This window comes from Eretmochelys imbricata, chromosome 26, assembly GCF_965152235.1.
Source record: "Eretmochelys imbricata isolate rEreImb1 chromosome 26, rEreImb1.hap1, whole genome shotgun sequence".
NCBI lineage: Eukaryota > Metazoa > Chordata > Testudines > Cheloniidae > Eretmochelys > Eretmochelys imbricata.
Genome location: NC_135597.1, coordinates 14,731,703 through 14,836,685, shown reverse-complemented (window position 1 = coordinate 14,836,685; position 104,983 = coordinate 14,731,703). Strand labels below are relative to the sequence as shown.

The 104,983-nt window shown below is 53.3% G+C and overlaps 2 protein-coding genes across 2 annotated transcripts; one reads left to right on the top strand and one right to left on the bottom strand.

Annotated features, from left to right (window-relative positions):
- Nucleotides 1–3,600: 3,600 nt before the first annotated feature.
- LMAN2L (lectin, mannose binding 2 like) lies at nt 3,601–22,974 on the top strand. The gene is made up of 8 exons (XM_077805945.1): nt 3,601–3,741; nt 4,693–4,811; nt 8,232–8,349; nt 9,527–9,609; nt 16,890–17,051; nt 17,152–17,266; nt 18,692–18,811; nt 19,502–22,974. Exons 1-8 carry the CDS (start codon nt 3,606–3,608, stop codon nt 19,642–19,644), a joined length of 996 nt encoding a protein of 331 aa, XP_077662071.1. The 5' UTR covers nt 3,601–3,605; the 3' UTR covers nt 19,645–22,974.
- A 949-nt stretch (nt 22,975–23,923) lies between these two features.
- On the bottom strand, nt 23,924–104,082 carry FER1L5 (fer-1 like family member 5). The gene is made up of 51 exons (XM_077805569.1): nt 104,017–104,082; nt 97,750–97,841; nt 97,046–97,154; nt 92,717–92,801; nt 89,077–89,172; nt 88,678–88,799; nt 88,125–88,253; nt 87,624–87,686; nt 85,119–85,169; nt 82,112–82,142; nt 81,318–81,433; nt 80,016–80,136; nt 79,435–79,538; nt 73,659–73,702; nt 72,988–73,070; nt 72,798–72,910; nt 71,907–72,020; nt 67,373–67,550; nt 64,085–64,209; nt 62,963–63,063; nt 61,209–61,398; nt 60,563–60,718; nt 60,300–60,428; nt 59,752–59,915; nt 58,852–58,966; nt 58,303–58,405; nt 57,509–57,672; nt 56,904–57,080; nt 55,913–55,967; nt 55,619–55,696; nt 55,071–55,252; nt 54,810–54,968; nt 51,056–51,154; nt 49,892–50,053; nt 49,436–49,619; nt 46,419–46,462; nt 44,823–44,957; nt 43,827–43,958; nt 39,506–39,661; nt 38,646–38,737; nt 35,149–35,319; nt 34,123–34,271; nt 33,444–33,583; nt 32,571–32,659; nt 32,037–32,132; nt 28,587–28,728; nt 27,631–27,730; nt 27,058–27,254; nt 26,291–26,400; nt 25,464–25,611; nt 23,924–24,403 (listed from the first exon to the last, which is right to left on the bottom strand). Exons 1-51 carry the CDS (start codon nt 104,080–104,082, stop codon nt 24,311–24,313), a joined length of 6,054 nt encoding a protein of 2,017 aa, XP_077661695.1. The 3' UTR covers nt 23,924–24,310.
- Between the last annotated feature and the right edge of the window lie 901 nt (nt 104,083–104,983).

Sequence of the window (104,983 nt, the reverse complement as noted above, 5' to 3'; positions counted from 1 at the left end):
CTGACATGCAGCTACCCCTGGGGTGGGATGTCTGAGCTGTTTAACTCATAGTAACACTAGGAACAGTTCAGGGGCCCAAGCTTGTGCAGTATTGACCATCCTCAACTCCCTTTAAAGGGGATCTGAAGACTCAGCCTGGCTCGAATCAGGCTGTAGGACGGGAGTTGAAGGAAATTCTGTACCCAAATAAACTGCAGGAGGGATGTAAAGAGGCGGAATGTGATTACTGACTTTGGAACGGGGCTACAGCATGCTGACTTCTGCCAGGAGGCTGCACCTCCACCCCTGGAGAACAAACAGCCCTGGCTAGGTAACATGCCTTGTACCTTCACTGTGGGAGCAGAGAGGGTGGCGATAGGTCTGGAGTCAGTGGTAGGACAGATGTACAAGAAGTCACTAATAAAAGCATCTTGGCAGAGGGCCCAAAGGCACTCAGACAGCTCCAGCCAAACCTTCTGGATCATTTGCCCAAGTACCTGCAGTTCCCATCTCGGACTGAATATTGAGCGACAGAAGCTGGTTCTGCTCAGAGCACTTTCATAAATAAAGAGTTTAGCTAGCTCAGCACAGAGCACACTTCTCCTTGAACAGCTTTGATGCTGCCTTGTTGAGCAAAGTCCCTCTTCGGTGCTGGCCCCAAGTAGCTGGTAGAAAGAGGCAACAGCCCTGCCAGGTGCATCAGATCAGCTCAACCTGACCCTGCCTGATTAGAGAGGAAACAACCTGGTTGGTTCCTTGAGACAAAAGTTCCCTGGTATTTTTAACGGCCCATGGCCCTTAACTGCTCTGACCAGTCACTGTGCAGCCATGGGAGCCCACCAGCTGAATAAGGTTGAGTTGCACAAAGCAGGTCTGTGTGGGGACGTGATGGGATGTTTGGATGAAGACAATTCTGCGGGGCTAGTGAGTAGTGGGCTGGTTCACCGAACCCCAGAGTGTCAGTGCTCAGTTACCAGGTGAGCTCGGGGTTGTAGCACTCCAGGAGAGTCATGTCAGCGTATGATGCAAGCAGACGAAACCTAGTGAGTCAGACTTTCAAAGACAGCACAGTGTGCGGGAATGGCCCCGCTGGGCAGCCTGCATAGCTCACAAACAATGTCAGGACCCCAGGGCAGGCCCTGTAATCCAGCCCCAGTTGTTCACCCCCAGCAAGGGGTTTCACGCAGCCTTTCCAGGGGACAAGGACCAGGTCTGACTCCTCGCTCCCGCCAGAGACTGCACCTGGGGTTTGTTCTGGGCCCTGCAACAGTGACGGACTCACAGAAAGGCCACAAGGCAGAGGCAGGTGTAGAACCCAGGAGTCCTGATACCCAGCATTAGGACTTTGCTCCACTTAACCAGGGCTGTCGTCTCCTCCTCTCGTTCCAAGTGGCTGCTGTGGTTCGTTACAATGCTAACCTACTGCAACCCGATTGTAACAGCCCCGTGCGTGTTAACAACAGAGGAATATCCCTTTTTAAGACTGGTAATGGATTTCGGGTTTAAAGTTTCCAACAGGGCTCTAACTGCCAGCCAGAAAAAGTCCCCTATGACTTTAATGATCTAGCGCGACGGGCTTCTATAAACCTAGGCTCTGCGATGGCTATATTTGGACCCATTGCCACAAGGAGCTCCGTCAGGCACTCCAGGCGGACGTAAAGAACTGCCCGCATTGCCAGGTGTGCTATCCTAGAGCACCTGGGCTTGAGTTTCCTCTCGCGCAGGCTGGTGCCGCTCTCACTTTCGCTGGTGATTTCACCGGAGTCACCACCGATGTCACCAGGAAGAGGAGATCACTCGCTGGGCAGCTCTGACCTGTCTACAGACGCCCTGACACTGCTCCTCTCCTTCTGTTCCCTAGCCTCTGACTTTACTGTGGCCCATACACAGGAAACGGAAAGAGCCAGGCCTCATGCCTGCTCTTCCCCAGTGGAAAGCAAGTGGTAATTAATGCATTGCCTTTGGGAACTGTAACCTCAAATTCACCATTAGAAATCAATGGTCCACTGGAATGTGTTTCTATAGCAACAAGGACCAGAGAGATAACTCCCTGTAAGGGAGCATTTGGGCTCAGACAGAAAGAGCAAGAAGATGCACAAGGGGCTAATGCAGCCCCTGACTATCATTGCTGAAGAGCTGGGCTCCTGGGTTAAGTCACATGTGGAGATCAGTCTGGCTGGCTGTGCTCCTGGGTGGAGATCTGTCTGGCTCTGCTTAGGACTGGGCCGAGGTGAGACCAGGAAGGGATGCCGTGAGTCAGGCTTGAGGTGGACAGGCAGACTACGGGAGGCTGCAGGACCAGAGTAACCGCATCAGGATTCTGAAGGGCATCAGCAGAGCTGGGTGGGTGGGTGGGGAGCTCGGGACTGGAACAGCAAGGTGGTGCTGGAGGTCAGGCTTGAAAGGCATTGGCCGAGCTGCGTAAGCAACATGGTTTGCACAACCCCTGAGTGAGCGCTGGACAAAGGGGGAGTTAAGTGTCATCATTCACGGTACCATGCCACAGTAAAGCAACACGTTCCAGTCCCTTTCCCCATCCAGCCTGATCAATGCCAACAGCCAGGCTATGACAGCCTGTTCGCTGACCCTGGCGGAGGTTGGGGCTGAGCCAGACTGGCAGTCCCTGGTCAGAGCCGCTCTCTACATCCAAGGGGAGCGTCCTTTAGCTTCTCAAAGGAGCTGGCCTTCAAAGAAACAGCTGGCACTTTTGTTCAGAGAAAGCCGAGGAAAGTGCCACGTCAGCTGATTTCTATTCCCCTTCTTGACACAAACGCCACAGGGATGGTGCCTGGTTCCTCTTTGGCCTCCCCGTCCCCAGCCCGAGCCACAGCTCTGCGGGTGCTGCGGAGTCTCTCGCAGCACGGACGCCCTGTGCTCCACCAGGCCTGGGGGCAGGAGAGCTGGCTCTAGCTGCAGCACTGATCTCCGGGCAAGGCCCTTCCCCCTCCCTGTGACTCAGTTTCCCCACGCACAGTGGCGTCAGCGACACTGACCCAGCACTCAGGGAGCCGTCGGTCTGTGCTGCAGGGGGAGACCCGGCGATGGAGGGTGTAAAAGGGCCTGTCAGTGCAGCGTGGCTGCTGAGATGGGCGCAGGTCCCACGAGGCGGGGGGGGGCGGGGCTGGGCAATGTCTGGTGCCACGGAAGTAACCGGAGCATTTCGATGGGGAAACTGAGGCAGGGAGGCACAGTCAGGGGCCCCCTCCGGCCCCCAGCACCACGCACGGTCCCATCGCCGCGTCACAGTCGCCAGGCCACCGTCACCATGGCACCGTTGGCCCCATGTCGCTAGGCAACTGTGGCCGTGTCCCGCTGGGGACGCAGAGCCCGCAGCTGCTGCCCCGAGAAATGGGGACCGGGTCCCTTTAAGGAGCCCCGTGCCCGGAAGCGGCGAGGGCACTACATTTCCCAGAGCCCCTCGCGCGGACCTGATGGGTGGGGCACGACCGCACGCGGCCGGCCGCGTTCCGCCCAGTGACGGATGCGCTCCTCAGCCAACCAGTATCACGATCCGCGTCAGTGGGCGGTGCCTGGAAGGAGCCAATGGCGGAGCTGGGCGGGGGCGCCCTGCGGCCAATGAGAGGCGCGGGGGCGGGGGCCGGGGCCGCGGGCCAGGCTGGGGGAAGATGGCGGCGGCGGTCGCGCGGTGGTGGCGGGCCGGGCTCCCGGGGCTGCTCGTGCTGCTGGTGCTGCGCGGGGCGCGCGCCGAGCAGACCGAGGAGCACCTGAAACGGGAGCACTCGCTCAGCAAGCCCTACCAGGGTGAGGGGCCCCGCTGGGGGGGGTCCCTGCCGGGTGGGTGGGTGGGTGTGGGCGTGGGGGGACCCCCGCGGGTGGGTGGGTGCGCGTGGGGGGACCCCCGCGGGGGGGTGTGGGGGGAGCTAGGCGTGGGGGGATCCCCGCGGGGGGGTGTGGGGGGAGCTAGGCGTGGGGGTACCTCCGCGGGGGGTTGGGGGGTGTGCGGGGGGGGGACCCCCGCGGGGGGGTGTGGGGGGAGCTAGGCGTGGGGGGACCCCCGCGGGGGGGTGTGGGGGGAGCTAGGCGTGGGGGTACCTCCGCGGGGGGTTGGGGGGTGTGCGGGGGGGGGGCCCTCGCGGGGTGTGTGTGTGGGGGGCACCTGCCGTATGGGGGTGATGGGCGCCTGGGGCGAAGGGGGAGCTCGTGGGTGGAAGGGGGTGCAGGCGGAACTGGGCTGGGCGAGAGGGGCTGGGACATTCGGGGTGTGGGGTGGTGGGATCAGGGGAAGCAGTAACTGGGGCGGGGAGGACGGGGGGGGGAAGGAGTCAAAGTGGGGGAAAGGGGAGTAGGGAGGGGGCAGGCAAAGAACCTGAGGTAGCGAGTTGAGTGGGCGGCTGGTGTGGGGAGGACAGGGAACGGCAGGGTGGGGTGCGGAGGGAGCCGTGGGGAGTGGCTAGAGTATGGCAGTGTTTGGGGGGCGGGGAAGATGCAGGAGGGAGAAAGGCCGGGGGATGAGGTGTGTAGGTGGGGTGGGAGGAAGCAAGTGTACCTGGTGCTTTGTGCAGCTGTCTGGAGAGGGAAAGAGGAGGCGGCCAGGCGGAGGGTCTGGGAGGAGAAACAAGGCAGAGAAGGAAGCAGAGGGGTGGGTGGGAAGATGGATTGAAGGGGGGTTGGGTGAGGAGTGGCAAAGCACAGGGCGATCAGTGCACCCTACCATTGTAGGGCTGGTGCAAATGTTTCCCTTCTACCCGCCAGGTGTTGGATCTTCCAGTTCCTCTCTCTGGGACCTTATGGGCAATGCCATGGTCACGACTCAGTACGTCCGCCTCACACCGGACATGCAGAGCAAACAGGGGGCCGTGTGGAACAGAGTGGTAAGAATAATGTTCTCTAGCAATCTGTGAGGAGCGTTGGCACTCCAGGGTTTTGTATCTTGTGCAGAAGTGATTTCTATCTTTGGGCTGCAGCCAGTATGTCTGCATTCAAGGTGGTGAGGGGTAACAAGATGGTAATCGGGATGACTTCATTTATGGAGTCAAGATTCTGATGGGAATCTGCTGCTGCAGGTTACAGGAAGCGGTGCATTGATGTTGAAGATCCTTTGCTCAAGTGCGGAATGAAGGGTGGATGGGCCTCGGGCGGATTGGCCAATAGTTTTCATGAGAGAAGACAGATTTGTGGAATCGTTGTGCAAAATAAACTCCAGCTACAGTTAATCTGAAACAAGCCTGTTGCTAAATCAGTGTCTTGGCAATGTCTCTGCTCTCGGTGTATCTACAGGAGGTCACTAACCTGGTGACGATGTTCCATTCCACTGAGCTTTTCCTTTGACTAAAAGCACAAAAAGGCAGTGCTTCTAACTGGCTTGCTCCCGGGCAATAGCCCTGCTAATTCTATTATGGGATTTGATCCTAAATCCCTCTATTATTATAGCTCAGATGTCCCATTCAGGATCACCACTCCCTGTGCTCCCTGTACATGGCACATTCTTTAGAGCCTGAGTGGATGAAGATCCATGTCCCCCAAATACAATGATTTATGAAAGAGGCTTTTTGTTCTGGGGTAATGTGAACTGTGTAGATGTGCAAAAGAACACTGGACCAAAGGCAGATCTGGTATAAGCAGTTGCAACTCAGATAAGTCAGTGGACTTGTACCTGCTTATACCAGTATGAGTTGGGCTCACTGAGTTTATCCTGTAAACTTGATCTGTCGTTCCCCTGCTCCCAGGTGCCAAGGTTCCACCAGAATCTGAAAACGACTAACCTCACCTCTACCTTTAATGCTTGGCCACAGCAGCACAAGTACCTGGGTTCTCTACCTTTCTTTGGTGGCTGTCAGTTTGAGTCACACATTCATCTCTCATCGAATGTTTATCTAACTTCAGGTTTCAGAGTAGCAGCTGTGTTAGTCTGTATCCGCAAAAAGAACAGGAGTACTTGTGGCACCTTAAAGTCTAATAAAATTGTTAGTCTCTAAGGTGCCACAAGTACTCCTGTTCTTTTTATCTAACTTAAGTCTTGCCTGAGGAGTGGATATAATTTGCTTATGATGTGAAAAGCTGGAATTTGAGCCAGAAAGTGTCTTACGGTCAGTATATCCCCCTGTGCTGTTCAGTGCAGGCCTTCTCCACTTAAATCTGCTTGGGCCCTCTAACCAACTCCCATGGTCTTCCCTTGCTGCACGATAGCTGGTCTTGTAATGGATCCTCCTTTTTAAAAAAATCACTCAAACCTGAAGCTTTGATAGGATGTTTCTCTGGATTATAGCTGTAATCACACACTTTCCAAAGCTGAAAAATGCCTATTCTTGGTGAGTGCAATTGCAAGGCAAAGAGAAGTGTGGTCTCTTAGCTGTGATGTGGACACAGAAGGGCTTGCTATTAGAGGCTTTCTTTTTAGGGTCTTAGGGCTTTCTTTTAGGCCCGTCATCTTGTTGTGCCTATAGTCACATGGTGCAGGATCGTGATGTAGTTTGCAAGTGTGCACGCTGGATTTCAGTGTTTGGCAGAAAAACATGAGAGCAGTGATTCCCGATCTCTTCCAGATTAAGACGCCCTCCCATCTCTCAGTGGTCTAGCGAGAAGCCCTCTCCCATTTAGTAGTATGGAAAGGCCAGCGTGGTCACAACTCCCTCACGCTTGCATCTGCTGGCCCAGGTTGAGCTCATACACTGCAGATCACTCCTTATAATGTCTGGCTGTGCAGTTGTAGTTTTTGTCTGCATTTTGTGCAGGCAGTGAATTTCAGTGCCTAAGTTCCGTGATAGGATATACAGTAGGAGCCACTCGAAGACATGACAGTTTGGGATGGAATTTACCTGTGGGGTACATAGTGATGCTCTTTCATGTACTGTAGTTCCATAAAAAGAAAAGGAGTCCTTGTGGCACCTTAGTAAGCTTCCTGTAGAACTATTTTGATTTCTGCTCTCTCCAAACAAGTACCTGTCTAATTCCGCCTGCCGTTTGAGTCCAGAATAGTTGACTGTGTGTTGGAAAAAGATAGCTTGTTCCAAGAGCAAAGGCACTGTAGCTGTACCAAGCCTTTCCAGGTCAGTACTCTTCTTGCAGCCCACTGTGTCAGGGATACTCTGCTTAGGAGGACAGAGTCCTGTCAGTTAATAGCCATGTCCTTTCATTCCATGGAATGAGACAGTTTTAAATCAGACATCGCTAAGCCTTCAGAGTGTGTTGGACAGCTGCCTTCTTATATTAAAGAGCTGTGTAAATTGTCTCCATGGAGCTCGGAGGCCTCCCACGTCTCTGTACAATTGTCTGTATGATGTAGGTGCGTCTCTCTGACCTGAACATGTTCTAATTGTCTGTTGTGAGTCTGCCTTCCACAGTGAGTTGCCACGTACCTCTGGTACATATCTGTGGTGCGGGGAAGGCTTGATGCTGCTGCGTTTGGCAATCAATCCCCAGCTATGGACACTCTTGGGACACTCTTGCGAGATGTCTCTGACTGTGGATCTTCCTGTTCTTTCATATGGAAATTCAATACAATGCTGACTACAGCCCTTTTTAAGCATTTTATTTGTAATGCGTTTTCAGATGTGACTTTGAAATGGGCAGTTTCCCTTTACATTTGACTGTGGTCATATGGTACGAGTCCAGGAGTCGAAGTACCTGTCTAGCTGCTGACTGGTATCCAGGCTGGATGACTCCATGATAAAACTATTTACATTCTTTGCCTCGATTGGTTCTACGCTTCATCTGATGTTCATAAAGGGGTGTCATTTGTTCATCTATAGTGATGAAATCCAAGCCGCTCTGGGCCTGATTCTGATCTCTTTCCCTGATTTCACTGGCGTTACTCCTGGCTTCGAACAGTGCGAGATCGGAATCAAGCTCTTTGTTTTTATATCCATGGTTCCCTAATCTTCCCTAATCCCCCTGTGATTAATTACTCTTGCTGAAATACAAAAGGTAAGGCCGTGCAGCCTATTGGCAAGGGACATGAAGGACGAAGACATCTCTGCAGTGTGGCTCCATTTAGCAGATGTATTTGTGCTAAGGCAGGCCAGTGCTTTTCCATGAGGCGGCGGATGTGTTGGTGCCATGGCTTGCTGTCTGTGCAGAAAAGCAGCTGTGCTGTCTGGCTGGGGACACTGCAACCAGTTGTGGCTCTCCCTCCCCATCCAGATAGAACAGATCCCAGCTGACATGGGGTCCCTTAGTAATGTTATCTGCCTGCAAGCCAATAGCCAGAAGGGCTGTGAATTGCAAGGGGTGTGTAGGCTATTGTCAAAGTCCCCCTGACTGCTGCACACGCTCTCCCCCTTTCTCTCTTGCAGCCTTGTTACCTCCGAGACTGGGAGATGCAGGTCCATTTTAAAATCCATGGGCAAGGCAAGAAGAACCTGAATGGGGACGGCTTTGCCATCTGGTACACCAAGGATCGCATGCAGCCAGGTAAAATACTCTCACAGAGGCGTCGTCTGCAAGGGGAAGTGCTGCACAGAGCCTCCGCTGCCGGCTTTCTCCTGCCCCAGCGGAAACACGCTAGCCAGAGAGTGCCGCCCTTGGCTGTGGATGTAGATTGCATCTACAGCTGCTGCCATCCTGCTCCTATTTGCAGGGACCGACAAGGAGGGAGCCAGGAGCGACTGTGACCCCACTATAGCTAATACTGACTTTGCTCTGCAAAAGCTCGGGGTGACCATTGATGGGGGCTCTGAGGAGTCCAGAGTGGCTATGAATTCAGCTGTGCAGTAGCAAACTGCTTGCCCTGATTTTCAGAGGTGCAAAGCAAGCCCCATTCCTACTGCAGGAATGGAGGCTGCAGTGGCTCCAAAGCTCTGGAAATCAGACTTGTGCTGCGAAGGGCAGTGTCCTAGTGGGCTAAGCATGGGCCTGGGGCCAGGAACACCTGTACTCCGAAACTCTGCTCCCGTTTCCCCATCTGTCAAACGGGAAAGCCTCCTACCTCATGAGTTGTTTGTAAAGAGCTCTGATATCTAGCACTCCTTCTATGTAGATTGCAAAGTGATTCATCAGGTGAGAGTGTCGCTGTCCCCATGTGACAGATGGGGGAAGAGAGGTGCAGAGGGGGAGTGGCAGACCCGGGGATCGAACTCGGGTCTGCGGGGTATTGGTCCTGTGACATGGGCACTGGGCTCTGCTGCTCAGCAAGTGCTAAATGCTGCCACGCGGAGGGGTCTTCAGGCCCCCTAAGCACGGATCCAGGAATGGGCTCCCCTGTGGGGAGAGGGTGAAGGTAAAGGGTGACTTATCCAATGCCACTTGCTAACATTCCTTCCGAGCTGTTACTGGCGCTAAGCCAAGGCTACCTTCGGAGGCATCTCTGGCCTAGATCCTTGGGGGCAAACTCCTTCAAATGGGCATTTGCATGAAGTTGGAGGCCTCCCCACTGGCTCTCTCAAGGAGGCAAATGTCTGACACTACCAAATATTACTGCATCCTCTTCAAGCTACTCTTGTGGTTCTGCTCCAAGGTGGGGCCCATCGATGGCTTGGGGAGTAAATCTACCCACGCACAGGGTGGAAAGCACTCACCCCACTGTCTCTGCTAGAGCATGACAGCACGCAAGCTGTGTCGCCCACTGTTCACACTCTGCCATCTGTTCCAGGGCCCGTGTTTGGGAGCAAGGATCACTTTCTGGGGCTGGGGGTGTTTGTGGACACCTACCCCAATGAGGAGAAGCAGCAGGAGGTAAGACGGCTTTGTGGCAGTTCCGAGGGAGGTGGGAGATGAATGTGAAGTTGTATTACCATGGCTATGCCTCTAGAGCTTGGGGGCAGAGTTGGCGTATTAGCTTGTTCAAAAGGGAACTGGAACACGTGACTTAGGAGGAGAGACTGAGGGAACTGGGATTGTTTAGTCTGCGGAAGAGAAGAACGAGGGGGGATTTGATAGCTGCTTTCAACTACCTGAAAGCGGATTCCAAAGAGGATGGATCTAGACTGTTCTCAATGGTAGCAGATGACAGAACAAGGAGCAATGGTCTCAAGTTGCAGTGGGGGAGGTTTAGGTTGGATATTAGGAAAAACTTTTTCACTAGGAGGGTGGTGAAACACTGGAATACGTTACCTAGGGAGGTGGCGGAATCTCCTTCCTTAGAAGTTTTTAAGGTCAGGCTTGACAAAGCCCTGTCCGGGATGATTTAGTTGGGGTTGGCCCTGCTTTGAGCAGGGGGTTGGACTAGATGACCTCCTGAGGTCCCTTCCAACCCTGATATTCTATGAAAAGGCTTTGGCCATATTTCTAGCCACAATGCAGCTGTATGTTAGAGATCCCAATCGCAGAACAGTCTAAACGTAGCTTCTTCTCCGGCTCCTCCTGGCTGCAGCTTTTGGTCACTTGCTATTGATGCTGCACTCTCTCCCCTCTCCTGTCTCTCTTCCCTTCGGGTTTTGAGTTTGCTGTCTTCCTTGTCCCTCTCCAGGGGACTAGCAGGAGGCAAGTAGCTCTTCATACATGGAGGGGGCTGCAGGCCAGACCAGTGAGCTTCCCTCTGCAGCCCCTTCTGTGTGTCATGGCATCTGGTGTAGAGGCGCACTCGCAAAGACTGAGCGATCCTGGTTAGTGTCTCCTCACTGCCGACTCCCCGTATGAAGTATCACTGCTCTGCAGGGCAAGTCCTGATGGTGGTGGGCATTGTCTGGCTGCCCAAGGCCCGTGTGTGCAGGCCGGACACACCGATTAGGACGAGCTATAGGCCTACAGCGGCCTTCGGCAGTGGCTGCGTATGCTTTGCAGGGGATATGGGAGAAGGAGAAATGGGAAGCAGTTGTACTCGTTTCCCTTGGGGATTTGGGGACTCCCCGGAAGCTGTCTGAAGTGTGTGGACACTAGCTAGTGTGGACCTGTAGTGTGGTGATCCTCAGCTCTGCATAGCAGTGGCCCAAATGCTAACATAAGAACAGCCCTACTGGGTCAGACCAAGGGTCCATCTAGCCCAGTATCCTGACTGCCAACAGTGGCCAGTGCCACATGCCCCAGAGGGAATGAACAGAACGCAGAATCATCAAGTGATCCATCCCCTGTCGCCCATTCCCAGCTTCTGGCAAACGGAGACTAGGGACACCATCCCTGCCCATCCTGGCTAATGGCCATTGATGGACCTGTCCTCCATTAACTTATCTAGTTTTTTTTTTCAACCGTGTTATAGGCTTGGCCTTCACAACATCCTCTGGCAAGGAGTTCCACAGGTTGACTGCGTTGCATGGAAAAAACAGTTCCTTTTGTTTGTTTTAAACCCGCTGCCTATTAATTTCATTGGGTGAACCCTAGTTCTTGTGTTATTCACGCCTTCTCACAACACTTCCTTATTTACTTTCTCCACACACGATTTTATAGACCTCCATCATATCCACCCTTAGTCTCTTTTCCAAGCTGAAAAGTTCCAGTTTTACTAATCTCTCCTCATATGGAAGCTGTTCCATCCCCCTAATCCTTTTTGTTGCCCTTTTCTGAACCCTTTCCAATTCCAATATATTTTTTTTTGAGATGGGGCGACCACATCTGCACGCAGCATTCCAGATGTGGGCACAACATGGATTTATAGAGAGGCAACATGATATTTTCTGTTTTATAATCTATCCTTTTCTTAATGAGTCCCAGCATTCTGTTTGCTTTTTTGATGGCCGCTGCACAGTGAGTGGATGTTTTCAGAGAACTCTCCACAATGATGCTAAGATCTCTCTTGAGTAGTAACAGCTAATTTAGACCTCATAATTTTATATGAATAGCCGGGATTATGTTTTCCAATGTGTATTACTTTGTATTTATCAACATTGAATTTCATCTACCATTTTGTTGCCCAGTCACCCAGTTTTGAGAGATCCTTGTGTAACTCTTCGCAGTCTGCTTTGGACTTAACTATCTTGAGTAGTTTTGTATCATCTGCAAATTTTGCCACCTCACCGTTTACTCCTTTTTCCAGATCATTTACAAATATGTTGAGTAGGACTGGTCCCAGTACAGACCCCTGGGGGACACCACTATTTCCCTCTCTCCATTCTGAAAACTGATAATTTATTCCTACTCTTTGTTTCCTATCTTTTAACCAGTTACCAATCCATGAGAGGACCTTCCCTCTTATCCCGTGGCAGCTTACTTTGCTTTAGCGCCTTTGGTGAGGGACCTTGTCAAAGGCTTTCTGAAAATCTATGTACACCATATCCACTAGATTCATCTTGTCCACATGCCTGTTGACCCCCTCAAAGAATTCTAGTAGATTGGTGAGGCATGATTTCCCTTTACAAAACCCATGTTAACTCTTCCCCAACAAATTATGTTCATCTCTGTGTCTGACAATTCTGTTCTTTACGATAGTTTCACCCAGTTTGCCCATTACTGAAGGCAGGCTTACCAGCCTGTAATTGCCAGGATCGCCCCAGTACTTGCTGGTCAGGGCTTCCTGCACAGTGCTTCTGTTAAGCTGTTCTGGAGAACATCTCCTGTGCTCTAGAGCTGTACAGCCAGGCAGTGTTGTTACTTATTATTGAGACAAATGTGGGCTAAACCAATGAGTGTGTATTAGAGCTGGGCCCAAACACGCTTTCACTGAAGAATTGCTTTGCAAAGGAAACCAGCATTTTTGAGACACTTTCACTTTATCAGAAAATTTCCAAGGACATTGACAAAGGTTTTGTTTCAGGCATTTGGATTTTTCTAAAGTGAGTGGGGAGGAACCCCATGGCTCTCCTTTAGACTCCAATGTCTGACCAGCTCAGCTGTGCAGCTGGCTTCAGACCTTGAAACTGATTGAACAGATCTGCAGGTCTTGAATCAGCATCCAGTTTGGTTGGAACATTAACAATGGTCTGCCCTTGCTCTATGAAGGGCCATTGTACCCTTAAGTTGGATCCTAGATAATGCTGGGCAGCTGAAGAAGCCACACTGATGCTATTCCAGGGCTTGGAGTTGAATGGAGGATAAAGATCAGAATCCGAGCCACAATGCAGGGAGAAATGACAGCATCTCATAGAATCATAGACTTTAAGGTCAGGAGGGACCTTTATGATCATCTAGTCTGACCCCTTGCACAACGCAGAATCTCACCCACCCACTCCTGTAACAAACCTCTAACCTATGTCTGATCTATTGAAGTCCTCAAATCGTGGTTTAAAGAGTTCGAGGTGCAGCGAATCCTCCAGCAAGTGACCCATGCCCCATGCTGCAGAGAATGGTAGAGGCCCTGGGGGTTTTTCACCTATCTGCCCTGGAGGAAAATTCCTTCCTGACCCCAAATATAGCGATCAGCTAAACCCTGAGTATGTGGGCAAGACTCACCAGACAGACACCCAGGAAAGAATTCTCTGTAGTAACTCAGATCCCACCCCATCTAACATCCCATCACAGGCCATTGGGCATATCTACCCCTAATACTTGAAGATCAATTAATTGCCAAAATTAGGCTATCCCATCATACCATCCCTTCCATAAACTTATCAAGCTTAGTCTTGAAGCCAGATAGGTCTTTTGCCCCCACTGCTTCCCTTGGAAGGCTGTTCCAGAACTTTACTCCTCTGATGGTTAGAAACCTTTGTCTAATTTCGAGTGTAAACTTCCTGATGGCCACTTTCTATCCATTTGTTCTTGTGTTCACATTGGTACTGAGCTTAAATAATTCTTCTCCCTCTGTGATATTTATTCCTCAGCCTTCTTTTGGTTAGGCTAAACAAGCCAAGCTCTTTGAGTCTCCTTTCGTAAGACAGGTTTTCCATTCCTCAGATCATCTTAGTAGCCCTTCTCTGGACCTGTTCCAGTTTGAGTTCATCCTTAAACATGGGAGACCAGAACTGCGCACTCTATTCCAGATGAGGTCTCACCAGTGCCTTGTATACCGGTACTAACGCCTCCTTATCTCTACTGGAAATACCTCGCCTGATGTATCCCAAGACCACATTAGCTTTTTTCACGGCCATATCCCATTGGCGGCTTATAGTCATCCTGTGATCAACCAATACTCCGAGGTCCTTTTCCTTCTCTGATACTTCCAAAAAGAAAAGGAGTACTTGTGGCACCTTAGAGACTAACCAATTTATTTGAGCATGAGCTTTCGTGAGCTACAGCTCACTAACCAATTTATTTGAGCATGAGCTTTCGTGAGCTACAGCTCACTTCATCGATGAAGTGAGCTGTAGCTCACGAAAGCTTATGCTCAAATAAATTGGTTAGTCTCTAAGGTGCCACAAGTACTCCTTTTCTTTTTGCGAATACAGACTAACACGGCTGTTACTCTGAAACCTGATACTTCCAAGTGATCCGTCCCCAGCTTATAACAAAAATTCTTGTTATTAATCCCTAAATGCAGGACCTTGCACTTTTCACTATTAAATTTCATCCTATTACTATTACTCCAGTTTACAAGGTCATCCAGATCTTCCTGTATGATATCCTGGTCCTTCTCTGAGTTGGCAATACCTCCCAGCGTTGTCATCCGCAAACTTTATTAGCACGCTCCCGCTTTTTGTGCCAAGATCAGTAATAAAAAGATTGGTCCCAAAACTGATCCCTGAGGAACTCCACTGGTAACCTCCTTCCAGCCTGACAGTTCACCTTTCAGTGTGACCTGTTGTAGTCTCCTCTTTAACCAGTTCCTTATCCACCTTTCGGTTTTCATACTGATCCCCATCTTTTCCCATTTAGCTAATAATTCTCCATGTGGCACCATATCAAATGCCTTACTGAAATCAAGGTAAATTAGATCCACTGCATTTCCTTTGTCTAAAAAAATCTTAAAGAAGGAGATCTGCAGCCTTTCTCCTGCCACAGATTTGTGCTGGTGTCCGGTTACGGTCCGAACCAGACAGTCAAACACACACAGGAGGCTTTTATTTCTGTTCAGATTGGGCCCAGGGCTCAGTTCTGATCTCTGCCACTGTGAACTCCGTTGACATCTGTGGTGCGGCCTGGGATTCTCGGGGAACAGGTGTAGAACTCGGTCCCGCATGAGATGGGAGTTCGCGCCTTGGGCTCATGTGCCCAGCTCCCCAGGACACTTGTTTCCACATGGCTCTGGCTCTGGGACTGTCCCTTGCCTCAGAGAAGCCAAGAGCCACTTCCTGAACTGTGAACACTTCCCTTCTACAGCAAGAGGGAGCAGAAACGCTGGACAAGACAGCGTCAAATCACTCTAATAGCGCCTGCAATCACAGCTGCACCCTCTTTCCTTACGTAGCTCTTCATTTCCTACGTGTAACGTGGGAGCACCCTGCTGTAATGTGTGTGTGTGTGTGTGATGGACACAGTTGAGGGTGCTGGAGGAATTGTAGATATGGGTGGTGGTGATTCCCGCCAAGCAGTCCTTTGTTGGCATGTTCTAAGCTCGGGTCCTTAGCTCTGGGTTAATGTGCTTTTGTGCTGTGGGATGGGGAAGGGAAGTACAGGGTATAAACTGGGCAGGATTACAGTGTGGGGTTTCTTGGGCCAGTTGCCTTTTTAAGCCATGTATTCAGTGGTTTGGTGCATGACTTGCAAAATGTAAGGTACCCTCAAGTCTTGGCAAGGGGACAATGCTGGTGGTTTCCTAGGGTGCATTTCCTTCCCAGTTTGCAGGTTCATACAAAACTATCTGGTCAGTGACTGTCTTGTTCTGTACCCTTTCTTGCTCTCAATAATCCTTCTGGACTCAGGCTCAGAAGAGGAGGTATACCCCTGGAAATCAGGTATTTGCTCTTAGCTCATTTCCAGCCTCCGAGTCCCCTCCCCTCTCTCTGTCATGGGCACTTCCAGGGTGTTTGTGACCTTGCTGGGTGAGAGAAGGGCATTGCGAGAGTTACAGAAATCTTTATCTGACTGCGGCCAGTATGCCTGGTTCAGAGCCAGTCTCTCCATCTGCTGCCAGGTCCCCCGGCCAGCGTGCTTGTGACAGAGTGCGCTGGGCTGCTGATTACTTTCTTGTGACCTGAAGGAAGTCTAACGTGTGTAGCCTCCCCAAGCCCCTCACTCAGGGCCTTGCTGCTCGGGTGGTTTTGATACAGCTGTCTCTTCCTGTGGCGTCTCCTCATGGCTGCACAGGTCCTACATGCGGAGGAGACGCTGCAGCTCTCGAGCTTGTCTGTTCTCATGGATCCCTGCTGTTCTGAAGTGTTCCTGTTTCATTTTAGAATAAACAAACCTCTGATCCCCCACCTTGTGCATCTCCCTGCTACGCAGCATTACGCCGGGGTCTGGCCTTGGTGCAGTGCTTGCCTTCGCTCGTCTTCTCATCCCCTACTCGACAGAGGAGGGTCCATCAGAAACGAACTAAGCTACACGTACCAGTGGCTCAGCTGTGGTGTGTTTAGCCCGTCTGCTACTGCAGACCTGGGAAAGGACTCTGCCATTGGGCCTCTGGGCAGCGTTGCCCATCGAGAGGCGTGGGACTGCCTCAATGCGCATGTCTTGGTGGAATGGATCTTAATAAAAGAAAATCCCAACTCAGAGGAGGCGCGTGACCCCCGTGAACAGTGTCCTGGCTGGCTGGGGCCCCTGGGCTGTGGTAGCCGGACGTCCCTGTCCCAGATCCAGCCCGGCCCAGTGGTACTACAACCGCTTGGCTGCCTGGCCTGTGCGACAGGCGTGCAGTGGCGCGGGGGTCCATGCCACGCAATCCACCCGCCCAGGGGTGGCAATGGGAAGTTGTGGGCGGTCTCTGTAGAGAGAACAGAGGCAGAGCCCATGTCCCTCTCTAGACCTGGGTCTCTCGGAGTCAGGTTGAGGCCTGGTGGTAGAGGGATCAGTCAGTCCAGTGCCTCCTGCCAGCACCTCGCTCCCTTGCAGACCCAGTCACGCCGGGCTGCGTGAGAATTTCGAGCGCTGGCCGAGGCTCTTGTCGGTCTCTCGGCCCTGATGTCGTGCTCCATGCTGTCAGTGTCCTGTGCAAAGCCGTGTTCTCTGCTGCCTGCCTGCATTTGCCCTGTTGCCCATGGTTCATATTGCCAGGCCTCCGCAGAGCAGTGTGAGGAGACCACTAACCCGCGGCCTTGTCCCGTGTTCCCTAGCATGTGTTCCCCTACATCTCCGCCATGGTGAACAATGGCTCTCTCACCTACGACCATGACCGGGATGGACGGCCCACTGAGCTCGGAGGCTGCACGGCCACGGTGCGCAACCTGAACCATGACACCTTCCTGGTGGTCCGCTACGTCAAAAGGAGGCTGACGGTGAGTGGTGACTCCTTGAGCTCTCCAGGACCAGGTCGGCTTCATGTTGGGAGGGCTGGGCTGGGTTGCTCTGAGTTGAGTGAAGTCTCGTGTGTTTCAGATCATGATTGACATTGATGGCAAGCACGAGTGGCGGGACTGTATTGACATGCCGGGGGTCCACCTGCCAAGGGGATACTTCTTTGGGACCTCTTCCGTCACTGGAGACCTCTCAGGTACCGCGCCGTGACCCTGGCCGGTGCTCCACAAGCGCTGAGGGTGGGCCTATGCTGTGCCTGCGAGTCTCCGAGCCGGGGTCTTCAGAGCCTGGGCTGCACGGCTGCTTCCGGCACCGGCGCGTGAGCCTGAGTCTGTGGACCTGGCTCTCAGGCTTGCTGCTGCGGGTTTTGAACACACGGTAGCTGCACCCAAAGTGACTGGGGAGCGAAGGCTCTGCCTTCACAAGTGCCTCCGGCCAGACCTACCACGGTATTGAGGTGCCTGAGGTGTGTTTGAAAATTGCAGGGGGCACCTTCGGGCGCCGAACTCCCCAAGTCATGTCCTTGGAAGGGTCCTTGGCGTTAACCTCAGTCTGAAAGGCTGACGTTTGGTCCGAACGGGACACCGCACCCTTCTGTTTTCAGTGGCACCCCAGGAGCTCACAGGTGACACTTCTAGGCTTGGGGCACCTGAATTCTGCCAGGTGCCGGGGGGCTCCTCTGAGCTGACATAAACAGTCCAAGGATTTCAAATACAAAGGTGCCCACTCTGACTCCTGAACCGCCTCGGCCACTCCCTGGCTCTGGGGATACCTGCAGCTGAACCTCTGATGTTCACAGCCTGCAGTTCGATGGGGGCCTTGGGACATACTTTGGGGGTTTAGAGCAAGCATCCTTCTTACACAGTTTTGCAGGGCACTTCTTGAGCTTTCTGGCCCAAGAGCCATGTGCTCCTGTTCCAATATAGGTGAGGGGACCAGTCTCGTGGACACTGATGCACAGCTGTCTGGCCCACTGAGGCTCTTGGTGAAACGAAAGCCTTGCCTTTTTCAGTCTGTAACGTCTGTGTGCATTCCGTTCAGTTTATGCCATAATACCCGAAAGTACCAACCCCGTCTGCTTCAGTCGTTCTTAAGCCAGTTTAGAACAGGTTTGAATCAAGCCCCTACAAAAGCATGTTGCTCACCAATGCCTGGATTCATTGTTTGCTCCAAGTAAAGTTCCTTTTATTTCCAAAATCTCTGCAGATGCTCGGGGAATTGGAGAAGCTGGCTGGGGCAGTTGAGTTGTCCTGCTAATATGTGTGACAGAAAGACAAAGGCAATGAATGCCTGTGAGGATGATTCTAATTTTCTGCCTTCAGGTTGCCGAATGGACTTTAAATCAGAGGTGCTCCCTGGCTGAACAACTCCTCATTTCTCAGTCTGAATTTCAGTGGCTTAAAGGCCCCTCGTGGCAAAGCATGTTGTGCTGGACACGGTCCAACCACAGAAGATGGCAGGCGCTGCCCCGGGGAGTGGAGTTCTGCTTGCTCCGTGCATGGGTGCTTGGCTCCGTTTGAGCAGATGTTCAGTGTTTCCCTCTTCCAGCCCCTCTGCCATCCCTGGCCAAGGTTCCTCTTCCTGCATACTGTCTAAGGCCATGTTTCTCTCGTGCCCCTAGATAACCATGACATCATTTCTCTGAAACTCTACCAGCTGACGGTTGAGCGGAGTCCAGAGGAGGAGAAGCGGGACAAAGAGGTGTTTCTGCCCGTTGTGGACAACTTGAAACTGCCCGGAGGTGAGTAGCGCACAGGTTGGTGAGGTGCAAGGCCGGGACCCACCAAGTACCTGCTCTCCTCAGGAGATGGGCTATTCCATTCATCAGGCGGGGTCCTCACACCATCTGCTGAAGCTCCTGCCTGTGAGCCCCTCTGCTTGAATGGCTCTATTAGCTAACGTTCAGCGTTCCTAGAAGGCGGGAATGATGTGACCGAATGCTGAGCGCGGATGTCCCCACATCTGTCCCAGTGCTCTCTGCAGTGTCGGCTTCTCCAGTACCCCGGAGAGAGGAGCAGCCACGGCCTCGAGCGGGGATTAGGTGTGCCGGGGCACAGCCTGCCCTGGGTCTCCCGGCTCCGGAGCTCTGCTGCATGGAGGTAGCCAAAACCCTGGCTGTGCTTTGAGATCCTCTGCAGGCTAGGGACCACGTAGCATGCAGTCTCTGAGCCAGGCTTTCTCACGTCTCTGAAATCTCCCCGGAGACCGAACCCAGATCCCATAGCTCAGGACAAACGCAAGCAGCTCCCTTTGGATGGAGTGCTGGGGAAGGTGGGCGGGTGGATGGCTGTCTCCCCTGGACACCGCAGAGATGGGCAAGGCAAGTAAAACCCAACCAAGCTTGTATGCAACCCCCATCACCATAGTCTCTGAGCGTGTGGGCTCTGTGGTGGCTAACCCGGGCTTGTGCCCCTCTGCCTTTGCCCCACAGTGGAGGCCCCACTGGAACCCATGAGCAGCCTGGCCCTGTTCTTAATTGTCTTCTTCTCGCTGGTTGCCCTGGTGTTTGCCATCGTCATCGGAGTCATAGTCTACAACAAATGGCAGGAACAGAGCCGGAAACGCTTCTACTGACCTAGGCGCCTGCCCAGCCCCTTCCCTCGACACACGAGCAGCTCTGCTGGAGTGGGTTGGCACATGCCAGAGGCTAGCTGAAGAGAAGCCCTTGCCTGCTCAGCCCAGACTTTCCAGAGCCCCTTCGGATGGCTGCTTCTTTGTTGGCCCCCATGGGGACCGCTGCGGTCTCTCTTCGAGGCTCCCAGGGGGAGTGGACGTCCTGGATCACATGGGGAGCAGGCTTCGTGTGACACGTAGCGCATCAGGAGACTCTCGCGGGTGGTGCAGTGACAGATGGGCTGTCCCCCAGCAGCTCTTGCTTTGCAAGATGTTTAGAAGATGCTTGGGGCGGGTGTAGCCGACTGCTGTATCGTTTTCGTGTTGGTGAGCCTTACGTGTGCTATCTGGGGATGTTCCACAGCCCAGCTAGGAGGCCAGGCACTGAAGACTGTAAAATTCTAGAAAAGCCCCTCTGGCTTAAGGGTGAAACTTGGCCAAACCAAACGTTTCTTGCTGGTAAGAGGAGTAGTGTCCCGGCTCCCTGGCCCTGCCCCCGCTGCTCGCGGCCTGCGTTGCCGTCCAGGTGGCTTTGCTGCCTGAGGCTGGTTGGGAAGGCCGAGCTCATCTGCCCCAGGCAGCTTGAAATCTTTAATCCTGGTTTTGCCATAGCACAGCTGAATCCTGCACCCCGAACGAAATATTCCACGTCTCGCTGCTGCTCCTCGTTTGGAAGTGGGGAACGGGCAGCTGTGCTAAAGGAAAACCCCTCGTTTTACAGTCACCCCAGTACGGTCTGGGCATGAACACAGATATTGGCTACTGGCCTCCCAGTGCCACCCTGATCCTGCCTGATCTCCCAGCACGATGGCAGGGAAAGCAAGGGCTCTTCCAGGCTGCGGGCTGGCCTTGATGCTGCAGGGTCTTCTCAGCCTCTGATGGAAATTGACCTGAGCTGCTTCCATTCAGTGCCTCCACGATGCCACTGCTAGCCTGTGCTCACCTCCTCTTTCTCCCCGACAGCCGGGCTTTCCAGCCAGGGCTAAGGGGGTTTGCGTGGGTGAAGCATGCACTAAAAAGTCTCAATGCAGCCTGGTGAGACCAGGCCAGTCTGAGAAACCGTCTGGATCCCGGGCCCATTGCACAAGGGTCGGTGCGTCTGCGTGCAGGGTCTCCATGACGCTTGTTGCTGAGCATGGGAATGTGGTGGGCAAGGGACAGCTAGTCCCGACCCACTTCCCGTTCGTTCACACGAAGCCAGGTCACGTTGCTGGGGTGGGGTTCACGTGATCATGTTGCTGTCCACATGCATGGACTCGCGCAGTGACTGCCCGTTTTAACACTGGGTTCCATTGTAATAACCACTTGCTGCTGTCAGGGGGGCCTGTCCCTCCACCGCTGGGTCAGTCTGCATGCAGTGCTGCCTTCCTCCCTTCTGTACATCCCGGCTTGGAGCGCAGGGGCTATTTGCATGTCACCAGGTCCTGTTAGTGGTGTAGGTGTGATGTGAAAAGGCTCCGTTCTTTCTTCCTCACCCAGAAACCTGATGCCAGCATTTGTACGTGGTCCCTTTGTGTTTGTGAAGGATCTAGATCTGGTTGTTGTAACCAGGAGTTTGGAAGCGTGCTGGCAAAGGAAGGTCAGAGGGTTTATTGGCCTGGCGGAGACCTTAGCCATGCTTGGGAAAGAGAGTTCTGATCTCTACAAAAGCTTTGCTGCCTTTCAGGGAGGGTTAGTTATTTCCTACCTCAATGACTGCTGTGTTTTAATGAGTTCTTGCTTTCTGTAGGTCCTGCTGAGGGTGCTGAGTCGCTCATAATACAGATGCAGAGGGGGGAGAAGGGTCCCCTGGAAATTCTGGGTATAACACTTTGTCCCTGACACTGTTTCATTCTGTAGTGTCAACAGGCCTGTAGCTGTGAGCTCAATGTGGACAAGGCTTGGCTGGTTCGACACAACACACCAGAGCCATGTTCTCACCTTATCCTAGCCAACCACGTCTAGCTGGATCTCGTGCCCTTGTTACAGTGACAGTGAAACCAGCCCCTGACGGCTCCTCCTGCCTGTCAAGCTATCTCTGGGGCCCAATAATGAGGGCTGGGATGAGGAGAAGGTCTGAGCTGAGGAAATGCCAGGACTTCTCAGAGGAACCTGCCCTTTGAAGGAGGAAGGTTTAGATTCAGAAAGTCCTCTCCCTTCCAATTCCTGTCACGGCAGCAGAGCCTGGATTCCTGATGTCTCTGCACCCAAGGGTGGCCATGGCCCAATTAAGTAAAGAACATGGTTATTAGTTAAGACTTTCAAAAGACTTGTGATTTTTTTTTTTCTTTTTAAGTGCCTCAGTTTTTGGGCACCTAACTGGAGACATCTTAAAAAGCCTCCCTGTTTGGAGCAGGGCTCCCAGCCCCTTGTGAAAACCAGGCCCCTTTCAGGGGTCTCCGGCTGGGCACCCAAAATCCCCAATTGCTTTTGAAAGTCTTGTATGTAAACCCTGCCCTGCTCCGGGAGTGGCCAGCCAGGGGCACTGGGACAGGTGCGGTCACCAGCATTGCTCCTGGAGCTGTGCTAACATGGCCCAGCCAGGAAGCAGCTGTTGTAGCCGGTGCTCCGCAGGGAGTGTGAGAGGCAGCGAGCAGCGGCGTTGTTAACCGAAGGGTTCCTGAGATCTGCTGGTGTTGTGCCCTGTTGGGCAGGAGCTGCCAGTACCAGTGGCCAGATGGACGCTGCAATCTGCAGCCTTAATGCGATGGACTTTACAGGGGCATGAGACCTGATCAGCAGAGGTGCAGGTGACAAACTGTGCGCTCTTTACCCAGACCCCAGGTAGCTCATGGCCTGGGGGTGAGGGTGAAATAGGGCAGGGGGAAGCCAAGTGACTTACTGCAGCTCCTGGTATGGTAAAACCTGCAGCTCTTGCATTGCAGGCCTGTGCTAATAGGAGGATGTGGGCTTTCTGAAGTGTGGAGTGACTGCAGGCCACAGCTTGGGGCCTCTGCTCTGGACACTGAAATGTGATCCCTGCTTGCGTATCTTTGAGTTCCGCCCTATTTCCCTCCCAACGCAGTTCAGAGCCGTGGCCTCTGTAGGAAAATCAGTGACGAGGCTTCAGGAGGTGCTTCCCTCTGCAGAAAGGATCCGCCTAAGACGTTTGCTCCCGTGACTGCATATCTAAGCCCCCTGCCCTGAGGGTGGCAACCTGGCATTTGCTGTAGCAGGGTGGCTTGGTCTGGTAGGATGCCTCTGGGGGAGATTTTACATGTGGCAAAGCACGAGGGCAGCCTGAAAGTGTGGGTTCTGCTTTTTTGCCTCTTTTAAAACATTTTACCTGATCAACAGAACTGTATGTGTGTACACCTGTTTCTGCAAGTGTAATTTGTGTCCTGGAAAAACACACCCCTACAGGGCTGTACTGCACTTAATCCTGGGGCGCTGCTCTTGTCTGCCTGCTCCGGGATGCAGGGTTTGGGGTTGGGTATTGATGGACCTTATAGTTCTACAAAGAGCCCGCCAGGTGTGTACGTGTCCATCTTGGCTCCTCCCAGGAGTTCCCTGGGCACCGTGGGGTAAGAGCTGCACTTTCCCCTGCCCTCCTGCCCCTGCTGCAGCGGCTGGTAGGTACAGAACCGCCTCAGTGAAACATGTCTAATTCCTTCCCCATGCAGGGCTAGCCCCGGGCTGCTGGCAGAGTGCTGGGCGGGACCCTGGGCTCGGGGGGGCCCTTATCTGAGCCACCCACCCTGGCTAGAGGCACAAATGCTAGCGGGAAGATAAAAGCCCCTGCCGCTGGGCCAGCGGGTGCATAAATAACCTCGATCGACAGGGCCTTGTTTTGATCATTACAAAGAAAACGTGACCCCCTGGCAGAGCTGTGCCTGAGGATACTGGTGTAGGGGGGGTCTCTAGCAGCCTGACTCTGCCCCACTCAGTCCCTCTCCAGAGATCAGTCACTGGTATTTCATGCTACCTCCCCGCGGGGAGCAGTGGGGAAATACAGCTGCCTCCTTGGGCGGCTGAAAGGGCCAAGGAGGCAGCTTTGCTCCTGCTGGGACTTGCCTCTCCCGGCCAATGCAGCGCTGGCCCTAACGTGACTTCGTGCCGAGGGCAAAAAGAGCCCAGCGCAAGCCTGGGCAGGAACTGCTGCGGGAGGCGAGGCGCGAAGTCGAGGGCTTTCCCAGCAGGCTGGGAGGGGAATCGTCCCCGGGCAGGGGCTGGCGCTCAGGGTTTCATCTCTGCAGCCCCATAGTGGACGCAGCTCCTGTGCTCGAGTGAGGCACCATGAAGAAGGTCTCAGGCGCTCGAGCCAAGGGGAAGGGCGTCCTTTCCGTGCCTTTATTGGGGAACGCTGGCCCTGGATGCTTTCGGCCCAGAGAACGACCTTCCTGGGGGCAGGGCCGCTTTCTAGCTGCTGAGCTCCAGCACTGTAGTCACGGGCCTGGGCTCAGGGGCCCTTGGCCCCGGGGATGGAGCAGGAGCCCAGGCCAGCAGAGCAGGTGCGGGGAGCGAGCAGTAAGACCCGCGGCTGCTCCCTTGGGGCAGGGAAGATCCAGGTGATGGTAGGGCAGGGGCTGGTGCCCAAATCCCCAGGCTGGGGGAGGGATGGGTCCCTCGGTGCTGGGGGACAGCCGGTGCTGTCTGTCTTCGGGGCCTGTAGCAGGCTGTCATCCCAGGAGCTGGGCTGGCCTGGGGCCTACGGGCTCCCGCCGCTCCCCGCCAGCGGATTGAGGCTCCCAAAGGAATGGAGACTGCGGAAGGGGTTTATCAGCTTCATGGCCAAGTAGCGCTGGGGAGAGGAAGGGAGAGAGTCAGGCCCTGCAGCATCTCTAGCCAGCAAACCGGGCTGGGGGCTGCCTCTTCAGCTGGCTCCATGGGCCAGCGCCCTCCCTTAAACAGGGCTGGATTAACCTATTGTGGGCCCCCCTGGGGGCAATGGAGCATGGTGTGGGGGGCAGCCCCACTCCACCCCGCCCAGTGCAAGGCCCTCTACAACCCGGGAAGGTGCCAGACCTGCTGTGGCCCGCCCAGCCCTGTGGGCCTATGCTGCACACAGCCCCCCCTGCCCAACTCCCTATGCCCAGAGCCCCCCTAGATCCCCTGTAAATGCACAGCACCCTGCCCAGTGCCCCAACACATCTGCCCCACCCCCTCACAGCCCAGCCCCCCCGAGAGACCCCTCCCGGCCATACTCAACAGCTTTGCAGGGAGTGACTGTGTCCCGGGGCAGGGGCTCGCTCTGGCCCCCTCGGGCATGAAGCCATCAGCCAGGGCCTGCCCCGGCCTGGCTTCCCCAAGACGCGGTTGCCTGGAGGGGCCCAGCCAAGCCCCCCTCACTGTCTTGTCCCCCTGAGACTGGCCAGGCTTCTGCACCAGTCCCAGGTGGCTCAGCTCTGGGGAGACAGGTGGGCCTAACAGGTGACGGGAAGCAGAGACGCCCGGAGCTGGAGGGGCACCGGGGTCCAGCCAGCGGGCAGAGAGGAGACGGGGCAGAGAGGAGCCCTTGGCTGGGCGGGGGGAGCCAGGGGGGTCCTGGGGCGCAGTGCAAGCGGAGCAGGCTGGGGCCCGGCTCCACAGTGCCAGGCCTGGCGTAGGGGGGGCACAAGCTGGAGGGCAGCAGGCCCTGGGGCCCTGCGCTGCAAGGCGCTCCCTGTGACCCCTGCAGGGAGCTTTGGATCCCCCTCCCTGGGGTCCCCCCAGAACTCGGCCCCGGGAAGCAGGGCTCGGGCTGCGGCCCGTCCCGGGTGGCACCGCTGCCCCGGGCAGGCTCGGTTGTTCCCTCCTTTGCCTGCACCCGGCCCCAGGGCTCTGGGGGGCCCCCGTGGCTGGGGGCCCCGCCGGCCGCGCACCGGGGAGGCGTAGATGAAGGTGGCGAGCAGGAGCAGCAGCAGGAGCAGCGCGGCCCCCAGGACGATCTTGCACTTGTGCGGCTGCCAGAGGGCGTAACGCAGGCTCTTGACGGGGGCCGCGAACCACAGGAACGAGGCTTCTGGGCGCCTGCCGGGAGGAGACGGTGTCGGGCAGCCGTGGGGGCTGGGCAAGGGGGTGGGCTCTTCCTGGGGCCTTCAGCTCCCCGTCCAGGCGGTGCCCTAGCAGTGGGGAGGGGGCTACCCCAGGTGACCCCTGTGCTCCCTGGCTCAGAGCAAGTGGGGGGGTCCCTCCCCACCCCTTCTGCCGGCCGTCCTGCCCCTTCGTCATGTGGCAGTGAGCGCTCCCCCAGGGCCGGAGCAGGGGGCTGGGTGCTGGGGCTTCCCCCACCCCCGGAGTCTGCTGGCGGGGTCAGGAGCCCCTGGGGCCTTCCCCCACCTGCCTGGAGGCCGCGGCTCTGGCCTCACACCACCCGGCGGCAGATCTTTCCCGGGGCCCCCTGGGCGCAGGCCTGGTGGCCCAGGGGCTGATCCACCCCGGCTCCCGCGGCAGGGACGGGCGTGGGGATGCGGGGGAGCGGGGCTGCTCGCTGCCCCGTGGCTGGACCGGGCGGCAGGAAGCAGGGGAGCCTTGGCGCCGGTTAGTGCCCTGGGAACGGGGCGTTTGGGAGCAGTAAGTGGTTGGGCATGTGCTGGGTTATTGATCCTGCTGGATCGATTCGGGGGGTTTCCCTTGTAACGCTCCCCCCCCTCTTGCCTCCGCCTCACCACCCCCCGCTCGCACAGCCGAGCCGGCTCCCCCCACTTACACGGGGGGCTGCAGGGTGGGGTTCATGTTCGGCTCCTCCCGTCCCTTCCCGGCCGGCCGCTCTTCCGCCTCCTTGGCCGTCAGCATCTCCAGCGTCATCTCGATCTTCCCCTGGAGAAGCGAGGCAGGCATTGGGCCATGGCGGCAAAAGGCAGGCCCCCCCCCCGCCAGAGGTGCTGGGTGCTCCTCGGCACCTGCCCGCAGCTGGAGGAGGATCGTGCCCCTGACCACGCACACAAACCTCTGGTTCTCCGACCCCCGGGGACACCCTAGCCCCAGAGGTGAAAGTAAGCCGGTACGCCCCGGTACAGCGTACCGGTAAGAGCCGGTGCAGCGTACTGGGGCAGCCCGGCTTCCCCAGGGGGCAGTTTGAAGGGGCGGGGGCTCTCAGCAGTGGCTGGAGCCGCGGGCCCTTTAAATTGCCTCCAGAGCCCCGCTGCTGGAGCCCTGGGGTAGCGGCTGCAGGGCTCCGGGGGCTATTTAAAGGACCCGGGCGGTAGAAGCAGGGGAGCCCCGGGCCCTTTAAATAGCCCCCGGAGCCCTGAGCTGCTGCTACCCCGGTGGGGGGGCACTTACCTTACAGGGTGGGCTGGGGCTGGCTCTGACCCCCCTCAACTCTGCCCCTTCTGCCCTAGGCCCCGCCTTCCGGGGGCCAGAGCTGGCCCCAGAGTACCGGTAGGTCACTCCACTTACTTTCACCTCTGCCCAACCCCCGCCTCCCGCTCTGGGCCCCCGTGTCCTTGCGGCCGGCCCCCAGCTGGCTCATACCGACAGCCGCTGCCTGCCCTCCTCCTGCACCACGCATGGCCACCAGCCTCGGGCGAGCCTTTGCTTGAAGAGGGAGGTTCTCCTGGGGCAGCGGGCTCGGGCCGGGGAGTCGCTCTCGTCCTGCAGCATTTTCAGGGTGCAGTCCCGGGGGCGCCTGGCTGGGCAGGGCACGCTGAGCAGTTTGATTTCCAGAACTCCTGCAAGTAGCACAAGAAAGCTGCAGGGAACAGCCCGGGGACAGGGCGATGGAGCCCTTCATGCCGCCCAAGGGTGCTCCCAGAGCGGACCTGACAGAGGCCCTGCCTGCCCTAGAGGGGTGGGGCCGATCCCAGGGTGCTGCGCCTCACAGCAGGGGATCCATTCAGAGCCCCCCCCAACAGGGCTGCTCTTCCCGCTTTGTGCAGGGACCGGGGCACGGTTTTGCGCCCCAGAAGTGGCTGCCTTTCCCTGGCCCTGCAGCATCTGGGCTGCTCTTGGGGACAGAAACGTACACGATCGTTAGCGAGGAGGGGACGGCCCTACGGCAACCTGTGGGAAGGGCAAACGTAACACGCTGCAGGGTAAACGCCTCACCGAGAAAATCGTCAGCCGAGAACTTGTCGTTGTCCCACACCTGGAGGATGAGCTTGGGGGGCACCTTCAGCACGGTCTCATCCAGGCTCCAGAGATATTCCTGTGAGCAGAGCGGGCGCGAGCTGAGTGGGTCCCCCCAGGCTGCGGGCAGGGCAGCTGCGGAGAGTCTGTGGCCAGCTGGCATCTGTGGCCAGCACATACCAGCTGGGGGCCGGGTGACCCAGCTGGGTGGGGAAAGGGCAGCCCGGGCACTCGGCCTGCCAAGGGGATGCAGCGTGGGAGGAAGCGCCAGGCTGCTGGGGCACTTACCAAGTTGCCAGCCAAATGAATGGCTGTTTATAGGTCTGCAGCCTTTAAAGGGTTAATGCCCCAGCGGAGGCTCAGCGTGCTGCTCAGAGGTGGGCTTGCAAATGGAACCCCCCCCCCCCAATTAGTGGACATCTGCAGCCTTCCAGCCTAATGCAGGGGCTGGGGCTCCCAGGGAAGGTTGTTATGGGAGGCGGCAGGTCAGGCTGCATGATGCTGGCAGTCAGGGTAGGGCCAGCTGCTGCGATGCCCTCCCCACACACAAGGTGGCAGCACTGACAATCCCTTTCCCCCGGCATGGCCAGCGCTCTGCCCAGCAGCCCAGCCCCAAAGATGGTCAGCGGGGTCACAGTTCCGGCCAGGATGGGCGAGGACAGACCCGAGCAGGAGACAGGCTGGAGAGAGTTGGCTGCAGAGGGGCAGATTTAGGGCAGGAGCCCGTGCCCCAGGCAGGCAGCGGAGCACACTGGGACTCCGGCCAGGGGCACTACAGGCATCGGGTTCAAACTGCTAGGGGGACTGGCCCGCCTGAAACACAGCCTGGGCCCTACCTGCCCCTCGGAGCAGCAGCGATGGGTGTGGGGCCATAGCAGGGCAGAGCAGGCCGTGCTGGCGCAGGGAAGCGGATGCCCAAGGCGAGCAGCACCCACCTTCCTGGGCAGGACGCAGACCTGCTCCATGGGCAGGAACTCGAAGGGGAAGATGAACCTCCAGTTGAAGTTGCCCTCTCCTCCCAGGGACCTGTAGTGCGCATCGGTTCTCTGCCTCTCCTCCTCCAGGCCATCCAGCCACCTGCAACCAGGAGCCCGAGGCTGGCGTGTGAATGGAGGGCATGCGGGTCCCACATCACCCTGCCCCGTTGTGCGACACGGCACCCGCCCTGCCTCGCTGCACCCGCCCTGCCCCACCCTACCTCACTGTGCTACAAGGAACCCTGCCCCACCCTGCCTCGCTGCACCCGCCCTGCCTCGCTGTGACACGGCACCCGTCCTGCCTCGCTGCACCCGCCCTGCCCCACCCTGCCTCACTGTGCTACAAGGAACCCTGCCCTGCCCTGCCCTGCTGCACCCGCCCTGCCTCACGGTGCTACAAGGAACCCTGCCCCGCCCTGCCCCGCTGCACCCGCCCTGCCCCGCCGTGCGACGCGGGACGGAGGACGTGGAGCTCCCGGGCAGCGGGGGGAATGCCCTGGAGCTTCTGGGTGACAGACACCTCAGAGCTCGGAGCCGCTGCTGGGGGTCCCCTGGAGCTGTCAGCCACAACGGTGCCAGGTGCTGGACCCCTCTCCCCCACACAACGGGCTGGGGCTCTCTCCCCTCCCCGTGGGCTTGAGTCATTCCCCCCCCCCCCCCATTTTTAGCAACAGTCACAGACAGGTCAAGGCTTCTGTGAAGTTTGTTTGCTGCCCGCGACCTGGCCCTGTCACTGTCAATAGCCATGACAGCATCAGAAGTGGGTTTATGACAAAGCTCAGACTCCGAGCCCCAGAACAAAGCGTCCCAGCAAAACAGAAGGGTTCTGGCTCCCAGGCTGCCTCTGACGCTGGCCCCCTCAGCCCTGTGGCCAGGGCCCTCCGGGGTCTCGCTCCGTCTCCGAATCTCCGTACAGCAGGAGCCCCAGCCCTGCCCCCAAAGCTGGGGGGCTCAAGCACTTGTCACCCCCCAGCTGGTGCTGGCCCCACTCAGTCCTCAGGCTCCCGGGGCTTGGCAGGCGGCTCTGGCTGGAGTCGGCCCCCGGCTAACACAGACCCTGCCAGAGCCTCCTTGCACCCCCAGCCACTGCAAACCTCTGCCCTGCCCGGGGAGGCAGCATTTATACCGGCCCCTTCTCCCAGCTCACCCCCCATTGGCTGGGAGAGAGGGAAGCCTGGCCCCGCCCACTCAGCCAGGCTCCTGGGCCCAGGCCCTTAAAGAAACAGTACCAGGTTCCTGCCCTACTTCCCATCTCCCCACGTCCTTGTGTCCATAATCAGGCCTTTTGGCTCTGAAAGAGCCGTACCGGGGTGGGGTGGACTGACCAGTAGGCAGCACTGCCCCTAAGGGGCAGACTACCCCATCACACATGCCTGTCCTCCATTCCCTTCCCAGCTAGCCCATGCATGGTGGGGCGTGCAGAGCCGATGGGAAGGGCCATGTGCAGGACCTGGGGGTTGGGAGGAGCTGGGGAGGTTGGAACAAGGCAGAATCCTCCACCGCTCCTGGGTCAGGCCTCTCAGGTCGGGGGCTCCTGCCTTTCCCCCTTTCTCGCTCTGTGCTAGACGGGCCGGCTCTGCTCAGGAGGGGCCCAGAGCGGCTGGAGCTTGGGAGAAATCCAGAGACATCCTGCTCCCATAGGCACCGACTTCTGGTGTTCCTGGGGGGTGCTTGAGCCCCTGCTCTGCCCTGGGCCCCACTCCCACGCCACCCCTTCCCCCAAACCCCCACCTCCCTCGGGCAGCATCTGGCCAGGGGCTGGGATGTCCCAGTCTCTCTGCCAGTGCAGTCCCAGGAACTGCCGGCTGTCGACAACCAGCACAGACCGTGGGGGCTTGCTCTTATGCAGGTGGTTGTTGGCTCAGGGCCCTTGATAGCATCTCCACCACGGCCTGCCCGCCAGGCACCGGGAGCAGAAGCAGCCAGCTAATGACAGACCCAAGAGCACATTGGCTGGGCCCCAGAGCACTCAGCTAAAGTCCCGATTCAACACCCTCAGAGCAAGACAAGTCTCAGAGAAAGGAATCAAGATCCATATTGATACTCAGCAGCCAGCGATTCCCGCACCTGCCAGCATCAACCCACTGGAGACCCACTGAGCTATGTAGAGAGACTTACCTTCAGTGCTACCGGGGGTCAGCACTGGGGACACCGGCAGAGCCATGTGTTCGGGCAGACCAGGGCTGGGACAGCCGGGGGCTGCGGGTCGGGAGCGAGGGGCACCGGCAAGGACGGTGTGAGGATGGGGAGCCGCAGGGACAGCCGGGGGCTGTGGGTCGGGAGCGAGGGGCACCGGCAAGGAGGGTGTGAGGATGGGGAGCCGCAGGGACAGCCGGGGGCTGCGGGTCGGGAGCGAGGGGCACCGGCAAGGAGGGTGTGGGGATGGGGAGCCGCAGGGACAGCCGGGGGCTGTGGGTCGGGAGCGAGGGGCACCGGCAAGGAGGGTGTGGGGATGGGGAGCCGCAGGGACAGCCGGGGGCTGCGGGTCGGGAGCGAGGGGCACCGGCAAGGAGGGTGTGGGGATGGGGAGCCGCAGGGACAGCCGGGGGCTGCGGGTCGGGAGCGAGGGGCACCGGCAAGGAGGGTGTGGGGATGGGGAGCCGCAGGGACAGCCGGGGGCTGCGGGTCGGGAGCGAGGGGCACCGGTAGGGTGGGAAGGGGGTGGGGAGCCGCAGGGACAGCCGGGGGCTGCGGGTCGGGAGCGAGGGGCACCGGCAGGGTGGGAAGGGTGTGGGGATGGGGAGCCGCAGGGACAGCCGGGGGCTGCAGGTCGGGAGCGAGGGGCACCGGCAGGGTGGGAAGGGGGTGGGGAGCCGCAGGGACAGCCGGGGGCTGCGGGTCGGGAGCGAGGGGCACCGGCAGGGTGGGAAGGGTGTGGGGATGGGGAGCCGCAGGGACAGCCGGGGGCTGCGGGTCAGGAGCGAGGGGCACTGGCAGGGTGGGAAGGGGGTGGGGATGGGGAGCCGCAGGGACAGCCGGGGGCTGCGGGTCGGGAGCGAGGGGCACCGGCAGGGTGGGAAGGGGGTGGGGATGGGGAGCCGCAGGGACAGCCGGGGGCTGCGGGTCGGGAGCGAGGGGCACCGGCAAGGAGGGTGTGGGGATGGGGAGCCGCAGGGACAGCCGGGGGCTGCGGGTCAGGAGCGAGGGGCACCGGCAGGGTGGGAAGGGGGTGGGCAGCCCCAGGGGCTGCGGGCTGGAATTGAGGGGCCAGGCACCAGCGGGGCTGTATGTGGGAGGAGTATAGAACAGAAGTTGCTGCTCTCAGTCTGTCCGTTTTCTCAGCCTCCATGTCACTGGCTCCAGCCCCGTTTCATCCGCACCGGGCGTCGGCTGCTTCCCAGGCAGGCCGGGCCGAGGGCCCGTGGCTGGGCTCCCTGGGGCCCGAGGGTGCAGGCGGCAGGCCCTCACCCTTTCACATAGATGTCGCTCATCCTCTGCCCCGTGATGCTGGTGTCCTGCAGATCCACGTCCCGCGTGCTCCAGACGATGCAGCGCAGCTCGTACCTAGGGAGGGGCAGCGCGGGCAGCTTTGGCTGGTTGGAGGCTGGACACAGCCTGGGGGGGCTGGGGGCTGGTGCGCTCAGGCTGCCTATGGGCCTGGGCTCTGGAGGGCTGGCTGGCCGCAGGACCATGGAGAACACAGAGGACCCGGGAGCCCCCGGGGAATGGGAGACTCCACTGACCTCTCCCGAACCCGCGGGACAGAAGGGGAGAGTGTGCCCGGAGCAGGGGTCACACTTCAGGGAAGGAGCTGCAGATGGGCATGGCCAGGGCTGGGGCGTGGCCCCGGTGCTCACCGTGCCAGGCTGGGGAGCTGGGGCGTGGCCAGGCTCTGTGGGGCTGCACACTGCCGCAGAGATCCCAGTGCTCTCCTGGGCGTGCTGGGTTTGTGGTGTGCCAGGGTTCGCCTGCCCAGGCCAGCGAGGGATTTGTCCCACTCACCGTTTGGGCTTCCGTGGGGTGATGTCGAAGGCAGGGCCGGGGGGGCCAAAGCTCTCTGGGAAAATGTCCACCCACATCTGCAGCTTCCCCTGCCGAGCAGACAGGAGCAGGCAGCTTGTCGACACGAGCCCAAGCCCAGGCCGGCTCCTCGCCCTGCGCCGAGCCCCCCTGCCAGTGTCACCCCTGAGCACTCGCCGGCCGTCTCGCTCCCCCACTGGCCAGGCCAGGGATGTCACAGGGCTCCTCTGGGGCCTGGGGGCTGAGCTCCCACCCGGGCCAGCAGGAGCTGCTGTTCCTGGGGAGGGATCCTCCCGCTCCAGCGCCTGGGGGAGGATGCAGCCTCCTCAAACAACAACCAACCTCCCGTCCTCCCCCCGCGGCTCCATCAGCTCCCTGCAGGGCAGCGGCCAGCTGGTGTGTGGGGCCATGTGTCCCCCCGCCAAAATAACCCCCACCCTGCACGTACACACACGCATGCAGTCCCACTGCCCAGCTCTCTCACGCCCACACAGGTTTCCGGGCGTACACACGGGGCGTGAACACATCACGCAGGGAGGGGCAGCCTAGACCCGCACCCACAGAGCCGGGGCAGCCGGGGTCCCGGGGCGTCCTGCTCACGCAGCCGTTTCAGGGCACAGGTCTCTGAGCTGCCTGCACCCTCCCCGCTGGCCCCGTCGGCTGTAACCGTCAGCCCCGGCTCCGCGCTCCATGCCCGCGCTGGGCAGCCCACCAAGGACACGGGCCCTCATCCCATGTGACAGACCCGGTTTTCCGGGTTTGTCCCAGGAAAGCTGCTTCCCCACATCCTGTTGCAGTGGCTTTGGGGGCTCAAGGTGCTGGTGTGGGGCCAGGCTCACCGCTCTGGTGCCCTACCTGGCCGATGCCGGGCTGGATGCTGTGGTGCAGCGTCCTGGTCTCCAGGTGCTCGGGGACCAGCCCGCAGGTGCGGAGCAGGTGCAGAGCCAGGCGCTCTCTCGGGGGGCCCAGGTGACCGTGCGCAGGGACCTTGCTCTCTGAGACAGGGAAGCCAAGCACAGCAGAGGGACGTGGGGTACGGGGGGAAGGGGGGGGGGTTCCCATCGCTCCCTTCTGCCAACATCATCTCCCAGCTGCCCCGATTCCCTTAGTATCCTCTCCCACCCCCCATTTACCAGTGGGCCTCGCCCACCCAGTGCGGCCCATTCAGGCTGCTCCTTGCTCAGCGTCCCCAGGGCCATGCCCAGCTCGCATTCCCTGCAGCAACCAGGCCTCCAAATCCCAATCCCAGGGCCTGGGTCCTGGCCCCCGCCGCATGGGCTGGCTGCCGGGAAACAGCTATAGAGAAACCCTGCAGTCCTTTGATGGCAGGGACCCCGTGTCTTACCCAGGGGCTCGCAGTGCCCCGGGAACCCTGTGTCCCGCCCAGAGGCTCGCAGTGCCCAGGAACCCGTGTCCTGCCAAGGGGCCCCCAGAGCCCTGTATCCCAGCCCCGGGAACCTGTGTCCTGCCAAGGGGCCCCCAGCGCCCAGGGACAGGGTCTGACTTGTCTCTCCTGGGGACTCTGGGCACTCACCAAACTGCGCCAGCAGGAAGGCCCTGCCCATGAAGGTGGCTTTGCCTCCGTCTGCGCTGAACTCAGGCAGGGCCAGACTCTTCATCTTAGCAAAGTTCTCCAGTAACTGGGTGGGGAGGAGCTGGTCTCGCCACTGACAGGGGCCAGAACTGGGGGTGGGGGAAGGGAGGCAGCAGGGATCGGTGTGAGGCCAGGGAGATGGGTGCATTTTAACCGGCTACTCTGAAGCTTGGGCTCAGCTCTCTGACCCCACGGGGCCAGCTGTGCCAGGATTAGGGCACACTCTATGGGCAGCAATGTGTGTGCATTTCATCCCTGGAGCTCATGTCAGGGCTGGGCAGTATTGTCCCCAGAGGGGAAACTGAGGCACAGAGTAGGGCTGGGATCGCCCAAGGGTGCCCAGCAGGGCAGTGACATTGCTGGGAGCAGATCTCAATTCCTGGCTGGTTGTCCTGTGCTCTAACCATGGGCGGGGGCTCCCGAGTGACCCCCAGTGCGAGTGAGGCTGGGACTGGTCTGTCCCTGAGCCCTCCTCCATGCTCATCATCCGAATCTCACCCCTGCACCATTGCCCTCCTTACTGGCACCCCCATGCTGGGTTCCCCAGTGCTCTCCCCATCCCTAACCTCTGCCCCCCTCGTCCGGCACAGCAGCCCCCTGCAGCTTCCTGGGGAGCAAGGAGATTTGTGTGCACACAGGGCCAGACCCCTGCTGTGGGCTGACCTGCGTATTGCTGGGAGAGGCCAAGGGACCCCATCACTTCTGCAGCAGGGACAGATAAGTACCGGAGTGCATCTAGCCCTGGTGTCCCGATCACACAGGGCCCAACACCCACTGTGCAGACCCAGGAGCCTGCCTCTGCCCAGGTCACGGTGGCTGGCTCCCGAGGGCCTGGGCACCGACGCAGGCTGAAATCCTCTGGGTGGGGAGGCTCTGCCCCAGCTCCACAGCCCAGATGGCAGGGAGAGACTCCGGCCTTGCCCTGGCCCAGCTGGGGGGAGGCGGGGGAGGGTGCTGGCCACTCACATGCAGTAGGACTGGGGCAGCCCGCAGTTGGCCCGGAAGCGGGACAGGACTCGGTTCTCCAGGTCGATGCTGGTGGCTCCTATCTTCTGGTCCGGGAGGACGAGGTCGTAGTCAAAGAGCGAGATCTGCAAGTCCTTCTCCCGTGGGAGGGTGCACCGGAGCTCAAACATCCTGACGGGATGGTGGGCGGGGGCAAAGAAAGGGACGGGAGCTCGCTCTGCGACCCGAGGGCTCTTGGCCTCAGCTCCGCCTTCCCTCCTGCCCTTCCACCTGCCTGGGCCAGAGCCCTGTGGGACCAGGGAGGCCCAGAGCCCGGGGAAAGGTCACACCGCACAGCGAGTCCCTGGCAGGAGGAGATGGTCTTGGGGCTTTACTGCCACCAGACACTCCAGCTCTGTAGCTCTGGGCCGGGCCTGGCACGGGCCCAGCCATCCCACCTCTGCCCCCTCTGCACGCAAGCCAGCTGCACACTGCAAGGGAAACGCTTCTCGGCACATTCAGAGCACGGCTCAGCAGGGCCAAGCTCCAGACCGAATGTGGGTTTATGTGCCCTCAGTTTCCCTCTGGGCTCTGCACTGATCGTAAAGAGGTGGGACCGGTGTTTGGCTCCTACAGCAGCCTGGTTAGAGCCCAGAGCCATCACAAACTGACCGGAGCCTGCACCTGTGAATGGCAGATGAGGCCTGGACATTCGCTGCTCCTGAGCACAGCCATGAGGAAGGAGATTCCCCCTCTCTGCAGGGAAGCAAAGCCCAGCTGGAGGAGACAGGAGGCAGGTGGCTGGGGGAAGAGCTGAGCTCACATTGTACATCTACACTGTAAAAACCCACCAGCGGCAGCGAGTCGCAGAGCCTGGCTCGACGCACTCGGGATCACAGGGGTCGTGCTGTGGAGCTAACCAGCCCTGCAGACGTTCCCACGTGGGCTGGAGCTCGGGCTGAGACCCCCCCCCCAAAGCCAGACTTGCTGCTGCTGTGGGGATTATTTTGCAGTGTAGACACACCCAGCGACACAGGGCTCTGACCTAGACAGAGGCCATGTCCACACTACACAGCTGAGGTGACCTGTGTGAGACCTGTGTTGACCTGTGTTACAGCACTGCAGGAATTACTGTGGTTTTTCATGTTCACACTGCCTTGCCCCATCTGTCGGTGGTGCACGTCCTCACCTGGAGCACTTGCACCAACTTAACAGGGGCAGGAGGGCCGGGTGGGGGAGGCTGAGAGCCCAGGCTCTCGGTTTGGTGCCAAGCTCCCAGCTGGAGCCTGGCTGCGGCCCGGGCAGGGGAGCTCTGTGGGCAGTGGGGAGCTGAGAGCCCGGACAGCACCTGGCTCCGGCTGGGAGCGCTGCTGGGGCTCACAGCTGGAACCCCCACCCTCAGTTTCAAAACAGGGACCCTACCAGCGGTGAAATTGACTCCCTTGTCAATTCCACGGCTCCCCCTCTCAGCCACCCTCTGCTAACCTAAGGGGGCTCAGATTCTGGAGCCAGATGACTAATCCATTGCTGCCTTGTTTTGAAAAGGCGGCCTGGTGTCTCTGCCAACACACTGAGAGCGTGCACCCTGGAGGGAAGGGGTGTGCCCACCTGTCCTTTTGCCCACTACCGGGTGTGACGTTAGGAGTGTAATATAATATCTCATTGAAAGGTGACAGGGCCAGAAAGAGTTAATGAACTCCCAGACTGACCTGACCCAGGGCCGAGCTTTAGAGACGGGTTAGGAAGAGATGGAAATGAACAGAGCTGTGAACTGCAGCGGGCCTTGTCAAAAAGAGAAGGGGAGCTGTTTGCTCAGGGCTTGTGATGAAGCAAACGAGGCTTGTCTATGGCTGTGGCTTTGAGTCAAAGATCAAAAGAGGGGTATTAACGTTTAGGGAGCCACTTGAGTGCAATAGTATCTTTGTCTCTCTGGCTCTTGGAAGGTTGTGGTAACCGGTGTCTGAACTGTCTAACACGGGGGAGGCCAACCTGGGCCCCCGGAGCCACGTGCGGCTCTTCAGGAGTTAAGAGGCGGCTCCTTGTCTAGGCGCCGACTCTGGGGCTGGAGTGACAGATGCCACCTTTCCAATGGGCCGGGGGGGGCGCCCTGCTCAACCCCTGGCCCTGCCCCCACTCCACCCCTTCCCGCCCCCTCCCCTGAGCCTGCCATGCCCTCGCTCCCCCTCCCCCCCCAGAGCCTCCTGCACCCCACAGAACAGCTGATCAGTTGGTGCGGGGAGGGAGGGGGAGGCGCTGCGCAGTGGGGCTGCCGGTGGGTGGGAGGCGCTGGGAGCGGGTGGGGTGGAGCTGATGGGGGTCTGCTGACATATCACTGGGGCTCTTTGGCAAGGCACATGGGTAAATTCTGGCTCCTTCGCAGGCTAAGGTTGGCCACCCCTGGTTTACTGGATAAATGACCCTGGGTTAATTCCTGTGATGTCTGGGAGAAGGGAAGTTGAGCCTCTTGTCTTCTCAGGCCAAAAGGCTGCTGGAAATGTATAAAAACCCTGGGACACGATCCTACTTCATCTCTGATCTGCTCTGGGTTTCAAGAAGGGGAAACCCTGAGCCATAAGGATTGAGATCCCCAGTCACTGACTGGAGTCACCCTGAATATGGACATTGGACTATAACCGATGAACTATTTCTAAAAGAAAAGGAGGACTTGTGGCACCTTAGAGACTAACCAATTTATTTGATGCATCCAATGAAGTGAGCTGTAGCTCACGAAAGCTTATGCTCAGATAAATTGGTTAGTCTCTAAGGTGCCACAAGTACTCCTTTTCTTTTTGCGAATACAGACTAACACGGCTGTTACTCTGAAACCTATTTCTAAAAGGACTTTTGTCAACTACAAGCTCATCTCTGCTCTGTATCTGAACCTCAATAATTGAACTCAAGTCTGTCTGGATATTGATCTTTTAACCAACACTCTCTCTCTTTTCTTTTTTAATAAATTTTAGTTTAGTTAACAAGGATTGGCTATAAGCGTGTATTTTGGGTAACATCTAAGTTATAATTGGACCTGGGTGTGTGGCTGATCCTCTGGGATTGGAAGACCCTTTTCTATGATGAGACAAGATTTTCAGTAATCACTATCATACCTGACAGGTTTGTCTAGATGGAGGCCTGAGGCTGGCTACTTAAAGGAACTGTGTTGTTTGGACGTCTGGGTGACCAGGGAGGTGATACAGAGGCTGTTTTGGGCTGGCTGGGTAAATCTAAGGAGTGGAATATCCACCAGCGTTTGGGGTTTGTCTGCCCCATTCTGTTTGCAGTTCACCCTAATTGAGTGACCTCAGCTGGCTCTTACAGACACCATCCTCGCAGGCTCTGAGAGCATGCACCCTGGAGGGAAGGGGTGTGCCCCCATCTTTTGCCCACTACCAGGCCATGTTCCCTTCGCTCTGACCTGTTCCCTCCAGGCTGCTCGGTGATCCGCAGAGCTCAGGGCGGGGTGGGCAGGGTTTAGACCCTGAGCTGCCCTGGGGCTCTGGAGAGCTGCCGACTGGACTTACCTGCCAAAGACAGGTTCCAGGGTGTTGGGCAGATACTGGTCTCTGTCCCCCAGCTTCTTCTTGCCCAGGGTGACCCTCACATAGGGATCACACTGCAAGGGGCACAGCCAAGAAGGGGCAGTTAATAAACATCCCCCTAGTGCCACGCCCTGTTCTTGTCACATCCAGGAATTGGGGGGTGGAAGCGGAGCCGGAAAGGGTCTCCCAGGCTGTGTCAGACGGGCCTAGGCACTGGACTGAAGCTTGAGGAGCACAAGCTGATCTCTCCCCGACAGGACCCGGGAACAGGGCCGACTGGGACACGGCTGCGGCATCAGTCAGAGCTGGACTACTGGGGTAGCAATTAACCCCTTGGAACTGGCCAAGTGCCTCCAGGAGTGGGACTCTGGATTGTCAGGTCCCTTAGGGTACAGCCACACGGCAAACCACCACGCTGCAGGGCTGGTCTACAGGCTCATGCGACAGCGGGGCTGGAGCCCAGGCTCTGAGACCCTTCCCTTCGTCAGGTGTCAGAGCCAAGCAGGCATGTCTACGTGGCCACTCAGGGGGGCTGGAACTATTTTTAGACTGGGGTGCTGAAAGCGGAACCCATGTATTTGGTTGTTATTACTACTTCAAGCCAGGGGGAGCTGCCGCACCCTCAGCACCCCTAGTTCCAGCACCCCTGCGGCTGCTTTTAGCACAGTAGTGACCCCGGATCTGAAACTCCCGGACGTGGCTTTATTAGGGCACTGTCGATACTCTTCCAGGGACGTGCACCAGCCCAAGGAGCTTTGTCCCAGTGCCACAGGGAGTGGGTGCTGGGTGCGGGGGAAGCAGTGTGCAAAGCGGGTGAGAAGACCTGGGAATTGGGCAATTACCAGGCCGTTCCTATCCTTTGGCGGGAGGTTAAAGGCCCGGATGATGTAAACCCGGACCAGACACTTCTGCGGTTGGCTTTTGGGCAGCTCCTGGAACTGGCGTGGCGGTGGTGGGGAGCTGGGGTCCTCCGGCAGTGGGTAGATCTGGAAGAGTCCCTGCAAACAAACCAATCCACGTGACTTCTAGCTGCTCAGATACTGAATTGACGGAGTCTTGTCCCCTGAGCATCTGGGGCCCATTCCCTGTTGGGAACGGTGCTACTCGTGCTGTTGTGCTCAGAGACCGGAGCAGGCAGCGGCTGGGTACCGTGCCAGCGGCTAAGCTCAGAGATCAGGGCCGATGGAGGAGGGTCACGGTGCCGGCTGGCATGCCTGGCCCTGGATGGCGGGTGTGACGGGTTTCCCCCAGGGTGCCACTTGGAACTGGCGTACCACTGAGCCTGCCTGACCTACCAGCCTGGGCTTCCTTTCACACTGTACTGCTGAGACAAGCCCTCAAGCCCCATCCAGCACATACTGTGATGGTACCCTATGGAAATATGCTTATGAATGTATATATGGAATAACTAGAATATGTTTTATGCTACATATACCATGTAACCTATCTCTGTAAAGGTTCTGATCTACTGAATCTAGTCATCCTTTTTGTATGCATGTATCATTTTTTTATTCACAGTTATGAATATTGGCTGTTGTCAGGGTTCCCTCCCCCTCTGAACTCTAGGGTACAGATGTGGGGACCTGCATGAAAGACCCCCTAAGCTTATTTCTACCAGCTTAGGTCAAAAACTTCTCCAAGGCACAAATCCTTCCTTGTCCTTGGATGAGTACTGCTGCCACCACCAAGTGAGTTCAACAAAGATTCAGGAAAAGGACCACTTGGAGTTCCTGTTTCCCCAAAATATCCCCCCAAGCCCCTTCATCCCCTTTCCTGGGGAGGCTTGAGAATAATCTACCAACCAAATAGGTAAACCAGGTGAGCACAGACCAGACCCTTGGGTTTTTAGGACACTAAAAACCAATCAGATTCTTAAAAAACAGAACTTTATTATAAAGAAAAAAAAATGTAAAAGAAACACCTCTGTAAAATCAGGATGGAAGGTAATTTTACAGGGTAATAAGATTTAAAACATAGAGGATTTCCCTCTAGGCAAAACTTCAAAGTTACAAAAAACAGGGATAAACCTCCCTCTTAGCACAAGGAAAATTCACAAGCTAAAACAAAAGATACTCTAACGCATTTCCTTGCTATTATTTACTATTTCTGTAAGTTTAGATGTATCATTCATGAGGAGCTAGATTACTTGCTTGGTCTCTCTCTTTGTCTCCGGAGAGAACACCCAAACCCAAAACAAAAGTCTTCCCCCACAGATTTGAAAGTATCTTCTCCCCTTATTGGTCCTTTTTGTCAGGTGCCAACCAGGTTATCTGAGCTTCTTAACCCTTTACAGTCAAAGGAGGGATTTTATGCTACCCTTAGCTGTAGGTTTATGATAGCTGTGTACTTGCTTGATTTTTAAGTAGCCTTTGTAAAGCATTTGGTCAGCTTCTTGAGAAAGGCATGTGCAAATTAAGTGCCCAATCAAGAAGCACTTAAGGGACAAAGCATCTTGGAAGGCTCCAATCCACATAAGAAGTCTACATGAGGACGTTCAAGGTAGCAGGTAAGCAATGGCTGCTGCCTGTAAAAACTGAGTCATGCATAGACATGTGACTTGCCCATGTGACTCCAAAACTCCATCTTAGAGCTGGACATTGCATGGGGGGTCTCCACCCACAAGAGAAAGGACCCAGCAGATCGAGGGACATGATCGTTCCCCTCTATTCGATACTGGTGAGGCCTCATCTGGAGTACTGTGTCCAGTTTTGGGCCCCACATTACAAGAAGGATGTGGAAAAATTGGAAAGAGTTCAGCAGAGGGCAACAAAAATGATTAGGGGACTGGAACACATGATTTATGAGGAGAGGCTGAGGGAACTGGGATTGTTTAGTCTGCGGAAGAGAAGAATGAGGGGGGATTTGATAGCTGCTTTCAACTACCTGAAAGGGGGTTCCAAAGAGGATGGATCTAGACTGTTCTCAGTGGTAGCTGATGACAGAACAAGGAGTAATGGTCTCAAGTTGCAGTGGGGGAGGTTTAGGTTGGATATTAGGATAATCTTTTTCACTAGGAGGGTGGTGAAGCACTGGAATGCGTTACCTAGGGAGGTGGTGGAATCTCCTTCCTTAGAAGTTTTTAAGGTCAGGCTTGACAAAGCTCTGGCTGGGATGATTTAGTTGGGGATTGGTCCTGCTTTGAGCGGGGGGTTGGACTAGATGACCTCCTGAGGTCCCTTCCAACCCTGATAGTCTATGATTCTATGAAAGTCTATTTAAGTCTGTGGGAGACCCCTCCATTTTGTCTTCAGCTTGCTCAAGAGATAGGCTCTCCACCCCCAAGGATACCTGACAGAAAGTGGAACAAAGGACAGCAGCTACAGGGGGTGTGAGTGATTGCTGGACCCAGACGTAAAAGGAAGCTTACTGGGTGAGGTTTTTATCTGTATTCGGTTTTCTTACAGTATTAGACATAGACTTCCGTGTTCTATTTTATTTTGCTTGGTAATTCACTTTGTTCTGTCTGTTACTACTTGAACCACTTAAATCCTACTTTCTGTATTTATTAAAATCACTTTTTACTTATTAATTAACCGAGAGTATGTATTAATACTTGGGGGGGGGCAAATAGCTGTGCATATCTCTCTCTCAGTGTTACAGAGGGCGGACAATTTGAGTTTACCCTGTATAAGCTTTATACAAGGTAAAACGGATTTATTTAGGTTTGGATCCCATTGGGAGTTGAGCATCTGAGTGTTAAAGACAGGAACACCTCTTCAGCTGCTTTCAGTTTAAGCCTACAGCTGGTAGGGGACGTGGTTCAGACCTGGGTTTCGGTTTGCAGCAGGCTAGAGGGTCTGGCTCAAACCAGGCAGGGGCTGAAGTCCCCAGCTGGGAGGGCAGGAAAGCAGGGGCAGAAGCAGTCTTGGCACATCAGTTGGGAGCCCCCAGGGGGTTTGTGTGATCCAGCCCGTCACACATATACACCCAACTTCAGCTTCACACACAGATGCTGAGTTCAGTTCTGCATGGGAATGCTCAGCTAAGGAATTGCCCAGGACTCAAGTGTCCATCCCCCTCTGGAGTGCAAACCCAAAATTGTACCATCTTATGTTGCACAGAGAATTGCACAGCATAAGCTCATGAAACTCACTCCCTCCCGCAATGTGGAGAGAGATTTGCAACAGCTTTTTGCCCCCCAATTAGGAATTCCACACACTGGGCTTTTGACAAAACAAAATCAAGTTGATTAACTACAAAAGATAGATTTTAAGTGATTCTGAGGGATAGCAAACAGATCAAAGCAGATTACCTAGCAAATAAAAGCCAACACACAATCTGAGGTCTGGGCTCAGCCCTCCAATCTCAATCTGGGCTCAGCCCTCCAATCCCAGCTCAATTTTTTTCTTTCTCAGGTGTTGCCAGCAGCCTTCTTCCTTGGGTGGGGAGTTAGTGAAGAATGAACCAAGATGATGTCACTCCCCTGCCTGAAATAGCTTTTGCCCACGGCGGGAACCGTTTGTCTCCAAATTTAGTACCCATGCCAGACAGTGAAAAAACACTGGTATTCCAAGATGGATTCCAGTATCAGGGGACTTGGTCACATGTCTCTGTAGGGCCATAGCAGCCATGAGTCAGAGGCTGATTGTAACATCCTCGGAAGCCTCCCCAGGGGGAGATTAGCATCTTCTAAGACCTATTGTTCTCTCTAATGGCTCCTCCTGACAGCCAGCCATCTAGACTGATTGTATTCTGTCTGGTGGGTGCTCCCCAGGTGTAAACACACTTGTAATAGATGCATAGACAATATTCCTAACCTCAGATACAGCAACGATACCGGCATACAAATAGGATAATCATGTCCAGTAAATCATCACCTTTCCAATGATCTCTCACAGGTCTTATTACATCGTGGTTATGCCATAATCATATAATAACAATCTCTCTATGATGAGTATGGGTGTGTAATGCCACAGCGGGGTCTGGGAGCTTTGCACTCTGAAGATGGCACACACCGCACTGGGTGAAGGTTGAGTATTTGTCACTAGACCTCAGCTGACCAGCCCCTTTGCTCCCCCGTGTCCAGCTCCTCTGGTGGCTGGACACAGAGACACTGGGCTGCGGAGGGGCAGTTGCTCCTGGGGGTAGGACCTTGTTGATACGCCCTGGGAGCTTCGCAATGAAACCCCCCAAAAAGCCAAACACCTGGCGCCTGGTTCTCACCTTGAATTCCCCAACTACCAGGGGGTCTTCGCTGGCCGCCTCCCGCCCCCGCCCGCGGTACAGCCTGAAGGTCTGGCAGAAATCCTGCAGGCCCTGGAACTCCGGCACGGCCTCCAACTCACAGTGATAGACCTGCCAAGGAACCACAGGCTCAGGCTTTGGACACTAACAGCTTGGTCGTGCAGAGTCTGTGCCATGGGGTCAGCGAGGGCTGGTACTGAGCCAGGGAGGAACAGGATCCCCCAGAGGCAGATTTCTACAGCAGGAGCCTGGACTGTCCTCCACTGGCACCATTGTGAGTGACCAGGCTAGCAGGGTGTGCCTGATTGTCCTCTGCTGGATGCAATCAGAACTGGCCAGCTGTGAATGCGTCATACGCCCCATCCCGCCGACAAGAGATCCACTGTTAGCTGTGCTTGTAGGCAGGGGCTCTGAGCTCTCTCCATGAGGCTGCTGAGAAGGGAGAGCAGCACGGTCACGAGGCTATGTATTTGTTACAATATCTTAGAGTCTTATAGAGCCCCACCGACTGATCTGGGAATTACTGATCCCTAAACCACTTCACCTGTCACAGAAATGCAGCCACTTCTGGGGTGGAGCGTGGCAGCTGTATGACTGCAATGTACATACAGTTCTGGACAGGGAATGAGGAAGGACTTGGCATCCTGTTTGTGTGCCAAGGCCTATCTGGCTGCGAGCATCACAGCCTCTCCGCTGTGACTACTGTGGAATCTAGCTACTGAGGGAAACCCCTTGTGGCCAGCCAGGAAAAGACCAGCTCTGATTCCCCACAGAACTCCCGCGGCAAGGGGAGAAATAGCTCCCTTGCCCAGCTGTCTGAGGGCCAGACTGGCTGGCTGTGGGGACCCCACTGGCCTGCAGAAGGCAGGTTCCACCTGGGTCAGGGCAGTCATCATCCCCAGAGCAGAGGGGAAACACCTCTCTGCAACCCCCGGTCCAGGTTCTACCATGTGCGACTGCCAGCCAGGCGCACACCTTCAGGCTGTCCAGCCCTGTCTGCAGGTAGTCTCCGCTCTTTGCCAGATCCCCCGTGGCAGCATAGAACTTGCTCCACCAGTCGACACACTCCTCCTTCTCCTGGGGAAGAACAGAAGGGAAAGCAGCATGAGCCTTGCTAGACAGTGGGAGATGCAGGCATCTCTGTTGCACTGCTGCTGAGAGCTGCTACCCCACTGGGCATGAGGGGCTGCTGCTCCAAGTTCCTTCCGATCCCTCTGTGAAACCCACCTTCTCTGCTCTTGGTGTGGTTCGAAGCCACGACTCAGCAGCCATCCTGCCCAGCATCTGCAGAGATGAGGAGAGACAAATGTGTCACGCTCAAGGAGCTTAATACACCTTATGACACGGCACCCCGTGTTCTTCACAGTGATGTTATTATGATATGATTATGACATAATGATGATGCATTTTGTACAAGATGGGAAAAGTTTTCATTGGTTTTCATTCATTGCTGAATATGATTATCCTATTTGTATGCATCTGTATCTGAAAGTATGAATATTGACTGTGTATCTGTATTTCAAATGTGCTTACTCTGGGTGACACCCACAACTAGCCTTTCAGGTACAACAAGGAAGAAGCCAGACAGTGCTGATGGCCCATCAGCAAAGACAATGGACCATGGAAGAGCTGAGCCTTCCTGTGAACGCTCCAGACAGCCTGTAAGTAATGGCTGCTGTGACTCACAAACTATGCAAGGCGATGTGACCAGATCACATGACTCTGGACTCCATTTTGGGGTGTCTGTATTTTTCCACAAACTGGTCTGGGAACCAAGTTTAAAACAAAGGGTTCCCGCCAGATGCAAATGCTATATAAGACAGGGAGTGACATCATCTGTTCTTCTTCACTTCCCACACAAGAGGACTCCTGGAAACACCTCAGGAATAAAGACTGAACTGGGGGAAGTGCTGGACCCAGGCACAAAATGGGAAGTGACCGCCTAGGAAGGATTACTGTGGAAAGGGATCTGGGGGTCATAGTGGACCACGTATGAGTCAACAGTGCAACACTAGTGCCAAAAAAGCGAACATCATTCTGGGCTGTATTAGCAGGAGTGTTGTAAGCAAGACACAAAAAGTAATTCTTCCGCTCCATTCCATGCTGATTAGGCCTCAACTGGTGTATTGTGTCCAGTTCTGGGTGCCACATTTTAGGAAAGATGTGGACAAATCGGAGAAAGTCCAAAGAGCAAGAAAAATTATTAAAGGTCTAGAAAACATGACCTATGAGGGAAGAATGAAAAAAATGGGTTTGTTTAGTCTGAAGAAGAGAAGACTGAGAGGGGACATGATAACAGTTTTCAGTTACATAAAAGTTTGGTACAAGGAGGAGGGAGAAAATTGATCTCTGAGGATCGGACAAGAAGCAATGGGCTTAAATTGCAGCAAAGGAGGTTTAGGTTGGACATTAGGAAAAACTTACTGTCAGGGTGGTTAAGCCCTGGAATAAATTGCCCAGGGAGGTTGTGGAATCTCCATTATTGGAGATTTTTAAGAGCAGGTTAGATAAACATCCATCAGGAATGGTCTAGATAATACTTAGTCCTGCCATGAGTGCAGGGGACTGGACTAGACGACTTCTCCAGGTCCCTTCCAGTTCTACGATTCTATCTTCTCTTATCTTCTAAAGGGATTTTTAGCCTGTGTATGAAAACCTGGGGAACCCAAGCTGCAAAGCAAATACAGCTTGTGCCTTAAGAATCTGCAAGCCTGCTTGTACCATCACTCAGGGTGAGAAACTGCTAATTCATATTCAATCTATCTAGTATGTTAAGCTCAGTTTGCATTTTTGTTTTATTTCTTATGGTAATCTACTTTGATCTGTTTGCTATCACTTATAATCACTTAAAATCTATCTTTTAGTAGCTAATAAACTTGTTTTATGTTTTAATCTAAGCCAGTGTGCCTTGGGGAAAATCTCAGTTTGGTTAACACAAGTGTGCATTGTTCTCTTCACATTGAGGGAGAGGCAGACCAGCTATTAAACCCATATAGTGGCCAAAATGTGAACAGGGCAGGATGGTACAGCTCTGGGGTCCTCGGCTGGGGAGATGGGCATAGGTGCCAACTCCGTGGGTGCTCCGGGGCTGGAACCCCACGGGGAAAAATTAGTGGGTGCTCTGCACCCACCAGCAGCCAAGCTCCCCGCCCTGCCTCACCTCACCTCCTCCTCGCCTCCCACCGAGTGAGCCATGTCCCCGCTCCTCTGCCTACCTCCCAGCGTTTTCCACCCGGCCACCGCCAAATAGCTGTTTGGCTGCTCCGGGAGAGGGGGGAGGAGCGCGAACATGGCACGCTCAGGGGAGGAGGTGAGGACGAGGTGGGGCTGGGGCAGGGACTTTGGGGAAGGAGTTGGAATAGGGGCAGGGAGGGGGCAGAGTTGGGGCAGGGATTTGGGGAAAGAGTTGGAATAGGGGCAGGGAGGGGGCAGAGTTGGGGCAGGGGCTTTGGGGAAGGGGTTGGAATGGGGTCATGGAAGGGGTGGAGTGGGGGCGGGGCCGGGGGCAGGTCGAGCACCCATGGAAAAGAGGGGAAGTTGGCGCCTATGGAGATGGGGGGGTTTGGGGCTCTCCACTGTTGGTTCATGCAGTGGCCGGCCAAAGCCTGCATGTAATTGCAGCTGGGTGTGTCCCTGCCTGTGTGAATGCTGGTGGGAGTGTGGGATCGGCAGCGGTCTGCAGCTTGTCACAGCAGCACAGTGCAAGAGGGAGCCCAGGCTGGACAGACAGAGGGCTTAGTGGCACCCCAGTTCCAGGTTGCACCCCGTGGGGACCCGTCACACACCTGATCAGCTCCTGCCTGGCCCACCAGATTCTGCCCTGCTGCTGGGCTCCTGATGGCTCAGGACGTGACCCCCCGAGTCCCCTTCGGAGACATTCTAGGAGCCATCTCACATCTCTCAGGTAAGTGGAGGACTGGCCAGGCCAGCTGGAGGGTCTGCAGGGCCCTTGTGAGGAGTGGTAACCCAAGGATCGAGCATGGGAATAGGGTACCTTTTCCTTCAGCTGGCATTTTGATCGTTAGCTTTGGCAGGGCTTTAACCTCCCAGGGCTTTAACAGCATCTGTGTTAGTGATCCAGGCCCAGCAATGTTCATATGAATGGCCCGGCGTTATTGTAGGGGAGAGCTCTGTAGATAGGTCACTGCAGCAGGGTCCCACATGGCTCAGGGAGCCAACATGGATGGGCAGGAGTGTCCTGCTGCTGGCTGTCTTTTCAGCTTCCTGGAGGAGGGGCATCTGAGGTGGGGAAATTGAGGCACAGTGAGTGCATAGCACTGCTCCAAGTTTACAGCAAGTCTGTGGCAGAGCTGGGTATAGACCTCAGATCTCCTGACTTCTGTCCCCCCTGCTCTAACCCCTAGATGATACTGCCTCATAGGGCCCTTTAGACTGGTTAAAAGCCGGCTATGCGAGCACAAAGCCAATGCACCTTGGAGTGAGGGGCAGCACTGGGGCTTCCTGTTAGAAGTGCAGTGAGGGGAGCCCTAAGGGTTAAAGCAGAGCTGAGGCCTGGGTCACCCCTCGCTGTATCTGTCAGTGGTGCTAGACCAGGAATGCCTATGGCACCCGGTGCCATTCCCATGAGCGTTGCAGAGAGAGGGGACCCAGCAAGCAGGTGGCTCTGGCTGCTGGAGAGTAGCACTCACCTTCGCGATCTTCCCCTTGGAAGCTACTGTGTGGGGCAGGGAAGGGAGGGGGAGAAAAGAGACATGGAATTAAAGGCAACATCGAAATAGCCCCAGGAGTCTCCCAGCTCCTACAGCAGGAATGGCTAGGCCACACCAGCGCTGCATGACCACACGGGGCCCATCTGGCCTGAACGTCTATGAATTAGCCCTTTAATGCCACAAATGAGGAACAGAAAGTAGGACTCTTTACGCTTACTGTGGGGCCTGGACTAAGCCATTGGTTACCACATAATCTTGCCACCGCTGGAGCTCAGGAGTCCAACTGGACTCCCGTGACGGGCCAGTGTGGTTATTCAGAGCCCAGCCCCTAGATGGCATTTCTTTACATTGCAAAAGTAACCCGGCATTTAGTAACTGACCGGCACAACTCATGGGAAGCCAAGGCTTCTCGCAGGCAGGCTGTTCAAGGCGAGGACTGATTGGCCTGGGCACCGCTATGTGCGGGGAGCTCAGGGCTGGGCTAGCAGGGGGCTGCGGCTTGGGAGGGAGGGCCACTGGCAGAGCTGTGGGGCGGTGGGTGGGCACCCCACGACTGGAATAGCAGGCGACTGCGGATCCCAGGTGTGTGCTCAAGGGGAATACATCTTCCTTTAGTTTTAATGTTGGGGGATGTGCAGTCCTGGCACTGCAGGGTTAAAAGATTCTGTGGGGTGATGGCGGAGGGGGCAGGGGGGGTTTCTGCGTTAGAGCACAGTGGCACCATGCTGGAGCCCGGCCTGGCAGAGCCGATGGCGCCAGACGGTTGGCTCTGGGGGAACACGTGGGGTTTGGCAAATAGTCCCACAGGAGGGCGACTGGCCGTGACAGACCGTGAGGTCCCTGCCAGCAGTGGGAGAAAGCCAGTGTTCCCCAGAGGTCCTGGGAGCTGGGCTGGATGTGGGGGATGGTGAGTGGGACTCATTGGTTGGCCTGTACCTGGGGGTGGCAGGCTGGGATGGTGCCCCTCTGCTGACGGCTCACACATGTACTGGTGCAGGGATCTCATGCTGGCCTGGCCCATCACTGGCTTGTACCCAAACTCACGGTTGTCCACGACCTTCAGCTCGATGGGGGGCATTAAATCTTCTTCCATGGGTAAGTGCTGCGGGGCAAGTAGGTCCATGAGCTCCATGGGGAGGCAACAGAAGGTGCAGGCAACTGGACCAGCACCTAGACACGCAGCCATGGAGCACTGTAGACAGACAGACAACGCCAGCCACAGGGCTAGCGAGGGTGTGGGCCGGTGGGATCGAGTGGTCCCTGGAACTCTCCAGTCATCTCTGACTCCCAGCCAGCCACGTAGGCAGGCGGGAAGGGAAGTGGCTGAGCAGCGGTGGGTGGAGCCGCCCTGCCCCATGCTCCTGCCCTGCTCACCACTCTCATGAGGAAGACATTGATTGGGAAGTTGGGGTTCTCGTGGAGGTCTCTGATGGGAGCCGTCTGGATGGCCTCTCCTGCACACTCCACCACCAGGCTCGGCGACATGATGCTCAGCAGGTTATAGCTCTGCAGGCCCCGCAGGCCCCAGGCCAGGATCTGGAGGGGAGAAAGAGGCGAATGGCATGGTTGTACCATGGATGGACGTCACGAAGGAGGGCTGGGCTGGGCCCAGCTGGGCCAAATCTGTGCTCAGTGATTCAGCACCAGTCCCACTGGCAAAGACACCAGGGGTGAAGCTGCCGATGTGGCTCTGGTGTCAAATCTGGACCTTTCAGAATCAGAACAGAGCTTAGAAGCCAGCCGGGCCAGAAACTCACTGGACGAGAGCCCTGGCCATCCCCTGAGTGTATTGGACGCCCAGCAGGGAGAGGAATGGGCTGGACTGCTCTGGGGCCCAGGGAGCGATGGAGGGGCTGGTGACAGAGGCTCCCCGGCACAAACTCCCACTGATGTCCTGCCTGGCCAAGCAAGGTGGTGGGTGGGAAAAGGGAGACACTGCAGCCTGTGTTTGTGCCAGGCAGAAGGGATGGTTCTGGGTGACAGGAGAGTTACAGTCAGGAATGAGGGGCTGGGGTTAACCAAAAGGAGAAGCAGGGTCTGGAGGGAAGTGACATGGTCCCATCGCTCGACGCTCACTCCTTGGTGACTAGACTGGAGGGGCAACCTCGCCCTGGCCCCCCCCGGCGATAAGCGGGCGGGACTTCCTGGGCATCTCCATTCCCATCCTGATGAGGAGGAGCAGCAGCTTGTCCTCTCAGGAGGGGAGGCACTTGCAGGTCATTCGGGGCCATGGACCTCTCCCCAAAGTGCTGGTTTGATCTTTGTAGCTCTGCCTGCAGCAGTCCCCATGCAGGGGGCCTCCCAGCTCCAACCCCGCTGTCCCCCAGACCCTGCTGGCTGGAGGCAGTCAGGGCCTCCTGTGGGGTAGAGATAGTGGCTGACGCCCAATAGCTTGGCAGGGTCTGTGGCAGTAACAGGCATCACCTTTGGCAACACAACGTGCCCTCCGCAGCAGGGGCTTGTTTCCTCCTCCCACCAAACAAGCTACTTCTGCCCTGGAGTCCACGTGAGCAGAGGGGCCCTGGCTGTCACACTCACCTCAATGGCCATCAGTCTCAGTGTGGGCCGGATGCCGCTAGGGATGACGTAGACCCCGTTTTTCCAGGAGGGGGTGGGAAGGTGGCCTGGTGCACCATCCTGGGGGGGGAAGGACAAGGCTGTTGTGTAATGCTCGGCTCTTTCTTTGTACAAAACAGACGGAGGACTTTTGTGCCAGGGAACGACCAGGACTGGCAGCCAAGGGCAATTCCTCTGGCTTCCACATCGTGCCCCATGCCAAAGTGACCCCTCCAGCCCTCGGGGACCTGCTACATGGGCCAGGGGGCTCAGTCTCTGTTGCTCACCATTCCTGGGAATGCCAGCAAGGAGCCTGAGGAAGAGCGTAGCTTTTGTGTTGGAGACACTTGTTCGGTGGAAACTCTCCTGAGATTCTCCACCAGGATGAGTGATGTGATGTCTGCCAGTCCCAGGGACATCTCATCTGTCCCCCCTGCTCGGGCAGGACCAAGTAAACCTAGACCAGCCCTGACAGTGTTTGCTCACTTGTTCTTCAAAACCTCCAGTGATAGGGATTTCACAAAGTCCCTTGGAAGCCTGTTCCAGAGCTCAACTATCCTTAGAGTTAGAAAGTTTTTCTTAATATCAAACCTAAATCTCGCTTGCTGCAAACTAAGCCAATTCCTTCTTGTCCTCCCTCGGTGGCCATGTCAAACAATTGTATACAGTGTCGTTTTAGCTGTGTCGGTCCCATGATATTGGAGAGACAAGGTGGGTGAGGTCATATCTTGTATTGTACCCACTCCTGTTGGTGAGAGAGACAAGCTTTCAAGCCCAGAGCTTCAGGTCTGGGAAAGGTTCTCCGAGTGTCACAGCTAAAGACAAGATCGAACAGATAGTTTAGCATAAATAGCACATATTCTAAGGAACTCCTGTAGTCACAGGACAAAGCGGGGGTAAGTGGGTTACAGATGGTTATAGAATTGTAGGGTTAGAAGGGACTTCAAGGGTCATCTAGTGTAACCCCCAATAAACCATTAATCCAGAATTGTATTAAGTCTTAATAAAGACACGGAATTTATAGTTTATTACAACAATTTGTAACCCACTGATCCCCCTATTTGTCCTGTGACTTCAGGGGTGTTAACAGGCCACTTCACCTTGAATGGTCCATTCCAACGTGTGCTAACTACTTACGCTAAACGATCTGTTCAATCTTGTGTTTAGCTGGGACACGTGGGGAGCCTTTCCCAGACCCGAGGATGAGCACTGTGTGGCTCAACTGCTTGGCGCTCTCACCAACAGAAGTTGGTCCAATAAAAGATATCACCTCCCCCACCTTGTCTCTCTAGTGGAAGACGGTTAATCACCATCTTCCTTATAACAACTTTTTACATATTTCAAGACTGTTATCAGGTCTGGAATACTGTCCAGTTCTGGGTGCCACACTTAAGGAAGGACGTGGACAAATTGGAGAGCATCCGGAGGAGAGCAACCGAAATGATAAAAGATTTAGAAACCCTTATCTAGGAGGAAAGGTTAAAAAAAATGAGCATGTTTAACATTGTAAAAAGCAGACTGAGGGCACCTGATAACAGCCTTCAAATATGTTAAGGGATGTAATAAAGATTCATGGATTCCAAGGCCAGAAAGGACCATTGTGATCATCTAGTCTGATCCCCCGTTTCTCAAAGGCCAGAGACCTGCCCACTATAATTCCTAGAGCAGATCTGTTAGAAAACATCCAACCTTGATTTTAAAATGGTCAGGGATGGAGAATCCATCACAATGCTTGGTAATTTGTTCCAATGGTGAATTACTCTCGCTGTTAAAAATTTACACCTTATTTCATAGAATCATAGAAGATCAGGGTTGGAAGAGAGCTCAGGAGGTCATCTAGTCCAACCCTCTGCTCAAAGCAGGACCAACCCCAACTAAATCATCCCAGCCAGGGCTTTGTCAAGCTAGGCCTTAAAAACCTCTAAGGAAGGAGATTCCACCACCTCCCTAGGTAACCCATTCCAGTGCTTCACCACCCTCCTAGTGAAACAGTGTTTCCTAATATCCAGCATAGACCTCCCCCATGGCAACTTGAGACCATTACTCCTTGTTGTCATCTGCCGCTATTGAGAACAGCCAAGCTCCATCCTCTTTGGAACCTCCCTTCAGGTAGCTGAAGGCTGCTATCAAATCCCCCCTCACTCTTCTCTTCTGCAGACTAATTAACCCCAGGTCCCTCAGCCTCTCCTCATAAGTCATGGGCCCCAGTCCCCTAACCATTTTTGTTGCCCTCCGCTGGACTCTCGCCAATTTGTCCATATCCCTTCTGTAGTGGGGGGCCCAAAACTGGACACAGTACTCCAGATGTGGCCTCACCAATGCCGAATAGAGGGGAATAATCACTTCCCTCGATCTGCTGGCAATGCTCCTACTAATGCAGCCCAATATGCCATTGGCCTTCTTGGCAACAAGGGCACACTGCTGACTCATATCCAGCTTCTCATCCACTGTAATCCCCAGGTCCTTTTCTGCAGAACTGCCGCTTAGTCATTTGGTCCCCAGCCTGTAGCGGTGGATGGGATTCTTCCATCCTAAGTGGAGGACTCTGCACTTGTCCTTGTTGAACCTCATCAGATTTCTTTTGATCCAATCTTCCAATTTGTCTAGGTCACGCTGGACCCTATCCCTACTCTCCATCGTATCTGCCTCTCCCCACAGTTTAGTGTCATCTGCGAACTTGCTGAGGGTGCAATCCATCCCATCATCCAGATCATTAATAAAGATGTTGAACAAAACCGGCCCCAGGACCGATCCCTGGGGCACTCCGCCAACTAGACATAGAGCTGTTGATCACTATCCATTAAGCCGGGCAATCTAGCCAGCTTTCTATCCACCTTCTAGTCCATTCATCCAATCCATACTTCTTTAACTTGCTGGCAAGAATACTGTGGGAGACCATATCAAAAACTTTGCTAAAGTCAAGGTATATCATGTCCACCACTTTCCCCATATCCACAGAATCAGTTATCTCATCATAGAAGGCAATCAGGTTGGTCAGGCATTCCAAGTTCTGGCAGCATGAGACCTTCAGCATGTGTCATTCAGATTGAAGTCCCCCATGATAATGTACTTTTTCCCCTACACAGTGTGGATGGGTGCGTAAGGAAGCAGTAATCTTGTTCATTTGTGGGATTTGGTGGTTGGTTGCAGACTCCAACTAATACCCCATCTTGCACTTTAGCCATTAGAACATTGATCCATAAGCATTCAAGAATGTTCTCTTCCAAATAATCAGCGACTCAGAAACAGATAATGCCATTTCTGACATACATCTTTTGTCCACTTGCTCCTTCCTAAATAGGTTATAACCATTGATTTTAACATTCCAGTCATGGGAATCATCCCACTGCGTTTCAATAATAAAGAGGACGATGACCAATTGTTTACCATGTCCACTGAAGGCAGGACATGAAGTAATGGGATTAATCTACTGCAAGGGAGACCCTTTTTTGCACCATCACACAGTTCACTCATATTCAACGTGTGAGCCACTATAACCCCCAGATCCCTTTCACCTAGCCAGTTATTCCCATTTGTATCTGTGCATTTGAGTTTTCCTTTCTACGAGCAGTATTTTGCCCTTGTCGCCATTGAATTTCATCTTATTGATTTCAGACCAGCTCTCCAATTTGCCAAGGTCATTTTGACCTCTCGTCCTGCCTCCAAAGTGCTTGTGACCCCTCCCCTCAGTTTGTACAAACACCTTCCCCCCAAATAAAACACGCGCCCCTTTTACCTTGGGATTCAATAGGAGCTCAAAGGCAGCTAAGAGCTCGCCCGCTTCCTTCTGCTGCCTTGTGATTGGATACCACTGGAGGTGGGGGAGGTGTCGGGATCCAAGATCCAGACATACTAGTGGGGAACACATGCTCCTCCCCAGGAAGTCATCCTTGACCTAATATAAAGAGGAGACGTGATCAGATCATGTGAGTCATGGGCCTGCAGATCCCCTTCACCTGCTCCTCCTTTACCCACTTCCCTGGGATCTCGCACTTACAATGATATCCCGGTCAAACAGCTCCAAAACCACCAGTGGCGGGTCCTGCCGGGTGGCCTGGGGGTCTCCATAAATCAGCACATGGTCAAAGATTAGGGTCTGGTCCCAGCTGGGGCTCAGGGTGGCAGCCAAGGTCTGTGTGCGCTGACTCATGTGCAGGAAGGACACGTGGGCATAGGGATCTGGGGGAAGGAGACGGGAGAGACGGGTAGTTCAGTCCTGTCAGAGCGGGCAGAGTGTCCTGTCCGGACACAGCGCCATGGGAGAGATGTAGAACTGGCCTATCTGAGCAGCACCTGTGCACCCCTTGGACACAGTGTACGCCCAGCAGCCGGGAACCCGTAGGGCCACTGTTTGTACAGCGTAGGTCATTCAGAGCTCCCATGCCCAACAGAGGGGACCTGTCTGGCCTCGGTGGGTCATAGCAGGGGTGGCACCACGAATATTTGCGTTATGATCTGAGGGTGCCAGGAGAGGGGTGGGGTAGAGCAGGGAAGGTCAGAAGCTACATGTGTTGAGGGTCATGGGGTTTGCCTCAGGTCACCTACCGGAGGAGCTCTTGCCCGCGCTTGGTGTCAGATCCCTGGCTTGGTAGATGTAGCAGCGCAGCTGGTAGTAATTGGGCTCTGGAATATGAAGAGTTCACAGGTCTCACCCACACTCCTCCTTACCTGTTATGCAGAGGTGCCCTGCGGTGTCCCCCCACTCCTGCCATCAACCAGGGCCCAGCTGCAGAAGCTTCAATCCCTCACTCTGGCCATGGAGCGGGGCCCAGGAGGAGCCAATAAATCGCAGGGGCCCTGAAACAATCAGTGGATGGAGGGACAGATTTGGGGGGCCACCTTCCTGCTGCGGCTCTGCGGCTGGGTGCGATCCCCTCCATGCCAGTAACTCACTCTGGAAGACACAGGTGATCAGAGGAGTGTTCAGCTGCAGGATGTTCTGGGCTGGGGACCTCTTTTCTCTCTCTCCTTCCTCCGGGAGTTTTTTCTCTTGCTCCTTCTGTTTCTCTTTCTCCTCCTCCTCTCCTTCCCCCTTCTCTTGATCTTCCAACTCCACGCCCTGAGCAGAGAGCAGCCCTCAGCCCCTGGGCACCCTGAGCTGCAGGATCTCCAGCTGGAAGAGCTGGGCCCCGGGTGGAGCTCTCACTGACCAGGATGCCCTCGCACCTCCTTCCGGCTGTAGGTTTCCAACTCCACTGGGGTCTATAACCCCCCACCCCCGGCTATACATCCTCACGAACACAACAACCACTTCCTCCCACCTCTGTCGTAACTATCCCCGTCATCCCTCTCCGCTCCTCTCTACGGCTGCGTCTCCCTGGGGCTCAGGAGCAGCCTGCCTTGGGGCTGTGAGCTGCCTTGGGGCAAGTTGACCCTTATGTGTCAATCAGCCCCCTCTGGCCTACGGAGACCCTGCTTTGTGCCAGGGGTTTGTGCTAGTGGCTGGACAGGTGCTTTCTGGGAGAGGAAAGAAGAGAGGCTCCAAGTGGAGACAATGGGCCAGAGGCTGCACCCCTCCCTCTCCAGCCTGGGACCACCCATGGGCATAAGGCTGCACGATCAGGTCTAAGGAGCAGCCAGGGGTTTCCAGCTGAGATCTGCCTGCCTCGGGGAAGCCTCCTGTTGGCTCACCCTGCAAGACTGCTGCCTATGCGCCTCCCAGTTCCCGTCTGGCTGTGGTAACAGGCACAGTGGGTCTGGCCAGCCGTTGTGGGGAGGCTGCAGCCATTCTAGCGTTTGGCCAGCTGGGGACAGGATCTTACCATGTGGGCTAGAACAGTGGCCAAATGAACAGTCAAGAGCGATGCCCCTCTGCTGCCCGGCCTCTTACCAGGGAGCCCTCCAAGAGGAAAATGGGAGCCACCCTGGTGGGCTGCCCGGGCACGAGCTTCCTGCGCCAGCAGCGCCGCCGGCAAGTGTCACGCGGCCGGGGCTGCAGATGGAACTTCCAGCCAAAGAAGGAGGCGTATTCCCAGGTGTCCTCTTCCGCCGGCTTCCCTGCCGAGTGCTGACAAAACGGGGGGAGAGCTGCCCAGCAAGGATCCCGCTCAGACTGACCCTGACCCTCCGTAAGATTCCCCCGAAGCAATTCCCCGCCCCGGCCACCAGCTTTCACCCCAAGACATTTCGGAGCTTCCCAGCTCCGCTCTGCAGGCCCCAGAGGCTCAGGAACAATCCGTGAGCCTGGAGGGGCGTCTCCCGGCAGCTCTGTGGACTTTGGTGGAGCCCCGGTGATGTGCAGAGGAGCCAGGCCGCCTTACACCAGCTGAGGGTTTGTCCTCGCAGTGCAGTGCTCCCCTTTGTCACAAAGGCTCTCCAGAGCGTGTGCGTCTGAAGTTCCCTCACCCCGGGGTGCTGGGAGCAGCCCCTTCCGAGCCAGCCCCACAAGAGGGACCATGAGCACAGCCCCTGCCCTCAGCCGCCCCCACCACGTACCAGCCGGAGAAAGGAGGCGATTTCCTGCTCCTGGCTCTGAGGGTTCAGGTCCCGACAGCGTCTCCGTAGCCAGCGCCGACGCCGGTGTGTATGGTACGTCTTCTCTGCAGCATTCCAGGCCTGGGGGGTTCCGGTGGGGGGGATGCCAACGCCGTACTCCCAGCCTGAGAGAGGAGCCCGGCTGCCAGCAGGACCGGGGAGGAGGCCCCAGGCAGGCATGCTCACACCCTGGCGAGCAGACCCTCCCTCATGAAACCAAGCAACCTCCTGCCTGGCCTCTCCTGCTGCCCGGGCTCACGCCCCAACCAGCTGGGCTGGCCAAGGTGCTGATCCTGTGACTGAGGCTGGCAGGGAGAAGCTGCACCCAGTACAGGTGTTCATGCACCAGCCCTCTCTGTCCTACAGCAGGGACAGCCTAGGAAACTCTCCTCCCCCCCGGCCCCGCCACCATGTGCCCACCAGCCCAGCTCTGGAGCCGGCTCCTCCAAGGGCGAGAGGGGGACTCAGTCTCCATGGCCTGTCTGCTGAGGCTGCCAGCAAGATGGGCAGCTTGCGCCAGCGGTGGTGATCCTGTGATGAGGACGCTTGTCTGCTGGAAACCGGCTAAACTCATTACTCTGGGCTGCTCAATGGGCCCACAGACCCTTCAGGATGTGCCCAGGGGAACACAGTCAGCACTAAGCCCCACAAATCTGGGTGGGCAGCAGCTTGGTCCTGGCTCTCTGACCACTCCACATTGCAACCCCAGCAGCCACACTATTTCCCCTGGAAACAAGCACAGAAAGGCCACTTACCGGCCTCATCCACAGCTCGGTTCACCTCCACCCTCCAGCTTTCCTCGAAGTGCCAGCCCTTAGGGCACACGATCCCTTCCCTTGGGGAGACAGCGGCTCCACCCTGGAAGCGAGACAACAGGGGAAATGCGGAGCTGAGCATGTTCGCTGGAGGTGTCCCAGAGCTTTCAGAAGGGTCCAGCAGCCACGGTGGGGGCCAGACGCTCTGGAGAGCCCAGCCCGTCGGGGGCTGAGCCCGTTGACACACCCAGCCCTGAGTGTAACAGAGGGAGCTGCTGGGAGCTGAGCCCCTTTGCAAATCATGTCCTCAGAGACCAGGGCCCAGGGAAAGTGTCAGCACCACGGAGACCAAAGCCTCTGGGCATCCCCTGGAAGGCAGGACGCAAACCAGGGTGGGCAGGAAAGCAGGCTCAGGCTGCAGGCTGGAGCTGGCATGTATCCTGGACAGGGGCTGAGGTTCTGGTTTGACGGCACAGATCAACGAAAAACAACCTCCAAGACGACCCCTCCCACCAGCCAGTGCTGCCCAGGGCTCCCTCCTTTCCTCACCGCATCGGTGTTGGGAGAAGGGGCTGGGGCCCACTCTTCCCCTGGCTGCCGGCTCTCATTCTCATACACCTCCTCCAGCATCTCACTGTGGTTGGTTTCAGTATCCAGCAGCAGCCTGTGTGGGAGGCCGGGGCAGAGTTAGGAACGCAGGAGTCTCATCTCATGGCTTTTCCAAAGGCTCTGCGTGGATCCTCCTGTCATCTCCTGTTCTCTCCCATCAAACCTCAGGGAGCTGAGTGCCCAGAGGTCCCTCTAGTCCAGTACCCGGCACCTCCCTCTGGAACCCTCCACCAGTGAGGGAGGACGTTCCTCCTGACCCCAGCTGGCGATCCTCTTACAACTTGAGGCTGACTGTGTTCCCCTGAGAGCCCTGGGGCAATAGTCCTCGCTAGCATGACTGCAGACAAGATCCTGACTGGGACATGCCTAATCTCTCCTGGAAAGAGACTCATCTATTTGCTTCAATAGTATCCTGCAGCAGCAAGTTCCACAGTTTACTTGTGCAATCAGCTCTCCAGGCCCTTCACTAGCTCAGCTCTCCCCATCCTACTCAAGCACTGATGTGGGGGACTCAGCTGGAGTCACATTTAACCCTTTAACCACCTTCCCACTAGCCAGTGTCACAGGTTAACTATCTGTCGCATAGCAGGATGTTTCCCAGACCCCATCTAGTGCTGTTTCCTCCTTTTGCCATGTCAGGTGTGTCAGAGAAAGGTGTAACCACACCTCCTAGCACCCCTCACGGCACTGTACTACACACATGGGAGGTTTCTCTCAGAGCCCCTGGAAATCCTCCCCCTCACATGGTTTTTGGGCTTCTTCCTGGCTTGGTTGTCATCGTCAGGGAGGAGACGGCCCCTGTGAGGTGCTTTCAGCAGGACAGCATGTCACACGACTCACCTCCTCTGTGGCTCCACTGCCCAGTCGCCATCCCAGTGCCAGCCCTTGGGCAGCTGGAACTTGTCCCTCGGGACACCAATCTTCCCGGTTATGTCCGAGGAGCTGGGGTGCTGCATCAGCCCTTTGGACCCCCACTTCCCAAAGATCTTCACCTGGTTCTCATACTGAGCAGGGCACAGGGGAGCGACAGACACAGACAGAAGCAGGTCAGTGCAGGGGCAATTCCACGGACACCAGGCGGAGTCCAGGGGCGGGGTGAGCGCTGGGCATCTCCAGCAAGTGTGGGGTGGCAGAGGGGCTGAGCGGAGCTGCTGTGGAAGGTGTGTGTGATGTGCGTGAGCTCTTTTGGGCTGGGCTTTGGGGTCACAATCGATCGGCCTGCTGGGGGGTGCGCCCAGTGTATGCAGCATTCTCTGTCTGCACCAGCACCGTCCTCGTCCAGCAAGGGAATCCCGCATACCTCCCGCCCCACAGGGGAGCCATGGCAGATTATCCCTGCCCCAGGAACCAGAGGCCTCTCGCCCCAAAGCTGCCCTGCTCCTGCTCACCGACTCTGCATAGACCCCGATCTTCCCCTCAAAGTGCCTCATGAACTCCTGGCTGTCGGACACCAGACTGAGCCACATCCGCATCCGCAGCTGGCCATGGATGGTGTCCTTCCCATCACTCTGGGGGCTCTGCAAGAGGAAGGCAAAGGGGCCGCACTGCACCCACTCCAAATGCAGCCACCAGGCGTGGGCAGGGCTGGCTCCGCCGGCTCCCCGCAGCCCGAGGCGAGCGAGAGGGGCGGAGATCCTGGCCCGTCTCCTACCTTCAGGAAGAGGGTGTGGGTTTTCCCACACAGCTTGCCACAGGCGCAGGGACCGGCCTTGGAGAACATGATGGTGTGAGCCTTCACCCGGGCATAGGCCACCCGCTTCTCCTTGCACAGCATCCAGATCGCCACGTCAGGCATGCTGGCTTGGGCCTGGGCGTGGCAGCACGTCAGGAGAGAGAAGAGACGGCACAGATGCTATTGCAGGATACTCCTAGGCTGCTCTCCTTCCCATGGCAGGGGCTGTACCAACTCAGCCCCTTAGGGTCCCCCCTCATGCCAGCCTGGCCCCCCTGCCAGGCCTGTCTGCAGGGGCAGCCCCCAGGGTGACCAAAGAGCCATCCTGCCCCTCTGCGAGCTCTGCAGCACTGACTCAGCATCACGCCTAGCTCCCAGTGACCCAGGGAACGAACAGCAAGGTCAGAGACCGCAGAGCGTGGGCCCCATGGCTAAGCATACCTCCCTTCTCCTCCGGAACGGGTCTGGAGGATGCTCAGCCCGGGAGAGCTACAGAACTGCCGCTATGGGACTGCCACTGCAGAACTACACACGTCTCAGGAGGCAGCAGACACTAGGGGAGAGGCTGGTGGGCATGGCCGCTTGGGGATGGTGTCTGGGGGAAGGGCACAAGGCCTTGGCATACCTCCGGAGTGACTGAGTTGATCCTCTGCAGCCAGTCCTCTACCTTGAGGATCAGGGTCTTTGGGTTAGTCCCAGTGCTCAGCCTCTCTGCAGACCTGGCTACTTGGTGGAGGAGCCGACCACGCAGGTCCCTCAGCTGTTGATCCAGGACTGTGGCTGTCATCCGACCTTCCAAACTGGGCAGCAGCCTTCTGCAAGGAGCATCAACAGGGAGAGGTCAGAATTCCCTCACTGCCACCAGCTACCCAGGGCAGAGAGAAGGCGGGTCTGAGAACTGACCTGCCCCTCGGCTCACAGGTGGAGAGATGAGAAATGTGGAACTGACCCACGGCATCATGTAGGTCAGAACTGGAAAAGACGTGGCCAGCCCCTCTCCTGGCCAGGCAGGATTGTTCCCTGCCGCACTTTTGGCAGTGTTTTGTCCAGTCCAGTTTTACACGTCCCAAGCGATGGAGATCCCACCCCGGTCCCACATCCTCACAGAACTCACTGGCAGGAAGCTTTCCCTGACAGTCAGCCTTTGGTTTCCATTTCTCAGTTCTGTCCCATCGCTCCGACTTACCCCGCGTTCCCACCCTAAACAACCCCCTTTCCTCCTTGGGGTTCGCACCCCTCAGACTTTTCCAGACTATTATCACATTCCCCACGCCCCAGACACTGCTTAGCTCAGGTGTAACCCTGTTAGCTCTCCAGCCCCATTTCTCCTAACTCCTCCCAGCTGGAAAATACCCTTCTGGAGATGAAGACATGTCATAAGGACAGAGCCTGAGCTCCACGCTCGGCTAGGAAGCCAATAGATGGTGCAGATATGGACAGACACTGGAGATCCAGCATGGGAGAAAGGCACTGAGAGAGCTGGCACCATAGTCTGGCAATCAAAAGCCCAGAGTTGCCAACCTCTGGAGACAGGATCGTACGATACATCCTTCTCGTACAGTTCTGTAGCCCCTTTGGTAATAAATGATACTTTGCCCTTCTATGGCATCTTCCCCGGGAGGATCTCAAGGCCAGGTGCTCGCAGATTGCGATCTCTGTCCCACTGGTGAAAATCTGGAGTGACTCCACTGAGGTCAATGTTGCTACTAGGGAAACTGAGATAACACGAGGTGTTATTCCCATTCAACACAGTGAGGATCTAAATCACAGAGATTAAGGGCCAGGTTTCCAAAGGCGCTCAGCACATTGGGGGCGTGTAGGGTGCTGCACACTTGGAAATCTGGCTCTGAGGTCTGGTGTAAGGCTGGCCCATGCTGTGTTCAGGGTCACCCAGAGCCAGTGACAGCATGGGGAATGGAACCCAGGAGTCCTGACTCACCGTCTGGGTACCATCGGCAAAGCACAGAGAGATCCTGGAGAGCTACAGGAGTGCAAAGCAATTTATTACTTTATTACACATCCTCAGAGATAAAAGCTGTTCACACTCCTGACCTGCCCACATGGGGGTGTCTATACTGCAATTAAAAGCCCACGACTGGCCTTTGCCAGCTGACCTGGGCTTGCGGGGCTCAGGCTTGTAGGGCTGTTTAACTGTGGTATAGACGGTCGGCTCAGGTTGCTGCTGGAGCTCTGGGACAGTCCCATCTCACAGGGTCCTAGAGCCTGGGCTCCAGCCCGAGCCTGAATGTCTACACTGCAACTGAACAGCCCCTTAGCTGGAGCCCCGCGAGCCCTAGTCAGCTGGCCCGGACCAGCCATGGGGGTCTAATTATAGTGTAGACATACCCAGGGAGACCAACACTTAGTGCCCTGGCTCACTTGCAGTCCTCCAGCAGCTCTTCCAGCAGCTTCTTCCAGATGTTACCCAAAGATGGATCCTCGGCGTTTCGGACGGATCTCAGGGCATCCAGATTCAATTTCTGATGGAGAAGGAAATTAAGTCAGACTTTATCTGCGGCTCATCCTCCAACCGGTGGGCCAGGGCACAGAGCTACAGTGCAACTAGGGCTTGATTCAGCTTCCAGTCAAGTCTACAGGGAGTCGTTCCATTGACTTTAATGGACTTTCTTCCCTCAGGACAGATCCAGTATTTGGGTCCACCTCGAGCTGTGAAGGGGAGGAGCTTAAAGAGGAGCCACAGGAAGAAAGGAGCGAGGAGAGCCTGTGCACGAGGGGTTTGGGTGTGGCTGGCGTGGGAGCTATATGAAAGTTATAATAGTCATTAGAGGTAGAAAAGGCCTGTTAGTGCCCATCCAGGCCATCTGCTGTGAATGCCGGATTGTTCTCTACTGTACACATGCCAGGGTTTGGTCGAGTCGAGTTTTTATTGTCTTTCACCCATAGGTGCTGGAACTAGGGGTCCTGCCACACCCCATGGCTTGAAGTGGTTTCCATTGTATCCAGGGTTTACAGTTTGGTTCACTGGCTCCCAGCCCCCCTGCTTCCATTCCTTTCCTTGGGAGACAGACGATTCTACAGTCTAATACATCCTGCTGTTTAATTCCACCCCTCACTCCTCACTCCCCCTCCTTGTGCCCCTAACCAGCCCTTCTCCTTCCTTGGCATTTTACCCCGTAACACACTTGCAGACTGTTATATTCCTGCCCGTAGTCACCACTTAGCCAAGCGAGGGCCAGTTAATCAGTTGCATCGTCCCCTGCAGGCTCACCCCTCCAGCCCCTTGACGGTTTTTGTTGCTCCTCTCTGAGCTCTCTCCAGCCTGCCAATATCTCTCTGGCGTTGAGCTGTCCACAGCGTTCCAGATGTGCTCGCATCAGAGCTGTCCCCTGCGGGCTCTGTGACGGGGTGCCCCTCTGCATGCAGCCCCAGAACTGCACAACCCCTTTCTGCTGCTGTCCCTCATCCCAGATTCATGCCTCGCTTTGCAGCCTGTTCTCGGTGATTTGCCCTGCTTCCTGCAGAGCCAGGACCTGCACTCACCAGCCTGTCCCGTGTGGAGTGCATGATGTTCAGGGTGTCCATGTAGTAGCTAGCATCCTCCCAGAAAGAGGTGATGGCCACCATTGGCTTGGTGTCGTACCACGGCAGATAGTGATAATGGTTTCCTGGACAGCAGGAAGGAAGGTGAATGAACCACTTGGCTCAGGGGAGCTCAGGCATGTTCCTTAGGGAGATGCCGGGTAGAAGCAGGCTGGGTGAGTTAATATTAGCAGCGTGCACCCTATGCAGCTTCTCTCCCCTGCTGCTGGCCCTGGGTTTGTAGGGCCTGACACGTGTCACTCTGTGAGGGCCCCATGACAGCTTGAGGAATAGGTCTGTGTCCAGTTATGAATTCCAGCTGGTTGTATGAACACGGTTTGTAACTGTAAGCATCACTGGGGATTAGGTCCCATGAACTAGACAGGGAGAGAGGGCTTGTCTGCACATGTAGTTATTCCAGAATAGCCTCTGAACTGTCAATTTACAGCCTGCCTTAAGTATAGACAAGCCCTGAGGAAGCTCTGTTGGGAAAGGCATGATAAGGCCATCAGGAGCTATCACCACTGCATGGCTCTCGCCGAGTGAACCACTGCCTTTGCGTGGACTCTCTACACAGAAACCTGTCTGGGGCAGGGGGCTGGAATCCCCGCAGTCTGGGATGGTGGAGAGCGGCAGCATCTCCACTTGATTCCCTGCCCCAGAGGGGCTGAGACCGCTTTAAAAAGGAGTGCCTCTCCAAGCCAAAGGAGCAACTGGGGAGTGTAGGTGAGGGGTGGGGCTGGGACACTGGTGTCAGGGTCTGGGTGGCTGGACTGTGGGTTTCTACTGCCAAGGTGGATGTCAGATACAGGGTCTGCACCTGGGACTATGCCCGAGGGACCCAGAGCAGGGACACTGACCACTCACCACTCAGACGACCCAGGGGGTTAGCAACACATGGGATGCAATGGTTGGATCTCCTCACAACATAGAATTATAGAATATCAGGGTTGGAAGGGACCTCAGGAGGTCATCTAGTCCAACCCCCTGCTCAAAGCAGGACCAACCCCAACTAAATCATCCCAGACAGGGGTTTGTCAAGCCTGACCTTAAAAACCTCCAAGAACATAAGAACGGCCATAGTGCATCAGACCAAAGGTCCATCAGGCCCAGTATCCTGTCCTCTGACAGTGGCCAATGGCAGGTGCCTCAAAGGGAATGAACAGACAGGTTATCATCAAGTGATCCATGCCCCATCATCCAGTCCCAGCTTCTGGCAAACAGAGGCTAGGGACACCATCCCTGCTCATCCTGGCTAATAGCCATTGATGGACCTGTCCTCCATGAATTTATCTAGCTCCCTTTTGAACTCCATTATAGTACTGGCCTTCACAACACCCTCTGGCAAGGAGGTCCAGAGACTGACAGTGCATTCCATGAAAAAATACTTTCTTGTGTTTGTTTTAAACCTGCTACCTATTAATTTCATTTGGTGGCCCCTTGTTCTTGTATTATGAGAAGGAGTAAATAACACTTCCTTATTTACTTTCTCCACACCAGTCATGATTTTATAGACCTCTATCATACCCCCCTTAGTCGCCTCTTTTCCAAGCTGAAAAGTCCCAGTCTTATTCATCTCTCCTCATATGGAAGCTGTTCCATGCCCCTAATAATTTTTGTTGCCCTTTTCTGAACCTTTACTAATTCTAATATATCTATTTTGAGATGGGGAAACCACATCTGCAGGCAGTATTCCAGATGTGGGCGTAGCATGGATTTATAGAGAGGAAATATGATATTTTCTGTCTTATTATCTATCCCTTTCTTGATGATTCCCAACATTCTGTTCACTTCTTTGACTGCTGCTGCACATTGAGTGGATGATTTCAGAGAACTATCCATGACTCCAAGATCTCCTTCTTGAGTGGTAACAGCTAATTTAGACCCCATCATTGTATGTGTATAGGAAGGAGATTCCATCATCTCCCTAGGTAACCCATTCCAGTGCTTCACCACCCTCCTAGTGAAAAAGTTTTTCCTAATATCTAACCTAATCCTCCCCTACTGCAACTTGAGACCATTGCTCCTTGTTCTCTCATCTGCTACCACTGAGAACAATCTAGATCCATCCTCTTTGGAACCCCCTTTCAGGTAGTTGAAAGCAGCTATCAAATCCCCCCTCATTCTTCTCTTCCGCAGACTAAACAATCCCAGTTCCCTCAGCCTCTCCTAGTAAGTCATGTGCTCCAGCCCCCTAATCATTTTTATTGCCCTCCGCTGGACACTTTCCAATTTTTCCACATCCTTCTTGTAATGTGGGGCCCAAAACTGGACACAGTACTCCAGATGAGGCCTCACCAATGTCGAATAGAGGGGGACGATCACGTCCCTCGATCTGCTGGCAGTGCTCCTACTTATACAGCCCAAATTGCTGTTAGCCTTCTTGGTAACAAGGGCTCACTGTTGACTCCTATCCAGCTTCTCATCCACTGTAATCCCTAGGTCCTTTTCTGCAGAACTGCTGCCCAGCCACTCAGTCCCTAGTCTGTAGCAGTGCATGGGATTCTTCCATCCTAAGTGCAGGACTCTGCACTTGTCCTTGTTGAACCTCATCAGATTTCTTTTGGCCTAATCCTCTAATTTGTCTTGGTCCCTCTGTATCCAATCCCTACCCTCCAGCATATCTACCACTTCTCTGGCTGGTGTGTCCAGAGACTGGGACTGGCCCCAGCCCAGATAGAAGGGGCTCATGGCAATCTGCCCCCCAGGAAGAGAGCTCGTCAAACATTTTCCAATAAACATTTTTCTATTGGAAAATGCCACTTTGTCAAAACTGAACCTTTCTGTGAGAACGGGGTGATTTTGACATCATTTCATTTAGGAAAAAAATTGACTAGAAGTGTTTCAAGAAGCTCAAACCAGAACATTCTGACCTTATGGGAGCAGAATGTTTGGTTTCAAAATTGATATTTTTGTAATATAAAATTAAAGCAGTCGAAATCAAAAGGGAATGTTTCCGTTTGATTAAACCGGAACACTTCAACTGACCCCAGTGACATTTTCTGGATAATTTCACTTTACAGAAAAGTTTGGAATTTTTTTGTTTTCATTCTGACTTGGAAGAGGAACAACCACTGAAATGTCTGGATTTCCTGCAGAACGGAAATTCTGCTCTCTCTGAATCTGGCTCTTCAATCCCTCCATCTCAACAGAGCTCTTCCTTCTCCTGACTTCCTCCCTGCTTTCCCACCCCATCTTGCGCTTCCTGGCCAGCCTGTCTCGTCTCCCCTTTCCTTGCCTTGCTCCTACCGTCAAACACAGCTTGGCTGTACTGGGTGGTTGAGGCACAGGGCTTGCATGTCACGTCAAACTTGTTGCCATAGTTCCCGATGCTGACCTCAAATTGGATTAGCTCCTTGATAGCGGGCAGCATGGTGGCTGAATAGAAGATGGCACACAGGCCATACTTGCGCCGGGACAAGTATCGCTGGCAAAGGAAAGACCCAACAGGCAAGGTTAGGATGGGGAGGGAGCAGGTGATGGTGTCTTGGTCACTATCACCTGTCCCTGCTGGTCATCAGCAAGGACGCAACCTGAGACCCGCTGCAGCAAAAGCACCAGCCTCTGCTGTTTGAGTTAAAGGAGTGACAGCCCTAGCTGATGGCAGTAGCAGGCTTGTATCCTCTGTGTGGGCCAGTCACCAGCAGGAGATGTGATCATACTGTGCCATTCTATACCTTGGGGGAGCATCCTGGAACCCCCATATTCCTCATTTTCATATAATTGTGATCTTACATATAAAGCAGGCCTTGTAAGGTATCAGGGGAAAGGTTACGATCTGCTGAAAGTCATTTCTCTGTCCATAGATGTGTATCGTTAACGCATATGAAGTTGTAAGAATTGTGTTGTACGGTGGTCACTCAAACATGCTGTAAGTTGGGGAATCAGCGAGATATTAGCTATCCAGAGGCAACATCAAGGAAAGAATCAACGCCCGGGCGGGGTGTCAAACAACACATCAACAGCCATTGTCCAGCAAGGGAGCGACAATGCAATGACTCACCTGCATGAGGCCACACCAGGGGAATTGCTCAACCTTGCATAGTTGCCAACTTTCACACGGTAAATAAGCACCCCAACTTTCACAATAAGCCAAAAATCAAGCAAATCCCATTTCAAAACAAGGCCAAAACAAGCCAATCCCTAGGAACCCCAACACCCTACGTCACTAGATTCCCCCAGCATGCAGTCTGGGACTGTGGTGGGCCCGCTGTGCACCCCTGACTCTCTCCGCTCCTTGCCCCTGTTTGCCAGGAGCTAATAAAACAAAAGAAGCAACAAGCTACAACAAGCAACAAGCTACAAGCCAAAAACTAGCCAACAAGCAACTCACAAGCCAATTAAGCCAAAAACAAGCCCAATTTCTGCATTTTTTTCGCAGGTTTGGCATGTCTGGAACCTTGCTGGGTGACTCAGCAATGCCCCCAGACATGCCTGGACTTGTGTTCTCCAAGCACATGGACGAGGGTGTAAAACAGACAGAGCGGACACACACTGGGCCTTCTCCTGGCCCCACTTACGCTGCAAGCAACCAAGACACTGAGAAGAAGACAAGACTCCAACAGAGGAGACCGGCCCAGGTTTAAGGAACAAACCTGTATATTGAGGACTGCAATATCCAATGGGGTGAGAAAAACTGCTTCATCTAGATGTTACTCACTCTAATCGGGTTGAGAGTTCAGACTGCGTGCTGATATTTTACTTCTTTTGGTAACTAACTCTGACTTTTTGCCTGTCACTTAAAATCTACCTTTTATCATCAATACATTTGTTTAATTGTTTATCTTTATCAGTGAGTTTGTATGAAGTGTGGGGCAAATCTGCTCAGGTTTGACAAAGGCTGGTGTCTGTCCACTTTCCATTGATGAAGTGGTGACAGTATATTCCTGGGGTACAGTGCTGGGAGCTGGGGGGATTTGGCTGATGCCTTTCTCTGTGTGATCCATGAGCGGCTCTGGGAGCATTCATGCAATTTAGCTGGGTGTGGGGCTCCCCATGCGGTTATGCTGAGTGATCACAGCGCCTGGAGGGGTTTGCTGCTGGTCACTAGCCAGGCATTGTGAGAGAGAGCCCAGGCTGGAGAGAGTTCAGGGGGCACAGTGGTCCCACGATCCCAGGCTGCACCCAGGGATATCCTGTCACAGCGGCGCAGCGAGCAGCGAGAAATACACAGCTTGTTGTACTGAGCAAGATTTGCACTTCATACACTGATATAAAGGCTTTAAGTGTGGTGGCTAAGGACAGTCAGGAGGAGGCTACCGGTTTGTTATTTTCTGTTTGCTTGTTTCAGGAAAGGGAAGTAGGGACAGAAAAGCAGGAAAATGAGTGAAAGCAGAGAAGTGATTGCGAAGGTGGAGCTTTTTAGGCTGCAGGTTGCAGAAAAAGAAAGAGAACACGAGAGAATATTGCTACTAAAGAAACTGGCCATGGAGGAGAAGGAAAGAGAGAGAGAGAAAGAGAGAAAAACCACAAACTGGACTTGCTAGAGAAGCAGAACCAGAAACCACTGACCCCAACCATTCCCATCACTCCAAAAATCCGCAATTGGGACCACCGATGGCCTGCATACAATACGACCAATCTCTGCACTGCAGCTGGAGGCAACACCACCTCAGGAAGGGATGGGGGCGTGATGCCTGCCAGGGAGAGAACTGTCCAGGTTATTAGCTGCCAGCAAATTTCAGCTGAACCAGAGACAGACCCAGCTCTAGGGAGCAGAGAGAAATGGGTCCCAGAGGAGAGCCCAGAGAAGGGGCAGGGAATCTCAGAAACCACTGAGGTGGGTGAGGATTCCTGTGACTCTGTAACACAGGGAAGCAGGGTGCTTCCAAGTATGGGAGGGGCTGAGACAAGCTCCTTTCCATCAGAAGGCGACATGCCCTCAGGCGCCGGGGCAGGAGAGGAGTGGTCAGTGATTAAGGAAACTGTCCCAGTTGTTAGCTGGCAGGGTTTTGCAGCTGAACAAGGGACAGACCCATTTCTAGGGAGCACAGAGAAATGTGTCTTGGGAGGGGGCCCAGAGGAGGAAATGGGGGAAGGAACAGTGGGGGTACAGGAATGTCTCCACCCTAGACACTTGGGGCAGGATGCCCAGGACACTAGCAGGATGGCTGGTCAGCCTCTGTCACCCAGGCACTCAGCCCATGACCCAGGTTTTGAGAGGGATTTGTGTAACTGACCTCCTGGAGGGGAGCAGTCACACAGCTGACTTCCCAGGGACAGAGAAAGGGGTGGCGGAGGGCACCCCAATCCAGGTTCCAGTTTTTCAGGATGCTATTCCTGATAACTGTTTGGAAAGTAACTGTGTCTCTTTACATCAAGATGCAGCTCCAACGCCTGTGACAGCAGAGGAGTTGGGACCAGGAAATTGCCAGGTGGTCGTTTGTGAGAATGCAAATGACCCTATGGGCGGGGACGGTGCGGGGGGGGGTTCCCCCAGGTAGGTGAGAGTCAGGGAGAAGTTATGGGAAAGCTGCTGAGAAAAGGTGAATCTGATCGAAGGTTAAACACCCCTAGCCCAGAGAGCAGGGATCACAGCCCTCTAGGAGGCAGGGAAGGACTCAGTGCAGGGAGGGGGAAACACAGGGTAACCCCCAAAAGGGAGCTGGATTTTCTGCATATGTACAGTTCAGGGGTTGGGAGACCGCTCCCCAAAGGGCCAGCCAATGTGCAGGATCCCCCTGAACACCTATCTTGCCAGACCCTGAGGCACCAAAATTCCAGAAACATGATTAAATTAAGAACCCAGGCAGAGGGGAACACTGGAGGGAAAGAAAAGCCAGTGACTGATGACACAGGAAAGAGTCAAATGACACCCTGGGGTTCCTGTTCTCTAAGTCACATACCCACCAGGAACACACATGGCCTCTGATCCCGGTGGGGAAAGAACCAGACTCATGGGATCACCAGTGATGGGACCTTTGGAGGGAGGCTTTGCCGAACCTCAGGCTGCAGCCCTTCTGTACTTTCCTAGGCACACGGGGATTGCCAGATGGGATCAGGCCCCATCTAGCCCCATGTCCCACAAGGGCCACCACCACCTGCTTCAGCAGAAGGTGCAAAAACCTCAAAGTCACAGATGTGGGATAATCTGCCCCCATGATGGTCTCATTCTCACCCTGGAAAGTTAGTAGCTACACCCTGAAGCTTGGGAGGTTTTATCTCCCTTCCAAAAAGGTATTACAGCGCTTTATTTTGTATATTCCCCATCTACATTTCCTCTGAACGAGGAGGCCAAATGTTCTGTCTCAGATGTCCCTGGTAGCAGAGGCTACAGAGCTGCTGAGAGGTGCATTGGTGGGGAGGGACCAGGGATGGTTGTGGCGTGGTCAGCGTAACTGGGTGAGATGTGCTCCAACCTCTTTCCAATATTCTCCCAGCACCAAGAGGACAGATTCTGGGACCCTGCCTTTCTCACGGATACAAGACATGTTTTGTTGTCAAGTTCAAGTCTGCTCTGAGACGTGGCAGTAAGAACCGCACGGTGAGTTTATTATGGTTCCTATCTCAAATGGGCTCAGGGGCCAAGTGAACATGTGTTTCTGTCTAACTGCTGTGGGCTCCTGGAAGAGCCATTGGGAAGTTCCCAGGGCAATCACTGCTCATACAGGGCTGGCTGGGATGCTCACACAGCATTACAATTCATAGATGATGTGCAGCTTCCCTTCTGCTGGAACTGTTTCCTGAGAAGCTTTGTCCCCCTGCTCCCCTTCCCAGCCCCGTTTGCTGTTAGGCCATAGCTGGCTGGGGTGTTGGGGTCACATACTCAGTCAGGGCTAGTTACCTCCACCCTGGCAATAGCTTCTGAAGGGATCTCCTCTATTTCCTGTTCGGGGGTCCTATCCATGCTGGTGTTTAATTCCACTAGAATCCGACCTCGATAGGCCACCCCTTCCTCCTGGAAGACAAATGGGTCCTCAGAAGAGGGGCGGGAAGGGGATAGAAGAGCAAGGGAATGGGAGACCCTGTAAGAGGGGTAAGAGAAGAGAGGGAGGAGCACCAGGAAACCTTTCTCACTCTTTTTCCAGGCCTGACATCAAGCGCAAACAGCACAAACAACTGTCTGAGCCCCTAACTGAGATGTTTACGGGGCTCCATGCAGGCCAGGCTCTGCAGCTCATGGGACAACTCAGGGCAGCAAGAAGCAACTTATGGGCCGAGCAGGAGGAGAAAGGTCTCTGGCAGATTTCTTCCTGTTGCAGATTGCCCCCCTCCCAGGTCTGCCCCTGCTCCTTCAGACCTCTTCGCCGCCCCTCCTAACTTCCCCTTCAACAACAGCCAGAGGTAGCTCAAGCTGACGATGCAGGCTGGGAGCACTAGTAGGCTGGAAGTGGCCTGCTGTCCCAGGAGCAACCATGCCTCCGTGCCTTGTGCTCAGAGGGGAAGGCGGAGGACAGACACTGTGTGTCTGGGGAGATGGGCTGTCACCTACTGGTCACCCTCTCATTCCCCCAGTACAATTCACCGGTCTCTGGAGCAACTTGGGGAACTGTAGGGTGCTCCCGTCAGTGAGGGGCCAGGGTCAACCCAGTGCTGTGGTGGGCATGCCAGATGCCATGCTACGACCCACTGGCATGGACTCATGGCAACCCCAGGGCTTGGGAGTCATGAGGACCCTGCCCCCAGGCCATGGTCTTCCTGGGATCCAGGCCATGAACGGAAGGGAGACACTTACGCTCCCAGAGTTGAGTTTCTCATTCGGGTCGTGGAGGCTGGTGAATTCCTTGGGGCTCCCGTAGAGGGTCAGGAAGCTGGGTCCAAAGCATGGCAGGAACCCGGAGAAATCCCCTGGAACCAAGAGAGGAACCTGAGAGGAGAGAGCCCAGAATGAAGCCAGCTCTCGATGGGCAGTCAGAGCCCCTTACCTTCTATCTCAGCCCCCGTGGAAGACACCTCGGACAGGCTGATGTACGTGGTTCCAAGGATGTCCGTTTTTCTTGCTCGGTCCCTGGAAGTGCAGAGCAGACAGCAAACAGCCTTTCTGTGGCATTGGAGCGGGCTGGGGGTGCTGCTGAACAAAAGGCCCACCAAGCTCTGTGTGCCCCTACCAAACCCTGGGGTCTACAAACACTGTCTTCTGCCTACCCAGTCCTTGTCGTCAAGGGGCTCCAAAGCCTGGGACCAGGGCATTTAAAACTTGGCCAAGGCTCTGGGATGAGACTGCGGTCAACACTGGCACTGCTGTGGCCCAAGGGAACTGTCTGCTATAAGGATTGTCAGGACAGGAGACAGAGCTTCCTTTGGGGCCAGCCGCAGAATGAACTTCCCCGGAACCAAGGGCCATCCAGACCTCCCCCTTCCTGCTGCAAGGACCAGGCACACTTCCCTGACCTGCCTTCTCTAACATAACATGTCTGTGTATTTATGAACCCCACATGGGTCCTTCCCTTCCACCCACCACAGTGTCCCTGCTGGCTCTTCCCTCACCAGACTGGCCAGCCTCACCCCGTCCTGCTCTCCTTAGTTACTCCCCTTCCTCTGGGGGTAACGCCAGGATCGCCTGCTCCAGGCAGGGACTATCCAAAGTGCTGCTTACCCATTCAGAATGGTTAGCTTGATCTTATCATACACGGATGGTAACTGCAATGGGAAGGTGGCAGGTTAGAAGGGCATACGTCCCTGGGGCCAGGCCCAGTGTGCCATTTGACACAGCAAGGCTCTTCCTTCCCACAGTTTATATGGCAGGGCTGCCCTGCTTTTGTTGGCATACTAGGAAGGATGTTGCCGTGTGGACTGGTGCCAAAGCCATTGGATGCCCTATCTCGCTCTTCAGCTGTGGGAGCTGGGGATGGTCAGTGGACGGAGAAGCTGAAGCACTGTCTAGGGGGAGCAGAGGGAGGCACCCATTATGGGGAACTCCCCCTCTTGAAGGGTTACTAGCTCCTCAGAGCAGGTGCCTTCCTTCCTTCCCCTCCCTGCAGACAGGGCTTCCAGCCTCTCCCACTGCCGCTCCACTACAGCAATCCCTAGTTCCCAGTGTCAGGAACGTGTGCAGGGCAGAGTCCCAGCCCCCACAAGAGGGAAAGGACATGACCTTCCACAAGCTCTGTGTGTCACTTCTCCTGCCCCCCTGTCAATACTCCTTGGACTCTGGGCTGCAAATGCTGGCCCCCCCAGGGAGAGACACTATTAGGGTGTCTATGGCAAGAACTCCCTTAATCCTCTTTCAGGAAATGAGAATTTGGGTAACTCAGGGGGAAAGAAGGGATGCGGGGGAGATATTCAATGCAGATTGTCAGGGCTCTGACAACATCCCCTTCCTACCGAGTCATCCATCTCACCTGAGCAGGAAAGAACAGCACCTGGTTCCACTCTGGGTTGGCATTTCTTGGCATCACTCTGGTGCAGTGCTGAGAACATTGAAGGACACTATTAGCAACCAGAAATCAACACCTCTCCTTCCAGCTACACCCTCTGTAGGTCAATCCCTTCCTTCACCCATCTCAGTTCTCTGGGTCATATTTGCCCCCCGCAAACAAGTGTTTGCTCTCCAGGCAGCACTGCAGAGCCTTAGCAGCAATGGGGTTTGGTTCTGTCTCATGTACCGTCAGCTCCATCATCAGTTGCACTCCCATCATGGGATCATCAGGACTGGCGTTGACTTGGGGAGGCTTAGAGAAGTCACAGGAATGAGGCATCCTTATGTGAGGGGCCCTGCCTGGCATTTCTCAGTGTCAGAATCCCACCGTCGCTTTGCTCCCCACAAGATCATTGGGAGAAGGGCAAGGAAAAGCAACCCCGCTCTCTCCATCTCAGCACATCAGACTGTCCTAATGGCAGGACGTATCTGCCGACACAGCAGAGGCAGCTCCTCCAGGACTGTTAACACACAGAGTCAGGGTGTCACAGGGCCTGTCGATCAATCCTGACACGCAGGGGCTGTTGTGATAATTGGGCCGACGCATTTACCCTTACTGTGAGTTTAACTGTAAAGGTGAGTGTACATTCATAAGATCTTACAATGAACTATAACATCAAGCACTCATGGGAACAGATACAAGAATAGTGGACAGAAAATCTATTAATCTAAACCAAGAAGGCCACATTGATATAATCCAAGGACAGGAAATTCTACTTGTCAAAAACAGATGATGTGAAGCCGGATGTTAATGAACCAGAATTGGTGTTTCAGAGTAGCAGCCATGTTAGTCTGTATCTGCAAAAAGAAAAGGAGCACTTGTGGCACCTTAGAGTGTGTTGGATATTAGGCCTAATTAGTGGACAAAATAATGAGGGAATGGGCTATTGCACCCAGCACTCCCTTTCTGAAAACCAAAAGGACAGAGGTTACTGGAGCAAGCTTCACCATCTTGGCTACGACCCCCCGCCCTGGGACCATGGGCCTTCATCATCCTCCAAGGCCCCAACTCCGTGGGTGTTCCAGCACGGAGCACCCATGGAGAAAAATTAGCTGGTGCTTAGCACCCACTGGCAGCCAAGCTTCCCTCCCTCCCCCCAAGTCCCTCCCGCCCGCCGCAGGCCCCCGCCGATCAACTCCTCCCCCTCCCTCCCAGGGCTTCCTGCATGCCGCGGAACAGCTGTTCAGTGGCGTGCAGGAGGCGCTGGGGGCAGGGGGGGGAGGAGTGGGGATGGGGCGTGCTTGCGGGAGGGGACGGAAAAGGCAAGGTGGGGGTGGAGCGGGGGCGGGAAGAGGAGGGGTGGGGCATTGGGGGAAGGGGTGGAGTGGGGGGCGGGTACTGGGGCGGAATGGGGGAGACTTGGGGGAAGGGTGGAGTGGGAGCAGGGCCTGGGGCTGAGTGGGGTTTGAGCACCCCCGGGGAAAATTAGAAGCTAGTGTCTGTGATCATCCTGATCCTGAGAAGTGTGCTGATCAGACCAATCCTGAAAGAGGGACCCAGATGACATTGCCACCCCTGCCGGCTTCAGGAGAATCTCAAACACCACCTGGGATGTAAGACTGTCTCTCTCTCTCTCCACTTTGTGTGTCCTTTTCCTTTCCTGCCTTAGTTCTTCTCTTTCCTATCTCTCTCCTTTTACCTTCTGCTTAACAAGAGACTGGCTTAGCCAGCCAAGCCTGGATATTTTTAGCATTGCTATAAACCTGTGACCAGAAAGAGGCAGCTAAAAGCAAAGGCCTAACCATCGCAAAGCTGGTACGAGTTTGCCAGGCCTCAGAGTGCCTTGTGCCTGTGTTTCTCCAGCAGGGAGGCTGCAAGTGAGAGTCAACACCAGAGAGAGAAGCTGCATTTTCTACCTTTCCTGTTCTTTCCTCTCCCCTTTTGTGTGTGTTTTTCTTGGTGTGTCTTCTTAAGAAACAGGATCAGACTTTAACAACAGCAGCAGCAAGGACAGCTCCAACCCTTCTCAACTTGCTTCTTCTCTTTTCCCCCAAAAGGACAGTTATTACCATCTGAGAGACTGTCAAACAACGGTGCTTTTCCTTCAAAAACTGACTTCAGCAACAACAGTGACATCTCCAGCCTATGTCAACTAACTCTGGGCTTGTCTTCAAGCACAGCACTGTAGCTGTGCCCTGTAGTGGTGTAGTGAAGACGCTACTATGCGGATGGGAGAGCTTCTCCTGAGGGCATAGTTAATCTCCTCCCCGAGAGGCGTAGCACTGTCTACACAAGGGGCGAGGTTGGTGTAACTACGTTGCTCAGGGGTGTGGATTTTTCACACCCCTGCGCGACGTTATTATACCGATACAGACCTGTAGTATAGCCCAGGCCTTCTCTTTTACTCAAAGAGACAATTTCAGACTTTAACCAACCGCAGCAACCACAACTCCAGCTCATTTCAACTACTTTCTTCTCTTCTACCCCTCCCACTACAAAACCCCCAAACCAGTTATTATCGTCTTTAAAACCATCTAAGAGACTGTTTGCAGTGATGTTATAACTGTGTTGGTCCCAGGATATTAGAGAAACAAGGTGGGTGAGGTCATATCTTTCCTTGGCTCAACTTCTGTTGGTGAAAGAGACAAGCTTTCGAGCTACAAGGTGCTCCTCTTCAGTACAGAAGAGCTCTATGTAGCTTGAAAGCTTGTCTCTTTCACCAGTGGAAGTTGGGCCAATAAAAGATATCAACTCCCCCACCTTGATTCTTTAAGAAACTCTCAGACGAGATGGATTTTCCTTCTAAAAATTTTCTCCAGTTAAAGGGAAAGGGAACGAGGATTGTTGTTAAAATTAAAGCCTTACTTAATACTTTATATTTCAGATGCTTTACTTGTGTTTCCTTCTCTTCTGTATCGTCAATAAAAAGTTAAAAGAATTTGTAATAGTGTGTTTGCCACGCTGCTGAGCAGGCTGAGGTCTCTGTGTACCAAACCTTGGACCTTGTTTAACATGCTTAATGTTGGACAGTGACTGGCTCATATTAACACCTTTGGCCCATGTATTCCATCCGAACTAATACAACAGGGCCCAGTTTGACTCTCAGCCCGCAGGGATGGAAGTTGTTTGGCTGTGCGGCTGCAAACAAATCTTGCTTGGACTCCAATAGAGCAAGTTCGCTATGGAAACTGCCGCAGGATAATAACTACCAGCCCGGCCGTGGTACCAGGAGTGCACTGGGTGACTCGAGCACTCGTGTTATTATACGAATGGGATAGGGATTCAATCCGTGGTGTTGTGTAGAAATTCCTACTGCTAGGTTTACTTTACAGGTGTATCCACATGTCTGCTGGACGGCCCGACGGCATCTGTAACGAACGGGCCCGCGTGTGTCTGCCGCCTACCGGGTGCAATCAGTCCTGCTCAGCCGTGTGTAACAGGCTCTTTACTGTACTCCCAACAGCTCATGGGGATTCTCCTTTAGCTCAAGGGGGGAGGCTGAATTCTATCACCTCCATTGCCGTGGCACTTCTAGGGGCCACACATTTGTTACTGCACTGATGTGTTAGAGTTTAGAGTACAAGACTGGCTGTTGGTGAGGAGACTGAAGTTGCCAGATGCTCTCCCAAGAGGTCACTTTTCTGACCAGAGCAAGCCGTCAAGAACACTATCCCCGATAATGTCACGGCTAACCTGGTGGCTGAACTTTGTGACTTTGTCCTTACCCATAACTATTTTACATTTGGGGACAATGTATACCTTCAAATCAACGGCACTGCTATGGGTACCCGCATGGCCCCACAGTATGCCAACATTTTTATGGCTGACTTAGAGCAACGCTTCCTCAGCTCTCGTCCCCTAACGCCCCTACTCTGCTTGCGCTATATTGATGACATCTTCATCATCTGGACCCATGGAAAAGAAGCCCTTGAGGAATTCCACCGTGATTTCAACAATTTCCATCCCACCATCAACCTCAGCCTGGACCAGTCCACACAAGAGATCCACTTCCTGGATGCTACAGTGCTAATAAGTGATGGTCACATAAACACCACCCTATACCGGAAACCTACTGACCGCTATTCCTACCTACATGCCTCCAGCTTTCACCCTGACCACACCACACGATCCATTGTCTACAGCCAAGCTCTACGATACAACCGTATTTGCTCCAACCCCTCAGACAGAGACAAACACCTACAAGATCTCTATCAAGCATTCTTACAACTACAATACCCACCTGCTGAAGTGAAGAAACAGATTGATAGAGCCAGAAGAGTTCCCAGAAGTCACCTACTACAGGACAGGCCCAACAAAGAAAGTAACAGAACGCCACTAGCCGTCACCTTCAGCCCCCAACTAAAACCTCTCCAGCGCATCATCAAGGATCTACAACCTATCCTGAAGGACGACCCAACACTCTCATAAATCTTGGGAGACAGGCCAGTCCTTGCCTACAGACTGCCCCCCAACCTGAAGCAAATACTCAACAGCAACCACATACCACACAACAGAACCACTAACCCAGGAACCTATCCTTGCAACAAAGCCCATTGCCAACTGTGTCCACATATCTATTCAGGGGACACCATCACAGGCCTAATAACATCAGCCACACGATCAGAGGCTCGTTCACCTGCACATCTACCAATGTGATATATGCCATCATGTGCCAGCAATGCCCCTCTGCCATGTACATTGGTCAAACTGGATAGTCTCTACGTAAAAGAATAAATGGACACAAATCAGATGTCAAGAATTATAACATTCATAAACCAGTCGGAGAACACTTCAATCTCTCTGGTCACTCGATTTCTGATCTCAAAGTGACTATCCTTCAACAAAAAAACTTCGAAAACAGACTCCAACGAGAGACTGCTGAATTGGAATTAATTTGCAAATTGGATACAATTAACTTAGGCTTGAATAGAGACTGGGAATGGTTGATTCATTATAAAAAAAACCCTATTTCCCCTTGTTTATTCCTCCTCCCCCCCGAAACATGTTACCTACCGTTTTCCCTGCAAAACTAACTTCCACGGAAGGGTCAACGCAGATCCTTTTGTCGACATGCATATGGAACATGGACCTAAAGTAATGCAGAAAGGAGTCCTCCACTGCGGAGGGAAGAGAGACGTATTTGTGTCAGATAGCTTTCGGCTGGCACAATTAGCTCCTGCTGACCGTCTATGCTTGACTGGGAGACCCAAAACCTCCCCTCGGCTGAGGGACGGGATTCGAGGGTAACAAGGGTCTACAAGGGCAGAGGAAGCTGATGACATTGGAAAGCAGGCAGGCAAAGTGGGGGGCAGGCCACCCTACAATAGTGGGCAAAGATCCTAATGCATTTGCCTCCAGCCCCTCTAGGAGCTGTCACTGCAGAGGGGTGAGCCACAGGGACTGTCAAACCCTTGTGCTTCCTATGTTGTGGTAGCAGCCATAATTGTGCTAGGTGCTGCGCAAACATCACAAGGCCCAGACCCTGCCCAAGGAGCTGAAATGACCGAGGAATAGTCCCTGGAGTCCTGGCTCCCATCCACCAGCTCTGACTCCCAGGCCACGGAGAGGTATCCTCTGCGCTATATGACACATACTTTGGGGTATATCCTCGGCTCTGTATATGCGGAGCTGAAAGGTGGCCATGCATACAGGCATCGCGGCAGGCTTGAGAAGGCTGGACTCGACATCCTCGCTCTCCATAGACTTGTCCAGCTCCTGAGAGGAGAGAAGAGTGCTGGGAATGTAGACAGGCCCAGAACACAACCGCAAGACAGTCCCACCAGCAGAGCAATGGAAGAAGCAGAGGAGGGGATGTGGTGTGTCTGAGACCAGGCGTCTCACTGCTCCAGAGAGAGCCAAAGGCATGTGGTGAGCAGGTTACTTTGCAGCCTGTGCGGTGTTAGGGTCAGATCCTGATGCCCCTGGAGCAATGAGGGCTCTGCCAGGGGCTCCAATGGGAGGAAGACTGGGCCCTTGTGCTGCGGCCGGGAGCCATCTTGGGGCACTTGTGTATGAATGGCGGCCTGCAGGGGCCAGAGAGCATGGCCTGGGGTGGGCAGAGCACGAAGCCAGGTATGGAAGGGTGAGAGTGCAGACGCAAAGAGTGACCTGATCTGCAGAGACACTGAGCACCCACAGCTGCCTCGACGTGCCGCGGGAGCTCAGCGCTTCCGACAACGCAGGGCTCCTCTGCTGAATCACTCTCGACTCAGGCTAATCACTGCTGAGCCTTGCTGGTCGGTGGTTCAGTGAGTTCCAACAAGGGCCCGAAGCATGGGCGGCTGGTGACCCGGCCATTGGGGGAGGCTAGCCCCCGGCCCCTCCCCTTGTGCCCAAGGCCCTGCCCCTCACCATCTGACCCCCCTTCTGCTTCCCCTCCCCCGCAGGAGCCCAGGGCACCCCCACCGCAGCCCCCAACCCCAGTGCCAGGCCGCCAGGGGGCGAGGCCCCAGCCCTGGTACTCCGGGTGGGGTGGCCCCGGCACTGGCTGCCCTGCGGGAGGCAGGCCAGCCAGCCCCAGCCAGCCCGGGCCAGCCAAGGCAGAGTGCTCTGGGATCCGCAGGAGGGGGCCTGGCCTGGGGGTGGGGTGTGGGCGGGGCCACGCTAGGCGGTTCGGGAAGGCACAGCCTACCCCTGCCCACGATACCCGCTGCCCACGGCCTGAGGCGGGGTCCTGGAGGGAAGCCTTGGAACAGCCAAGGCAGGTGCAGGCTGTGTTCGTGTTTTGCAGATATCAGTTTGCAGATATCAGATAACTGCAGATATCAGTTTTGCAGATATCAGTAGACCCAAGACCGTGGGAGGGAACTGCGGTGGTTTGGGCACGGACTCAGGATGGGGTAGGAACTCAGCGGGATCACTGCCGGTGTCATGTCCCTTTCATAGGTGGTGTTTACCGGTGCCTGGTCCCCGGCTCCTAGGACACAAAGGCTGACTTTCAAGTAGCCTCTCAAGCCCGCATTCAGATGAGTAGGGTGGTAAAGGCTGAGCCATTTCCAGCTGAGAGCATGGCCTGGGAGAGAAGGACAGCAGCGTCTGCTATTTGTGCAACTCATCGTATTCTTCCCACCCCACACTCAGCTTCTTTCCAGTCACAGCTTCCAGGGCCACAAGGGACCACTGTGACCCAGAGAAGCTGGCTAGGAGCCAGCAGCATGCCCTGGCTGCCAACAAGGCCAATGGCACATTGGGCTGCGTTAGTAGGAGCGTTGCCAGCCGATCGAGGGACGTGATTATTCCCCTCTATTCGGCACTGGTGAGGCCACACCTGGAGTATTGCGTCCAGTTTTGGGCCCCCCACTATAGAAGGGATGTGGACAAATTGGAGAGAGTCCAGTGGAGGGCAACGAAAATGGTCAGGGGGCTGGAGCACATGACAGACGAGGAGAGGCTGAGGGAACTGGGCTTGTTTAGTCTGCAGAAGAGAAGAGTGATGGGGGGATTTGACAGCAGCCTTCAACTACCTGAAGGGGTGTGTGATCTTTCACTCCATATTCTTTATGAAAATATGCTTATGCTATGAACAGGTCATAACTGAGATGTACTTTATGCAAGATGGGTCTTGTAAGGTATAATTGGAAAGGTCATAATTTACTGAATGTGATTATCCTATTTGTATGCCTGTATCATTTCTGTATCTGGAGTTAGTAATAGTGACTAGGTATCTGTATTTCAAACAGCCTTCACCTACCGGGAGAGTCGTACACATGGCCAACCTCAAGCTGTGGAGAGGGAAATGGAGCATGTTAGGGGATAACAATAACAACACCACCCGGCATTCCTCTAACACTCTCTCTCTCAGGATCTCCATTCAGGTGGGGAAAGTGAGGCACAGAGCGGCAAAACGATGTGCCCAAACTTAACGGCAGAGCCTGGAATAGAACCTGGACCACTTGACTCCTTGTTCTGTACTTAAAAGCACGGCACAAGGCCGCGCTGACGCTAAGGGCTAGTCTATACTTACCATGCTGCTGCGTTTCACTGGTAGCCGTTCTGCTGGAGCACTTCCTGAAGACGCTACTACGCTGAAGGGAGATCGTCTCCCTTTCACGGAGGCGCTCCGCCTCCCCAGGGGGTGGTAGCTATATCGACAGGAGAAGCCCTCCCACCGACACAGCGCGTCTACACCGGGGGTGAGGTCGCTGTAACTTATGTCACTCACGGGGTGACTCATTCACACCGCTGAGTGACATCACTTATACCGACGTGAGTGATAGCTCAAGCCTAAGAGACACAAAATCAGAGGCAAAGTAGAGCTAAGCTAGCCGCTGTTGTTCCGGCTCTGCTCATTCCTATTGTGACGTGATGCTCCATATTCTGTATAGAAATATGCTTATGATGTGAATATGGCATAACTAAGATATACTTTATGCAAGATGGCTCCTGTGAGATCTCATTGGAAAGGTTCTGATTTACTGAATGTGATTATCCTATTTGTATGCCTGTATCATCTCTGTATCTGAAGTTAGGAATGCTGACTATGTAACAATTACAACTGTGTGTGTACTTGGGGAAACACCCACCGGACAGCAGGCAATCTTCCTGAATGAGCCATTTAAGAAGGACAATACAACTCTGAAGACACTAATCTCCCACCTCCCTGAGGAGCTTCCTGGGATGCTGCATTGACGCTACAAGATCCGGTGGTAATGTCACCTGATGAAAAATACCCCCTTAGACACGGCTGGTACTTTTCCACTGGAAGCAAAGGCTTCCCGCCTTATGTCAATTCTATTCAAGGCTGGGAGGCTAGGCCAATGGGATTCTCCTCCATTGCCTACCCAAGAAGAAAGACTGCTGAAAGTACCTGAAGAGACAAAGGAACTAAGCTGAGGGAAAGGCAAGGGCTGAGTCCAGACTGAGACAGTCTAAAGAGTCTAAAGAGAAATAACTGGAACTCTGAGCTACAGAAATTCTGCATCCTGCCCAAGTCAACAATTAGGGTGAGAAATTACATGTTTAACCTGTTTCCTTAGTGAATCAAGCTTAGTTTGCGTGTTTTGTTTTATTTGCTAAGTAATCTGGGTGTGTGCTGGAAAGGGGTTAGAGAGCCTGGCTCAGCAACCCAGTGCAAGGGAAATCCCAGGCTGGCAGGGCTGAGTGGGATCCCAGCACATCAGGTGGCATCCCGGATTGGGGGAAAGGTCTAAGCCATCACACCTGTCATGCGTGGTACTGGGAAATGGGGTGGGGGAATTGGGCTGGCTCCAAAACAAGATTTAATGAAAAATCTTGATGTTTCAACATTTGCTTCCATTCCAATGCAGAACAAAACTAAGACCTTTTATATTGGGGAGAGGGATTGACCAGTCCGTCCCAGAATGGCGAATAGCTGGCCGTCTAAGGCATTCCCTTCATTCAGGCTAGGGACTTGAACCTTAGGGCAGGTCTACACTATGGGGCAAAGTCGACCTAAGTTACACAACTCCAGATACGTGAATAACATAGCTGGAGTTGACATACCTTAGGTTGACTTATTGCGGTGTCTACACCGTGCTGGGTCGACGGGAGAAACTCTCCCGTTGACTTACCTTATGCTTCTCACTCCAGTGGTGTACCAGAGTCGATGGGAGAGCGATCAGCAGTCGATTTAGCAGGTCTTCACTAGACCCGCTAAATTGACCCCTGGTGGGTCAATCACCACGTGTCGATCCCCCAGTAAGTGGAGACAAGTAGCTAAGGAGACAAGTACCTTAGACTCCTACATCCCAGGTGTGTTCTAGACAAGTAGCTATTCTGGCAGTCTCTTGCTCTGGTTTTGACCAGAAATCCCATCCTGGACCTGAGAAACCTTTCTGGCAAAATTTCAGTCAAAATAGATGTGTTTCTGTGAAAATGTCCAGCTTCAGAAAACCAAGATTTTGTTAAAAAGTGCCTGACCAGCTTCAGTGAGCAGTAGATGAAGTCATGGTTCAGGGACAGCTGTTCACACCCAATTCCTGGCTGCCTAGAAAAGTGGTGACTGACTAGGAGAGAGACAGGGACAAAAATCTAGGAACATACGTTACAGTGGACAAGACAGACAATTTCATCCGCACGTTACCACAATGTGCCAGAGGCAGGAGCAAGGTAAGGGGGAGAGTGTTCATAGGTAAAATTTTAATGAATGACTGGAGTAAGGATAAGTTATTGACCCACTTGAGAACTGTAACCAATTGTGGAGATCGCTACTTGGAGACAACGGATGATTCCTAAAGAGCCCCTTGGGAGCAGGGCTGGCCAGAAAACAAGAATCCCATTTCACACATTTTCACAGTTTTGGCCTTTGTTTTGTTTTGCACTGGGACAAGCAGAGCCCTTTGAAACCTTTCACCAAAACCAGAGCATGAGTGTGCATCACTAGAACAGCCCACTGGTTAGGGCACTCAGCTGTGATGGAGGAGGAAGTAGCTCAGGTCTGCTCTGCTCTGCCTGATTCAGAGGAAGGACATGAAGGTGGGTCTCCCATACCCTAGGTAAGTGCCCTAACCACCTGGCTATTGGCTATTCTGAGATGGGCTGGTCTCTCTCTCTCTCTCTCTTGCTCCCTCCCTTCCAGGAAATTCTCAACCAGCTCTACTTGGGAGTGAGCATTGCCTGTACGCTGGTTGCCACACCCATGTATGCAACATCATCAGGGAAATATCACCAGGAAAATATCTACTGGCATGGTCCAGTCAGCTGGCTCTGCCAAGATTATTACATCAGCTGTCACTCACCTTGAACACTCCAATGATGGAATCCGCTCGCACTGCCCTTGAGTTCAGCACCTAACAAACAAACCCAAGACTTCGGTTCACCATTCTTGTGCTAGGAGGTAAAGCCCCCTTCTTCACTCCCACCCACCTGAGGGACAGCATGATGGATCTATTACCCACAATTCCCAGCTCTGAGGCCTGAAGGGTCTGTAGGCCTGATTCTTCAACGCCTTGCACCCTGTCTCATCACTTACACCTGTGTAAAATTCTACAAAATCAGAATTCTCCACGCAGCTTGCATAGGAGAAATGACTGCATAAAGTGCAAAGCAGAGAAGAATTGGAGTTCAAGTCTTGAAAGCTCTAAATGGCAACTAGGCTCTGTGAATATAAAGTCCATAGATTTATAAATCTAAAGGTCAGAAGGAACTATTGTGATCATTTGGTCCTGCATAACACAGGCCACCAGACTTCCCTGCATTAATTCCTTCTTTGAGTCCAATAGCTGTGGATGAACTAGAGCAGATGTTTTAGAAAAATATCCAATCTTGATTTAAAAATTGTTAGTGATGGAGAATCCACCATGACCTTTGATAAGTTGTTCCAACGGCTAATTACACTCAGGGGTAAAAATTTGCTCCTGTATTTGCCTGGCTTCAACTTTCATCTATTCGATTTTGTTATACCTTTGGCTGCTACACTGAAGAGCTCTCTATTCTCGAATTTCATTTCCTCATGCAGGAATTTATAGACTGTGATCAAGTCACCGGATATGTCACACGCCCCTTAACCTACCCTTTCGATAAGCTAAATAGATTAAGGTCCTTGAGTAGGGTGATCAGATGGCCCGTTCTTATAGGGACAGTCCTGTTTTTTGGGACTTTTTCTTATATTGGTGCCTATTACCCCCCCACTCCCTGTCTCGTTTTTTCACAGTTGCTATCTGGTCACTATCCTTGAGTCTCTCACTATAAGGCATGTTTTCTACTCCTTAAACATTCTCATGAACCTTCTCCAATTTATCAACATCTATTTTAAAATGCAGGCACAAAACTGGACACAGTATTCTAGTATTGGTCTCACTGGCACGGAACTGGCCATACTGGAACGAGAGATTTTGAGCTGCTCTATTTTCCTAAGCACAGCACTGAAAATATTGCTTTGACACCATTAACTGAAAATAGGGGGAAGAACTAAAAATTTTTTGAGTGACCAGGGAGATTGAAGTGTTCTCCTACTGGTTTTTGAATGTTATAATTCCTGATGTTAGATTTGTCCTGACATCCTGGAATTATAATGTTCAGATTAGAACACTTCAATCTCCCTGGTCACTCAATAACAAACTTAAAAGTTGCAATTCTTCAACAAAAAAAACCTTCAAAAACAGCCTCCAGTGAGAAACTGCAGAACTGGAATTAATTTGTAAACTGGTTTCAGAGTAGCAGCTGTGTTAGTCTGTATTCGCAAAAAGAAAAGGAGTATTTGTGGCACCTTAGAGTGCTGGTAATATCTGACCTTAAGTGATCACTCTCGTTACAGTGTATATGGTAACACCCATTGTATGTTCTCTATGTATATAAATCTCCCCACTGTATTTTCCACTGAATGCATCCGATGAAGTGAGCTGTAGGTCACGAAAGCTTATGCTCAAATAAATTTGTTAGTCTCTAAGGTGCCACAAGTACTCCTTTTCAATTTATAAACTGGACACCATCAAATTAGGCCTGAATAAAGACTGGGAGTGGCTGGGTCATTACAAAAACTAATTTCCCTCTGCTGATACTCACACCTTCTTGTCAACTGTTTGAAATGGGCCACCCTCATTACCACTACAAAAGTGATTTTTCCTCCCTTGGTATTCTACTGTTAATTGAATTGTCGCGTTAGGACTGACCCCCTACTTGGTAAGGCAACTTCCATCTTTTCATGTACTATGTATAAATATACTTGCTACTGTATTTTCCACTCCATGCATCTGATGAAGTGGGTTCTAGCCCACCAAAGCTTATGCCCAAATGAATTTGTTAGTCTCTAAGGTGCCACAAGGACTCCTCATTGTTTTTGCTGATACAAACTAACACGGCTACCACTCTGAAACTTGTTAATCTATAATTGCTTTGACCTACTCTACCCTTGTACCAAGACTCAGGTTACAGTGTCCTGTGATAGCCATGTATGGACCATGATTAATTCTTATGCAGTCAGAAGACACCACTGAGCATGCTCAGGGAATGCACAGTAATGGCCCATTAACGCTGATTGACATCAAGATTGGTGCATCAGCAAACAGACTCAACATCCAACTGTTAGAAGAAAAGACTTAGAGGGCAGGGTGCTTTAAGGTTCTCCAGCGCCAGGAGAGCAAAAGTGGGGACTCGGGTCAACTAGGTAGAAGAGACGTGATGCGAGGTGTGTCCTGCCCTTCATCTGGCCTATACCTGGAGTAGCAGGGAGGGTCCTGCCAGTGAGCTGTGAGATGCAGGAAGCCAGCTCCAGAGGTAGAGGGGTTCTGGTCTCACTATTGTACCTGTATGTTTATGGTCTCGTCAAAGACCTGAGTAGGCGTCTCATGGAAGTTCCGGAAAAATATCTGAGGAAAACGAGGAGAGGTAAATTTAGCGCAGTCCCAAACCTGCCTGCGCTCTCTGGGGAGCTCAGGGTCCCACTCCCATGCAGCGAGGGGTTGCCAGGTTTGGCTGGACATATTCCTGGAGGTTCCATCACAGGACATAATCTTTAATGAAAGATTAACCTTTAATTCCTGGAGACTCCCGGACAATCCTGGAGGGTTGGCACCCTACATGCCCCACCGAGGAGTGCAGTCCAGACACTGCCCTGGGAAGGAAGACTGTAACTCACAGGAACGTCCGCATCCCTCCTCAATCACGCCTCCAACTCCCTCAATAACTGGTGCCCTGGGACCATCCTACATTGACTTTGGGATTGGCTCACAGACTAGAGAGCCCTCTCCAGCACAGGCTTGGTAAGTCCCCAAAAGCAGGCGTGGAACCACAGGATGCTCACCCACCTCATTAAAATAGGGGTTGTTCCCCATTTTGATTCTCGTCCTGTACACGTGGTCTCCAATGAAGACCTTCACCACGGGCTTGATGTTGTTTCCCTGGAGCTGACGGCCTTCAATGATCCTCACACGCACCTGCAGTGAGAAATACAGTGGTATGATTTAAAGGGTCCCAGGGCAGGGATGTTCTGTTCGCCCAGCTGGGCTCCACTGCTGGAACTGGTCCCAATGCCATCCTGACCTGAGGCACCATTGGAGGCGGGACGTGCCAATGACAAAGCAACCCCAGAATAATAATATCCATTTCTGTTATTTCCCAAGGCATCCACTCCATCCAAGGTAGCAGGATGAAGCCCATGGATGAAGGAACATAGAGCTGGGATCCTCGTATCCTACGATGGAGAGGGAACTAATCCTGGTACACTAGGTCTATCGCTGTGGGGAAAGGATTGACTTGGCCATTGAGACCCATGTACGGACCACCTTTACTGTTGGGCCTGGGCTATATCGGGGGGGAATCTCTCTTTGACAGATCTCATCTTGGCATGGTTCGCAATACCTGGAAGTCCTGTTTTTTGTCTGCGAGTTCTCTTCTGGGATTTATTTGGCTGCTGATTCCTTCCCTCTGATGATCCTTTCCTGTAATACTCCGGAGGGCTGTGGTGACCTTGCCGTGTGCCCCTGGGGATGGTCAGAAAGGGAATGGATTGGTCTGGGGTGGATGACTGGAAGAATCATCCTTTCCCACAGACCAAGTCAGAAGAAACATTCTCTGCTTCTTCTTTGGCAGTTTTGTCAAGGAAGGTGTCAGACATAGGAGCTTTAATTCCACTTGTTTGACACATTGTGCCTGTGATTGCAAAGTGTTCAGGGTCAAAGCAGTTAAGTGAGAATCTGTTACACAGACAACTGGACGTGAGGAGGCTAAAAGCATGTCCCATTATAAATGCCCCATTACATGCAGTGTGCATGATCTCCTGAATACACACGTTGTGCCCAATGCGGGGATGAGCTCTGATCTTCACAGGGATCAGTTGTGAGTCCTGCTGCACACCTGCACAGATGGGTAAGGGGTAAAAGGAGATCCCGTAAATCCCTGAGCAGGCTACCCATGTTGCTGGAGGCTGTACAGGGGGTCAGGGGCTGCCTGTGGGCTAGGCGGGGGGAAGACTGAATGAGTCTGGTCACTGCCCCTCACAATTCGTCGGTTCCAAAGCCAGAAGGGACCACTGTGATCATTTCATCTGACCTCCTGTATAACGCAGACCAGAGACCTGCCCCACAATAATCCCTAGCACAGATCTGTTAGAAAACCACCCAGTCTTGATTTGAAAATTGCCAGTGATGGAAAATCCACCATGACCTTTGGTAAGTTTTTCCAAAGGTGAATTTAATTACTATTGCTGTTAAAAATGTATGTCTTATTTCCAGTCTGAATTTGTCTAGCTCCAACTCCTAGCCATTGGACTGTGTTATGCCTTTCTCACTAGACTGAAGAGCCCATTATAAAATATTTGTTCCCCATGTAGATACCGACAGACTGTGATAGCTCAGTGGTTTGAGCATTGGCCTGCTACGCCCAGGGTCGTGAGCTCAACCCTTGAGGGATCTAGGGCAAAAATTGGGGATTGGTCCTACTGTGAGCAGGGGGTGGGACTAGATACCTCCTGAGGTCCCTTCTGACCCTGATAGTCTATGATATGTCACCTCTTAACCTTCTTTTTGTTAAATGAAATAGATTGAGCTCCTTACGTCTATCACTATAAGGCAGGTTTTCTAATCCTTTGATCATTCTTATGGCTCTTCTATGAATCCTCTCTAATTTATCAACATCTTTCCCGAATTGGGGACACTAGAACTGGACAAAGTGTTCCAGCAGTGGTCGCACCGGTGCCAAATACAGAGATAAAATAAGCTTTTGACTCCCACTCAAGATTCTACTTTTTACGCATTTGGCCACAACATTTTCCAGGGACCTTATGCATAGCCCCCCAGTTATTTTTAGTCACTGTTTCCCAGGATAGAGTCCCCCCCGTGCTGAAAGTATGGCCTAAATTTTTTGGTTTATATTTAGCCATATTAAAACACATATTGTTTGCTTGTGCCCAGTTTACCAAGTGTATCCAGATCACTCTGTGTCAGTGACCAGTCCTCTTCATTAGTTATCACTCCCCCAATTCCTGTGCCATCTGTTAACTTTATCAGGGATGATTTTATGTTTTCTCCCAGGTCATTGATAAAAATGTTAAATAGCGTAGGGCCAAGAACAGATCCCTGCAGAACCCCACTAGAAACACACTTGCTTGATGATGATTCCTTTTGTACAATTATATCTTAAGACCTATCAGTTAGCGAGCTTTATATCCATTTAATGTGTACCATGTTAATTTTATATCATTCTCATCATAAAGTTAGTTTGACAGGATCTATTTTCCATAAACCCATGTTGATTGGCACTAATTATATTACCCTCCTTGAATTCTTTATTAATTGAGTCCCATAATAGCTGCTCTATTACCTTGCCTAGGATCAATGTCATACTGACAGGTCCATAATTACCCAGGTCATCCCATTCACTGTTTTTAAAAATTGGCACAATATTAGCCTTTCTCCAGACTTCTGGAACTTCCCCAGTATTGCAAGACTCATTGAAAAAACAACATTAACAGTCCAGTGAGCTCCTAAGACAGCTCTTTAAAAACTCTTGGATGCAAGTTATCCGGAGTTGCTGATTTAAAAATTTCTAATTTAGTCACTTCTGTTTAACATCCTCATGGCATACTAGTAGAATGGAAAGAGTATTATCATCACCATATGAAGAAATTACATCCCAAATATGTTTTTATTTGTCCCTAATTCACACCAGAAATATTTATTGAACACTTCTGCCTTTTCTGCTTTATTACTTATAATTGTACCATTTCCACTGAATAATGCACCAATACCATTGTCAGGATTCTTTTTGTTCCTAATATTCTTAAAAATCTCCTTTTTATTGTCCTTAACTCTTCTGGCCATAGATTTCTCCTTCTTTCCCTTTGCTTCCCTTTACAATTTTCTACAATTAATAGCTTCTGATTTATATTCATGACTATCAACTTCCCCTGTCTTCCATTTGTTATGTATATTTTTTTATTTTTCATCTCCGCCTTCACTTCCCTGCTAAATCAGGTTGGTTTTTTTAAACTGGTATGGCTTTCTTTCCTGGTTGTGGGATTGTGGCTTTTGGGACATCTGTTACAGTGTTCTTAAACAATTTCCAATGATCTTTCATATTTTCCTAATTAAATTCTTCCTCCCAGATTATTTGGATCATAATTGTTTTCAGTTTTGTGAATTTGGCTCTTTTAAAGCACCAAGTCTATCTATCTATCTATCTATCTATCTATCTATCTATCTATCTATCTACCTATCTATCTATCCCCATCCACCCCATCTATCTATCTACCTATCTATTTATCCCCATCCACCCCATCTATCCCCATCCACCTCATCTATCTATCTATCTATCTATCTATCCCCATCCACCCCATCTATCTATCTATCTATCCCCATCCACCCCACCTCTCTATCTATCTATCCCCATCCACCCCACCTCTCTCTCTCTCTCTCTCTCTATCTATCCCCATCCACCCCACCTCTCTCTCTCTCTCTCTATCTATCCCCATCCACCCCACCTCTCTATCTATCTATCTATCTATCCCCATCCGCCCCACCTCTCTATCTATCTATCTATCCCCATCCGCCCCATCTATCTAATCTAATCTATCTATCTCACTTGTCAGGACTTTATTCTGTTTGCACATTATATAGATGATCAGATCATGATCCTCTCTACCAAACCTACCGTTAATTGTTAGTCCTGTAATAAGTTCCTCTTTATCTGTTAAGATGAGGTCTAATAGAGATTTCCTCCATGTTGGATGCAGCACGTTTAGAGTTAGGAAATTGCCATCTATAATATTGAGAAATTCCAGGGATGTTCTGGTACTGGCAGCATGAGACGTTCAACAGGTGTCACTCAAATTGAATTCCTGCCCACTGTGTCAGCCCATGTCCAAGTGTTGGTGCAGAGAGGGAAGCAGGCTATGTTAGCCAAAGGGGGGCTATTTCACTTCCCCATGGGAGCAAGGGGGAAGTAGGGACTAGATTGTGACTCCCAAAGTCACAGTGTGGCCCAGCCCACAGAGATTAGAGTTGGCAAAGGACCTATCAGATCATCTTGCCCATCCTCTCCGGAGCCAGGTGGCGCTGTCCCATGTGCCCCATTCTCCAGGGTGTTGTCCAGTTCAGTTTTACATGACGTAAGTGATGGCGCCTCAACCACTTCTCTTAGGAGATGATTCCTCACGGCACAGGGAGGAAATGGGCATCATAACGGTCTCGGGAACTGGTAGGAACGGTCACATACTCATCATGGGGTGGGGATGTGTGAGATGGAGTCAAGTTGGGGGTACTTTCCCCCCCCCCCATGCTTTTCCCCCAAACTCAAGAAAGCTCCCCTCACAAGAAACCAAGGCCAAGTTGATTTGGAAAATATAAACAGGATAAATTACATTTACAGCACAGGACTGACCCGCCAACAGATGCTCACTTACCTTCACCACTGGCTTTTTGTTTTCCTGACTCCCCTATTGCCTTGAGTCCTGGCGGGGTGTAGGAGGCACTTAAATTGATGGTACACTGAAATTCAACGACAAATAGAATTAAAGCCCCTCTATGGGTTTGAGAGTAGCAGCCGTGTTAGTCTGTATCCGCAAAAAGAACAGGAGGACTTGTGGCACCTTAGAGACTAACCAATTTATTTGAGCATGAGCTTTCGTGAGCTGCAGCTTTGGGTGTAGGTGTAGTGACACTGTTCAAGGCCCAAGAGCAGAGGGTACCCTACCCAGAGTTCATTGCAGAGTTGCACCTAAATACCATGCAGGCTCTGTTTGTTTCCAATACGCTAATGGCCCCAAACACTGCACGTTACTCTAAGGGTGCAGGGGCTTTTCCTTTAGTGCAGAGGTCCCCAAACTGTGGGACGCGCCCCCCCTAGGGGGGCACGGAGGAATGAGCATGGGTCAGCCCCCATGAGGGGGCAGGGAAGGAGCGCTGCCAAGCCCCGCTCCTGGCCCTGGCCCCAGCTGCGGGCCCTGCGCCTAGGGCTCCGCTCCTGGCCCTGTGCCTGGGATCCTGGCTGCTGGCCCTGGGGCTCTGCTACCAAACCCACCCCTGCTCCCAGCTGGGACCCCAGCCTTGGCCCTCTTATCCCTGTCCACATCCCCTCCTCCTGGAGCTGCAGCCCTGCCGCGAGGTAAAAAGATTGGGGGCCATTGGGGTAACCTGTGTGTGTTGGTCCAATTCTCTAGGTGCCCATCCTTGCCCCCCAAATGCCCTGAGGCAGGGTAAGTGCGAGGAGGCTGGTCCTAGGGTCCCCATCCCTGTTACCATTACCCAGCATGCCCAGTGCTGTCCCGCCATCCTGCTGCCCAGCCTGCTCCACGGGACCTGCACAGCACTGCAAGAACTCACTCTTTCTCCCGCACCCCTGGCTCTCTGTCTCTCATGGTCACCCTCCCTCCAGGGGGAGACTGTCAGGGGATCTCCTGCGCTCCCCTCAGGAGGGGGAGACAGTTGGGGGATTGCCCGCACTCCCCTCAGGCCGGGGGACACAGTCAGGGCATCTCCCGCACTCCCCTCAGGCCGGGGGACACAGTCAGGGGGTCTCCTGCACTCCCCTCAGACAGGGGAGACTGTCAGGGGATCGCCCGCACTCCCTCAGGCCGGGGAGACAGTTGGGGGATCACCCGCACTCCCCTCAGTCCGGGGAGATAGTCAGGGGATCACTCATATTCCCTCAGGCAGAGTTGTCCTCCTCTCATTGTCCCAGCAATCGCATTAGTCAGTCTTTCATCCCCACAAGGTTCGCCCAATTACAAGGCTCAACATCGTTGGCAAGGTGAGCACACTGCAGTTTTCACCATCTCTCATCTACCTAGCAACAAGTGTGGCTCCCTTTCTCATCAGACTCATTAACCCAGGTTACAATCGTTAGACCCATTTTACAGATGGGGAAAACTCCAGCAGGAACCATCCCTCTACTGATGATCAATCCAGCAGAGACCCATCAGACCCTAATACTGTCTAGGAGGATGTGAGTATGACTGTAGCTATGTGCATGGATGTATCTAGGATTTGATATGCTGTGATATTCATAACTTTGCTGGTAACTTGAATAAAATTGATAAAATATATTAGACCTTGTTCTTGTGAGTGTCTGTGTTACTTCCCTTGGTCTTCATGTGTTCCTGTAAGCTATAGATCTGAAACAAGTGGCAGTGGTAACTCTATTGAACTTTCAGAGTGGGAGCCATGTTAGTCTGTATCAGAAAAAATGAGGAGTCCTTGTGGCACCTTAGAGACTAACAAATTTATTTCGGCATAAGACTTTCATGTGTTAGAACCTACTTCATCAGATGCATGGAGTGGAAAATACAGGAGCAGGTATCAATACATGAAAAGATGTAATTTGCCTTACCAAGTGCGAGGTCAGGCTAACGAGATAATTAAATTGACAGCAGGATACCAAGGGAGGAAAAATAACTTTTGAAGTGGTAATGAGAGTGGCCCATTTCAGACAGTTGACAAGAAGGTGTGAATAACAGTACGAGAAAATTAGTATTGGGGAAAATTAAGTTTAGATTTTGTAGTGACCTAACCACACCCAGTCTCTATTCAGGCCTAATCTGATGGTATCCACTTTGCAAATTAATTCCAGTTCTGCAGTTTCATGTTGGAGTCTTTGAGAGTAGCAGCCATGTTAGTCTGTATTCGCAAAAAGAAAAGGAGTCCTTGTGGCACCTTAGAGACTAACCAATTTATTTGAGCATAAGCTTTCGTGAGCTACAGCTCACTTCTTGTTAGCCTCTAAGGTGCCACAAGCACTCCTTTTCTTTTCATGTTGGAGTCTGTTTTTGAAGTTTTTTTTGTTGAAGAATTGCCACTTTTAGGTCTATTACTGAGTGACCAGAGAGATTGAAGTGTTCTCCTACTGGTTTTTGAACGTTATGATTCCTGATGTCAGATTTGTGTCCATTTATTCTTTTTGCGTAGAGACTGTCCGGTTTGGCCAATGTACATGGCAGAGGGGCATTGCTGGCACATGATGACATATATCACATTGGTAGATGTGCAGGTGAACAAGCCCTTGATGGTGTGGCTGATGTGGTTAGGTCCTATGATGGGGTCCCTTGAATAGATATGTGGACAGAGCTGGCACTGGGGTTTGTTGCAGGGTTTGGTTCCTGGGTTGGTGTTTCTGTTGTGTGGTGTGTGGTTGCTGGTGAGTATTTGCTTCAGGTTGGGGGGCTGTCTACAAGCGAGGACTTGCCTGTCCCGCAAGATCTGTGAGAGTGATGATTCGTCCTTCAGGATAGGTTGTAGATCCTTGATGATGCGCTGGAGAGGTTTTAGTTGGGGGCTGTAGGTGATGGCTAGTGGCGTTCTGTTACTTTCTTTGTTGGGCCTGCCCTGTAGTAGGTGACTTCTCAGTACCCTTCTGGCTCTGTCAGTCTGTTCCTGTATTTTCCACTCCATGCATCTGATGACGTGGGTTCTAGCCCACGAAACGTTATGCCCAAATAAATTGGTTAGTCTCTAAGGTGCCACAAGGACTCCTCGTTGTTTCTATTGAACTTGAGAGTGTAGCCACCAGAGCCGAACTCACAGTGGTGCAAAACAACATTGCTAAATTCACGTTAAATAAAAATAGGCTACACTATTGTGATAATTAACCCTACAAATTTACCCTAATTTCGAATTCAACTGTAAAAAGCGAGAGTGAGTTTATAAGATCACAATTACTTATAAGAACAAATATCGCTGGGCAAAAGTAGGAAAGGGAGACAGACAGACTGAATTAGTCCCAACAAAGAGGCCTCCTGATATAACTCAAGGACTGTTTTAAGATCATGCCTGGTAACAAGAGGGATGGGTTATTCTGCTCACCCATCCCTTTGTGGGTCTGTCAGCTCAGAGATCCAGGGGAGGGGAGGAAGGAGCTCAGGGCATTGTCAAAGTTGAAGAATCCTGATCCTGCTGATCTAGCTTAAGGGCCCGAGGTGGACTGGTCAGGCCTGGGTTCCCCTACTCACCCCCTGATGGAATTGGGCGTGGAGAAAAGGTAGGCCCCCAGTCCCCGGGAATAGACTGTCAGTCCCACTAGGCTGTGAGCCCAGAGGCTGTGCCATGCTTGGCCAGAGGGGGCACTGTTACACTGACACCCCGTCTCACAGGGTCCTTAAAAAAAGAGACTTTGGGGAGAAAAATTGGCTACTGGAGTGAGCTTATCATTATGGCTGCCACCCCGCCCATCTCCTGGGACCCTGGGACGCCACCATCATGATGCCGAGCGATGTCCTAACCAGACCGGGCCAGAGAGAGGGACCCAGATGACATCACCACTCTGCCGGCTCCAGCTGAATCCCAACCTGGGATGAAATGGGATCGGGCTAACCACAGCTCCAGACAGCTCAACTAACTTCTTTTCCACCCAAGGACAGTTATTACCATCTTCAATGCTATCTAACAGACTGTCAAACACCGGGGAAGCGCGAGGTTTCCCTTCTGAAAACTCTCTCCAGCGAACGGGACCGGGAACAAGGGATGTAGTTCAAAGGAACACCTTACTTAATGTTTTGCATTTCAAAGGCTTTCACTGTTCCCGCTTCTTTTCTGTACCTTTAGTAAAAGGCTAAAATGTTGTTTCCTTGTGGGTTTGCCATGGTACAAAGCAGGCCGAGATCTCTGCATACCAAACCCCGGACGTTTTTGGACACTGTTTGACCTTGGACAATGACCAGGTTACGTTAGCACCTTTGGCTCATTTATTGCATCTAAATTAAAACAACAGCATGCCCCTTCTCTAAATCCTTCTTACTTACGCCTGTCGGCTGGTGGCCACTATCCAGGAGGGGCAGGTCCTTCAGGGTGAGTACGCTGCTTGGTTTTGCAGCAAGAGATGTTAGAAATACAGTAGCGGAGCCCAGATCCCTGGAGGATAGAAACACCTGCTTGTCAGTAGCACTAACATTCCCCCGGCCCCAATGCCAGGAAGGGAGTCTCACCTTGATGGACTCAGTGAGGCTCACAAGATGTGAGAAGGGCAGCCAGTGCTTTGTTTTGAAAGGATGGAGGAACCCTGTGGCCCAGCAATTAATGCCATACAAAAGACTTGGTTAGATTCCTCAGTGCCAGACTCCCCTCTTTGCAGAGAGAGGGTCCTGGGCAGGGGCAGGGGCTGGTACATTCTGATTTTGAGGGGGTATTTGGGGGTAGAGCAGAATTGTTACTGCTTGGAAATGACCATTTAGTCTTTGTCTTGCCCAGGAAAGGCAGCAAAGCTTAGGTCAGGGGTAGCTGGCACGTGTTAAATCCATGCTACATGTGACCATATTCCTAGTTGAGACCAAGCTTTAGAAGAAGGAGCAACAAGAGAACCTCATCTGGTCTCCTTGGCTGGAAGGCAAATACTGTATTATGTGTGGGAGTGTGTGCATGTGGATAAGAAAGGCTGCAAAAGGATCAAGAAGGGCCCTCCCCCAAAGAGCCCAAGAGGCTCCGTCTTTACTTGCTGTTCGCAATTCACCTTTTTGTAGCCAAGTGACCCCACTCCCGGAGTTGTATGTCCACAAAGGAAGCGCTGTCCAGGGGCCGATCAACCAGGAACCACACCAGCGTCTGCAGGGAAGCAGTACAATATACACTTCCCTGTACACTGTGGGTCTGATCCTGATTTCATAGAATCATAGAATATCAGGGTTGGAAGGGACCCCAGAAGGTCATCTAGTCCAACCCCCTGCTCGAAGCAGGACCAATTCCCAGTTAAATCATCCCAGCCAGGGCTTTGTCAAGCCTGACCTTAAAAACCTCTAAGGAAGGAGATTCTACCACCTCCCTAGGTAACGCATTCCAGTGTTTCACCACCCTCATAGTGAAAAAGTTTTTCCTAATATCCAATCTAAACCTCCCCCACTGCAACTTGAGACCATTACTCCTCGTTCTGTCATCTGCTACCATTGAGAACAGTCTAGAGCCATCCTCTTTGGAACCCCCTTTCAGGTAGTTGAAAGCAGCTATCAAATCCCCCCTCATTCTTCTCTTCTGCAGACTAAACAATCCCAGCTCCCTCAGCCTCTCCTCATAAGTAATGTGTTCTAGACCCCTAATCATTTTTGTTGCCCTTCGCTGGACTCTCTCCAATTTATCCACATCCTTCTTGTAGTGTGGGGCCCAAAACTGGACACAGTACTCCAGATGAGGCCTCACCAATGTCGAATAGAGGGGAACGATCACGTCCCTCGATCTGCTCGCTATGCCCCTACTTATACATCCCAAAATGCCATTGGCCTTCTTGGCAACAAGGGTACACTGCTGACTCATATCCAGCTTCTCATCCATTTCACTGACACTGGAGTTACTCCCGATTTATACTGGAGTGACATCTGAATCGATCCCCAGAGAAGGCCAAGGAGACAAAGATGAGCAGGTCTAGAATTGTTGCTCAGGTTAAACATATATAGCGCCCACGGCATTGCAACCAATGGGGGATACTCATGAGTTCGAAGAGGGAAGCCGGGGCTGGCGGTCAGGAAAACCCAGGTGTTGTGAGAGGGCCTCCAAATCAGTTGTGCTGCCCCTTGCAATTGCATGATGAAAAACAGCTAGAAGACCAGCCCCTTGGGGGCTGTTGATTGGCCCCTGTTGCATATCTGCTCTCTCTGGGTCACTGGTTCCCTGTGGGCTCAATTTTTACCTCTTCTCTTACTAACCCATGTTGCTCAGTCGTCTGCTATTCTGGGTATGTCTACACTGCAAAGAAACACCAGCAGCAGTGAGTCTATAGACCCAGGCTCACCGGGCTCAGGCTACAGGGCTAAAAATAGCCAGGGACATGTTCTCACTCTGGCTGGAGCACTGGCTCTGAAACCCAGTGAAGGGGCGGGTCTCAGAGCCTGAGTGTCAATGTCTACACAACTATATGTAGCCCTGTAGCCCAAGCCCTGTGAGCCTGTATGTGTAGACTCAGGCTCCGTGACTCACTGCGGTGGGATTTCTTTTTTTTTTTTGCAGTGCAGATGCACAGTGGCCTGGAGGACTTAGACTCATAGACTTTAAGGCCAGAAGGGACCATTGTGATGGGGGGAGAGATAGCTCAGTGGTTTGAGCATTGGCCTGCTAAACCGAGGGTTGTGAGTTCATAGAATCATAGAATATCAGGGTTGGAAGGGACCTCAGGAGGTCATCTAGTCCAACCCCCTGCTCAATCCTTGAGGGGGCCATTTGGGATCTGGGGCAAAAATTGGGGATTGGTCCTGCTTTGAGCAGGGGGTTGGACTAGATGACCTCCTGAGGTCTCTTCCAACCCTGATATTCTACGATTCTCCTGCACATTACAGGACACAGAACCTCACCCACCTGCTCCTGTAACAAACCCCTAACCTCTGGCTGAGTTACTGAAGTCCTCAAATCATAGTTTAAAAACCCCAAGCTAAAGAGTATCCATCATTTACTCTAGTTCAAAGCAGCAAGTGACCCGTGCCCCATGCTGCAAGGAAGGCGACCACCCCCACTGTGCCCCGGGTCTCTGCCAATCTGACCAGGGACAATTCCTTCCCGATCCCAAATATGGCGATAAGTTAGATCCTGAGCATGTGGGCTAGGCACACCAGGCAGATACCTGGAAAATAATTCTCTGTAGTAGCTCAGAGCCCTCCCCATCTAGTGTCCCATCTCTGGCCATGGGAGATATTTGCTGCTAGCAGTCACAGATCGGCTACATGCCATTGTAGGCTGTCCCATCATACCATCCCCTCCATAAACTTCTCAAGCTCAGTCTTGAAGCCATTTAGGTTTTTGCCCCCCACTGCTCCTCTTGGGAGGCTGTTCCAGAACTTCACTCCTCTGATGGTTAAAAACCCTTGTCTAATTTTGAGCCTAAACTTGACAAATGTGCTAGCAGCATGGAGTCTGCCAGGCTGAAACAGAGGCCTGAGGGGGCTGCACCCATGTATTCACACCCTACACACTAGTGTAATAATCCTTGTACAAGGCATGCTTGGAGGTATCACCTGAAAACTCATAATTTGCTGGTCAGTATTATCATGGTAAAGTGAATATAGTAACATTATATGTAAAGTTATGAACATAAGCTGAAATAATGATTGAAGTATGTTTTCCAGATAAATCTGGAGAGTGGTTAAACCAGTTTCTCAAAGACAAAAGGGCAAGCTGACACACCAGCCAGGTATCAGCAAAGCTAATGGGCCTTTACCTACCAAGTGGCCGGTCTTTGGCAAGGAAGGGGGGCAGGGACAAAGAGATCTGCATCTTAGCAAAGAAACAGCATGAAGTCTCCTTCTTCCTGCAGACTGCCTGTCTCCTGGTTTTTAGCTGGAAATGCTTTTCAAAGAGGGACTAAAAACGATAAAAAGGAGGGGGCAAACACCCCAAGTCACCCCCCTCTCTCTCCCTACCTATCTCATTCTCTGTACCTGAGAAAACAAAAGAAGCAGCCATTGGACCCTGGGGGAGGGGAACTGACATGAAGAGTTTGGTCAGTAATGCTGCTGGAAGCATGTGGTGAGAAACTTTGCTTTGGAACTAATAAAGTTTGTTACATTAGACACTAGAAAGTGTTTTATCTGTATTTTTCTTGTAAGCCTTTCTGACTTTTATGCCTCATTGCTTGTACTCTCTTAAAATCTCACCCTTTGTAGTTAATACACTTGTTCTATTGTTTTATCTAATATAGTGTGTTTAAAGTGCCTAGATAACTCCATTGAGGGTGGCGAGTTCTGTGTATATTATTCCCTTGAAGGAATAATGGACTTAATAGATTTGGACTGTCCAGGAGAGGGCTGGGCAGTACAAGACATACATTTCTGGGGGAAAATCCAGGACTGGGGATGTGCTGGGGTCACCCTGCAGTATAACCACGGCTGGTAAAAGACAAGAGGATAACCCAAGTGTGGCTGGCAGGCTGCAGTACACGTAATCTGACTTGCATGCTGGTGGCTGTTTGAGAGCAGTCCACATTGGAGGCTACAGCAGCAAGGCACTGCAGAGGCATCCCAAGTTACAGGACAGGGGTGACACAGTTGCTCATTGGTCTGGATTGTACCCTGGTAGGTCCCACCTATTCCAAGCTTTTCTCTGACCATCCTGTACTTGTAGTACATATTCATATATGGTTCAGTCATGGATTGCAAAGGTTTCAGGGACCTATATGATAAGGTCAGGTTCTAGGACCCTGTAGAGAGCCGTTGGGCTGGTGGCAGGTGCTAGGAATAATTTCTGCTGACTCACCTGACAACCAGATGGGAGAAAGCTTGGGCTGAGTTTTCTGTTTTGTTATAAAAACCATAATACATGCAAACCCCAGGGAGATGGTAAATTCAGAGCAGTGTATATGTGTGTGCTTGCATGCACATGCTGTGTTAGGAGCAGAGTGGGAACACCACCTGCTTACAGGGTCTTACCTCATTCCAAGTAGGATTCTGTTCCTTCTGTATGACTCTTGTACTTCTTGTGACATCTAAGAGAAATTAGACATACCGTGTATTCCCCCAGCTTGCAGCTCCATGGAAGTGGTGGTGTCTGAAAGTGTGTGCGGGGAGGGAACGCAGCCCATGTTTACTGTGTTCTCTGGGTCAGGTATCTTTTTCTTATGATATCCAGTGTTGACCCCAGCCTGCTTTTGCAGGGAGCAATCTTGCCCTGGGAGGGAGACGGACTGGATGAGTGAATTGGTCTTTTCCATCTCCAGGCTATTTCATAAATTCAGAGATTCCAAGGCCAGAATGGACCACTGTGCTCATCTAGTCTGACCACCTGGATACCACAAGCTAGAGCACAGCCCTGAAGGTCAAATGCCATACAGAAGTCTAAACTTCCAAAAGTTTCTAAGGGATATCGATGGCCAGTTGCCATTAATTTTAATGAAATCTCGGCATCCAAATCTCCCAGGGGGCTTTGAAATCTCAGCCTTCATGTCTATGAATCTACGCTTTCTTCTCTTGTTTTCGTTTTGACCTGCTCTGTGCTTTGGGCAGACCCCTTAAAAATGCTGCTCTGAGCCCCTTTAACTCCTGAAGGCACTCCCCTTGGGAAATCCTTGAGACACTCCTCTCCCCAGCCCGTCACTACCCCAAAGTCTGTGGATCCTGTCACAGGGGTGAGATTGGCCCTTTCAGAGAGAGCAGAGCCAGTGTACTTGTGTCACATCAGCTGACCCAGATTCGACTTTAAAAGAGGACTCCTGGGTCTGGGGAAAGAGAGGCCAGGTGAGTGAGAACTCGGAGGCTGCCGGAGGGCTGTCAGGGTCCCCTGGGAGGGGAGGCAGTGAGCGCCTGAGAGGAACTGTTCTAAAAGGGGGCCTCCAGGGAGAAAAGCCCTGGGGGGTGGTGCTCTTGAAAGAGAGCACAGAAGCAGGAGTCAGGAGCTGCAGGACTTCCTGGGGAGGGGAGGCCATGAGAGTCTGAGAGGGAAAGGGGAGAAATCCCTTGGGAATTGTAGCCAGGGTGAGATTTTGTTTACGTTTGGAGAATAAACATGCCGAAAAGAGACGTGGGTGTGGTGGAGTCGTTACCAAGATGGGGAGAAGCCCTGCCTTGTTACAATCCCCAGCTGCACAGTTCATGCACGGAGGGGCTTCTTGTCTTGTCCTTCTATACTTAGTAGATTCATTTCCCCTGTGTCACTCAGCCAGGAAGAGGAGGAGGCCCTTAATGTCCAGAGACCACTTTGTGATCGTCAAACAAATACACCCGAGAAAGGCAGAGGAGGATCAGTTATCTCCTGGAAAATGCTAAACAAACTGCTGTTACCTCTGAAGCTGGCAGACACGTGTGAGTCGGGTGTGGTGAATTTTGCAGTTGGGATGTTAGCAGACAGAATGACGAGGTGTAGCATTTCTGCTCCCTTCTTCACGGCAAATGGCTTTATTCTGCAACGATGCAAGCCCTTCAGTCCTTTCTTATTTCCCCTTCACTCTGCCCCATCCCTGTTTTTGTCCCGCTGGGGGGGGCTGTTAGTAGTAATAGCTCCTGTGTTTACAGCTTACCTCCTAATGCCACTTGGTGGTTTTGTCTCAGAAGTCCTGTCTGGATGGAATGCGATTTCCGTTTCCAGGAAGTAGATCAGAACAAGGAGTGACATCATATAGAGGAAAGGGTCAAATAGCGCATCCAGGAAGTGATGCCATAATAGGAAGGAAAGAGGCTTCCATTCATAGGCCAGCTATGTTCAGCTGTTTAATCACGTGATATGGTTTTTGAGATAAAACCTGACGTGCTGACCACTTTGGGTATTGGTAATACCTGGACACTTTCTGGAATCTTGAACAAATTCCCACTCTGGTACCTGCATTCAGCCTGCCGTTTCAATTGGATGCAATGCTTTTTTCACTGTCTGACCTAAGACATTCTGTAGTGTTGATATGAGTTTTTAAACAATGGCCAAGCTACTCTCCAGAGTTGGCTACATTTAATTGATGGGCAAATAAACCATAAGCACCCTCTTTCTTAAAATGAAGCTTTGCTCTGTATTTTGAGTCACTTATAACATTTTGAAGACTTGATATAATAATAAGTAATCATTTTCAGACAATGTCCTTTCCTTCCCTGAAAATGTACCTAGTTACCAAGGGTGTGAGGCTTAACTAATGTTCAAGTGCTTTGAGATTCCTGGAGATAGAGAACAGCAATTAGTCAACAGAAGATCTAATTATTTATTACTGCTTATTTCAGCAGCTTGTGGAAACTTCCTAAGCAGAGTTATAGGCTGCTGGGGATGCATGTAAACCCTGAGGGAGAAATTCTGCCACCTTGAAGTGGAGGGGTATTTTGCCACTGACTTCAATAAGGTCTGGGTTTTCAGCCTGACCATCTAAGTTCCACTGTTTCTCCGTATCATGGGACATGTCTTGCTTCAGTTAGCCAGTTATTTGGCTGAAACAAGATATGTGCTGGTATTTAAGAGCATAAGAACGGCCATACTTGGTCAGACCAAAGGTCCATCTAGCTCAGTGTCCTGTCTACCGACAGTGGCCAATGCCAGGTGCTTCAGAGGGAATGAACAGAACAGGTAATCATCACGTGATCCATTCTCTGTCACTCATTCCCAGCTTCTGGCAAACAGAGGCTCGGGACACCATCCCTGCTCATCCTGGCTAATAGCCATTGATGGACCTGTCCTCCATGAATGTATCTAATTCTTTTTTGAACCCTGTTATAGTCTTGGCCTTCACAACCTCCTCTGGCAAACAGTTCCATGGGTTGACTGTGTGTTGTGTGGAAAAAATACTTCCTTTTGTTTGTTATAAGCCTTCTGCCTATTAATCTCATTTGGTAACCCTTAGTTCTTGTGTTATGAGGAGTAAATAACACTTCCTTATTTACTTTTTCCACACCAATCATGATTTTATAGACCTCTATCATATCCCCCCTTAGTCGCCTCTTTTCCAAGATGAAAAGTCCCAGTCTTATTAATCTTTCCTCAAACGGAAGCTGTTCTATACCCCCAAACATTTTTGTTGCCCTTTTCTGAACCTTTTCCATTCCAGTACATTTTTTTTTTTGAGATGGGGCGACCACATCTGCACACAGTATTCCAGATGTGGGTGTAGCATGGATTTATAGAGAGGCAACATGATATTTTCTGTCTTCTTATCTATCCCTTTCTTAATGATTCCCAACATTCTGTTTGCTTTTTTGACTGTCGCTGCACATTGAGTGGATGTTTTCAGAGAACTGTCCATAATGACTCCAAGATCATAGAATCATAGAATATTAGGGTTGGAAGGGACCTCAGGAGGTCATCTA

What these genes read in the sequence shown, in the direction of transcription:
- LMAN2L (XM_077805945.1), top strand. Translation starts at nt 3,606, where the DNA reads ATGGCGGCGGCGGTCGCGCGGTGGTGGCGGGCCGGGCTCCCGGGGCTG. An exon ending in GCTCAGCAAGCCCTACCAGG is followed by an intron (nt 3,742 to 4,692) that starts GTGAGGGGCCCC and finishes TCTACCCGCCAG; the next exon opens with GTGTTGGATCTTCCAGTTCC. An exon ending in CAACTTGAAACTGCCCGGAG is followed by an intron (nt 18,812 to 19,501) that starts GTGAGTAGCGCA and finishes TTTGCCCCACAG; the next exon opens with TGGAGGCCCCACTGGAACCC.
- FER1L5 (XM_077805569.1), bottom strand. Translation starts at nt 104,082, where the DNA reads ATGTCCCATGATACGGAGAAACAGTGGAACTTAGATGGTCAGGCTGAA. An exon ending in GGTCACTTGGCTACAAAAAG is followed by an intron (nt 97,155 to 97,749) that starts GTGAATTGCGAA and finishes TCTATCCTCCAG; the next exon opens with GGATCTGGGCTCCGCTACTG. An exon ending in GGACCTGGAGAAGTCGTCTA is followed by an intron (nt 44,958 to 46,418) that starts GTCCAGTCCCCT and finishes CTGTCTAGCAAG; the next exon opens with GCTCATGCTGCTTTCCCTTC.